Raw genomic sequence first — 140,395 nt, 5'->3', positions numbered from 1 at the left:
AAGTGCCGTCCCTGGCTCATAGTAAATACGCAATAAATATTTATCAGATAACTAAAGCAGAAATGTGTGGTGGATATCAGCGACGCAGCTAGATATTTTGGAGATGCCCCAAGCCCAAGCCATCACTCATTGTCTTCTGGTCACTTTTTCTCAATGATGCCTCCTGGACTGCTCTGGATCCTTCTGTGCCCTGATCCTGCTACGACAGCCAAGTTTCCATTAGTCACCTGGAGAGCTGCTTCAGTTCCCCCCACATCGTTAGGAGCCTAAGCTCTGCATCTCCTCTCTCTGTGTTCTGCTGTGGGTCACCCAGGTGCTAGGGGTACAGGGTGGGGCTGTGGGGGGCACATGGGCCTATCCATTAGCCCCAGGTACCCTAGAAACCTTCCATGGTGACTCCCTCCCTCTTCACACCTTCACCTGTCACGTCTCATCCATCAGTCACTTTTAAGGTGGCAGCAGCTATGCCTATACAAGAGCGTACAGAGACAGCCCCAATGGAAAAATGGACATAGGACACAGACAGTTTTCTAGGGGAAAATACACAAATCTCCAAGAAAAATAAACAGAGAGAACAGATACCACTGGTTATCAAAGAATGCAAAATTAAAAGTAATAGGATATACCTACGAAAGACAAAAAGTAAAACGAATGAGGGAGAGGATGGGGAAAATGCAAAATCCTGTTTGAGGAATGTAAATTTATACAACTTACTGAAGGACAATTTTATGTATAAAATCCCTAAAAGAAGTTTACTGTTAAATTCAGGAATTTCACTTCTAGGAATTTTCCTAAGGAAAAAGAAATGAGATGAAGTGTATATCCATGGATGTTCAATACAACAATATTTATAATAGCAAAAATGGGAATTTGGTTAAATAAATTTTGCTACATTCTTAGAACACTATGTAATCCTTATATATATATATATATATATATATATATTTTGACATGGAAAGATGTTTTAAATATTGTACTCAGTGAAAAAGCAGACCACAGAACAGTTGGTTGGATGGGATCATATTTTTGCAAAAAGATTTCTAGCGTGTTTTGGTTAGGTAAAAGTCTGGAATGATATATATAAAATATTAAGGGTGGTGAGATTATGGAAGATTTACAGTTTAATTTTTCTGCTAATATGTATTTCTACTTTCTGGCAAACTATGTGTGCTATTTGAGTAATAAAAAATAACTGCTCATGTGTAGTGAAAAATATAGATGTTTTCATTTTTCTATTTCTAATAAGAAAACCCACAAAATTATAGTATTTTAAAGCTGAAAGCTTTCTTAAAGAATACTTTTTCTTATTTTACAAATAAGTGGACCAAGGCCCTGGGAAGTTAACTGACTTGCCCAAAAGTGTCACCTAGAGGCCAAGTCAGAGTGAGGGGCTGAAAAGGAAAAACCCACCCAATTTTCCCCTCTTAGGAACTGGGAAAAATCCAGTTCTCCCCTACTCTTTTTTTTTTTTTAAGTAGAAAAGGATAGCTTTATTACTTTGCCAGGCAAAGGGGGACAAAGTGGGTTCCTGCCTCAAAAAAATATGTCTCTCCTCTACTCTTGTGTCTTTCTTTACTCTCACCCAGAATACCTTACTTCTGGTCACCAAATATGTGGAAGTTTTTCTCCACACCAGGCAATTCTCTGTGACACCAGCTGGGTATCCTACAACTTAACTAAATTCTGACACTAGCATCAGATCCCACAGGTTAAGGGCACGGTCCCCCAAGCCTGCTCCCACCCCACTTCAGATGTCAATTGCAAGTAGTAGGTCCCCAGATCATTCACAACTTCTGTCCAATTTGGTTACAAAACATAGGTTCCCACAACCCTTTCCTCAGGTTCGATTAATTTGCTAGAGGTGCTCACAGAACTCAGGGAAACACATTTACCAGCTTATTAAAGGAGATGATAAAGGATACAGTAGAACAGCCAGATGAAGAGATACATAAGGGTAAAGTCTGGGGGGGAGGGGTCCCGAACACAGGAGCTTCTGTCCCCGTGGAGTTGGAGTGCGTCACCCTCCTTGTGTGGCTGTGTTCACCAACTTGGAAGCCCTTCGAACTCCATACTTTTCGGATTTTATGGTGGCCTCATCCCATAGGCATGATCAATCATTAACTCCATTTTCAGCCCTTTTCTCTTCTCAAGAGAATGGGGGGTGGGGCTGATAATGCCAAGCTTCTAATCATGGGCTTGGTCTTTCTGGTGACCAGCCCTCATCCAGGAGCCCACCCAGAGCTGCCTGATTGGCGGGGGGGGGGGGGGGGGGAGCGGGGGGGGGGAGGCGGGGCAGAGACCAATATACATATTTCCACTACACATCACAACCGCACAGGGGCAGAGTCAGAATCTGAACCTAGCGGCAGCTCATTGCTCTTTCTAAAGCGACGTGGTACCTCTGAAGGGGGCCCAAGCACACGTGTGTTGCCAGGAGGGCTGTGTGGCTTGTGTGTCTGTAGGCACAGCCACTCACTGGCTCTCAGTAGATCTTGAAAATGACCCAGACCACAGGCTGCTGAACAGCTGAAAGAAAACTCTCAGAGCATGAAAAATGCTCCGCCAGTCTGCCTGACAAGCTGTATTTTCCCATTTGGCAGATGAAATCCTCTCCCAAAAAATGCTATATTATAAAGAACTCCTTTCTCTGAGGTGTCAATGACATCTTTCATAAGGAAGGCTCAAAGGTGATAAAGTGGATGGCAAGAATAATTAAGCAAGCCCCTCAGCCAGGAGGAGACTAAATGGACCAGCCTCCATTCAGTGTAGTTTGGATCACATGAACAGATCAGCTAAGATCAATAAAAGAAAAAAGTAATTAGAGATTCTTACTGATGTGTGCCGCCCCTGCCATGAGGTTAGTTCCTGAGGTGACATCGAGAGGCCTCACTAATTCAGCTTTGGGATCTGGGTGACACTTTGAATTGATCCCTGCATCTTTACATCTATATAGGGGGCAATTAGCCTACATGTGGTGGAGCTCTTAGGCAGGGCACCCTCCCCTCGTCCCTCCACCCAGCCTCCTCCTTCCTGTTACTCCCAGCCCCCTTAGGCTTCCTCCAGGGACTTGGACCAAAATCCAGTAAGATTTAAAATCATTTTCCTCCGGTCAGGCAAAGAGCCATCTTAACATCTTTGTGCTGGTTAGAGGAATATTTTCAGCTCAATAACGATAAAACCTTCAGTTACTGAGTTGATCTGGCAGCTATATATTTTTCCTGAACTGGTCTTTTGCACTTTTTCCTTGAATTGATCGTTTCTCCTTGCTTTCCAGGGGACCTTGGGCTAGGAGGGCTCAAGGATGTCTGGGGAACTTATCCAAATGGTGAGCCCTACTTGCATTAGTTTGGATTAGGTTAGGCTGCATTTACAGAAGAACACGCATATCTGGCTTAAATTGACAACAGTTTCTCATCAGTGGTTCTGCGTCCTGGCTGTATCTGAGTGTTACCTGGGGGGCTTAAAACTATCGATGCTTGTGCCTCAGCCACAGAGATTCTGATTCCATGGGCCCTGGGCGCTAGATTAAAAGAAACCACACTCTGTTCAATTGCTTTTAACCCTGGTGACACATTAGAATTACCTGGGGGTGCTTAAAAAAGCAATGCCCCGCTGGGGCTCCACCCTGCGATGCTGATTCAATTGGCCTGTTGAGGGGTCCAAGGGCCGGTAGTTTTAAAGCTATCTCAGGTGACACTTATGTGCAGCCAGGGTTGAAATCCACTGACCCCGATGCTCTAAATTAGCTTGAATGACCTGACTCAGAGGAGTTCCAGAATATTGAAAACACTTGCAAATGAAATTGTTGAACTCCATTGATCATCTTTAAGGAACTGTGAAGAATGTGTTGGAAGAATATTAGGAGTGGTTTTGGAAAGCCTTGAGATGGGCAAATATGATCCCAATTTTCAGAAAGTCAAAAAAAAGAAAGTGCTCTAATCTGTAGTTCTGGCATTTTGGCATTAAGCCTCAGCAATATTTCTTTTTATTAAAATTATGGTTTAACAGCAGGGACCCATATGTACTTGCACAGGTTCAGCAAGAAAAAGATGCATCAAACTAACTATATTCCTTATTGCAACAGGGTTGCCTGATTTTTAGATAAAGGGTGTGTGTGTATAAGTTCATTAAATTTCAGAAGGCATACAGCAAAAGTGTGTATGTGTGTTTGTGTTAAGGTAAGGATCCTTAGGTAAGGAAGATCCATGCTTCTCAAGCTTTATTGTGCAGTGAATCCCCTGAGGATCTTGTTAAAATGCAGATTCTGAAGGTCTGGAGTAGGGCCTGAGAGTCTGCATTTTCACAGGCTCCAGGTTGTTGCCCAAGTCCAGACTCCACACTTTGAATAGCAAGGGTGTAGACTGCACAATAGTACAATTCGTGGGTTAGTAAGCAATTAAACAGCTGTATCAAAAGATTGGTCAGAGAGGGTGTGGAGAAAAGGGAACCCTCTTGCCCTGTTGGTGGGAATGTAAATTGATACAGACACTATGGAGAACAGTGGAGGTTCCTTAAAAAACTAAAAATAGAACTAGCATAGGACCCAGCAATCCCACTACTGGGCATATACCCTGAGAAAACCATAATTCAAAAAGAGTCATGTACCACAATGTTCATCGCAGCTCTATTTACAATAGCCAGGACATGGAAGGAACCTAAGTGTCCATCATCGGATGAATGGATAAAGAAGATGTGGCACATATATACAGTGGAATATTACTCAGCCATAAAAAGAAACGAAACTAAGTTATTTGTAGTGAGGTGGATGGACCTAGAGTCTGTCATACAGAGAAAAACAAATACCGTATGCTAACACATATACATGGAATCTAAAAAAAAAAAAATGGTTATGAAGAACCTAGGGGCAGGACAGGAATAAAGATGCAGACGTACAGAATGGACTTGAGGACACGGGGAGGGGGAAGGGTAAGCTGGGATGAAGTGAGAGCATGGCATGGACTAATATATACTACCAAATGTAAAATAGCTAGGTAGTGGGAAGCAGCTGCATAGCACAGGGAGATCAGCTCAGTGCTTTGTGACCACCTAGAGGGGTGGGATAGGGAGGGTGGGAGGGAGACGCAAGATGGAGGAGATATGGGGATATATGTATATGTATAGCTGATTCACTTTGTTATAAAGCAGAAACTAACACCATTGTAAAGCAATTATACTCCAATAAAGATGTTAAAAAAATAGGATAAAAGAATTTCATTAAAAAATGGGAAAAATGTCATTTTTTTAAGGGAGCAGAAAAGAACAAAACAAACTTAATTCAGTGTTTGTAGACCCAAAGGTTAGAAGTACAGTGGAAAATCTTGTGTCTGGATTACTATGTAGGTGTCAGGTTTGCTAGAAGAATCGAGAAAGAGCTCTAACACCGAAAAAGAAAAAAAAAAAAAAAGATTGGTCAGTGGGTCATTGTCATCATGGGGGGAGGTTTATGTGGTTAGGATCTAGTGTTGTTTAAGAATATTAATAGTAGCTTAGACATTTATAGGATGCTTATCAAATTTTCCAATGACATGGAATGGAGGAGAGAGCTAGTGACAGAATCAGCATCCAGGTAGCTTTCAACAGGGTCTTTTTCTCTGACCCAGAAGGATAGATGGCTCATGTCACAGTCTCTTAGAACATGCTTTCTGACTGGCCATATAACTTACTAGATGAGTGGTCTTAGGCAAATCAGTTACTCTCTTGGACTTCCAGTCTCCTCTGTAAAATGAATGGGATTATTAGTTCGAATTCTGTTAGTTGCGTGTGACAGAAAATCCAGCTCAAACTACAGTGGTTCCCCCCCCTTATCTGTGAGGGACACATTCCAAGAACCCCAATGGATGCCTGAAACCACAGATAGTACTGAATCCTATATATACTATATTTTTCCCTATATACACATACCTATGATAAAGTTTAATTTATAAATTAGGCACAGAAATGAATAACTATATGAAAAATAGAACAATTATAACATACTGTAATAAAGGTTATGCGAATGTGGTTTCTCTCAAAATATCTTATTGTATAAATTTAATGCCTTTTTCATCTTAACACTTATCACACACTGTGGCCGTAACTTTTGCAATCTGAGGTTTGACAGCAAAACTTCACAAATTTTTTTTCTCCTTCATGATTTCATAAAGGTTCATTTTTACCTAAGATCTTAGTAACCTTAGCATGTAATTTTTCTTATTAAGTGGAGAACTTGCACCTTTTCACTTAGAGGAAGCACTTTGTAGCATCTCTTTGGCGGATCCGAAATGCTAGCATCACTACTCATGTGCTTGGGGCCATTAGTAAGTAAAATAAGGGTGACTTGAATACAAGCATGGTGGTAAGGGAGATGGCTAAGTGACAAAAGGGCAGGATACACTGCACAAAGGGAGGATTCACACCCCAGGCAGGATGGAGCAGGGCAGCGTAAGATTTCATCATGCTACTCAGAAAGGCACACAACTGAAAACTTATGAATTATTTCCTGAATTTTCCATTTAACATTTTCAGACCGAGGTTGACCATGGGTAACTGAAACCACAGAAAGCAAAACTGCAGATTAAGGGGGGACTACTGTAGTTTAAGGGGAAAAAAAAGGAATGAATTGGCTTCTTTGGGCACAGTTGGATCCAGCAGGTCAAATTGTATAATTAAGGTTCTCCCTCCCTCTCTCTTTCTCTCTCCATCTCTGTGTTCTACAGGACTTTCCTTGTCTTCAGCCTGCAGGCTTTCTCACGTCATGGGGAAGAGGGCACCTGGCAGCCTCAGGGCTTGTTAGTTTAACAAAACACATCTATCAGAGAAAAGACTAAATGGTCCTGTGGGGGCCCCATAGCCACCTCTGTACCAATCACTGAGGCCAGGTTAGAACAGATTCAGCCTGGATCATGTGCTCGCCACTGAGGATGGAAGGGACAGGACACCATAAGGGACATTCCAGTCCAGCACACTGGGAAAGGGGTGGTTTCCTCGAAGAAATGATGCTGAGTGACTCAATACATTCAGGCAGATATCAGCAAATCCTCACACCTAAACACCACAGAATGATGAGGGCACAATTCTTTGTAATACAATGCTGCCGAGCTGGCATGAGATAAGTTTGCTATTCCTGGTCTCTAAAGTTCCATTTTGTAAGACCGTAAGCTGTGCTTGTGTAACATCCTCCAGTATCAGTATTTTTTCTGGAGAAAATTCCTTGAATTCCAAAGGTTGATGGAGTAGGTATTTAGGCTGTTGGGTGACCCTCAAATCACACTTTCCCTCCTCAGAGGCAGGTCTTGGCGGAGCAGTGGCATTTAAGGAGGCCTGCCCACACTGCACCCTTCTGGGAGAGTACCTGCCCACAGTCTGCCGAGGACCCTTCTGCCAGCCCCTGACAGCCCCTGACACCTCCGGGCAGAGGTCAGCCACTGCCCTCGGATCGGCATAGCTTGGCCTGAAAAGATGATGTGAATTCTCACAAGCTGTCTTGAAAATTAGAGCTGAAGGATGCAGAGGGAAATCCCAGTGACCTGTGGGATGAAGTAGGAATGAAGTACAGGGTGGGCTTTGTATAAATTAACAGAGGAAGTTGGTTGAGACTAAAAAAAAGGCAGAGTAGATGCACAGAGAGAAAGAGTGACAGAGAGAGGATGAGACCAGTGGTCCCAGGAAAGGGGGGCAGGGGTACAGAGAGAGACAGGATGAGGGATAGCTGTGGTTACCTATTCATCCACGTAAGCCATGGGCTCTGCCCAAGAAATGGCTACTCTTCAGGAGGTCATCTGTGGCCTCAGGTTTAGGCCCTGCTTTGTATCCTGGTTAGTTGTGAGGAAAGATCACCTTACCTGTGGGTGACCTACGGGATGGGGGTCACTGGAGCTGTAAATATTCTAAGAGGTAAATTAGAGACTTGAGATGGGAGTTACTGGGGCAGTTCTACTGGTACCACTGAGCCTGAGAACACGGTGGGGAGTGAGGCCCTTGGGGAGGCACCGTGTGCCCTGGCGGGGGGGGGGAGCTGGAATGAGAGGGACGAGGGAAGGGCGCACTCCTGTGGACCCAGGGAGGACAGCAGGAGAGGGAAGAGCTTCTGGTGCAGAGAGTGCGGGGGAGGAGAGAGAAAGGACATCAGGAACCCCATGCCAGGTGCAGTGACAGTGAAATCTTTCTAACACTCTGGGATTAGGGTCAGACCTGCTGTTCTGAAAATGGCTGGAAAGCCAGGTACGCTGAATCAGTGGGAGGACAGAGGGCTGTCAGAGCTGGTGCTGGTGATTCTCAGTCAGTGGCCAGCCAGCTCATCCAAGGCTTTTTTTTTTTAAGTTTTTGGCCACACCCCGCGGCATGTGGGATCTTAGTTCCCCGACCAGGGATCGAACCCACACCTCCTGCATTGGAAGGCAAAGTCTTAACCACTGGACCACCGGGGAAGTCCCAAGGCTTTTTAACTGTTTGGCCTCTTACGGCTAACCACCTGGGCTTGGGGGCCCTCTTCATTAGGTGAGTATCTACCTGTCCTACAGATACCTTGGAAGAGCTAAAAACACCCTGAAAAGGGCATTTGGTTTATTGAAAACAAGGAAGTAGAATCTGGGTCCCCTGGCCCAGTGTTCATCTGTTGGGCCATTAGTGAGGACTCCTTAGTCATAGCTAATGGGACCCACTTCATTTACAATATTTATTCCGCAAATACTACTGACAGTCTACTGTGTGCTTGGCCCTGGGCTTACAGTGGAAAGACAAATATCAACAAGAAAACCCCAAATCAAATAAATATATAAGTTACAGTAAAATCTATGGAGACAAAAAACAGAATACTGTGAGAGAATGGGGTAGAAGGATAGTTTGGGTAAAGTCTTGGTAAGGTCTCTGGGAAGCACTGCCATTTAAGCTAAGACCTAAAAGATGAGAAAGTGCTATTTGTGGGAAGAGGACTTCAGGTAATGGAAATACTAGGGTGAAGGTTGTAAGGAGGAAAATATGTAGTTACAGCATAAAAAGCAAGGAGAGCACGGGTCAGAAATGAGGTTTGAAAGGGAGCCCAGACAGTGTGGGACCTTGAAGTCTGCTGCATACAAGTTACCCAAACTTAGTGGCTTAAAACAATAAACACTTGTTACCCTTATGGTTTCTATGGGTGAAGGATTTGGGAGAAGCTTAGCTGGATGGTTCTGGCTAGGAATCTAATGAGTTTTTAGTCAAAGTGTTGGCCAAGGCTTGACTGGGGCTGGAAGATCTGCTTCCAAAGTGGCTCACTTACATGGCGGGCAAGAAGAGCTGGTCGATGGTTGGGGGGCCTCAGTGCTTTTCAACTTGAGCCTCTCCATAGGCTGCTTGAGTGCCCTCAAGACACAGCTACTGGAGTCTTCCAGAGTGGGCAAGACGCAAGAGAGCAAGGTGGGTGGCAATGCCCTTTACAACCTGGTTTTGAAGGTCACACACTGTCCATTCTACCCCATTCTCTTTGTTGGAAGTGAGTCACTAAATGCAGCCCACATTTCAGGGGAGGGAGTTTATCCTTCACCATGGGAACGGAGGAATGTCAAAGAATTTGTGCATGTATTTTAAAAGCATCACCTAGGCCATGATAAGAGACCAGTTGAAGCAGAACTTAGGGCTTTGCTATAGGGCTGCAGGGGGAGCTCATGGAACCCTAGGGAAGGTAGAAATGAAGCTGAGCATCAGCCAGGGCTGAGCCCAGGGGCTGGAACGCTCTCAGAACACTGCACCTTTATCTCTAGTCCTCTCCTGTTCACTTCATTCTCTTTTCTCTTCAGATTGGCTTTCTTGCTTCCCCTGTCCACAGGGTGGCATGTGACATGCACCTCCCACCCCCAACCCCTGCTCCTGAGATTTCAAAACATACACAGACCAACTAAGTTCTCAGTCTGAATTCCAAATTCCTGGGCCAGAGAACTGGATTAGCTCGACTTTGGTTAGATGTTTCCCTCAGGTCCAAGCAGCTGTGACCAGGCAGTGGGGACTTGTAGTATAAACATGGCTGCCAGTGCCCAGCTCTGTGGAAGGGGGTTCCTGAGAGAGGGAGAGCTGGGCGGCATCCCAGCAGTGTCTAACCACAGCCTTTCTATCCGTCTTGTCAGTCTGTCATTTCATCCCACACAGCCAGTAGATTTTCTACAGGTGGTAGTTCCATCAGTTGGAGCCTTCTAGAAGTAGATGAGTTTGATCACAAGAATTTTGAAAGTGTAGTAGGTCCTGCTTGTTAAAAAGGCCCCTAGAAAGGACTCATGAGCATTTTATGGGGGTACTTTTGGAGACCGTTAAATAAAATGGTTTAGTCATAAAACAGTTGGAGTTAATCAGTTGAATAAAAATATAAGAGGGCTGTTTCAGTGAGTTAGCTAGTGTAAGTCTTATTAAAATTAGAAATGGGAGCCAATACCAGCAGCCAGACAGCACATGAACAAAGATCTTAATAGACATATTAAAGTGGTTCCCAGGGCAATCTATCAGTGAAAGGCAGGAGCTTTTATTTTGGAATAGCTGCTGCAGAAAATGAGGGCACCAAAGGCTCAATCTCAACGTGGTCACTGGGCTGTTTTCAGGCAGGGACTTCCATTCTTCCAGCAGGGAAGTTAGGATGGTGGGCAGTTTCATGGGCTACACACATATTAATAGTTGCAGGAAGGTAACTTGACATTAGATTTCAGAATTTCACGTGACCTCCCCCTGGTTGAAGTACTTTTAGATGCGGAAAGAATCTTTTATTCACTCCCTAGAGGTAAATGTACCGAGCAATTATCACGAATAAAGGTAGCACAGGGCCTGGCACCAGAGACGATCATAAAAGCAAGCTTCGCTCAGATGTGCACTGAACGTATGAAGTTGAGAGGAGGAGATGGCAGAAAAGGAGTTTAATGGGACTGAAAGCAAACTTTAAATTCCTAACACTTTAGCCTGGGGTCAGTTTTGAATGAGAAGTGTGTTTCCTTGCATAAAAAAATGTCTGGGGATAAAATAGGTAAACAACAGGAACCTACTGTAGAGCACAGGGAACTATATTCAATATCTTGTAATTACCTATAATGGAAAAGAATCTGAAAAAGAATATATATGTGTATATGTATAACTGAATCACTTTGCTGTATACCTGAAACATTGTAAATCAACTATACTTCAATAAAAAACGGAAAAATATATACATAATAAAAACATATGCAAATAAAAAATGTCTGGGGAGAGTCTACTACGGCCTAGTTTAAAAGGAAATAAAGTAGAGGAGAAATATTGCTTTTCAGTACTTAAAAGTTAGAACTCTTTTAATGGGCTTCATCTATAGAAAATATTTTCTGAGATGTGGGCCGTAGTAATACATTCTAGTCTGGGGTCAGATAGCTGAAAGGAAATGGCAGTGGTATGTGTGGGCACCATAGTCAAGGAACTTTGAAGGGAGGACAGGGCCAGGTTTGTTTTGGGTAAGGTAAGGGGAGCTGACTTAGTTTGAATCATCTTTGTGGCCTATTGTGCTTTCACATGATAAACACAGTCTCAGAACTCTTCCCTTTAATTTCACTGATTGTTCATCTAATGCCACTCACGAGTCAAGGCAATCCATCTAAAGGTAAGTGTACTTGTATAGGCAGGCGTTCCCATTAGAGAAATAAAAAACAATGGAAGAGTGTGTTAATTTTCACAGCCAACAATATTGGCCCACATTATTGGACTATTATTATAGTTAGTTTGCTGTCTATTTATGTGTCGGTTACTTTTTTTAAAAAATGATAGCATCAAGTATAATTATCAAGTAATCTTCAGGGCATAGAACGGAGCTTCATTCAACTCCTCAATAATAGCACTCATTACTATACTCTCTAAAAACAATTGGCTAGCTACTTGCAGCTTCCAAAAAGCTCCCAAATCTGGAACACTGCAAATTACATAGTAATGATTATTGAGGTTCTGTGGTAACTTCAGTCATAATTTCAATGTAATTGGTAGAGCACAAATGATTATGAATTATGTGATATATACAACCTATTTACAGGGAACTCAGTTATTTGTGGTATGAATAAAGCAAAGCTTAAATTGAATGTTAATTTTAATAAAAATCACTTTTAAACTTCATTTTCATTTGAATGGATACCATCTGTTTCAAGGTACTAGCACAGAGCAAAATAAAAATGAACTTCAAAAATACAATTATTTGTTGTTTCCCACTCTCTCAAATCTAATGCTGAAAGCTCATGAATGAAACAAGAGATGTTGATCCAGCATCACTTTCCAGGGCAGGGGATTATCAAAGACATCAATAGGCATTCATTAAGAATATTAGGACAACAAAAAAGCAAACAACCCAATCGAAAAATGGGCAAAAGACCTTAATAGACATTTCTCCAAAGAAGACATATAGATGGTCAGTAGGCACATGAAAAGATGCTCAACATCACTAATTATTAGAGAAATGAAAATCAAAACTACAATGAGATACCACCTCACACCAGTCAGAATGGCCATCATTAAAAAGTCAGCAAATAACAAATGCTGGAGAGGGTGTGGAGAAAAGGGAACCCTCCTACCCTGTTGGTAGGAATGTAAGCTGGTGCAGCCACTATGGAAAACAGTGTGGAGCTTCCTCAGAAAACTAAAAATAGAATTACCATATGATCCAGCAATTCTACTCCTGGGCATATACCCAGACAAAACTATAATTCAAAAAGATACATGCACCCCTATGTTCACAGCAGCACTATTCACAATAGCCAAGACATGGAAACAACCTAAATGTCCATCGACAGATGAATGCATAAAGAAGGTGTGGTACATATATGCAATGGAATACTACTCAGCCATAAAAAAGAACAAAATAATGCCATTTGCAGCAACATGGATGCAACTAGAGATTATCATACTAAGTGAAGTCAGAAGGAGAAAGAAAAATACCATATGATATCACTTATATGTGGAATCTAAAATATGACACAAATGAACTTATCTCTGAAACAGAAACAGACTTACGGACATAGAGAACAGACTGGTGGTTGCCAAGGGGGAGGGGGTCAGGGAAGGGGTGGAGTCAGAAGTTGGGGTTAGCAGATGTAAATGATTATACATGGAATGGATAAACAACAAGGTCCTACTGTATAGCACAGAGAAGTATATTCAGTATCCAATGATAAACCATAATGGAAAATATCAATAATATAAAAAAGAATATATATATGTATAACTGAATCACTTTGCCGTACAGCAGAAATTAACACAATATTGTAAATCAACTATACTTCAATAAAAAAAAATTAGAAAAAAAAGAACATCAGGACTTTTTCCTAAGCTTACTAAGCTAAAAAAGCTCTTGAATTCCAGTTTAAGTTTTCAGATTTTCGGTCGTCGTTTAGCTTTAGAATCATCTGAGCAAACTCGAGACTGACATTTGATCACAAGTAGTTTTCCTGTGAGGCAACTCCAGGAAACACCAGTGAGGGGCATGAGGTCAGGAGGGCAAGGAAGTGAAGGAAGTGGGCAATTGGGGGTTGGTGCCGCTGAGGCATCTGGAGATGACAAGGAAATAACCTCGAAGTTGTCCAGAACAGGGGGCAAGGAAGTTGGGGTATTTATTCACTAACACCTTATCTGGAAGTGTCTAAGGGATGCTTCCAGGGCATTAGCTCTCCAGGCTTGCCTTGTGTAGAAGAGGAGAAGCTGGCGAGATTGCTTCCTCAGACAGAGGATCCCATTCTCCAAAGCACCCCTAAACTGAATGTTGTTCATATGCAGCAGACTTTTTACTAACATTTTGGGGTAACAGAGGGGATTTATATCTAAATGAACATATTTATTCTAAATACACAGAACATTACACTGAATATTAAACACTGCTATTCTTAAAGGTCCTTGCCATCTATCCCCAGAGAATTTCTCACCAGCCATCCTTTTCCTTACCATTTGTTATATGTTGAATTGTGTCCCCCCCCCAAAAAAAGATATGCTGGAGTCCTAATCCCCAGTACCTCAGAATGTAACCTTACTTGGAGATAATGTCTTTACAGAGTAAATCAAGTTGAGGTCATTGGGGTGGGTCCTAATCCAATATGTCTGGGTCCTTATAAGAAGGGGACATTTGGACACAGAGACAGATGCACATAGAGAGAAGATGATAAGAAGAGACACAGGCAGAAGATGACCATCTACAAGCTAAGGAGATAAGCCTGGAATGGATCCTTCCCTCAGAGCCCTCAGGAGGAACCAACCCTGCCAATGCCTTGATCTTGGACTTCAAGCCTCTAGAGCTGTGAGACAATAAATTTCTGTTGCTTAAGCCACTGGTACTTTGTTAAGGCATCCCTAGGAAACCAATACACCATGGTACCCAGATCCCCCCTCTACCAAGACTATTCTCTTTCTCTCCTATATTCCTGCAATCTTGCTCTTTTGCACAACAGAGGAAGATTCTAATTTTCTCTGATTTTACTGTGAAAAGCAACTGAATTCTCTTTAACTAACTCTTTCCCATCTAGGTTAATCTGCAAGGAGCCTACTTGTTCATAACCAGTTACATCCATTAGGCTGTTCTTGTAAAACAAAAGAGTAGTTCTCTTCCTACCAGTCACCTTCTGGCCTATCAGAATAAAGACTTCTCTTTGCACCTAGATTTGGCCATATAACTATGCTCTGCCCAGTGGAATATAAACAGAAGTGTCCTCTGGTAGCTTCCAGAAACTTTTCAAGGAAAATGACAGGAGGTATGAGCCCTCTACCCTCTTCTTTGTCCTGTCTTCCTTCTTATTAGTTAGATTATAGACTTTGGCTGGACATGGAATTGTCATTGAGGACCAGGAGGAAACCATTCCTTGGGAATGGAGGCCATGCCTTCTAAAACAAGATCGAAGGAGCCTGGATCCCCGAGGACGTTATGGAGCAGAACCTGGGCTGCTCATTTTGGGACTTTTACATATGAGAAATAAACTTTTTTTTTAAGTTGCTATTTACCCACCCCCCTCCCTGCCATTCACAACTCAACCCAATCCCAACTGATACATTCCTTTAGCTACAGCTCTATCACAAATTAGAAAATTATTTAGTGTTCGCCAGTTGGAATTTCTTAGAGAAAGATAGATCTGTCTAGCCCCCTCTTTTAATGCTTGCAGTAGAGGTGACTGGCTTCCACCAGAGATTTTGTTCCCTTTCCACTGTGTAGAGTTGTGGTTGGGAAGGAGCTGTACAGTCTGGACTACGTTTCCTACTCTACCTTGCCTATAAGTGAAGCTGTGTGTGTCATTTATGAACCAAAGCTCTTAGGAAGCACCTGTTCTCACTTCTGCATCCTTTCTTTCCCTGTGAACCAGACAGAAGAGAACTCTGAGGCCACCGGAGAGGGTAATTATATGGGAGGAGACTGGTATCCTTAGTTACCATGTAGAAAGCTGGCTGCCAAATATCACATAGAATTGTTAATATGAAAGAGAAATAATTAACACAAAATTGTAATCAACAATAAAATTTTTTTTTTAAAAAGGAAGAGAAATAAGCATTCTGTGTGTTAAGCAACTGAAATTGAGAGGTTTATCTGTTACAGCAGTTAGCGTTACCCTACCACAATGCAAATTTGTACATCAGGGTCCCCCTTCCTGACTATGGGTTGGCTGCCTGTGGTAGACTATATCACTGTTTAGCAATATCTGGTTTCCTTCCCCAAGGAAGGATTATACTTCCCACCCCCTTGATTCCAGGCTTGGCCATGTGACCTGCTTTGGCCAATGAAATGTGAATAGAACTGATATGTTTCATATCCAGATGGAAACCTTTTTAAGAGTCAAAGCATGATTCATCACCAGAAAGGAAAAGATTAGCAGCTGGCCTGCGACCCATTCTTTTTCTCCTGGGGATACCAACAGGTAGTAGGGGGGATTCAAAGACAGAAACTATTCCTTGTAAATGTGCTAAGCACACCTCCTGATGGCAGATAATGGAGAGTCTTCACCTATAGAATGTTATTAGCAGGAGGGACTTGGTCTGTTTGGTTGCTTACGGTCAACAAATCTGGAATTTATGCATTCACAGGGCATGGCCCACTGGGAAACTCTCAGTCAGTTATGTCATGACTAGAGTATAAACTGGAGATATTTCATAGCTGAAAGACTCCCTTTTTCCAAGTGATGCCCTTCTTAAAACCTAGATTTAGATTTTAAATCTAAACAAGAATATTTTCTAATCCAGAAAGAAAGGGAGAACTGCAGTGACAGTCCCAAATTTCTCCATGTTCACTTGTATCTTAGAATTGCCTGTATCTTTTTTTTTTGAATTTTAGAATTTTATTTATTTTTTATACAGCAGCTTATTAGTTATCCATTTTATACATATTAGTGTATACATGTCAACCCCAATCTCCCAATTCATCCCACCACCACCACCCCTGCCACTTTCCCCCCTTGGTGTCCATACGTTTGTTCTCTACATCTGTGTCTCACTTTCTGCCCTGCAAACCGGTTCATCTGTACCATTTTTCTAGGTTCCACACATATGTGTTAATATACGATATTTGTTTTTCTCTTTCAGACTCACTTCACTCTGTATGACAGACTCTAGATCCATCCACATCTCTAAAAATTACCCAATTTCATTCCTATTTATGGTTGAGTACTATGCCATTGTATATATATACCACATCTTCTTTATCCATTCATCTGTCGATGGGCATTTAGGTTGCTTCTATGACCTTGCTATTGTAAATAGTGCTGCAATGAACATTGGGGTGCATGTGTCTTTTTGAATTATGGTTTTCTCTGGGTATATGCCCAGTAGTGGGATTGCTGGGTCATATGGTAATTCTATTTTTAGTTTTTTAAGGAACCTCCATACTGTTCTCCATAGTGGCTGTATCAATTTACATTCCCACCAACAGTGCAAGAGGGTTCCCTTTTCTCCACACCCTCTCCAGCATTTGTTGTTTGTAGATATTCTGATGATGCCCATTCTAACTGGTGTGAGGTGATACCTCATTGTAGTTTTGATTTGCATTTCTCTAATAATTAGTGATGTTGAGCAGCTTTTCATGTGCTTCTTGGCCATCTGTATGTCTTCTTTGGAGAAATGTCTATTTAGGTCTTCTGACCATTTTTGGATTGGGTTGTCTGTTTTTTTAATATTGAGCTGCATGAGCTGTTTATATATTTTGGAGATTAATCCTTTGTCTGTTGATTCATTTCCAAATATTTTCTCCCATTCTGAGGGTTGTCTTTTCATCTTGTTTGTAGTTTCCTTTCTTTGCAAAAGCTTTTAAGTTTCATTAGGTCCCATTTGTTTATTTTTATTTTTATTTCCATTACTCTAGGAGATGGATCAAAAAAGATCTTGCTGTGATTTATGTCAAAGAGTGTTCTTCCTATGTTTTCCTCTAAGAGTTTTATAGTGTCCAGTCTTACATTTAGGTCTCAAATCCATTCTGAGTTTATTTTTGTGTATGGTGTTAGGGAGTGTTCTAATTACATTCTTTTACCTGGAGCTGTGCAGTTTTCCCAGCACCACGTATTGAAGACACTGTCTTTTCTCCATTGTATATCCTTGCCTCCTTTGTCATAGATTAGTTGACCATAGGTGCGTGGGTTTATCTCTGGGCTTTCTATCCTGTTCCATTGATCTATATTTCTGTTTTTGTGCCAGTACCATATTGTCTTGATTACTGTAGCTTTGTAGTATAGTCTGAAGTCAGGGAGTCTGATTCCTCCAGTTCTGTTTTTTCCCCTCAATGTTGCTTTGGCTATTCAGGGTCTTTCGTGTCTCCATACAAATTTTAAGATTTTTTGTTCTAGTTCTGCGAAAAATGCCACTGTTAATTTGATAGGGATTGCATTGAATCTGTAGATTGCTTTGGGTAGTATAGTCATTTTCACAATACTGATTCTTCCAATCCAAGAACATGGTATATCTCTCCGTCTGTTTGTGTTATCTTTGAGTTCTTTCATCAGTGTCTTATAGTTTTCTGAGTACAGGTCTTTTACCTCCTTAGGTAGGTTTATTCCTAGGTATTTTATCTTTTTGTTGCAATGGTGAATGGGATTGTTTCCTTAATCTCTTTCCAATCTTTCGTTGTTAGTGTATAGGAATGCAGGAGATTTCTGTGCATTAATTCTGTATCTTGCAACTTTACCAAATTCATTGATTAGCTCTAGGAGTTTTCTGGTGGCATCTTTAGGATTTTCTATGTATAGTATCATGTCATCTGCAAACAGTGACAGTTTGACTTTTTCTTTTCCAATTTGGATTCCTTTTATTTCTTTTTCTTCTCTGATTGCCGTGGCTGGGACTTCCAAAACTATGTTGAATAATAGTGGTGAGAGTGGACATCCTTGTCGTGCTCCTGATCTTAGAGGAAATGCTTTCAGTTTTTCACTATTGAGAATGATGTTGGCTGTGGGTTTGTCATATATGGCCTTTATTATGTTGAGGTAGGTTCCCTCCGTGCCCACTTTCTGGAGAGTTTTTATCATAAATGGGTGTTGAATTTTGTCACAAGCTTTTTCTGCATCTATTTGAGATGATCATATGGTTTTTATTCTTCAATTTGTTAATATGGTGTATCACATTGATTGATTTGCGTATACTGAAGAATCCTTGCATCCCTGGGATAAATCCCACTTGATCATGGTGTATGATCCTTTTAATGTGTTGTTGGATTCTGTTTGCTAGGATTTTGTTGAGGATTTTTGCATCTGTATTTATCAGTGATATTGGTCTGTAATTTTCTTTTATTGTAGTATCTTTGTCTGGTTTTGGTATCAGGGTGATGGTGGCCCCATAGAATGAGTTTGGGAGTGTTCCCTCCTCTGCAATTTTTTGGAAGAGTTTGAGAAGGATGGGTGTTGGCTCTTCTCTAAATGTTTGATAGAATTCACCTGTGAAGCCATCTGGTCCTGGACTTTGGTTTGTTGGAAGATTTTAAATCACAGTTTCAATTTCATTACTTGTGATTGGTCTGTTCATATTTTCTATTTCTTCCTGGTTCAGTCTTGGAATGTTATACCTTTCTAAGGATTTGTTCATTTCTTCCAGGCTGTCCATTTTATTGGCATAGAGTTGTTTGTAGTAGTCTCTTAGGATGCTTTGTATTTCTGTGGTGTCTGTTGTAACTTCTCCTTTTTCATTTCTAATTTTATTGATTTGAGTCCTCTTCCTCTTTTTCTTGATGAGTCTGGCTAAAGGTTTATCAATTTTGTTTATCTTCTCAAAGAACTAGCTTTTAGTTTTATTGACCTTTGCTGTTCTTTTCTTTGTTTCTATTTCATTTATTTCTGCTCTGATCTTTATGATTTCTTTCCTTCTACTTACTTTGGGTTTTGTTTGTTCTTCTTTCTCTAGTTTCTTTAGGTGTAAGGTTAGATTGTTTATTTGAGATTTTTCTTGTTTCTTGAGGTAGGCTTGTATTGCTATAAAGTTCCTTCTTAGAACTGCTTTTGCTGCATCCCATAGGTTTTGGATCATCGTGTTTTTGTTGTAATTTGTCTCTAGGTATTTTTTGATTTCCTCTTTGATTTCTTCAGTGATCTCTTGGTTACTTAGTAATGTATTGTTTAGCCTCCATGTGTTTGTGTTTTTTATGTTTTTTTCCCTGTAACTGATTTCTAATTTCATAGCACTGTGGTCGGAAAAGATTCTTGATATGATTTCAATTTTCTTAAATTTACCGAGGCTTGATTTGTGACCCAAGATGTGATCTATCCTGCAGAAGATTCCGTGTGCACTTGAGAAAAAGTATAATCTGTTGTTTTCGGATGGAATGTCCTATAAGTATCAACTAAACCTATCTGGTCTATTGTGTCATTTAAAGCTTGTGTTTCCCTATTAATTTTCTGTCTGGATGATCTGTCCATTGGTGTGAGGTGCTAAAGTCCCCCATTATTATTGTGTTACTGTCGATTTCCTCTTTTAGAGCTGTTAGCAGTTGCCTTATGTATTGAGGTGCTCCTCTGTTGGGTGCATATATATTTATAATTGTTATACCTTCTTCTTGGATTGATCCCTTGATCATTATGTAGTGTCCTTCCTTGTCTCTTCTAACAGTCTTTATTTTAAAGTCTATTTTATCTGATATGAGTATTGCTACTCCAGCTTTCTTTTGATTTCCATTTGCATGGAATATCTTTTTCCATCCCCTCTCTTTCAGTCTCTATGTGTCCCTAGGTCTGAAGTGGGTCTCTTGTAGACAGCATATATATATATGTCTTGTTTTTGTATCCATTCAGCGAGCCTGTTTCTTTTGGTTGGAGCATTTAATCCATTCACGTTTAAGGTAATCATCAATATGTGTGTCCCTATTACCATTTTCTTAATTGTTATGGGTTTGTTTTTGTAGGTCCTTTTCTTCTCTTGTGTTTCCCACTTAGAGAAGGTCCTTTAGCATTTGTTGTAGAGCTGGTTTGGTGGTGCTGAATTCTCTTAGCTTTTGCTTGTCTGTAAAGCTTTTGATTTCTCCGTCGAATCTGAATGAGATCCTTGCCGGGTAGAGTAATATTTGTTGTAGGTTCTTCCCTTTCATCACTTTAAATATATCATGCCACTCCCTTCTGGCTTGTAGAGTTTCTGCTGAGAAATCAGCTGTTAACTTTATGGGAGTTCCCTTGTATGTTATTTGTTATTTTTCCCTTGTTGCTTTCAGTAATTTTTCTTTGTCTTTAATTTTTGTCAATTTGATTACTATGTGTCTCAGCATGTTTCTCCTTGGGTTTATCCTACCTGGGACTCTCTGCGCTTCCTGGACTTGGGTGGCTATTTCCTTTCCCATGTTAGGGAAGTTTTCGACTATAATCTCTTCAAATATTTTCTTGGGTCCTTTCTCTCTCTTTGTCCTTCTGGGAGTCTTATAATACAAATGTTGTTGCGTTTAATGTTGTCCCAGAGGTCTCTTAGGCTGTCTTCATTTCTTTTCATTCTTTTTTCTTTATTCTGTTCCGCGGTGGTGAATTCCACCATTCTGTCTTCCAGGTCACTTATCCGTTCTTCTGCCTCAGTTATTCTGCTATTGATTCCTTCTAGTGTATTTTTCATTTCAGTTATTGTATTGTTCATCTGTTCGTTTGTTCTTTAATTCTTCTAGTTGTTCATTCTTTAATTCTTCTAGGTCTTTGTTAAACATTTCTTGCATCTTCTCAATCTTTGCCTCCATTCTTTTTCCGAGGTCCTGGATCATCTTCACTATCATTATTCTGAATTCTTTTTCTGGAAGGTTGCGTATCTCCACTTCATTTAGTTGTTTTTCTGGGGTTTTATCTTGTTCCTTCATCTGGTACATAGCCCTCTGCCTTTTCATCTTGTCTTTCTGTGAATGTGGGTTTTGTTCCACAGGCTGCAGGATTGTACTTCTTCTTGCTTCTGCTGTCTACTCTCTGGTGGATAAGGCTATCTAAGAGGCTTGTGTAAGCTTCCTGATGGGAGGGACTGGTGGTGACTAGAGCTGGGTGTTGCTGTGGTGGGCAGAGCTCAGTAAGACTTTAATCCGCTTGTCTGCTGATGCGTGGGGCTGGGTTCCCTCCCTGTTGGTTGTTTGGCCTGAGGTGATGCAGCACTGGAGCCTACCCGGCTCTTTGGTGGGGCTAACGGCCGACTCTGGGAGGGCTCACGCCAAGGAGTACTTCCCAGAATTTCTGCTGCCAGTGTCCTTGTCCTCACGGTGAGCCACAGCCACCCACTGCCTCTGCAGGAGACCTTCCAACACTAGCAGGTAGGCCTGGTTCAGTCTCCTATGGGGTCACTGCTCCTTCCCTTGGGTCCCAATGCACACACTACTTTGTGTGTGCCCTCCAAGAGTGGAGTCTCTGTTTCCCCCAGTCCTGTCGAAGTCCTACAGTCAAATCCCGCTAGCCTTCAAAGTCTGATTCTCTAGGAATTCCTCCTCCCATTGCCGGATCCCCAGGTTGGGAAGCCTGACGTGGGGCTCAGAACCTTCACTCCAGTGGGTGGACTTCTGTGGTATTAGTGTTCTCCAGATTGTGAATCACCCACCCAGCAGTTACGGGATTTGATTTTCTTGTGACTGCGCCCCTCCTACCATCTCACTGTGGCTTCTCCTTTGTCTTTGGACGTGGGGTATCTTTTTTGTTGAGTTCTAGTGTCTTCCTGTCGATGATTGTTAAGCAGTTAGTTGTGATTCCGGTGCTCTCGCAAGAGGGAGTGAGCACACATCCTTCTACTCCGCCATCTTGAACCCATCTTGGAATTGCCTATATCTTTTGAATTATTAATACATTTTAGTATCAGGTAGGATCTATGATCCCTGCATGTTTGGTCTGACAATTCAACTCTTTGTATTATCTCAGCCATTTTCTTGTTTTTGTTTTTTTGGTTTTTGTTTTGTAGTGACCAGCAATGCTCCAGTATGTGGTTGTCCCTTCAACCTCTCCTGGATTGAGGACAATCTGGAGAGGAACCCCCACCTGACATGTTATGGACAGGGAGTATGATCAGGAAATAAGCCTGTATTCTTCCCCCGTCCCATGTTCTTTTAAGCCACTAATAATGTGGGTGTTGTTTCTTAAGGTAGCATAACCTAAACTATCTAGACTGTCCTGGCGTCAAGCACCTGCTCCTGGCCAAGTGCTGGGTTGGAATAACATGCTTAGGCCCATACCTTCATCAAGATTGTCTAGGCAGGACAGTCCCAGAGAAGGGGATGTGGGCAGGTAGGTATAGGTCATGTTTACTGCCTTACTGCCACTTTATTTCTGACCACTGGCACTCTCCAAAGTCTTCTGCAATAGGACTAAGCAGATGTATTAGTTAGGATTTTTTTGATTGTGAGTGTCATAAACTCAATTCAAATGAAACTGGACCACTATCTTACACCATACACAAAAATTAACTCAAAATGGATTAAATACTAATACATTAAATAATGTAAGAAACCATAAAACTCCTGGATGAAAATATGGGTGGTAAGCTCTTTGACATTGGTCTTGATGAGGATTTTTCGTATCTGACACCACAAGCAAAGGCAACAAAAGCAAAAATAAACAAGTGGGATTATATCAAACTAAAAATCTTCTGCACAGCAAAGGAAACCATCAACAAAATGAAAAAGCACCCTACTGAGTGGGAGAAAATATTTGCAAATCGTGTATCTGATAGGGAATTAACATCCAAAAAAGTATAAAGAAGGCATACAACTCAACAGCAGAAAAGCAAGCAATTTGATTAAAAAATGGACAGAAGATCTGAACAGACATTTTTCCAAAGAAGATACACAGATGACCAACAGACACATGAAAAGATGCTCAACAACACTCTTCGTCAGGGAAATGCAAATCAAAACCACAATGAGATATCACCTCATACCTGTGAGAACAGCTTTCATCAAAAAGATAAGAAGTAACAAGTGTTGGTGAGGATATGGCAAAAAGGGAACCTTTGTGCACTGCTCGTGGGAATGTAAATAGGTGCAGCCACTGTGGAGAGCAGTATGGAGGTTCCTCAAAAATTTAAAAATACAACTACCATATGATCCAGCAATTCCACTTCTGGGTACTTATCTGAAGAAAAGAAAACTAACTCAAAAAGATAAATGCTCCCCCATGTTCACTGCAGCATTACAATAGCCAAGACATGGAAGCAACTTACACGTCCATTGATGGATAAATGGATAAAGAAAATGAGATATATATATGACTATTATTTAGCAATAAAAAAGAAGGAAATCTTGCCATTTGCAACAACAAGGATGGACATTATGCAACATGAGGGCATTATGCTAAGTGAAATCAGCCAGAGACAAGTCAGAGAAAGACAAATGCCACATTATCTCACTTATATGTGGAGTCTAAAACACAAAAACAAAAAAATCCCTAAGCTCATAGATGCAGAGGACAGATCGGTGGTTGCCAGAGTTGGGGGTTGGGGAGTGGGAAAAATGGGGTCAAATGTACAAACTTCTAGTTCTAAAATAAATAAGTCATGTGGATGTAATGTACAACATGGCAACTATAGTTAATACTACTGTATTGCTTATTTGCAAGTTGCTAAGAGAGTAGATCTTAAAAGTCCTCATCACAAGAAAAAAACATTTTTTTGTAACTATATATGGTGATGCACGTTAACTAAACTTATTGTGGTGATCATTTCACAATATATCCAAATCCGGCATCATTATGTTGTACACCTGAAACTAATATGTCAACTATACCTCAGGAAAAAAACACCTCAATTCACACCAGCTGAAACATTCCTTATACCCACACTCTTATGGGCCCCAGAAGTTTTGGCCAGGCCCAGAATGTGCATGCAGTGGTATAAAATACAGAATGGGTCAGAGGACTGATGGTCCCTGGCTAGAATGAATATACTGTATTTCTGCTGGCCGGTGCCGCTGCCTTGAATAATAATGACCTTCTAAAGGTCAGATCTCTGTCTTGAGGACCAATGAGTTCCAACCTGCCTCATCAGGCACCTCAGGTTCCAGACCCTCGGCTTGTTGCTGACCACAGCTAGCTGTAAGCCCCCGCCAGTCCGCAGCTTCTCTGGTTCCCAGCTCCTGCCCTGAGTCTAGCAGCCGCTGCGTCCCCTTTGTTTACCCCCAGCTCTCGGGGCTCTCTGGCTCTCTTGGGCCACTCTCTGCCAGCCCGAATCATCTGCTGCCTCTACCCCAATGTGAGGGGCAGCTTTTGAGAGGCTGAAACACCGTTTACACCCCTGTGTCTGGTAGTTGAAGCAAGCTAAATAGGAAATCAAACCTGGGCTGGCCACGGCTGCCGGCTGGGTGTGAGTCCGCCGTTTGCCCACTAGGTGGCGTCTCTTGAGCCTGAGGAGAGACGGAGAGCTTTTCTGTTAAAACAGCACAAAGGAAGTGTTCTGCTGCTTTGCTTTTTCTTTTCTATTTTTTTCCACCCACCACCATCGCCACCGCCACCACCTCCAACCCTAAAAATAACATTAAAACAAGGCACCTTTCTACTTCTCCCTCCCGGGAGGATTCCAGCTTCTCTGACTGCCCGGACTAAATTTAAAGCAAGAAGGCTGTTCTTTTATCAAGTCCGAAACGACGGCCCAGTGAGTTTCATTTGTTGTTAGGTTGTAATTGGAGCCCGCTGAGAACCTGTAACCCTCAGCCCATTCCATTCCTTCCTTTCACCTGATTTTCTCCAAGACCCACAATTAAGTTTAGCCACAGGTGTTTTTTCTCTCTCTTCTCTCTCCTCCTCTCCCCTCCCCACCTCCCCTTCCACTCTTCCTTCTCGTCCCTTCTCTCCAGGTGTTGTTTTGTTTTTTCTTTTTTTCCTTCTAGGAAAGGGTAGGGCAGCTTGCCTACTATCAGGAGAAAATAAGATTCTTGGTGCTTATTCTGCCATTATTGTAAATTCGTTGTAAAGATTTTTAATAACCCTAACTCTGGGGCAGGGGGGGGTGGGTAAAACAGGAACCTGTTCTATTTGTCTTCCAATCTGTAGCCCCAAATGTTGAAACTTTCTTTCTCACTATGTAGGGGGTCCCTTGGCAATAGCTTAGATTTCATAACTTACTTTTCACTCTTGATTATTAAAAGACAGTCCAGCTTTCCAAAGCTGTCCACTGCCCCATCCGTACAGGCTGGCGGCTCACCGACCTGAGTGGGAGGGGCAGGGCCGCGAACTGCTGGTTCTTCTTCCTTCTGCCCTCACCTCATCAGGGAAGGGCTTGTATCTCCTCTGGGAGGCCGCCACCCCTTCAACCTCCAGGCTCCAGCTGCTCCGGGGTGGTGGGTCTCAGCTCACAACCCTGACAAATCCCTTCTCTCCTCTCTGGAAAGGTGGTGGGCTTGGAGGGCTGGTCTGAGGCTATGGCTGCTGTTAGAAGGGCCGGTTCTACCACCTCCCAGTAAGCTCTGGGCAAGGTGAGCGCACTGGCGGTGGTGTAGCATGTGAAGTACTTACGGCTTTTTCTCTCTCCAGTTGGATCCTAAGTACCAATTTTGGGGCAAAGAGAAAACCCCACCTGTTAACCTGCCACAAAGTACAGAACCATGCCTCACACCCTCTTCTCTCCCCCTTCCACACGCTATGAGGACCAGGAGCACAGGCAGACTCCGAAAGAGCTCACCAAGCCACACCCTCCTGCCATTTGTTCACACCTGCTGGAGTGGCCTGAGTAGCGCAATGATGGCCAGGTTGTCCTGGTGTCGGAGCAGAAGCATCCGGAGCCCTGGCGGCAGGATACCTTTGTCCTTTTTCACCCTTTTCTCGGAGGCCTTGAAATGTACTTATGAGTGGGGAAAGTACCCTCAAAAGTTAACCACTCTGAAGCCATGTCATCGGAGTCTTTGTTCTAGCCAAACTTAACCCAGTAACTTGAGGTCCAGGCAGAAGGCAGAGCCCTTCCCACAGAGCCATTGGACTCTAGTCCCCAAACACCCCCATGGGGGTTCCGCTCTGCTATGTGGCTCCAAAGCTATGCCAGCTTGTGTTCTAAATTTCTCAGTTCGTAGTGAAATGAATTCTTTTCTTACCACCTCCTCTTCACAGATTTCTGGTATTAGTTCTCAGGAATAACCCAAGGTCTCCTTTTCCAAAAGACTAATCTCAGTAAGACATTCCCTGATGAACTTCACAGATTTCTCGTCACACCAACTCATTGTCCTTGGACCATTAGCTGTCTCTTTCCCTCAGATGAGGATTCTGTCAGGAGGTACCTTGGCCTCAGTGCACATTTAACTCATGGTGGATCTTACCCACAGGCCCCCCAAAAGCTTCACATCCTTATCCCTGGAATCTATGAATGTGTTATATGGTAAAAGGGAGTTTACAGGTGTGATTAAGTTATGGATCTTGCAATGGGGAGATTACCTTGGATTTTTTAAGTGGTCCCAATATATTCACAAGGGTCCTTATCATGGAAGGAGCGAGGCAGGTGAGTCAAAGATGGAGATGTGAAGTACAGCCATGAGCCAAGGAACTCAGACAGCCTCTAGAAACTAGAAAAGGCAAGGAAACAGATTTTCCCCTAGGGCCACCAGAAAGAATGCAGCTCTACCTTCAGAACTGTAAAAAAATTAATTTATGTTGTTTTTTAAGTCACGAAATTTGTGTTAATTAGTTACAGTACCAATAGGAAACTAATACAGCCCTCCAGACAAGTTCAGCCATTATTAAAGAATCTTGGAAAAACCTAGTCTAGGCTTCCAAGATGGGGCCTCCGTTCCATCTGTTGTGTCAAGGCCAAGATTGCTAAGGCTTCTCACATGTTGCTTTGCTCATGGAGTCCTTATTGACTAGGGCTTCATCACCTCACCTGACAGCCTGTCCAGGGTCAAGAGTCCATCCCTGTAGCCCAGGGGATGGAATACCCTGATTGGCCACACTTGAGTCAGATGACCAGCTCTGGAATCAGAGGGTGGGCTCATTCCTCCAATTACATAGGGCAAGAATGAAGAAAGGATATCCTCTCAAAGGAAAATTAGAGTGTTATGATCAGAAGAAAAGAGAATAGATGTAGGGCAGGCATAAAACACAGATGTCCACTATGGAGACTGAGGGAATCTGGAGACAGAGTTTTGCAGTGGTTTTACTGGAATATTAAAGCAACTTTGTATTATGAAAAATTCCATTCTTCAACCCAAAATAAAGTGAGATTCCCTCTATTAAACTGCTTTACATCATTTGGTCAGATTAAAGGATTTTAAGATTCTTGCAGGTAAATTTGATGCATGTATCTAGTTTCTTTTATCTGTAAGAGATAACAGAATCCTCATAAAGCTTAGAAGCAGGGCCCCTTGATGTGACTGGAACATTTTCTGTTTAACAAAGTCTGCCTTATCTAAGAGTTACCTTTTCCAGCTTCAAGGCAGCAAATCGCCTGAATCACTATGCTTTCAAACCAGCCTCACAAATGATGCCCAGGAAGCAATGTTAGAGAGCCCATTCTCAGAGAGGGGTTATTAATAAGCTTCAATAAAGAAAAGTTCAAACACGTGCAGATCAAGGAAAAAGAAAATGACCCAAATGGAAGGTCTGAGATGTAAAAAGGAATCATGCACAAGGGAGTGGTAAATATGTGGGTATATCTAAGCAAAAATCAATTGAATAAAACTATTAATAATGTATAAATTATAGGGTTAAAAAAGAGGTACCTAAAATACTGGATAACAATGGTGTATATATTGGGAGGAGGATGATCAAAGCAAAAGAATTCTAAGGTTCTTTTGTGATTCATGAGGAGAGTAAAATTATTAACTTTTGAAATAGTAAAGTATTCATGCTAATATCTTTAGGGTAGACATAAAGAGTATAATTTATCAGCAATTATACCCTCATAAGTTAAAACTGAAAAGCAAGAGAAACAAAAAACAAACCTCAATTAATCCAAATCTTTTACAAGAAAGAAGAAAAAAAGAACAGGTGGAACAAATGGATAGCACAAAATAAGATGGTAGAATTAAATCCAAATATATCAGTAATCACAATAAACGAAATTCTTCAGTTAAAAGACAAAGATGGTCAGATGGAAAAGATGATAAAATCGTTATTTTTATATGAGACACACCTAAAGCATAAGGATACAGGAACATTATAGTTCAAGGAAGAGAAAATATATATTAGGCAAATTATATCTGCCTGTCAGACAAAAAAGACAAGAAGGCAAAAAAAAGTGGGTCAGCACATAATGATAAAAGTTTTAGATCACCAGAAAAATATAACAATTATAAACTTGTTTATACCCAATAAAGAGCAAAAATTAAACTACAAGGAAAAATAGACAAACATCATATTTAGAACTGAATGATAATAAATTATTGTGTGTCAAAACTTGTAATATACAGCTAAAGGAATGCTTGTAGGGAAATATATATCCTTAGATGCTTCCATTAGAAAAGAAGATAACGTTCAAAATTAATGACCTAAGCACAGAACTTGAGAAGTTAGAAAAGGGAATAGCAGATAAGCCTCAAAAAAGTAGAAGAAAGGAAATAATAAACATAGAAGCAGAAATTAATGAGGTAAAAAGCAATCATATGATTGAGACTATTGACCAAGACAAATATTTTCTGAACAGCTTAATGAAACTGACAAACTTCTGCTAAGGTTAATGAATAAAAAAAGAAAGAAGACACAAATTACCTCTATTAGGGGAAAAATGGAGAATATAAGTACAGATGCAACAGATTAAAAAAAAAGAAGATATTGTGGACAACTTCATAATAACCTGAAAACTTCAAAATATGCATAAATTCCTGGAAAAATGCAACTTGCAAAAACAGACTCAAGAAGACATGCAAAACTTAAATTGTTTACGTATAATACAACATTAATTAAACATTCATATATTAGAGAAACTCTTAGCAAACTAGGAATAAAAGGAAACTTCTTTAACCAAATAAAGTGTATCTACAAAAAAAAAAACAAAAAAACCCTAAAGGAAACATAAAACTTCACGGTGTCTGGTGAAAACATTCCCTCTAACATCAGAAATAAGGCAAGATGCCTGCTACCAACACTTCATTTCCTCATCATACTGGTTATCCTGGCCAGTGCAGTATATCAAGGAAAAGGGGAAAAAAAGGTATAAGGAGCACGGAGCAACTAAGCCCGTGTGCCACAACTACTGAGCCCACGTGCCACAACTACTGAAGCCTGTGGGCCTACAGCCCATGCTCCACAACAAGAGAAGCCACCACAATGAGAAGCCCGCACTGCAACGAAGAGTAGCCCCTGCTCGCCTCAACTAGAGAACGCCTGCGTGCAGCAAAGAAGACCCAACGCAGCCAAAAATAGAAAAATAAATAAATAAAATAAATTTTAAAAAAATAATAAAAATAAAGGGTAAAACAGAAAACAACACACACACACACACAAAGGTATAAGGATCAGAAAGGAATAAACAAAGCTGTCATTCCATAGACGGTATATTTCTCTATCTGGAAAACACTGAAGAACCGAAATTATTTGAGTTTTAGAAAGTTTTCAGGATACAAAATCATTACTGAAGAAGGCAGTTACATTTCTATTTATCAGCAACAATCAGTTAGAAAATGTAATTTTAAAAAGATGCCATTTAAAATAACAACAATATAAAGCACATAAGAATAAATCTATCAAAAGCTGTGCATGTCCATTATGAAACTTTACTGAAAAACATTAAAGATGACCCAGTTAAATGGAGATATAAACTTTGTTTAAGGTTATGATATTCAATATTGAAAATATGTTAATATTCTTCAAATTGATTCATAGATTCAATGAAACTCCAATAAAAATTCCAACAGGATCTTTTGGTGGAACTTGATGAATTAATTCTAAAATTTATATAGAAGACTAAAGGGCTAATAATAGCCCTTTCATTCTTGAAGAAGGACCAAACACAAACATCAATTCCAGGTAGATTAAGGACTTACATGTGAAAGGTATAAAACCATAAAACTTAGAAGCCAGTATGAATATGAGAATATCTTTATGACTTTGGGATAGGGAAGAATTTCTTAAAGAAGGCACACAAAAAAACAAAAACTGTAAAGAAATATGTTGATAAATTCTATTACATTAAATTTAAGAAATTATATTTTCAAAAAAAGACCATTAGTTAAATGAAAAGTCAAGCCCCAAATTAGGAGAAGATATTTATCAAACATACACTCAGAAGGAATTAGTACTTGGAATATATAGAGAACTTCTAAAAACTATAAGAAAAAGGCAAACAACTAAGTTTAAAATTGGACAAAGGGTATGAATTAGGCGTTTCAAAGAAGAGAGAACACAAATGGTTCATAAAATGTGAAAAGATACTCAATCTCATTTGTAATCAGGGAAAGACAAATTAAAACCACAAGGAGATACTCTTTTGTACCCACCAGACTGGCAAAAATTTTGGGCCAAGTGATGGTGAGGTTATGGAAAACGTGCATTGCTGGTTGATGTGCAACTTGGTTTGACCACTCTGCTCTACTCAGTCAAGTTCAACAAGTACTCTAAGACCCAGCAATTTCACTTCTAAGTATTAAACCTTAGAAAAAATTTTGCACATGAGCACCAGGAAACAAGTGCAAAGAATGCTCATAGCGGAAAACAGTACGGAGGGTCCTCAAAAAACTAAAAATAGAGTTGCCATATGATCTTGCAATCCCACTCCTGGGCATATATATGGAGGAAACTATAATTCAAAAAGATACATGCACTGCAATGTTCATAGCAGCACTATTCACAATAGCCAAGACATAGAAACAACCTAAATGTCCATTGATAGATGAATGGATAAAGATGTGGTATATATATACAACGGAATGCTACTCAGCCACAAAAAAGAATGAAATAATGCCATTTGCAGCAACATGGATGGACCTAGAGATTATCATAGTAAGCAAAGAAAGTCAGACAGAGAAAGACAAACACCATATGATATCACTTATATGTGGAATCTAAAATATGAATGAACTTCAAATATGAACTTCAAATATGAATGACACAAATGAACTTATCTCCGAAACAGAAACAGACTCACAGACGTAGAGAACAGACTTGTGGTTGCCAAGGGGGAGGGGGTTGAGGGAGGGATGGAGTGGGAGGTTGGGATTAGCAGATGCAAACTATTATATATAGGATGGATAAACAACAAGGTCCTTCTGTATAGCACAGGGAACTATATTCAATATTCTGTGATAAACCATAATGGAAAAGAATATGAAAAAGATGGGCTTCCCTGGTGGCGCAGTGGTTAAGAATCTGCCTGCCAATGCAGGGGACATGGGTTCGAGCCCTGGTCTGGGAAGATCCCACATGCCGCGGAGCAACTGGGCCCGTGAGCCACAACTACTGAGCCTGCGCGTCTGGAGCCTGTGCTCCGCAACAAGAGAGGCCGCGATAGTGAGAGGCCCGCGCACCGCGATGAAGAGTGGCCCCCGCTTGCCGCAACTGGAGAAAGCCCTCGCACAGAAACGAAGACCCAACACAGCCAAAAATAAATATAAATAAATATATAAAAAAAAAAAGAATATGAAAAAGAATGTATATATATGTATAACTGAATCACTTTGTTATACAGTAGAAATTAACACAACATTGTAAATCAACTATACTTCAATAAATTTTTTTTAAAAAACTAAAAAAAAAAAAGAAAGAAAGAAGAATGCTCATAGCAACATTGTCCCTAAAGGCAAAAACTGGGGAAAAAAATCATATATTCACCTTCATAGAAGGAATAAACCAACTTAAGTATATTCATACCAATGAATAGCATCAAAGCCATAAAAGTGAATGGATTACAGCATAATCAAAGATGAATCTCAAAAACATGAGGCTGCCACACAAGGCTGTGCTTGCAAGTTATGGGAGTGGGCTCAGTAGGTGCTAATCTACTACATGCTCCACATGCCAAGCTGAACACACTGGCACAGGGATGCCTATCTCTGAAGGAAGGGGTGCCTTTAAAATTTTTTTAACTGTCCAAAGGCTCTTTATGGGTTAGCTCTGGCCCTACAAAATCATAATGTTGAAAGACAAGTCAGAAGTGTATATATTCTGTAATATTCCATTTATACAGAGTGCAAAACCAAATAAAACTAAACCATAATGATTCATATACGTGTGCTAAAACTATATAGAAAAACAAGAGAGTGTTTAACACAGAATTCAGAATAGTGATCATTTCTTGGGGAAAGGAGAGCAACCAATTATGGAAGAGTTCCTGATGGGGGTGGAGAGCTCTTAAGGTACTGAAGATGCTCTATTTCTTTGGCTGAACAGTGGGTAGTCAAGTATTCTGTTATCGTCATTCTTTACCCTGTACATGTATATTTTAAAAGCCCTCCTTATGTAATCCACATGATTGATTTTAAATAAAAGAGATTCCACCCAGGAGTACTGCCTGGAGAAGGGGTATCAACGTAAGGGCTGGACAGGGTATATTGCTAGGGGTCCAGAGCTGAGAGTCTGAGTCCTAAGTGGTCACAGGAGGAGAGACTTTGATGTCTCATGTGTGATGAGGTGAGAGGACTCCAATGGGATCCTTCAAAAGTGGTCCATGAAAAAGCAAATTAAAACCACAGCAAGATACCACTATTAGAGTAAAAACAATACAAAACAAAATGTCAATACAAAAACTTGTACACAAATATTCATAGTAGGTAGTGTTATTTATAATAGTCAAAAAGTGGAAACAACCCCAATGTCCATTAACTGATGAATGGATAAAATGTATATCCATACAATAGAATATTATTCAGCAATAAAAGGAATGAAGTACTGATAAATGCTATATCATGGATGAACCTTGAAAACATCCTAAGTCAGATGTGGTCACAGAATACCACATATTGTGTGATTTCATTTATATGACATGTCTAGAATAGGCAAATCTATAGACAGAAAGCAGAGTAGTGGCTTCAAAGGGCTGGAGAGGATGTGTGTGTGGGAATGTGAAGTGTTTGCTGATGGGTATGAGGTTTCTTTGTGGGATGATTAAAATGTTCTAAAACTGATTGTGGTGATGGCTGTAGAGCTATATGAATAGTCTACAAGCCAGGGAATTGTACACCTTAAATGGATGAATTACATGGCAAGTGAATTATATTTCAATAAAGCTGTAACAACAAAAAGAATGGCTAAAATTTTAAAAAATTGACAATACCAAATGTCAGCAAAAATACAGAGCAACTGCAAGATTTGTACATTGCTAGTGAGAATGCAAAATGGTACAGCCACTTCAGAACTAGTTAGTTTCTTATAAAGTTAAACATACTCTTACAATATGATCAAGCAATCTTACACCAAGTTAATTACCCAAGTTAAATGATAACCTACATTCACACAAAAATCTGTACACTAATATTCATAGTGGCTTTATTTTAATTGCCCCAAACTGCAAACAACCCAAATTTCCTTCTATGAGGGAATGGATAAACAAACTGGTACATTCATACAAATGGAATACTACACAGTAATAAAAGGAACAAACAAATGATACAGACAACAACATGGATGAATTCCAACTGCCTTGTGTTAAGTGAAAGAAGATAGACTCGAAAGGTTACATATTATATGATTCTATTACCAAAATGGGAAAAGCAAAACTCTAGAAACAGACAAATCAGAGGTTGCCAAGAACGGGGACTTGGGGAAGGTGCTACACACAAAGGATATAGGGGATTTATTGGTGTGATGGAACTCTTCCAGGTATTGTGGTGGTTACATGACTGAATGGGTTTGTCAAGACTCACAGAACACTACACACAGTACACTATAAAGAGTGACTCTTACTGTACCTTAATTATATCTTAATAAAAAAAATAAACCATTCCCCTCAAAATATTGTCCCATGAGAAGAAAATCTCAGACCAGGGGCCCGGATGCCAGATGCCAATTTAACAGTTACCTCAAATTGTGTCTTTGTTACTTTGACCCCTTCTCCTCCTAGACCTGACCCTAGATGGGAAAATATAGTAGCTAGGGAGTAGAAATGAGGCTGAAAGAGTAAACAAAGCAGCTGACTTTACCCCACCACCAGCCTCACACCCATTCCCCCCCCCCCTCCCGCCAGGGATTGCAGCCTGAAAGGTACCAGAGGGAGGAAGGGGAGGAGCTCTATATTGTATACAAATTTGAGGTCTTGCTTATCACAGTGACCTAGACATTTAGTTGCTAAAATGAGACTGTTCTTGTGACTGAGAGGCCAGGAAAGCTATGGGATCGGCCTGAATTCAAATGGAGGCGTGGAAACAATCAGCCCACAGAGGGGATCTGAAGGAAAAGTAAGAGAAAGAATAAAGTGACTTTATCATCACCTCCTTATGGAGCCCAGTTTGTTTAATACAATAGTTACTTGTACAATCAGTATGTTAATTACAAATGACTCATTTAATCCCTACAAGTGCCAAATAGGGAACTCCTTGTATTCCAAATGAGTGAGATAGTATTATCGTAGCTTAATAGAATATTGTAGAAAATGGACCCTATTTCATAATGATCCAGCACCAAAATATGTTTCCTGAGAAAGTGAACTGGGCCCACTGTACAAGCATAAACAGCAGGAAGGCACAATTCTGTGCTCTCAGATGTATTCAGATACCACAGACACCAAGTGATGGAAGATCCCCACGAGAAGGAAAATTTGTCTGCCATGCACACCTCTGCAACCCTAGTGCTAGAACACTGCCTACCACAGAGGAAGAAAACATTTGTTGAGTAACTGAATGAATGGAACTCCAAGATTCAGATAGGAAAATGAAAAACAGGAATGGCTTTTCTTTTTCCAGGTGTGAATTGCAAATTTTATTTAATTAGAATCCCAATGATTTTTAGACAAGGGGCTTGGGAACCTAAGACTGTGGGTTGAGTCCCAACTTAATAAAGGTACCAAGCATCACCTAAAGCCAGCTAGTGGAGAGTGAATGGGCTGTGGTGATCCCAGTAACTATAACTGGAAACCTCTCTTTCTGCATGAAACAGATACTAAAAGAAAATTCTGTTCAAATTCTCCACGGAGAATATTTTTATTTGTTTATATTCTTCTTGCATACTCTAAAACGCACAGTGTGAATTTCCTTTCTTCAAAAACAGTTGTGAGCCTGGTCAGTTTATCTGACTTCAGAAGGTCTTGGGAAACATTGCCTTAGGTTTGTGCTAAGCAAGTCACAGAAACTGGTCATGAGCTACTACAAAATTACAGGGCATCTAGTTATTACGCAACAGTTACTAGAAAAGCGTAGAGAACAACAGACATACAGCCAGACAGAGAGGGTAATAGAAGAGCAGATGCTATGTAAGTAACAGGATTTCCATATATATGTTATGTACAGTATCAGAGTTCTCTTACAGACAGTAAACTTATGCTTAAATCATTATTTTAAGGGCACTCTAATATAAATACAAGTCTCACTAATTTTAATCTTTTCTCTTTGGCTCACAAGTGCACGAAAATACCATAATCAGTTTTCAGAACTTACTGCATTAATATATAAATAAGATACATTACAAATGGGAAGAAAATACAAGACGCCTCTTTAACATGTTAAATCTCTGAATATAAATAAGCAAATATTTCATATACCTACTGTTAAACAGTCATTGAAATCATTACATGTGTTCTTCCACTCCGCCCCAAGGTCAGACAACAGAAATATCCACAATCTATACAAATTAATCTCTAAAAATACAGCAATAGTACACCTGAAACAATGACTCTGCTACTGTTTTCCCCTCACAGGATAATAAAGGGAAGGGCGGGACTCTTGTCAGCCAGTGGTGCTTTGTCTCATCCATCATCACTTCAGGCAGGAGAAATACCGACAATGAAGTCAACTCCTGCCAACAGCATTTCCCTTGGTCCCCGACACCTGGCATTTTGAAAAACATCTTTCCAGGGGTTGTTGCGCAAGCTGGTTTGCAGCATGTCTGGCCCCTCAGTAACTGCTGAAGGTAAAGTGAATTCTCATGGAGTGGGAGACATACTGCGATCTATTACTAAGCCACACTCACTATACAGACATATATTTATAGAGAGAGGTATAGCTGTACATATATACTGTGCTCCTAATGTGCAACTTTTGAAAAAGAACATCATTTCCTGCTAACTCTAACAAGCTTAAGTAAGGTTTTAACAGTATTCTTCAAGATATTATGTTTTCCCTCAATGAAATGGCCAATGTGTTTCAGCAACATATAGAGTTTGTTCTAGAATACCAGAGGGGAAAGGGAAGTCCCAGAAACTCATGTTCTATGGACGGCAATTACAGATCCTGGCCCAGCCTCTCTATTTCCTCAATGAGGAAGTCGATATCAGACTGGGTAGCGGCTGGGTTGGAGATGACCATCCGGAAGAAGTTGGCCTTGTCCCCCTGAGGCTGGTAGCCAACCATGGTTGTGCCAGACTCCATCATCAGGGCTTTGATTTTCGGGGCCACCTTGTGAGGGAAAACACAAAACAAAACTCAAGACTGATACACCATGCTCTTTTTCAAAATGCAACCCATTTCTTAGTTGGAAAAAAGAGCAATTTTCTTTTTATTACTTGTACAAGTTTCTTCCTTGGCTAGTATCTAATGACTAATTTTTTAAACTGACATGTAGTTGATTTACAACATTGTGATAGTTTCAGATGGACAGCAAAGTGATTCAGTTATACACACATATATATATTCTTTTTCAGATTCTTTTCCATTATAGGTTATTACAGGTTATTACAGGATATTGAATGTAGTTCCCTGTGCTATATGTTGTTTATCTATTTTATATAAAGTAGTTTGTATCTGCTAATCCCAAACTCCTAATTTATCCCTCCCCCATCCCCTTTCCCCTTTGGTAACCATAAATTTATTTTCTATGTCTGTGAAGTCTGTTTCTGTTTTGTAAGTTCATTTATATCATTTTTTTAGATTCCACATTCACATTCCATGTGATATTTATCTTTTTCTGACTTACTTCACTTAGTATGATAATCTCTAGGTCCATCCATGTTGCTGCAAATGGCATTATTTCATTCTTTTTTATGGCTGAGTAATATTCCATTGTATATATGTACCACATCTTTATCCATTCCTCTGTCTATGGACACTTAGGTTGTCTCCATGTCTTGGCTATTGTAAATACTGCTGCTATGAACAATGGGGTGCACGTATCTTTTCGAATTAGAATTTTCTCTGGATATATGCTCAGGAGTGGGATTGCTGGATCATACGGTAACCCTTTGTTTAGTTTTCTTAAGCAACCTCCATACTGTTCTCCATAGTAGCTGCACCAATGTACATTCCCACAAACAGTGTAGGAAGGTTCCCTTTTCTCCACACCCTCTCCAGCATTTATTATTTGTAGGCTTTTTGATGATGGCATCTAATGACTGTTTAAGTCTACCCAATCACACATTCCTACAGAAAGTACTGTGCAACTGAATTTTGAAAGTCGGACATAGGACAATGATAATAAATTCAAAATCAAAAACAAAAATGAAAAATTCACATGGCCAACAACACAAATTAGGGCTTCTGTATAATCCAGTGCCTAGGATACTGTCTGGCGCATGGCTCTGCTCAACAAATATTTGCTGAATGGTTAGATGAATGAAATATTATATAAATTAAATACAATACAAACAACTATAAGTAATATATAAACTAGATATAGAAACCGACAACTAGAATGAATCAGCATTAGAGCAGACTTGAACTTAGTAAAAGATATTTTAACAGACATAGTTTAATACGAAAGTTCCTAGGAATATGTATATTATTCAACTGCCCTGCATATGACCCCTCTAATGACGAACACCAACCTAAGGCAGGGATGCGTCCCCCAGAGGTTCCCACGGATCTGAACCACAGTGAGGGGACAATTCAGACCCAAGAAGACTATAACAAGATGTTTCCCTACCACCCCAAGCCTTTAGCTTTTATTTCTCCTCTGTTAGAAAGACACATCAGAGTGAATATGTTCTGACCAGCCAGAGAAACTGCAGAGGGTTAGATGAGACAAGGAGTGATTCCATACCTTGTGTAGTTTTTCCCGTCGCTCAGGGCTATCCAGAAGGCCCCTTAGGCTTTGTGGAATATACCAGAAACAGACATTCGTGTGCTCAGGCTGTGGAGATTTTCACAGACAAGCAGGCATACAAACAAAACAGAAAAATTATGAGAACTTGAGAGAAAGCTGTCCCAAAACCCCTATGGACCCTTGGCGGAAGTCTCTCAGACAAAAAAAAAAAGGATAAAAAAAGGCTTCATGTTACTTCTACACTTGGGAGAACAAAGCCTGGTTAATCCCATCATATCTGACAAGAGAGCTATTTCCCATAACCCATTTTCTAGATGACTAAAGCTACCCACCTTTCAACACTGAAATGTTAAAAAAATTACATTTGGGTCCTTTTAAAAAAGGGTATTATCCATCTTGCCATTTTGTAGTGCCTCATGTATAGAAGATGCTCAAAACATAGTTAATTTTACTGGTACTGAATATTTCGAGTTTACTCTATCGATACTGAACTTTCTCTGAAGACTCAGGATTATCATAATGAACATTAAAACTGGTTCTAATCTATAAGACAGGGCTTATTGAGATGCCTTCAACTGTTTAGTGTTCCTGCCCTAAAGACTCTCATGCTTTTTAAGTCCTTCTGTATTCTTGCTATAGTTTTTCAGTTTCCTTCCTAGTTGCTGTCTGCCATCACTGTGCCTGCCTCTCATGGTCTAGAGACATTACATTTGTTTTAACCTGCTAGTAGAACGTTTAAATTAGTGTAAATGACGAGAGTGAGGTCCCAGAGGTGAAACGCGTGAGCACTGTATGACGGATTTGAACTGCTCTGGGCTCTCTTTCGCTCATTTGGAGACTCTCCAGTGTGTTCCTAGTAGTTTAGGTGCCTGATAAATAGAATGAATTGAATGCAGGCAGTGTTTTATTACACCGAATTATGAGTGGATTTCCTTTTGTTCAGCACTGGCTCCTATTCCAACTTTCTCCATTCAACTGCGAGCTCCAATAGGGCAGAGACAGTACCTGTTTTGGTCACTACTCCATAATCCAGCTCCTGGCCTGGGGCAAGACACACCGCAGGCACTCAGCCAACACTGGTATGACAAGTACCTTACTGTGTGCAATGCGGATCTGAACTCAGGGCAGAGACAATTGTATCTTGCTCTCTTCATAATGAATCTATTGTAAAGTAGAACTTCATTTTAGAACCAGTCTTGGAAGACAAGGATATACCCATCCTATAAGCTTCTTGGAACTGAGAAACACTTTATCATGGAGGTACAACACCATAATAAGACCCCAGAATTATACAGGATTCAGACCTGCCAAGGAAAGACCTCTTGCCTACGAAGGGTTGGCTGAGAACTGTATCTTTTTAGAAGAGGTGAAGGGGAAAAGTCATCCCAATGCTACTGGAAGAAACATTCATGGACACAGAGGGAAGTAAATGAAGAGTGCTAGAATGAAAATTCAGAAGCAGTTTCTGGCAATGTGGGACACTACAGCTTCAGGAGCTTCCCTCAAAAGATTTTCCAGAAATGCTATACATCTAGTCCAGGATGACAACTTACCTCACCATCAAAAACCATCTCAAATTCCTCTCTGTTTTTAATCTTGGCATAGAGGTATTCTGCCAGCTCCAAGCATTTGTTGATCTGATTTTCAAAGCCCACTGTGCCCTGTTTTAAAAAAGGAAAAGTCATGTTTGTTGGTGACAGGTTGAATTTCCCTGTGATGGCATTGAGAGGTCTATGCTGTCTTCGTCTATCGGAAATATGCATAAGAGTATTCTTGGAGACGGTTAACAAGAACCATCTCGTTAAATGTGTGTGGCTTTCTCATAGCTCTGCATGCGATAAAGTGTGCCTCATCTCTTTTGAAGGCACTCTAGTCTCTGGGCAGTTATTCTCAACAGGGCTTTTAGCTTCTTGCTAGTAATTCACAGCCTGAAGCCCGTTTCTGGTTTGCTTTAGGATAATGCCACCCAAACTGTTGTCTATGGACTGAGGCCAATCCACAAAATGTAACCAGTCCATGATAAGATGAGTCCAAAAACTGAGATTAAGTAATAAGAAACTTTTACGGTCATTTGACAGAGTAATTTTTTTTTTTTTTAATTTATTTATTTATTTATATTTATTTTTGGCTGTGTTGGGTCTTCGTTTCTGTGCGAGGGCTTTCTCTAGTTGCGGCAAGCGGGGGCCACTCTTCATCGCGGTGCGCGGGCCTCTCACTGTCGTGGCCTCTCTCGTTGCGGAGCACAAGCTCCAGACGCGCAGGCTCAGCAATTGTGGCTCACGGGCCCAGTTGCTCCGCGGCATGTGGGATCCTCCCAGACCAGGGCCCGAACCCGCGTCCCCTGCGTTGGCAGGCAGACTCCCAACCGCTGCGCCACCAGGGAAGCCCTGACAGAGTAATTTTATGCCTACTGAATTGCATTTTTAAAACCAGTGTTCATACTTTGTATGGCTTTTTATTTCACCTTTCTAGCAATTCATTTATTGTAGTGCACAATAAATGAATTTAATGAAGACCAATTTATTGCACTGCTCTATGAGAGGTTAGAAAAACCCCAGCTGGTTCTTCACCACAGATAGTTGGAGAAATACTACTTTAGAACCCACCTTCCGCAGCAGGAAGTCCTGGCCAAACACGTCCCCCTCCCTCCCAGGCAGGCTACCTTCCACATAACATGGTATTACCCCTTTTTGGTGAGAGGCAGGCAGGCAGATGGGGAAGCACTGGTCTCAGGATGTGCCCTGAGATGCCAGTAGCTCCATCTATTGACAAACTGATTGAGCATGAGTTTCCAAAGCCAGCATGGCTGATTAGTAACAGCAGCATGGGGGTTGCTGAGTGGGTCGGTGTTAACAAGGAGAGCAGATGCACGAGGCCTGTGGGTTGCTAATGTGTCTGGGCCAAGTCCAACACTGGCAAAGCAGCAGTTGCCTCTGAGCATGTGCTCGGGCCAGTCCACTTCCTTCTTGGGAAGGAAGCCCGCACCAGGTCCCACCTCGGTAACCAATACACTTTGAGCTAAACTTCCAGCAGACGGTTCAAGTGGTTATTGTTAGGCAAAACCAAGGCACAAATTACTGAGACAGGCCATGTGGTTATCATATTTCTGAATGATAGGGCTCTTTCTCTTGTTGCAATTTATGGCTATTTATATGCTTAAAATACCTATGATTACTTTGTGGTAGAAATCAAATTCAGACTATTTCTATATTAAGACAAAATAACTTAATGAGGAAAAAAACTAATGATCCATCAAATTCTTCTTACAGAAAAAACATTGGACTAGATGTTTGGCTGGAAAGCCTTTTTTGTTTTGGTATTAGGTGACCCGATCTTATATATGGAAATTTATTAAAATTACTTTACAGTAGAAACATAAAACGATGGTTGCAATATAAAGCTGTGAAATAAAAATTGCCCTTACTTGACTGCATACAAATACTTTTGAAATAAATAGTCCCATGGTATTCCTCTCCCTCACCCCCATTGGAGGAAGTTCCAGTAGTTTGCTTTTTTTTCTAGACACAGAAATGCAACCTGAAAGACTGATGAATGCAGACATAGCATACCTCAGTCTAGGATTTCTTAGAATAAAGTATGCATTTTCTAGAAGAGAGTATAGAAGTACAAATAATGGGAAAGCCATTATTTAAATAGAACTTAAAACTGTCATATCTATCCCATGATTTGAGGCCACATAAAGGAACTCAGGGTTCTGCACAGAATAATGTAGTAATTTTATATCTCTTTCTCTACATCTGCACTAAATAATTTCAGCATCCCTAAGGACTGCTGTGGAAGTCCTTATCTTGGCAAAATTTTTAGTGCTTATAAGAGAAAGTTATAAGAAAAGTCATGCTAATTCAAATTGAGGAGACTGAATGGAAGGAGAGAGAATTTGACATAAGGGGTGAAGTGATTTCATTTGCAAAGAAAATACAGTTAACTCAATTATCTAGATATTGATTTCACACATAATGAATTATCTGGGATATATCTTTGCCTCTCTTGCCAGCTAGCCTGTGCAAATTACATTTCTGCTCTATTTCCTGAATGCCCTCCTTCGTACCTTTGCTTTCCACATCAGCCAGAACTTGAAGATGTCCACATGGCGGCCACACTGAATGGCTTTATCCCCAGTGTCGTAGGAGACGTCATACTGCTTGTCTGGCTGGAAGAGGTACCCCGCACACATCTGGTTGCATCCTTGGAGGATACCCTGTCATGGAAATCAAGACAGGCGTGCATCTGCATTCACAGGGCAGGCTGGACTTAGGGCCACACACAACCTTTCTTCTAACGTCTCATGAGGCCGTGCACTTGTTCTGATGTCCTTCTCCAAAACCACCCTTGGAAAAACCTTTGCCCCTTCTCCTCTATCACTCTGATTGGAAACCGATCTTTTGTCTCAGGTGCCAAAAACAAGGGCCCACCCTACTGTCCCTCTAAGGAGCATCTGGAAATGTGCATGGGTGTTTTGGGTTATTTCACAGACTGGAAGTGCTATGGCATTCAGTCAGCAGGGGTTGGGGACATAAACTTCCTGTAGAGGGTGGGACAGTTTCATGCGTGGAAGAATTTTCCTCCCCCAAAGCACCCCCTAAAAAGTGTTCCAATCCTTTCCGGGAGCTCCTATGAAGTTAACAGGCGCTCTACTTAGGAGAGGAGTAAAAAGCTTATACAGGTACTGGCCCCCACAGGTCGGTGACAGGCTTTTGGGGACGCCTCAGTGTGCAACAGTTTTACTGGAGGAACAAGGCCCTCCGGGGCAGGGTCCTATTAGATTCTTAGGAAGAGAATATACTACCTATTGTTCTAAGTGCCTTACCGGCATTTTATCAGTGTGGTGACATGGTTAAGAACTCAAGCTTTGGAGCCAGATTACCCAAGTCTGAAATCTGGCTGACGTTTGCTAATTTGGGCAAGTTACACAACTATCGTCATTTACAGAAGCTTTTTGGTCAACATTCCTTGTTGCCCTAAGTTGACATTTGTAGCTGTGGTTCCAAATAACTTGTTTCAGCTCTTGGGACCACAAACTCATGCTAAGAACTAAAAGTATGTCCCAGTGACCACTTTTTGTCCTCACTGAGGTGAGAGCTGGCAGCTCACCCAATCACTCTCACTTTTGTTTGAACAAACACGAAGGAATGTGAAATGAAACAATGCCCTTGTAGTTTCTATCACTGGCAGGGCCCTGGGGGCTGAACAAGGAAGGACAGTTCAGAGCAAGGGCCAAGAGGATATGCTGGGTTAGTCGAAGGCTAAGATATGCAGGTGGGAAAGAACAGCCGTGGCAGGCCCAGTGGGGCTGTCAATCTTGTGAGTGTCTCAGCCAGTACTGTAAAAAGACCCCATGCTTTTCTCTTTTTGTGCCTTCTCAAGGGTGTGCAGGCCACCAGCTCATCTCTGCGGGGAGGGCAGACCTTTTCCTTGACCAGGATGGCGGAGCACTGCAACAGCACGCCCATCATCTTGTGAGGATTCCAGGTGACTGAGTTGGCCCTGAAAGAAACACATGATGCTCTGAGGAGGAGGTGCAGGAGTCAGCAAGAGGCAACCGCCCTCTTGAGGAAAACATCACCCACTGCAACTCAAGTCAAGACTCAACTCAAGACTCAACTCAACTCAACTCAAGTTTTCGACACCTCGTCCCCTAAATTGACTAATCAAGTGGTAAACAAATATTTTGCAGGCAGTCTCAGAGTACTAAGTGGCAGACTGCCTCTTCTAAATAACTGCTATTAATACTAGCTAACATTTACGAATAGCATTTATTACGTATCCTATTGTTCTAAGAGTGTTACAGGCATTTTATCAGTGAGGTGTCACAGTTAAGAGCTCAAGCTTTGGAGCCAGATTACCCAAGTCTGAAACCTGGCTCTGACATTTGCTAGTTTGGGCAAGTTACATAACTCCTTTGAGCCTCAGTTTTCCTGTCTGTAAAGTGGGGAGAACAGTATCTGCCTCAAGGAATTGAATAAAGGATAAAATGAGTTAGTAAATATATAATGCTAATAACCATGCTTGAATACTTAATTCTCACAACAATCCTATCATATAGGGACTATTATCACCTCTATTTTAGATGGAGAGACTGAGGCACAAAAGGGTTCAATACATCACCCAAAGTCACACAGCTGGGAAGCGCTGGAGCCAAGATTCAAGTTCAGGGAGTCTAACTGTCGAGCCAGTGTTCACATCCTCTCCACTAGACTGCCTCCCTCTAGGCTACAGACTCAGCTTCTTTCTGCCTTTCCATTCTTACTAATAAATCGGACTGGTGATGCTGACCTACCTGCTTATAAGGTAGTATGAAGGCTGACACATAAAAGCAAGGATCAGTTGGACAATTCTAGACTTTGGATACTTAGCAGCATTGTTTAAATGTTAAATAAACATAATCTTGCCTGTTTAGGCTGCAATGATAGCTTAACAAGTATGGTCTCCTAGCAACCACACTACTCCGTCAGACACAATTAAATGGTTAAGGAGCACAGTAGCTAGGACATTATGGAAACAACTACGTGTAATGTATGATGATTAAAGCTTAGGTAGCTCCTTTCCAATGGCCTAGCCCACAGCTGGGCTCTATGCTTTAATACCTGTGAAGGATGTTTTCCCCAGACAGAGCAATTGGCTCGGAATTATACTGCCTCTGCTCTCCCTGGAGCTAAATTCCTGCTGCGAATTTTTAACCTCTTCATCTTGCTTAGGTGCATAAGAGGGAAAATAATTTAGTGTATACATGACCACAGGCGTACATTGTATCTCAAGAAGAAGAAAGAAAGGCATGATGTACTTTCCCCCATGTGCATAATAAAGAAAACCTTTATGAAAGAGACTGTGAAAAGTTCTAAGAAAAGTTGGCTAAATGTTTATCTCATTAAAAAACATCAGTGTCGGACTTCCCTGGTGGTGCAGTGGTTAAGAATCTGCCTGCCAATGCAGGGGACACGAGTTCAATCCCTGGTCCAGGAAGATCCCACATGTTGCAGAGCAACTAAGCCTGTGAGCCACAACTACTGAGCTTGCGCTCTAGAGCCCGTGAGCCACAACTACTGAAGCCTGCACGCCTAGAGCCTGTGCTCCACAGCAAGAGAAGCCACTGCGATGAGAAGCCCATGCACGGCAACAAAGACTCAGCACAGCCAAAAATAAATAAATAAATAAATTTATTAAAAAAAAAAAATCAGTGTCAAGCCTTATTTAGAAGGTAGTGAATTTAATCCATTTTCTCATTGCTATCATTCACTGAATCATTAAACAATTACACATAGGGACTTCCCTGGTGGAGTAGTGGTTAAGAATCTGCCTGCCAATGCAGGGGACACAGGTTCGAGCCCTGGTCCGGGAAGATCCCACATGCCGCGGAGCAACTAAGCCTGTGCGCCACAACTACTGAGTCTGTGGTCTAGAGCCTGTGAGCCACAACTACTGAGCCTGCGGTCTACAGCCTGTGAGCCACAACTACTGAGCCTGCATGTCACAGCTACTGAAGCCCGCGCGCTTAGAGCCTGTGCTCCGCAACAAGAGAAGCCACTTCAATGAGAAGCCCGCGCACCACAACGAAGACCCAATGCAGACCAAAAAAAAAATTAAATAAATAAATAAATAAGTTTAAAAAGACCAATTACACATAGATCTCACAAAATGTCTTAAATGTTTTTTGAATGTCCTAAAGTTCTGAAGTAAATGATTCTTTGGTGCTACAGGTGGAAAGTAATAAGACATGACGTGGATTCAATTTCCTTCAGAAGACATACGTACTTTAAAATGTTAGAGAAGAAAAAGTCTAGTGCAAAATGTTTCAAGTTTTCCTTGACTCAAAGATGGAAAATGGAAATTGCCCGAGAAATCTAAAGTACAGCTGGACTGGCTCATCTACATTTAAGATCTTGTCCTCCAAGTTAAGGGTCATATAACCATGCTTCAACGAGTCAGTCTCACTCCCTTCGATACTGGCCTTTCAAAACTGAAATGCAAGGGAAGAGGCCCAGGAGAGGTAACAAACACTGAAGCCACGGGAGCGCTCTCCCTGATGCCTGCTCCCCGTCCCCTTCTCCACCCTCAGTCTGCTCTTACTGCTGTCACTCTGCTCCAGCCACAGTGGTCTCTGTGACGGTCCTTCCTCCAACTTGCCAAGAACAGTCCTACCTCCGGGTCTTTGCATTGGCCCTTCCCACCGCCTGGAACACTCTTCCTTGTATTCATGCTTCCTCTCTCCCTTCATCCCAGTATCTGCTGAAACGCCTCCTCCTCAGAAAGGCCTCCAACTACCCTGTCTAAAATAGCATGGCTTGGCAGATGAAATATCTCTTTGTTTATGAGACAAGTTAGGCAAGCTGAGTGTCTTACCCTTTTCCCAGCTTAATGGGAAATGTAAGCTTAGTGAGAAAAAAGAAAGAAATAAATCAGCGCCCCTTTCTGTGCCCTTGACAAACTCCCATTTAGCCTCCAAATCCCCACACTGGTAAGTCCCTCTTCTCTCCTACCCGGGCACCTTGCAATCACATCTATTGTTGAGCTTATCACATGGTGTGGTAACTATCTGCATACTTGTCTTTTTCTCTTTCTAAATCGTGAATTGAGGCGAGAACTCATTTGACTGGGAAATCCATCATCTTTGATTTCCCAGTGCCTGGCATACAATAAGTGCTCAATAAATGCCTACTGAACAAAAGTGAGCTTAGAGTGAATAAGACGTTGGGAATCGGGGCAGGGACGTTAGGGACTCGGCGGCACAGCGTGTTGCATGGCCTGAACGGAGGGAGGCCCTGTGCTCAGCCCTTACCTTTCTATGCCGCTGAGTTTATGGCGGTGCTTCTGAGACATGAGCAGCCCGCCACCCCAGGCAGCCTGTGAGGACAGAGAAAAAGAGAGGGGGAGGGAGCAGTGACACTGAGGAGTCCACACCCGGTCACTTCACATCTCTAGCGAAACATGAGCGAGAATGTACACGGCGAAAAACGTAAGCTTCTCTGACAGAAGGAACCCACGCTGATTGTTCCACCAGGGGCCGTTGTGCTTATTCATCGTTTATCACTTCTTCAAAAGTTCCTCCTGGTTAACGTCAGAGTCGCAGTGCAAGTGATACAGGTAAGTAGGGGCTGAGCCTGCGGTGCTGAGACCCAAGGCCCAAAGTGCTCTGGAAAGCCAGGGACACTTGAGGAGCCAAGGGGCGGAGCTCCGGGAGCGACACAAAGGGCTAGAGACTGCTGTCTGATTCTGCCCGGAGCAGAATTCTAAGGACTCCTGAAAAACTCACAAGGCAGCAGCCCTGGTGGGCTTGGAGGTCCCACAACCACTCCTGCAATAGCAAGACATTTTTATGTGTCCCCTGATGCATGGTGATCGAATATCTTGGGACACCATGTGACACAAGAACAGCCTTTGTTATCATTTGTCCAATAGCAGGGCAGATGACCCCACTGTCTAGCTGTGAGAAGTTCAACCCATGAGAATGGAGAGAGAAAAAGGAAAAAACACACCCAGTCACACGCGTGAAAATGTACGTCTTATGTTCCTAGGAAAATTTGGAACTAAATCTCTTAATTGATAACACCTTCCATATACTGCCTTATTTTTCCTACATGTACCAGATATGCATTTCTTTCTTTCTACTTTTCTCCTTCCTTCCTTTTTTTTTTTTTGGAAGAAAAGTGTCATAGATGGCTGGACTGAAGGCAGATAGCTGAGTGCCCAGATTCAGACTCATGGTCACTTTCTATACGTTGTATCTTACATCTTTTCCCTCTGAAATCAGTTGTCCTTCAATCTTAGACATTTGTTCAGACAAAAGCTTTCCGGGAAAGTGATAGAGATGAAATTCTAGGATGAATCACAGATGACAGCAATTGGCCAGTAAGGACTGGGTGAGCCCCAGAGGACGGACAGGCGTGTGGTGTGCACCTGTCATTAATGGCCTGCTAGGGGCCAGAGAAATGTAGTGGGGAGAGAGGCAATGGGAGAAGCTGGAGGCAAATTATAAAGCAGAGCTGCTTCCACCCCACGACGGGACCAGGCCACTCTGAGTTACAGCACTTACATCGACATGCAGCCAGAGGTTGTATTTCTCACATATATCTGCAATCTCCTGTATGGGATCAAAAGCGCCATAAACAGTCGTGCCGGCAGTTGCATTGACATACAGAGGAATGTATCCCTATAAGGTAAGAGGGACAAGCTGATTAGTCTTTCTAACCTCCCTCCTTTCCACATGAAGGAGAATTACTGTAGCATTTATTTCCAGCAGAGATCAGCTAAGCTGGTGTGTTATCAGATACTATATCTGGGACTATTCTCTGTTAGCTCATTCACCATTCCTTCATTTATTCAACAAATATTTTTGATGACTTTCATGTGCCAGGCCCTGTTGTGGATGCTGGGAATACAGCAGTGAGCACAAAAGACGAATATTTCTGTCCTCATGGAGTTTGCATTCTTGTGGGGAATGACTGACAGTCAACAAAATTAAATAAGCAAAATAAATAGCATGTTTAGTAGTGATAAGTTCTATGGCAAACAATAAAGCAGGAAAGAGTAATAAGTGGAGTGATGGGCAGGTATCTGAGTGTCATCTGGACATTCTACATTTTAGAAGTTGTGCTGTTCTAAGTGTATTGATGTAATAATAATACTGAAGCATTGTTTGGTTATTGAAAACAGGTCTATACACTGTTTCCCTAAGAGTAGATACAGTAAAATTTTGGTGTGAACAAGAAATAGATGAGAAAGTGAAGTAATAGAGCTCAGACAGGGTTAGGGAAATCTATGAGTTCTAGGAGCTCCCCCTCTGCCCCTTGCTCAGTCCTAGCGACATTTCTATCCGTCTCTGCTGAGACCCGGCAAACAACCATAGTTAGAGAAGGAGGTACAAGAATGTAACCAAAACAACAATGAGTTGGTAAATGGCCTGACAGGTACTTGGCAGTGCCTCGTGGATATATCTGTTCTATGCGATTTTTCTGTTTAAGAGAATTTATTGAGGCTGGATTCACCAAGTATTATGGGCCAACTGCCAGGGCATGCAAGCAATTTGCTAAATAGAATCCTAACCTTAAATGATATTTGTTAAAATGAGATTATACCTAACAAGTAGCAAGTGAAAACCTCAGTTAGGCTGCATCTTCATGAGACGCGGATAGTGGATTTATTGAAGTACATCGAACTAGTCATTTGGCACAGTGAAGACAGAACAAGTGGTTTAATGACTGAATTTTCCACTTTTCAAAAAAAATTGATATTGTGTAGACACAGCTTTAAAGCCATGTCAACACACAAGTTGAAAATAAGCAAACATCTGAGAAAAGAATTTTAGAAACACAATAAAATTATCTCTTATATTATCAAACACTTTTATTGTCTAGGGCAGAAAGAAGGTATTTTAAAAAATCTATATTCACCAGAGTTTAAATGCACCATAGAGTACATACCTTTTGCTTGGCTTCAAGAATTTTTGCCTCTAAATCAGCTGGAATTATCTTCCCCCTGTAATTATTGTAAAAGGAGAGAAATGAAAATGAACAATCAGTGAGATTGCACATGGAAAAAAACTTCAGCAGCAGCAGAAAGTAATTTAATCAGATATTTTCAACAGACCATTAGCAGCTTGGCACACTGTACTGAGTCAGTCCTTAAGCACAATAAAACAAATTTAACAGATGAGCACATTTAATACATCAAGAACCTAATATTCACTCTCCCCTGCCTACCTTTCATTGCACTTTATCAAAATCACATTGTCGGTTCCAAAGCCAAGTGCAGCCCCAGCTTTCTTTATGGAATAGTGACTCTGCAACAGAGGCTGGAGGTTAGATGTTAGACAGTCCCTTGGAAAACACCACAATGCATGAGCAAGAGCACCCAACTCACGTGTTCTGAGGTGAAGAGGACCAGCTTGGGTACGGCCGCCATGCCCTTTGTCTTAACTTCCGGGAAGTACTTGTAGCGAGCAGCCATGATGCTGTACATGTTGGATATGGCTCCCCCTATCGGCAAGCAGACACATTGGGAGCTGTTGGGACTCCCTCAATACTGTTTCTAACAACAAAGGCTGACGTGGTGTCTCAAGAGACTACGGAGGTCAGAAAGGGGAAGGACAATATCATGCATGATAGGTTTTGCTGGCTTCCTTATTGCCAGGGCTTCCCTCTGGCCCCTTTGCCCTGGAAATACAAATAATCACACTTATTACCAAAGCCATTTAGGCAATTTGGCTGGAGGTGAATCACATACTCTGGTGCCTGTCCCACCTTGAAGGCTAGACAGGAATATAAGGGGTGGCAGAAGCAGCGGCTGCAAAGAGATAGGTGAGTTACAACCCTCCTGCTTCCATTTTCTGCTCAATCTATTTACTGAACAAAGATGAATCTTTTCTCTGAGTCAGAAAGACAGAGAAAGAGAGAGTAATAGAGCCTATGGAAGGAAACAGTGACATTGCCTGGATACTCTCCTCAAAGAACAGCCCAACTGAGTTATTGAGTCATTTAGAAGAACTCCAAGTGTATTAAAATAAAACCAAACTCGTGTTTACTTAAATCAAGATGAAAGGAGAACTGAGGTAACCAGGTACGTCTGGCCAACACAAACGAATCATGTTTGCATCAGTTACCTGACAAACAGGCAAATTCATGGACTGATTCAATTGCCTGAACAATTGCAATTTTTATTTTTTCTCTTCCCTTTGTACACAATCACACTGTCTCTGACACCACTCCAAACTCCCTCCTTTCTACAAGATTACCTGTCCTTGTTTTAAAGATTCTTATTGTATCTATATTGAACTAGAGATTTAAAGGAGATATACTATTTTGGCCAAAATTGATCTGTCCACTGATAATCTTGATTCTCTGATCCCCAGCTTAATCAAACTGCTATTGACAGACCAGAGCCGTTTAGCATGATTTAGACACAGCCTTTGTCAGTTTGTACAGGTTTAGGCACAGCCTTTGTTGGTTAGTACACATAGAATGTAGCATTCTTGCTAGTCTTCACTCTGACAAAGGTAAGAAGGCAGGACTATTGAAAAAATGGTTATTCTTCTACAAACTCACTTTGTGTTTAGTGTTCTCACGGATCGCAAGGATCCATACTGCAAACCTTGAGGAGAGTCGGGGAAAGAGAACAGAAACCTACCAGGAGAAAATATCCCATCACCATCTTTACTTGACCATCCAACTATCTCTCTCATCTTCTTAAGTGTTATTTGCTCCATGAGGACAAACACTGGTGCAATTTCATATGTAAACCTGGAAAGGTGGTGAGAAAAAGAATGAAAATAAAGAAGTCAAACCACTTATTTGGGGAACACAGATAACCGGTTTAGTATTTGTACTTGGGTTCGAGTAAAAGATGTTTAAAACCACTAAAACAATTAATTTCCTGGAAATGCACTGTCATCAATCATAAAATGTCAGAAACCAGCCTGGGTTACCGAGAGAGGTGGTGGAAGTACCTGCTCTGTGATTCTTCACCAACAAAATAGACTTTCATCTCAATGGAATGTCTTAGGTGTGGTCCACCCAGAGAAATAGAAGGAAAGAAAATGACTTTTCTGGGTCCCTTTCACCTCTAAGATTATATAGGATGATGCAAATGCTAATTGAAAAAATGTATTCTAAATTCTATATAAATGGTTTGCAACATTTAAAAAAAACTGACTGCCAACTTCACACCTGTAGAATTTATAAAACCCAGAGCCAAAGTCTATTTTAAAATTTTTTTTGGCCGAGGTAGGCGGCTTGCAGGATCTTAGTTCCCCGACCAGGGACTGAACCCGCGCCCTCGGCAGTGAAAGCACGGGGTCCTAACCACTGGACCATCAGGGAATTCCCAAAAAGTCTATCTTTTAAAAACAATGTAAATATCTGAAAGCTAACCATGAAGATAATTGGAAGTATTGACCTAGGTTTTAAAGATCTCAATATAATCATCTACATGGTTTTTCTACTGATAATCCCTAAGGACAGCAATGCTTCTATAATTCTCTGAAGTCGATATCTGTCAAGAATAATTTTAAGTGATGATTTTCTAATTACCAATTACAAAAAAACAAGAAGAATGTCAACTGGCATACACAGCTAACTGTGGGCATCAAGATATTCTGGTAGGTTAGCTTTGTCTTCTAACTGACTTAAAAGTAGCAAGCCATGCTCTTCTCAAAGCCGTTCAAAACAGAAGCACAGTCTGGTGACTAATCATTGAAACAAAATCATGGTACCAAGGCATAGGGCTTAAGAGAAATCAAAGAAGGTCCATCTACAGAAAATTAAACCAGAAAACAAAAAGATATTTACTGACTGTGAGACTCTTTGTCTTTCTTCTTTTTGCTTGGCCTTCTTAAGCATTAGAGTTTGTGGGCTCGGCTCAGACAATGCTCACCGAAGGGAGATTCCTAGATTGACTCAGCCAAGTGATATGGGGAGACTTCATACCTGGTTAGGGTGTTTAGGCTGAATGCCAGTGCTGAGAGTTAATGGGAATTTTTGCTGGCTTCATGATTTAGAAAAGCTATTTGCAAGGATGAGATAACAATTGTTGTACAAAGACCCAGGTGAAGGTGCTAAATTTTAATCATGGAGAAAAATAAAGTAATCAACTTAATCACATGGTGGTAAAAGAGGACAAAAAGATCCTGAAGGATCCTCAGGGTATATCTCTTGGTAGAAGAATTTTGTTTGCAAAAAGAATATGTCTATTTTCCTTGGGAGGACCCTTGAAATTTAGGAGGAAGACCCTTGGAAATCATGTGTTCAGTTACCATCACCTCTGGAGGTCACAATCATGCTTTGGTTCTGCTCTGAGCCCCATCACCGTAGCAACCAACACTCCCTCATGTCTGATGGCCTGATAAAGGAAGAAGAAGAGAAGGATTCCTGGTTTAGCCTGTGCTGCTGAGTGTACCAAGGGGCAAACTCATGATGTGGTTCTAACCATTCTTGAACAAATGCGTTATCAACAGTGCCACTGATTGTTGGAAATGTTGGAATGGCAAAAATGTTTGCATGGTGAAGAGGTACTGGTGGCAGTGTGTGTGTTTAAGTCTCACAGTACCAAATGAGAAGGCTCTCTAGAGTAAGGCAAGGAACCAATGGAATCATACACCATAATATCAGAACCTTATCAAGGATTGGATGAAAGCTGGACCAGAGTCAAGTCAGTGCAGGAACCACATGGGGAAGGGAGAAAGGATGGGGTTGAAGGCCAGAGGGTTGGTCCACTTCAGGATTTGAATCAGTTTAGGCCCCAGGTTTGCATGAATTAGTCTTCTTACCAGGAATATGGCCATTACTCTCAGGATCAGGAGGAAGAGTCTAGAGAGTTTGATCGTGAGATTATCTGATCTCATCTATCTCAGGTTCCTTATTTATGCCAGGTTCCTGATTCTGAAACCTTTCTTTCAGTTCTGTTCAACAAATATTTAATGAATGACTATTTTCTGCCAAGTAGCTTTTTACGTACTGAGGAGACAAAGATGTCATAAGACACAATTCCCAACCTTGAGGAGGAAGCTTACTAGGATGAATCCAGCATCTTGGCCTTAGCTGCATCCTATTTGACAGTCGCTGCCTGGGTCTGAAGGACCAGTTACCCCACAGCTAACACCAAGCTTATTCCGATTCGTGACCTTAGTCCTGACATCCTCTCCTGGAAGCTGGTAGATTGCCCCACGGCTGTTGATCCTCAGCCAGGCCTGTCACATGGGCTGACGTGGTGCCCCTGTTCCTGACACTTCCTCTGAACTTGCCTTCTCATCCTGGGCCGTGTTTACAACTGGGAGTCTGCCTGCACCCAAAGCCTTAGAGAAGACCTTGAAGTTCACCCTAGAGCAGTGGTTCTTAACTTAATTGAGATCACAGACACCTTTGGGACTCCCAGGAAAGCTATGGTCCCTCTCTCCAGGAAGAAAATGAGGATATGCACATGATTTTGTATACCCTTGTAGCAGAGTCTCCTCTTGCACCTGGGACTCCAGGTTTGGTACCCCTTCCGTAAATGACAGATGAAAGTGGATAAAGTCAAGAGATCAAAGGTCAAATATGGATTCAGAAGAAGCTGGTTTGATGCTGAAGTCATAGTACAAGATGACATTTCAGAATCGGAGGATAAGAAACTAAACCTGCTAAAAGCTCTAGGTTGAAGCATAAGAACATGGGATTGAAAGTAAGGGTTTAAAAACAGTATGATTGTGACATTCAGGGAGTGGCACTAAAGGAGAGTTTTTATATTCTGAGTAGGGTAGTGAGTCAGCCCTGTTTTAGTAGCTCAACTCACCTTCCCAGTGGGATTAACCGAGGCAAATTGATTGTTAAGCTGACTTTCTCTGATGGCAGAATCTGCTGGTTGCTAACCAGTATCAAAATTTCCCTTCCTTCATTCAATTTTATTTGGAGTTGCAATTCATCCAGATCAAAGACTGTATTTTCTAGCCTCCCTAGGTGTGGCCATTGGATTAAGTTCTAGCTAAAGAGATGCTAGGAGAAATGTCTTGTGAAGCTTCTGAGAAGGTTTCTTAGAAGGAAAGAGTGTGTTTCCCTTTTGCCCTTCCTCCTTCCCTCTTTTCTTTCTTTCCTTCCTTCCTCCTTCCTCCCTCCACCTGTACTCCTTCCTGAGATCTGGAACACAGAAATGATGGCTGGAACTCCAGCAGCTAGCTTGCACCATGAAGTAACTTTGAAGATGAGAGCCACATGCCTCAATATGAACCAGGAAGGCACAAGGATCCTGCATCCCTGGTGACTGCCACACCAGGAACTTCTTTAATGAGAGGAAGAAATAATTTTCTATGTTGATTCTCTAACTTGACACTCCTCTTAGATTTTATCCTCCTTATGGATGTGGTGGGTGGCCCATCTTTACCTTAAAAGATAACACACCTGAGGGGGAGCTTAGTGAGCCCCTTTCGTGTCCAGAAATGATGAGAGACAGAAACAAAAGAGCTGGGAAGTTGAAGGGAGGGGTTGCAAATGGCAACAGTGACCTGTGGGTTGGCTGCCTTTCCTGGGTGTGTGCATTGTACCTTGTATACACTGGGCACTTAAGACTGGTGTCTTTTTTAGTCTTCAGAACCACTATGTAAGGTAGATACAATTATTCTTCATTTTTCTGAAGAAGAAACTGGGGTTCAGAGAAATTCAGTGAGTTGTTTCAAGATCTCACATGTAGGATGTTTCCAAGCTGGAATTCCATGTCCTTTACATCACAGCTGCTTTTCTATGACAAATGAGAACTACTTACTGCAGGCTCCTCTGTAACAACCTGCCTACTAGTATAAAATGACTGATAACCCCCATAGAAAATTTCTCCTGTGTAATTTCTATGAAAATAAAGTGCTAGATACTTGAAATCATAACCTCATAACAAAGGGCTGTGATAGATCTTGCCACTAGGATTATGTATTAACGTCAGGTGCTTGAGGGCAGGCTGTTGTTTACACCTGCTCGGTGGCCGTGTTTTGGAAGAAAAGAGCTGTACATGCCATGGCCAGCTACACACTGGTGATGTTTTCTTTGGATCTTCACTGAGTCCTAGCTTGGAAGAATATATCTCAAAGCTGAATGCACAGGCAGGTGTGAAAGCATGGGCATAAATGTTCCTTCTATTCTAACCATCAGATACCTTACACTTTGCCACTTGGATTAAGATATTGGATAGTTCTTTTAGAGAGAGTATACTGAGGAATGTAGTTATTATTCTCGATTACTAGTGCCATCCAAACGCAATGAAGTACAGGTCAAAAAAATGAGTGTATCACTAATTAAATCCTACTCTGCCAAAAAAGATCCTTTTGCCATTCTTCCCTGGGCTTATTTTGAACACTGTTCCCAGCTGGAGAAGGAATTGTCACAAGGGAGCAAGTTTCTGCCCAAGCTCCTGACAGCGCTGCCACATTTCATGATCTTCCAGGGGAACCGGCTTAGAACAATTTCTAGATAATAGTTATTACTTCTTCAGACAATGCCTTGTCTCTAGAACTGACAGAAACTATTTCAGTATTTTAAATAACCTTTGCTATCGATCTGTTGGAATTGGATCATATTTTATAAATATCCACTGTTCAGTACAGCTGCAATTACTATGTGCCATTTAGTTGGACTGGCCTTGACCTCAGATGGTTGGACAATATTTTAGCGTTTCATGGCTGAGCTGAGGTAAGGGAAGAGTAAGGGACTTTCATTTTATGAACACATACAAAAAAAAAAAAAAAAAGGAGAATTTGTGAGATTTCCCTGGTTAAAGAAAAGACTTTCAGGAGAACATGTGGTCATAAATGGTTCAACGGGGTGAATTCCTTTTATTTACCTTGAGACTGAGCTATATATATTAGGAAATCACAGCTGAGAGGCCTACAGAATACACACTTAAAGACACTGGGTGAATTTGGTGCCTATATTAATAAGGGTACTTGGGCCTTAATGGGTATGTACCTTTATTTTTCTCACTTATTTTCTAAATAGTTAAGTTTTTCTTTTTTAAAGCTGTACTTTCTAATTAAAATCATTCCTTAGTGTGAGATGTTTCAGTTAAACATTACTGTCTTTTTTCAAGTTATAATTAATATATTATGATGTCTGTGCTTGCTGATATATTTTTATCTCACAAACCATAAACATAAAGACTGCAAAGGGGAGTTTTTTGTTGAGGAGATCATACAGGTGATTGTATCTTTGACCTGAATTCCTCCCAGCCCTTCAGAGCCTCAGTGATCCAACATGAACATTCTGTGACGTTAACCTTGACTTGCAAGTAGGGAGCAGGAAAACCATTTGACTTTTCAATCAATTTAATCTTTTATGCCTTTTAGCACTAATGGTTTCACTTGTCACATTTGCTTTTTAAATGCTGTTGTTGTTTTAAATTAGCAAACAAAGCAGGAGGCCTTAATTAATAGAAACTTTTCTGAATGTAGTTAAGTATTTTGAGTCACAGCATTAAACAGCTTTGGAACACACACAAATCAATATATAAGTTTAAAATGCCCTTTCAGGTTCTGTGGCTGGTAGTAGTTTAAGAAAAATAGAATAACTTGAACTTTAATAACTTACATTCTATCTTGACATCAAATGGAATTTCTCATTTTAAATAATACCACCCTTTCACCTAAATTCATTTTTCAAATCTACCACAAACTTAAAAAGCATACGGTTATTTTCCAAATCTTTCCACAGTGACTAAACTACATAATTCTTATGTAGTTATTTTTAACTTACTGCGATAACCTTGTTTTATTATTTCCCTCTGGATACTTTCATAGAATGTGGTACCACTTTCTGGATACAGAGAGAGCGGTAAAACATTATCTTAGCGTTGAAAGAAAAGACAGTACTTAGTAGGTTATGATGCCCCCCCATCAACTTGTAACCTGTCCTTGTCCCCAAAGATGGCACGCGTGTGTAGAAGAAACTGTGGGGTGATTACCAGAAGACTACTCAGGTATCACTTGCACACACAACCCTCCTACCGCCAGGACCTTAGAGACAGTTTCAAATAAATTTACAAGAACTTAGACACAAACAAAGGCTTTGCCTACTCAAGTATGAAAAAAATTTCACATTCAGAAAAACAATCAGTTATTTTGAAAGGGATATATAATTCCTTTCAAAGGAATATCACTACATGAATTGTTTTAGAATTTTTAGTTGAACAGTAGGCTGATCAAATTGGTTTGTGGCTTTATGGTCCCTTTAATTATGAAGAAAATATGACCTAAATGATAAGGAGCAATATGCTTGGGTGGGAAAATGGACCAAGATTATACCCCAGAACATGATCTCTTTAAATATATCATTAAGAAATATGGAGTCTTTTAACATGAAGTTTCACACTAAACTTTGAAAGCTAGAGTTATTACTTCTTATGACCATGCTCTTATTAAACAGCATTATTCAATTAAAAAATAGTTTATCAAGTATCTATCATTAACTCAGAGCTGTGATAAACCTAAAAGATTTTAAGAGAAAAGATGACTAGGGCAAACTGTAATAAAATTATTATAGAACCATTGGAATTGGACTCTTAATACAACAAGCCATACTCAGACATCATGTTTGCTTACAAGAAAATAATATGTGGGACTTACATATTGGTATTGGCAGTTGATGTCAGCCATTCGCCGGCTAAACCAATGATATCCAATCCAGTGGAGAGCTGGTTGAAAAATCGAGGATGACCTAAAGAGGTAAGTAACAGACAAGCATCAAGGCAAATCCAGATTTTTCAAGCTGTCTTCAAATCAAAAGGTCCACTCCACTAGGCCACAGTGATGGGACCTCTATCCCAACGGTCTAATAGGGCTGCCCAAGAATACTGAAGGAAGGGCACGTTGACCCACCCTATATCAACCTTTAACATTGAAGATGTCTCCCAAACTTACATGTTTCTAAAGCATTATGCTTTTAAATTTAAAAAAATCCAAGGTCATAAAACAAGTAACCTGTCCAGTATCGTTGATTTCCAGATGAGCTCCTCTGTTGTACTTTTTAAAACACAAATCCGGATGTGGTGGTCCTGTTTTTCTCCATAAATATTTCAATTTTTAATTTAACACCTCAAGCTTTTATTCCCCAAATCAACGTATGCTGATGGAGGAGGAGAGGCTGCAGGCCTCAGAAGGGGTCAGTGGCTCTGTGAACCGAACCAAGCCCAGGGTAAGTGCCAGCTCTGAGGCTGATGCCCAGGCATGACATCACTCTCTGGGCCTCTGTGTCAGTCAAATACGATGTCAAGCATTGGTGTGTTTTGCCCACATATAGTCAGGCGACTGTTAAACTAGATGTATTGCTGAGATGACCTGGCATCTGCTCTGTGAAACAGGGGCAGACACAGCCTCATTCACACATTGAGTTGTTGATAGAATAATTTTTTTTATTATGTAACTCAAAAGTCCTTTTCAACCCACTCTATGCTTTATCAGGCTTTGTTCTCAGCAAATTCAGGATTACTGCCAAATTTTGGCCAACTTGGCGTTCACAGAAAAACTCAACCCCATAGAGCAGGCTTGGCTTGGCTGTCACGAAGGAGTCAACGCAATAGATTATCTAGGGGTGTGTGACAGAGAACGGGTGTTAGAAAGATGTGCTGACTGCTGTGTTTCCAGCGGAAATTGCTTTTGCCTCTGAAATAACTGTCAGAGAGCTAACGTTGGAATGTTCCTGGTCTAAGTCCCCTCTCTGAGGAAGTCTATCCTTCCCTCCTTGTGATAAGGACTCATTCAGAACATCTAGACTAGGACTTCTAATAGCAGAATATACCGATCCCTGCACCTCAAGAGTCCTCAAAAAATAATACTGATCTTTAGAAAGAATAAAAGAAGCATAAACAGTAAGCTTAGTGTAAATTCAAGGCCAGATTTCAGACATTCATGTAGATTACTCTAAATAGCTTAAACTGGTCCATTTTGCTCTACTTGGCTCAGTGCCAACAAAATCTATGAGCTCTCCTACAACATAACTAATTTTGTTGAAGTCCATTTAAATATAAATATGTATATACATATATATATACATATACACACATACACAATACCCATTTGAAAACTTTTAACAACAAACATTTCATTTTAAGACAAGATTGAATGATAAATAAATGCAATCACACCATTTGACAATGTATCAAAATCACATCGCATAGCAGAGACAAAAGATGGACACGGACAGACAGACAGACTGACACAAATAACCCTCAAACAAAAGCGAAACAGTATCTCACGGTCTATTAAAATATAAAAGGACACAAAAGTCCCCCCAAACCTTACTTTCCTCTTATGGCTATAGCTTAATGAAGCCAAAATCTCATACCAGAATTGCTATCAAGAAACAAAATGACCTAGTTTAAATTTCAATTTCAACTGTCTATAGTCAACAAAAATACTAACAGATGATAGACGTGGTACTGAGCAGCACACGGCTTAGAGTCAGGTTGGAGAGAAAGAAAGAGTAATTTTTTAAAGTAAAATTTTTGAACAAATAAGTTTCAAAAAAAAAAAAGATGGAGGAAGAAATCTATTGATTAAGAGACATATTAAGCAATTGCAATGTGGAGGACTTACGTGGATCTTGATTCAAACTCTAACAAAATAAAACACTTATGACATTCATGAGACAATTGGAAATTTGAACACTGACTGAATATGTGATATTAAAAAATTATAAATTTTTTTGGATGTACCAATGATTATGTGGTTTTTTTAAGAGTCCTTGAGGATAAAAAATATTTATGAATGAAATAATACTATGCTGGAGATTTGCTTCCATATAGTATAGAAGAGAGGGGAGTGGGTGGGGTGTCAGGTGAAACTACACTGGCAAGAGCTGCTAATAGCTGAAGCTGGGTGTTGGGTATACAGGGTTCATTACATTATTTTATTTTTGTATAAGTTTAAAATTTCCACGATAAAAAGTTCACAAAAGGAAAACTAAGGAAGTCAGCATGTCTACTGTGACTGAGGGCTGACTAGCGTTTCTCTCAGTTCTTGGAGAATGTATATACATTGGTTCCTTTTACAGAAGTCTGTGTTAATTTGTAGGGAAATTTCCAAAGGCCATCATCATCCCTCCACAGACGCTTCCCAGATCAGTATGTTTTCATTCTAAAACCCTATTCATTATTCTGGCTGTGCATTAATACTCTTAAAAAATATCTTCCACTTCCACTGCACAATACCTGTGGGTTTACTCTATGGCTCCAGTAACTACATCTAAACTACAGACCAGCAACTAGGAAATGTGTTTTCCCATGAAAGCAACAGTACACTTTGCCAGGGTCAACACCCTGTGATGCAGGTTTCACATTGCCTGAAGACTATGAACTCTACAAATGCAAATATCTGCTTCTAGAAGCTGCTCTGAAGAACAGGGATGAATGGCTCCAGGCTAAGTATCTAATTGGATTCACACACTCGACTCTAGTAGGAGTCCATGCTTCTCTGACCACGTGCTACTTCAGTTTTGTAGGCGATAGGAGTTGCTATTATGACAAATCCATGTATTTTTCTTTGAGGGGCAAAACTATTCTGAGCTTTCATGATAAACGTACATGGTCTCATCTCTCTGATAAAGTGTTTGTGGCGTGAACTGACAAAATAAAAATAGTGGACCAAAGCTAGTCAAGCTAAAACATACACGGAGAATTCTGACTCTGTTTTTTTTCCTAGCCAAATAAAAACTTGATCTCCACCAGAAACAGATTAGCCATCAGACCAAGGTGAGATGTAACTAAATGGATGAGCATGCTTTTCTTTAAAAAGCAAACACAGACTTGTAATACAGTTGAGTCTTGTCCATCTTGCAGTTATTCAAGGAAGCTACACCTATACCAGTGGTGTTGGCAGACTTCAAAACCTGTTTGGGATTCATTATTTAAAAATGCCTCTTTGGCCAGCCTCATTATTTCATTATAACCCTTGTTTTTGACATCCAATAGCCTTACTCAGTCCTATTACGACACCCTCCCCAGTCATATCTTCAAATGACTAGGAAGAGTAAGCAGGATAATAAAGCAGAGAGAGAGAAAGAAAAAAGAACAAGAGGCTACCAGTCATGGCCTCAGGGGCTCCTCTGTGGGGACAACCATGCTATGGACTGCCAATTCCTGTACATCAGTCTGCCCAAGAGCTCAGGAGAGCCAGGCTGCAGTGGGGAAAGACGGTAGGGAGAAGAAACCACGGCTTGATTCCTAGGCTTAGAAAGAGCCAGACAGAGATCCCAAAAGTCCTTGAACTTGAGGCAAATGGAGAGTAACCACTTGGCCAGGATTGCTGAGTAGAGAGAGTTCCTATAACATGGAAAGGAGGCAACAGGGCGTCCTCCAGGGCTCCCTGTTGGAGATAGGATTTGGTGCCTCAGGATACCTGAACTCCAGAGGATGGAGTAGAATGCAAAGGGTGTGTAAGTGTGTGGCTTTTGGGCCTAGCAAATAGAGGGTGTGGTGGGTTGAACTGTGTCCTGTAAGAGATTGTTCAAGTGTTAACCCCTGATTCCTGTGACTTTATTTGGAAATAGGGTCTTTGTGGATGTAAACAAGTTAAGATGAGGCCATACTGGATTGGGGTAGGCGCTAATCCAAAGAAGAGAGAAACCTGGACACAGATTCTTGGAAAATGTCACGTGAAGATGAAGGCAAAGATTGGAGGGATGCATCTACAAGCCAAGGAATGCCAAGGAATTCCCACAACCATCAGAAGCTGGAAGAGGCAAGGATGGCTCCTTCCCAAGAGTCTTCAGAGAGAGCATGGCCCTGCAGACACCTTGATTTTGAACTTTTAGCCTCCAGAACTGTGAGATAATAAATTTCTGTTGTCTTAAGTCACCCAGATTGTGGTCATCTGTTGTGGCAGCCCTAGGAAACTAGTACAGAAAGAAAAGGAAATGGGCCCAATTCTCCCCAGTTTCAGGGACAGGCAAGGGTTGGATTTATCAGAATGAAGTAGGTGTGAAAATGGAAGCGAGAAAAGAAGTAGAGAATGGATCATTCTGCTCTCTTTAGGTTGTGAATAGCCTCAAACCAAGAATTAAAACTCTTTATACAGAACTTGACATAGCACCGTGTATCTGTATCTTTCAAATCTATTTTTACAACAATAAATAATGATGGGATTTTGTCACTGCATCTGGTGGTTCTGAGGTCATGGAGCGCTTTGCTGCCTTCCTTCACCCGGGTTTGTGTTTCTCCTTCAACATGACTTTGACATCCTGGCAATCGGCAAAGGTCTGACGCAGGGCAAGGTTGCCACTGCGTGTCAACCTGGCTCTCACCCTTACCTGTGCGGACGCCATATTTCAGGGTGTCTCTGCAGTCGACCAGGATCTGCTCCAGGGACTCAGGGTGGTCAGAGAGTTCCAGGTTGAAGCCCTCCATGCCTTCCAGCAGCTGGTGGGGGTGGTGGAAGTCCAGCACCTTGGTGGAGCGATCGAATGTCTTGCGGACGTAGTTGAGGAGTATGTCTACCACCTCCAGCAGGAACTGCACAGTTTGCTCCTCCCCGTTCTTAGCCGGAAGCAGATCTGGTTGGGGGGAAGCCCATGAGTGGTTATCACCTGACTCGTATCTGGATTTCCTCAGTCAGCTTAGAAATCCCTAATATGCGTATCTTTATAGGACTGATTTTCTTCCAGGATATGCATGCATTGAGAATCTGATGTACCATCTCCCCAGAACAATGTACATCGGTGTATACACAGAAGCACTGCATATATTCTCTGGGGGTTCACAGAGTTTCTGATAGTTAGGCTGCTCATAAATGAAACGCTTTGAGAAGCCACGAGCAGCCTGCCCCTGCAGTTATCCATTTGGGCACCTGTCAGGCGTGTGACAGATGGGGCGTCTGTCTTGCTCCCCTAGTACCAGGTGTGTCTCTGTACATCTGGCTCAGACACTAGGCTTTCGGTTTGGTGTTATGATGTGCTTGATCTGTTGCTGGTGGCGGGTGAGGCTTCTGTGGGTAGAGGCTGAGGTCACACCGAAGAGGATGGTTCTTTATGTTGTCCTTAGACAGAAAACTAGAACTGGAAGGTGGGAGAGGGAACTCCTGCCTCTCTCTTGACCTTACCTTTTAGGGCTTGGCCTCTGGGATGCCAGAGGTGACTCTGGGTTCTGGCCTCTGTTAGGCAGAGTCAGGCTGGGGGATAGCCAGGGGGGATAGCTGTAGGGGGCCCCAATTGAAGTTGTCAGCCATAGCTCAAGAACAGACTGGCTGTATACGATGCTCTGTGTCTATTCTTTGGATTATCTCTCCAAGGTTTAGTGAATCTTGTTTACTGTTCTGGTTTGGCCTCCATGGCTTGTGGGGAGTTCACGGAAGGGGGACGGGGGGTGGGTTTACCTTTGAGCTGGTCGGGAAGGACTGGGAAAGCACCTCCTGAGACCCTTGTTGTAGGGGCAGCGGTAATGAGTGAAAGATCTTCAAAAGGAAAATGACCTTCAGGACAGCACTTGGTCATGAGGCCCAACTACACAGCTTCCCACAGGGTGATTTTGTTGCTGTGGGCACCACCCTTGGAGGATAAATGCTATGGAGGGAATAGCTGGATTTTCGTACATGAAAGATTTCTTTGGATTCTGAGATTCTATGACTGTGTATTTGTCCCTGCAAGTATCTTTAGAGTTGGCTGTTTTACTGATTGCCCTCATCCAGCTTTCAAATGATGGAGACCTGGGCAATAGGGAAGGAGGGAGTATATTATATTCAAATGTTGGGAAAGCAGTTTCATGATGGTTCAGAGAGAATAATGACTTTTTTTGTAAAAGAAGCAAGATTTCAGGAAAAAGGAAGGAAACTCCAATAAGCAACCTACTGGATAGCACTAGGGCTGGGGGGTGGGGACTACCTCGAGCAAACAGGTTGGAGAAGTCGGTCTCTGTGCGCTGGAAGCGGCCATCCCTGTCGCTGTTTTCACAGGAAAGCAGATTCTTGGAGGACTGCCTCTCCTTGAAGGCGCTCACAAGCCTGCTCTTCTCTTCCAGGCTGTTGGTCCTTTGCAAGAAGCCTGTAGCACAAGAAGCTGGGTCAGAGGAAGGGCACCAAACTCCCAGCCTCGGAGGGTCAGCTGCTGGCCCAGGTCGACTCTCCAAGCAGGGTTCTCACTTTTCCTGAATAGAAGCTGAGTGTCTGTTTTATGTATAAGGGCTCTGGCACTGCTCGCCTCCAGGCGGGGAGGGGGCAGTGCCAAGTGTCATCAGTGGCACAGACCCAGTCATGCAAGAGAGAAAAACAGTAAGTGAAGCCCATTCTCCTCTGTGAACATGACAGTGAACGCAGAATTAAGTCAACTGGACAGCTTCCACTCCAGTAAGCAGCCCCAGGATGGGGTTTTAAGGGAAGGGACACAAACGGAGAGGATGCTGCCAGCTCTGGGTTTACGGGCTGTGCAACCTGAGGGAGGAGGGGGTGAGGACCAGCACTGAGGACTGGGGAAGATGCTTTCCTTGGACACCAGGTAAATGCTACCAGGGTTGAATGTAAGTTTAATTTTTCTGACCCAACACTGAAGGGCAGCTTTCCCTGTACCACCCCCTCTCCTTAAATAAAGGTATTGGAGAAAGAGACAAGAAAGCCTAAAATTTTATGTGTGGTGACATTTAATTCCGTAAATACTTATTGAGCACCCCTTGTGGAAAAGGACTTTACTAAGCATTTAGGACCAGGGACAGATAAAGATAAATGAAACAGATCCCCTCTTGTCCAGGAGCTTGCAGATTGGCAGATGGTGACCAACAATGTAATAAAGCTAGAAAGCCATCCAAAAACTCCACAGAGATGAACTCTGAGCCCAGGGTGGGAGTCAAAGCACCTCCCCCCTGCCCCTCAGAAGGAGTGGAAATCTCTCCTGCCTGAGGTGAGCAGTGCAAACACTACCAGTGGCAAACCCAGAAGCAGGCTGAGCTGAAAGGGCTGAGGCTCTGCCAACCAGGAGCACATTTCCTCTCTCAGTACCTCCACCTGTCCCTTCTGGGGCTCGGGACCTGCAGACCCGCTCCCTCCCTCAGCATCTCCTCCAATTCAGCCTCAATCTTAGTCCGAAATGCAACACCCTGAAAAGAGGAAGAAAGTTCTAAGCTTCTTGGTGACCCCAAAGCTGTATTTGTAGATACCAAGATCCTTGGGGAATCACATACGTCACAAGGCAGGCTTGGAGGAAAGTCCCGGGAGGTTCGACGAGAGGCAAGTTAATCTGGGGAATTCAGCTTTACTTCCCCAGGGCTGCAATTCAGTGGTGAGGGGTGGAGGAAGGAGGGATGCAGGGGGAAGGCTGCAGTGATTAGAATCCTCCCCCACACAGAAGCAGGGTCTATTTTTGGAGGGAAGAATAGGAAAGCAGAGGCACCAGGCCTTTCATTATTCCCAGCACCTTTAAAACTTATCACTAAAGCTCTAAAGGACATCAGAAGGGGGGAAATACACTATAATAGAGCTCCACACTTGGATATGAAGATGGGGGCGGTGTATCCTCCCCTTCACCTCTGCTCCTACTTTCTGAATTCCTCCTCCAAATCCCCAGAGTCCAAAATGAGAAGCTAGCACTCATTTGCCAGAGGGATGCAGGACCACCTGGCTCCTGAGTGAGACTGCCCCCCTACACCCAGAACAGGCAGCAGTGGAATTTGTTTCAGGCAGGCTGAGAAGACCAAGTGCCCTAATGGAGGTGAGGTCCTTAGGTCTCTGACCTCTGGTTGGTTCTGACTCACTCCCTGGGAAAGTCTCTGCCTTGAAACCCCTTAGCAACTCCTTTCCTAGGTGGGAAAGGACCTAGGACCTGCATTTGGGCTTTGGATATTATCTCCAAAGGAGTTCTTCTCACAGGCATTCCCAGAGGTGTCCTGATAGGAATGAAAGATGACAATTAACGACACAACTTTAAACCTGCATCCCATTCCTGGACCACACTTCCTGGTGTGCACAAGGAGTTAGTGTTTTCTATACATCTTATCATTATCCTATGCAAAGCACACTTATATTGCATTATAATTTGTGTTAAAAACCATTAATTTGCTAATATAAACACTTAATGGATATTATTTTTGGAATATCACTTTTTTGGAAGGTATTTGTTTTCTAAAATATTGGGAGCCTCAAAAACAAGGTCAAGGACCTGGGCCTCTCTGGGCTCTGAGAGGCTCTGGAAGTTCATATGCTTCTCCAAGGATAATGAGGTGGTGGATGACATTGAGGTCGGTGCTTTGATGACCTCCCTGGCTAGCAAGGGGTCCTGGAAGCAGAGGTCCCTGAGACTAGAGCAGACTGTACTCCCTTTTGCTCTATACCTCAGCTATAAGGACCTAGTTTAAGGTAACTTAGCTGAACATTCTTAAGTGGCACAGAGGCAAGTGGAGGGGAGCCGAAGCTGCGGTAAGCTTTGGCCCAGTCGTAGCACCCTGGCTAGCTTCCACCTATGAGCCGAGGGCGATCCTGCTGCTGGTCCTCACAGCTGCCCCCAAACTCAAAGGCCTAATCAGCCCCGTGAGAGGGGGGAGGTGTGAGGAACTAGAACACCTGGGTCAAGCTGGTTGTTTCCAAGTGGGGTTTCAAACTGAGCCTGGCATAAGGGCACCTGGCCAAGGGGGCAAGTGAGGCCTGAAGCCCAACCCCCTTGCTATCTCTTACCAAGCTGTAGCATGGAGTTCCATCACCCTAGAGGAAGGGGCTCTTTTCCTGATTTTTCTGGGCTATAAGTACCCTGCCAGATCTCTCCCCCACCTCAAACTTTTTTTTTTTAATTTCAAGAGAAGCCATAATAAATACAGAATATTTGAAATGTATGTTTAAAAGTTGGTGACTGACACAAAATTAAACACACACACAAACACACGCACTGCATGGGCTAAATAAAACAGCTCAGGGGCTGTAACTGGCAGCCAGTCTGGGACCTCTGAATACAGAAGTGATTGAGGCCCAAGGACACACTGGGAAGTGAGCAGAGCCCAGAGCCAGAACTTAGGGCTCCCTGCATCTCCTTCTATTTAGGTCATGCTATCATGCCTGTAGCCACCCGGCTCTCTACCTCTTGGCAAGACCTTGGGTTTCTTCTGGCTGACTGCCTTCCCACGGGATTCTGCCTCCGGAGCTAAGGGTTCCACTGGTGAGACCAGGGGCCTTCCTTGCAGCTTTGTCTTCCTGGGGGGTGGGGGGGTGGGGATCCAGGAGAGGGGGTAGGAGAGGGGGTGGGGTGGAATCTTGGCAAGGGCAATGGAGGGGTCCCCCAGGGCAATGGATCTGGAAATGAGAAGATGACCATTAGTCCCTCAACTCTCTTAAGGTGAAAGGTCAAACCAACCTGGAGAGTGTCAGGTCAAGAGGGCACCTTTCAAGCCCGTGAAGGTCTGGGATGAAGGGAGTGGGGGTATCTGTGTGTGGAGGAGGGGAGGGGTCTGTGGATTCAAGTCAAAACCAAAGACTGCACTTTGCCTCTGGTAACTAGACTAAAATGGAAAGCCAGAGTTGGCGCAAAGTATGGAAAACAAATCCTCCCGTTGTTTTGTTTCCTTTCAGAATCAAACCTATTGTAAATCCTCCTAACCTGTGGCCCCCAAAGCATGCGTATTAGCAGAAGGCAATTGCCCCTCAACACACTACCAGCCCTCTCCTGTCACAGGGGTTTCAACTTTCCTGAAATTAATGTTGGGGAGGTGGGTAAAAACAGAGAAGAAACTCCCTGAGGATGGTAGCCCCCAAACGCCCAAGACCTCTCCCTCAGGGGAAGCTGATGCAAACCTCTATTCCCTAATTCCCATACCCCTGTGCCTGGACATCTATTCTGGGACCCAGGGATGCTCCTGCCCCTTTACCTTTTCGGGTCACTTCGGGTGTGTCCCCAAAGCGGCGTTTAGACCTTCTCTTCTCCCCAGACCCTGAGGGTCTGCAGTCGGGGCGGCAGGGGGCACCGCCCAGGGCCCAGGCCGGGAAGCGGGGATGGGGATGGATGAAGGCCGCTGGCTAGGCAGGCGTAGGACCGCGAGGAAAGCAGCACTCACCCCAAGCCTCCCCCACCCTGTCCAAGACCGTGTGGGCGCCCAGGGCTCGCTCAGTTCTGCTTGCCCGGCTGCATGACAATGACGGCTGCTGAAGCCGAGCGCCGCGGCCGCCGAAGGGACCTGGCGCGAAACGGGCCATTAAGCCGGGAATGGCGGCGGGGGGAAGGGGGCTATTTATAGAACAAAGCTCGGCTGCCGCCAGCTGCCCCCGCGCGGGGACGCTGCCCAGGCCTCGCGCCGCGGGCCTCGCGTGCTGGGGAGAGGGCCAAACCCCGGGGCCTCCCCGCCGCAGGGCTGGGCTTTCCCTGCAAAACGGCTAGGTCCTGGAGTCGAGCAACCCTTCCTCACCGTAAAGCTGCTTCTGGGATCAAGGGGACAGAGCCCCAGAAACGCAGGGAGGGCGCCGCGCCGCAAGGCGGGGAAGGGAGGGTGACTCCCAAAAGCTGCTAAGTAACTCCTCTCGCTCCGGCCACAAACTCTCGCCTCCCTGGGGCCCCGGGATGCAGGACAGCTGGGAAGATCAGGCCCGGAGACCACCGGCTCGCCGGCCCACTCTCGGGCGCTCCGGGGGCTGGGCGGGCGTGCCTACGCCTGCGCCGCCACTATCTCCAGCGCGCAGCAGCTGACGGATGGCCTTTTAATAAGCCCCACGTTAATCTTACCCCGCCTCTCCACCCCCTGACCCGGGACGTCCGTATTTTCTGGCCCGATAAGGCTAGAAATTTTAGACGGTGAAATGTAGCAAGGAAAGCAAGTTCTCATTGTTCAGCCGGAGCCACTCAGCTGTGTCCCTTCGAACAAATCTCCCTTTTTCCTTAAAAAAAAAAAAAAAATTACACCCCTTGGGCGTTTTCATTTTAGATCCTTACGTCTCCGGAGAGCAGTTCTTTCTCCCGTCCAGCTCCCAGATCTATTTTCCTTCCTCTCTAGCAAATCGTGCCCGATACCCCCTTTCCGTCTTGCGGCCCCACTCCCCCTCTGCCCCCTTTCCCTTCCCTCCTCTCCTTCAAGGGCAAGCTCCGCAAACCCTCTAGCTTGCACCGCCCGCACCTCCTCCAGGCAGGCCACCGAGGGCTGCAGGCAATCCTTTCTCTTGGCCTCCAAGGCCTCAAAGAACGAAACCTGAATCCGTTTTGACATCTCGGGCAAAAATATCCAGCCGAGGAAGCCACTTTCAACGCGCGATGGTGGAGAGGGAAGGAATACGACGCGCCAGCTACCGTCTAAGGCGGATGTCTTGCCTTGGGCCTGCTCTCCAGTAAACCCGGACCTTTTTATGCCGCCTTTGCGTCGCGTAGGCCGAGCGCAGGGGTCAGAACAGCCTAAGCGCCGGGCAAGATGAGCGGGGCTGTCGCGCGGGGGCGCTGTGCTCGCGCCCAGCTATGGGAGCCCCGAGGTCTCAAGTAGCCCAGGACCCCCCATCGGAAAAGGTCCCTCGGGGGCACGTCAGGAGAGGGCAGAGGAAGGTCAAGGCCAGTAGAGGAGCGTCTCTGCCGGGCGTACGGGCTGTAGACACTAGAAAACAGACCCAAGAGCCAGGATTCCCTTCCGCGTACGTCCCACTCTCCCAAACCCGCAAAACCCGCTCGCCTCGCAGCCCTTTGGGGCCCCAGCCGGCCCTTTCACTTACCACAGATCTTCAGCCCCAGTTTTCTGGTGCATCCATGGGCCACGCCGCACCAGGTGTCATACGCTAGAAACCAAGAGACGTGCGATCAGTGAGGCTCGGACAGTCCGGCACCCGGCCGAGGGCAAAGGTTTTCTGGGTAGGGTAGGGGCAGGTCTTCGCCAGTGCGCCTCATTAAAAAGCTCTTTCCCGAAAGGAGCTAAGAGCCAGATCTTTGGGCCGACGGGGAGACTCGTGCCCCCCGAGACCCCACCACACTCCCTTCCTGCTCCGACCTCGGGTACAGAACAGTGTCTCTGAGAGGCCACGCACCCAGCGCCCCGCCCGGCCTCCCAGCGACTACGATGGGGTAGCCGCCAAGGCGGGGTCGGAGTGGGACAGGGCTGACCGCAGGTGCAAAGGTTCAGGCCCGGCTCCTCGAGTTGCCCAACACCCACCCGCAGGCCCAGTCCCTTGGTCTCCGCCCCGCAGACTCGAAGGGCAACCACAGCGGCTGGGAAAGGGAACACAGAGACATCTGGGACCAACACGTCTCATAGTTTCTTGGCGGGTCTCCAGCCGAGTGGCAGCTTAAAATAAACTGGCATGAAATGGGGTCGCGGAAGAGTTCAGGAATTAATTGGGTGAAAAATAGTATTTGACTAGATGATCGGGCTCGCATGGCTGCTCTTCAGTGGGACCGGGGAGTCGGCAAGACAATAGTGCGCCTCGGGTCCTCATGCCCTGCCCCCTCTTCCCAACCTGCCCCTCATTAACCCTTCCCTTGGACGTCTCGGATCTGGAGCAGGCGAAGGCGAAGGGAATCAGACACTTTTTCTCTAGGTCTGAATCGCGGATTCAGGTGCTGCCGTGTTCTCAGACTCCTCAGTGTCTATCCTGCCCTCGGGGTTCAACTTCCAGCCAGAAGCACGGGGGTGCCTGCAGAGCCTGCATGCGAGCCGGTGTAGTGGGCCTAGCCTGAAATTCCCCTCGGATTCCTCATAGCAAGGCGCCTCCAATCACTCCCATCCCCCACCCCATCCGGGCCGGTGCCTTCAGCCGGGCGCGAGTGTTTGCTGCGATAAGGAGAGTGACATCCATTAAACCCGAGGCACAACAGAGCCCCAGCGGGGAGAAGAACTAGCCCGACGTCAATGAGAGAGCGTGTCACAGATGGAGTTCCTGCAACAGACAGTAGTAAATCGGTGCGAAAGCTAAACCCTAACAAAAATGCCTGGCAGGTAAAGAGCTATTTTCATCCGATAGAGTGCTTTCATTTTAAACGCCATCTCACCTAATCCTCATAACCCTATGAAGCAAGAGGAGTGTTAATCTAAGACTCACTTTTACAAATAAAAACACTGAAGCTCAGAGAGGCTAGGAGAGTTTTCCAAGGTCACTCAGCTGTGGCGTTGGAGTTCAGACCCATTGCACTGCCTTTTAGAGTTGGGGATTGCAGTGAAAGAAAGGGAAAGAGAGGTGGGAAGAGGAAGTGAGAGAGATCCTTTGACGTAGCCAGAGTAAGGAAGACCAAGTGGCTGAGAACAAGGAGGAGGCTTCGCTGGAGCAAGAGGTCGAGTAAGGTTGTGCGAATTGAGCAACGCCACCTCCCAGGAGACCCTGGAGGGGCAGAGAAGCAGAGCCAGCTGGGCGGGCGAGGATGTGTCTGCAAGGGAGGGCAAGGATGGGTAGAGAGCCAGGCGTGCGCACACAGCCTAGAATGCTCACGGCGGTTGGGCTGTCGGGGCCGGCGGCGGCGTTCTCAGGACAGGTGCTGCAGGCTCTTCCTGGGCCCAGTTCTCGGCTATCTTCCCTCCACCCTGGCGAATTCCGGGCGCGCCCGGCCATGAGCGAACTCGGGTCAGCTCCTCTGCTGGGTCTGGGACCCGCGGTAGGGCACATGGGCTCCGCTGCTGGTTGCCTCTGGGAAGTAGGGGCGCAGTAGGGGTGCAGGACTCGAGGGTGGGTGAACACAACGGCCGCCCACCCCTGCCAGACAGCAAAGAAAGGGGCAGGAAATGTGGAGAGAACTGGAAAAGAAATCCATCAGGGCCAGAGCAACAGACAAAGGCGCGCAGGCCTCCCGTTTCTCTTGGCCTATTCCGACCAGCTCTCGTAGCCAGTGCCCGGCTCTCGCGCCACCAAGGCTGGCGGCTTTCCTGAGCCCCTCTTTGTTGTGTGGGTAATTGTAGCTTGCCTCGGGGGCGGGGAGAGGGAGCTGCAAAGGGAACTGGAACGCCGCCTAAGAATTTAAGAGAAGGCCTCCAGCCGGGAAGCCAAGGGCAGCACCTAGGGGTTGGATAGAGGGCTTACCCGATACCCCCCCGCGCCAACCTTCGTTGATGGGAACAGTTGATGTTTTCTCAAGCTTATAGAAAGTGCTATAAAAGCGAAGCAATGAGCCCTCCTTCTAACCACAATGCCATCCCTAAGCCCTTTTATATAGAAATTCTGGGGCCGTTACTATCTGGAGCTCATGGATTTGGAGGGAGCGCATTTCAATCCAAAGTGGAAAAAGGAAAACAATTCCCTCATCTCCACGCCTCTACAAAGATGTTGGAAATCAATCGTATTAAAGACAGATTCTGGAAATGGGTTGAGGAGTCGCACGGAGCTAGGGGTGGGGAAGCATACATCTCCCCACCCGCTTTTATCTGGTTCCCCTTTTCTTCCTCTCCTTAGAGAGGTGTTCATTGCTGACAGGTCTCCTGCCCGGGAGAAAAGAGAGGGCTGCTCTCTCCTCCCGCCCTGGCAAACCTTCTGGACTCCTCCTGGTTCCCCACTTCTTGCCACTCAGGATGCTGCCCGCTTTTTTTTTTTTTTTTTTTGTCTCTGAAATGTAATTAATTGTCTAAAATGTCGAGGCTTAATCTCAAACCATTTTATGCTCCCTTCTCGGCCCTGGCTTCTTCCTCACTCGTCAATAGCTCGACGCAAATTTGGAGCAATTAGGGACCCCGAGTTTTCTAAAAGCTGCAATTAACGTCGAAATTTCCGCTGATTATAGACTTCGAGCACAACGCAGGGGTAAAGGAGGGGGGGAGGGTCGGATCTCGGCTCAACGAAAGCCGAAGACAGAAAACTCTCTACTCCCGCTGAGGCTCCCAGCTCCTCACACCGCCCCTTGCGCTGACCCCCGTCGTCCCACCTAGCCAAGAAACCACACACAACACAACAAAAACAGCACTCTCGCCGCGCGTCCTTCCCCCGCAGCGAAGCCTCCAAGGATCGCCGCCGCTCCGACCCTGCGTGGTTCCCACTCCCTTAGCGCCCTGGAATCGCCTAGCATCCCTGGCAGTCGAACGACCTTTGGTCGGGACCTGGGTCAGGGCCCCATTTCTTTCTAGCCTCCATTATCTCCGCGCTCCCCCTTCCCTTTCCGCCAGAGCAGCCTCCTCACGTCCCAGCGCCCCCATCTTCCCCGCAGTCCATTTGATAGGAAACTGGAGCAGGACCTACTTGTGGGGCGCAGGTTGGTAGTATTGGGGTCCGCTCCCGCGTTCGAGGAGGTTGCGGACGATGAAGGGGTCGAAGACGCCATCTGCTCGGTTGTCCCCGGTCCTCTGCTGTCCGGGGTCCTCGGCCGGCCGGGCTTAGGAACAGGCTGCAAAGAGAAGCGAGAGCTGTACGGGGAGGGATTCAGGGGTCCGGCGCGCGGGAGGCGATTGAGCGGTCGGGGGCGCGGACGCTCCCGCTTAAGTCCGGGCTCGGGAGAGAGAGGCTAGAGGAACGGCAGCCAGCGGGCTGGGTCGGGGTGCGCCGGGCTGGGGACGGGGGGAGGAAGAGACGTGCGCGCGAGCTGGGGAGTCGGGCGCCCGCAACGTAGCCCGGGGCGGCTCTCCAGTCTGGCGGCGCGGCGGGGCTACCTGGAGCGCAGCGCTGAGACTAGAGGAGCACAAGGCCAGGGCAGGTCGCGCGGGTGCGGGGTACTGGGCTAGGAGGGCTAGGGAGGCTCAGTGCGCGGTTTTCCAGCCTAGCCGCGACAAGCACTATTGGGCTCTCAGCAGCCGGCGGGCGGGCGGGCAGGCGGGTGTTGGGGGGAGGAGGGCGCACGGGGCGGGCACGTCTGGTTCGGTGTCTGGTTCCCCTTGTTGTGTCTGGCTGATTCCCTGGAAAGAAGGAGGCTAACTGCTCCGGGGACCGGGGACTTTGGTGAGACAAGGTGAGAGGGAAAAAAAGGGTCCGTGTCTTTACGTTCTCCCTCGGACTTGGCTGGGGAAGAAATACAGTCACCTTGTACTCCAGACAGCCAGAAAGCAGCGAGTCGGAACCTCGCTTGTCTCCCTCTTGCCCCACCCGCTTTGAGTCATCTCGAAGGCAAGAACGGGGTTCCATTCTTGTTTCTGTATTTCCTCTCCATCCAACTCTCTGAGGTACCCGGATTTCTCGCTGTACAGACCCGGAGAGGGTGAGAGAGGCAAGAAAGGGGAATGTCACCGGGGAAACGAACTTGCGCCCAGCGCGCGGGAGGCGGCAGACAAGGATAGGTGCGCGGCGCCCCTGCTCCGCGCTCGGCGCTGGTGCGATGGCTTCCGAAGGCCAGGGGACAGAGAGTGCGGGCGAATCTGGGTACATCTAAGAGCCTGCAGAGTAGCGCCCGCCGGCCACGTCCTCCACGCCCTGCATAGGACTCCGCATCTAGCTCCGCGCGCGCTCTCGCACAGCAGAGCAGGCAGTGGGGAGGCCGGGTCTTCTGGGGAAGTAACAGGTTACCGCTCTGAGTCGCGCCTTCGGCTGCTGCTGGCCAGGAGCCCAAGACCAGCGCACGCAGCCGGGGAGCGGAGGGGAAAATCGCTCTCGCTCCACTTCTGCGCGAGCCTCAGCCTCTGTGCGTCCCCGGGGCATGTATCTCGCTGATGGCGATAGGATGATTGCGAAGGCTGAGGTCTCTGCGCCGCGCAGGAACGGAGAGCCAGGACTGGGGCGGGCGGGACGCACTCGGCTCGGGAAGGTAGATGGCAGACACTGGGGTGGGGATTGGTCAAGAAACTGCGGGTGAAGAGGACCCAGCTAACAGTCGCGGCTGGGCACTGGGAAGGTACGGGCGGCCGCGCGCTTACCCACCTAGGTTGGGAGACAGCAAGCCGGGCGCTCCGGTCGCTCTTCTGCGTAGCGCCCAGCAATCCGCCCCGCTCGGCCCGGCTCTGCCACAGGCGTAATCTGCCCGGCGTCACCTCCAGCTGCCGCCTCTCTTTCGCTAGCACCGTCCCGCACGGGAGCTCCAGGAAGAGAAGAGAGCAATCCGAAGAGGCGGCTTCTTGGCTTCGGGGGAGGCGGAGGCGGAGTGGGGAGGCGGGGACCGGCTCAGCAGGGGAATCACGAGGCCGCTGCTTGCGGGGGCAGCTCGGCAGAGCGGTGGGGCTCCTTGCAGGTGCCTGACCGCCTCTGGAGCTTTATAGGGCGATTACAAATCCAGATCACGGCTTTGCGCCCGGAAAAAAAAAAAAAAAGGAAGAGAAAGAAAGCAAGCAAGAAAGAAAGAAAAAGAAAGAGCCCTATGAGTAACCCAGACCGTACTCAACACGCTCTATTTTTTGAAATAGGCAGAGTGTCGGGTAAGGCGAGGCAAGAGAGAATTTCTATGAAGAATTCTGCCTGGCTGAGCGCTTCTCCCTCCCTTTCTTCTCCCCCACTACCATATCTTCGAGAAGACAAGAGCAATGGCTTTGCCTCAATTGCTTTCGCCGCGGTTCCTCCAGCTCTACGACCCCAAGATGCCTCCTTGAGCGAAACCGCGTTATGGGTCGTGTCCTTGCTGGCTCTCTACTGAGCCAGGATTGTCGTGAAAGCAAAGGAGGCAGAGACGAGGGGGGAACACTCAGACCCTAGAGGACTCCATCTCCTTTTCACTTCAGTTTCCTCGTCCAGCTCGGAGCCTCCCCAAGTACTTCATCTGAGCACAGCTACCCACTGCCTCCGCAGAGAAAAGGGTCCGATTTCCAATCCACTGTGCGCTCCCTCCTAGCTTTGGTTCCCTTGGTGATGGGGAAAGGAGTCCTCCTGATTGATCATATCTGAAGGTTAATAACACGCACGAGTGCCGCTCCACACACAAGGGGAACCCGAGCATAGAGGTGTCCTGGGGGTGGGGTGGGGGGAGCGGACCGGCCCTCTCTACCTAGGCCTACTCCCCTCCACTCCCCCTTCGATTTCATGCTTTTTAAGGATTCTCCTTTTGCAATATTTAAACGTATTTAACGAACTGCCTCGGTTCGGAAAGCCCCTCACGGTAAAAAGACGTTCACGGAAAAATTTCCACCAGATGGCGCTAGGCGGCCAGAGACCGAGAGGCCCTATGCTGGCCGGGTCTTTCCTCGTGCGCCAGAGCCAACAACTAGAGGGGCTGGCGGGGCTGTTTATTCTCTGGCCTTTTCAAGCCATCCCTCAGGCACCCTCGTCTCTAATTTATGTTCTCCTCTTTCCTCTACCTCAGTTTCTTTTTCTTGAGGGCAAAACAAAGTTGATCTTTGGGTCTGGGTGACACCGTGTAACCAGTGATTCCTTTACTCGTTTTCACAGTGATTTTTTTTTTTTTCCTTTCCCTGTTGCGGTGCAGCAGGCAGGGGTTATATATGGACACGTCTGCGGCCTTGCTGGCCCACCGGAGTCCCGTCCCTTCTCTCTGAATGTCTTATTGCCTTTCACCATGACACAGTGGGAATGCCGAAAATCTTACAAAGCACTGAATATTCCGTAAGGGAGATCGAAGATTCCACCCTGAGAAGATGGAGTTCGATTAGTAAGAGGGATCTCGTTGTGAGGTTTGAAATAACCGCGTTGCCCTTGATACTAAAGGAAATACTGTTGCCCTCTCTTCCATCTTACAGTAAGAACTCGGGCACTTTTTAAGGACGGAAAAGCATCCCGAACGGCGGGCGTGGATAACCGCAGCTGCGGGTGCCAGAGCTCAGGACTGGGCAGGGTGGGCGTGCCCACTCCGCGCAGGAAACAACCCTTCAAACCGCGCACCGCGCAGCTTCTCTGCCACGCTTGGAATGCGCGGTTTACTACGAGACTAGGCTCGGAATTCCACCCACGCCCCTTCCTCGAGCCTCCCTAAAAGAAATGGTTGCACCAATCAGGGAGCCCGGTGCTAGTGCTCAGTCATTCAAGACGCCTTGGGGCAAGGAGGCTGGCGGGAGGAGGCAACAAATCCCGGCTCCTCTCAGGGTGTGCCGTACCAGGAAGACGCCCGCTCACCTTCAGTCTCCTCCGCCTTCTCCTAAGATCCCAGATTCTCCAGAAAGGAAGATTCGTTTACCTTCACCTGTGGCATCAGACTGAGAAATTTCCACCCACTCCCTCTTCTGACCCCGGTGTCCAAAACGCTCACCCCTAACGTTTTAGCCAATAAAATAATCTCGCCGGAGAAAGAAATCTCCTACAAGACTGTGTCTCAAATTAAAGCTGAGTCCGTCCAGCTGCGAGGACATCCCTCCCTTTCTCCTTTATGTAGGGGGAAGGGAGGAATGAAGGCTCTTGCTCGTCCTGAATTTTAAAATGTTTAATTAAATATGAGTAATTAATTAAACGGATGTTTATTAATCACCTACTTTGTGCCAGGCGCTGTTCTCATGGAGCTTACACTGTCCAGCAACTTATATTATCCCTGCACTCATGAACATTCCAGTTAGGCGGCAAGAGTAACAGAGTTGGGGACTTCATGGCTTTGATTTAGTTTCCAATTATCTCTCATTCCAACCCAGACTCTTGGGCTCAGCAGAGATGGTAAGGAACCGAGGGCCTGGAATTCCACAGTTTCAGCACAGCGAGTTCGGACATAGGGCACGGCTTTTTCAGCACCAAGGACAGAGCCCACGGTTTGGCCGCTTAAGCCTCGGGTTAGCCGGCTTAGGTCTCCAGCATTTAGGAAACCCACCCCGCTCTCCCCATCCACCTCCCCGCAGTAACTGCTGGGTTTTGTTTCCCTTGTTGGGGCGCGGTGGTGGTGGAGTAGGTCGCCCCATTCTTGCCTCTCCGGTAAGAATTTGCAAGGAGGGTCGTTGTGGTTGTCTTTTGGCTCTTCAGAATATTTGGGGATCTATATTTTTGTCTGTATTTTTCCACTCTTCTCTTTATCTTTTATGACTCCCGGGGGAAGATGCTTTGGATAATGGGGGTGGAAAAAAGATATCCTCTCTAGGGACTCTTGCGGGTGGTGAAGGGTGGTCCGGAAGGGAGTGGTATCCGCCCAGCTGTTTCGTTTGCATTTGATCTAAGGTTTAGCGCTTTGAAGAAATGGGAACAAGACGCCCAGAGGCAGAAGAAGGGGGGGGGGGCGAGGGCGACCCCTCTGGTCTCTCTCTGCCGGGCGTGGAGGTTTTGCCAGCCTGCAGCCCGGGCTACTCGATTATGTCTTCCGAGGACAACCTTCCTTTAGGTCAAGGATGGCTGGGACTTGGGAATACGACCCTCCGCCCACAATGCCCTTTCCCCGGGAGGTTTAAAGATATTCCAAGTGGATTTGGATTTGGAGTTGAGCCTTTCGTCAAAGGAAAAAAAGCGAGTGGGTGGAGTAAGGAGTGGAAGGGGCACCCAAATGGGCTGCGGGGGAGATTTTTTATGCGTAAAATATGGTCCGCGTCAAGGTGAGTAAATATGAAACGTCAATCTTTTTTTTTTTTTTTTTTTTTACGCATTTAGCATTTTTAGCCTTCAGGAAAGGTAATTTAGAGCCACAGTGTTGATTCATTTCAGCCTGCTCGTTAAGGTCTATTTTAAGCATCTAGTTTACGACCAAAAAAGAGGGGGAAAAAATGGCAGTGCTCACCTTTTAAACGTCTGTCTCCCGAGACGAGGGCTGTGGGCAGCGTTAACCGTACACTCGGCTTTTCGTAAGTGGGAGCGAAGGTCTATTCGGTGTGTTTGTGTACTTTAAAGATAGTTCCCCAAATCATTCTGGACTTTCTTTGGGAACCATAGCTAAATCGACACCCCTACCCGCCACAGACCACGTCACACTCACTCCTGGAAGACGGGAAAGGGTTAAAAATGTGGCGAGAGAGGGAGAATTCCAGCCAGAACACCGCCAGAGAGGACTCCGGAAATTGCAACCTTTTCTTCTAAAGAGCAGCGCTGAGTTCCTCATATAATCGTCATATGGTCCCTCCCCCCTTGCTATTCAGAAGATGAAAATATTCTAATATTAAAGAAATTAATCAAAGAGGACAGAGTAATTTGTATTTGGGCACATCTTAAGACGCCCAATTCTCGCTATTTCAAACACGACGACGGAGGGACCGCCAGGTGGCGATAGATTACAATTTCTGAGGGAACAACGGGTTCCACAAGGGAGCAGTTCTTGAAGGAAAACTGCTGGCAGGCCCTTTGCAGTTCACACTCATACTCTGCCATATTTCACAAAGCAGGGCCTTTTTTTTTTTAAATGCCGAGAGATGCTGCCGGAAGTGGCTGGAAACACTCAGAACCTCTGTCCCTTTGGTGAAAGAGGAGGGGATGCAGAGTATCCAACTCTTTCCCACAGAGCTGCTCTTTAAAGGTAGCCTCAGGACGGGAACTCTGGTATTAGGCAAGGTGTCTCACTGCGAAACTGGACACCAGGGAAATAACAGATCTGGATTGCAATTCTGACAGCTTCTAAGATGTATCTATGTTTTCAGTTCTCTCAACAAAAACTAAGGCAAAATCAGTCCTTTCCCAAAAGAGTGGGATGAAGAAAGATGATTTCCCAGATGAGATGCTTTTTAGTGAAACAGAGTATGGAATAGCGATACAGTTGAGCCTTGAACAACCTCCGGGGGTTAGGGGAGCCAGCCCTCGCACGGTAGAAAATCCACGTATAACTTAGAGTCGGCCCTCCATGTACTGAGTTCCTCAACATCCACGGTTCCTTGGTATCCTAGATTCTGCATCCACACTTTCAACCAACCTGAAATCATGTAGTACTGTAGTATTTACTATGGAAAAAAATCCGCATCTTAGTGGACCCTCACAGTTCAAATCTTTGTTGTACAAGGGTCCACTGTATTTTATCTATTTTTTTTTTCAGTGTAAAAGCTCTTGAACTATTTAGAATAACAGGTATTTAGCCCTTGTTTTCAGATGTAGGTGCCTAGGACTGCTGTGTATGAGAGGTTCTGGAAGGTTCTGACTTAGTTGTGGAGAATCTGATAAATTTCTATTCCTGATAAGATTCCTTCCCTATCTGGCCTAATCCTTGGCCAGTTACTCAGGGGAGAAAACAGAAGCTTAACAGGTGGGATTCATCATTGCTGTTCTAGCTCAGTTTCTTTCTTGTCAAGAACTAACAAGTAAGAGCTCACTGGAATTTATTCACACCCAAGGTTCTCACCTGTGTCAGCTGCAAATCAGTGCCTTGGGTTTTCCCAGAGCAATTAGTTACCTGGAGCTCGTTCTTTCTTACTTTCAGGTGCAAGGCTGAGGTCTTGTTTTCTCTGCCTTTGGATGAGTCAGGGATCCTTTAGAACTGCAACAACTTGAAATCTCAGGAAGTCCCTAAATATGCAGATTAAATGATAGTCAATATCTTTTCACTGGGGCTATAGTCACATTGTCTCAACTACATAGCTAGGGATAAACCACAGACATGCGTTGAAGCACGGGAAGACTTGAACTGGTAAAACTTTTGTTTTCTTCCCTGAATCAGAACCGTATACTCTCCCCTCCCCGTCACCAACCCCCCCCCCCGCCCCGCCACACACACACACCAACCTTGATATCGGACTTGGCCATGTGATTTGCTTTGGACACAGGAATAGAGCTGAACTGCAAATCCATGAGTTTTGAGGTAATGTGTGATGCATCATTTCTGTGGCAGTAGCTGATGAATACAGCCTCTCACACCAAGGCTGCCAGGGAGAACCAAGGTGGAACTCAGAGAAAGGTCTTGGCATTGGCTGCCCAGGATTGCTTACTGTGGGTGGGCCCAGTCTGGCCTAATAGCAGTGGTGGAGGGGGTGGGGCATGTTAGCGACCTCTGACCTCTCTCTGTCTCTCTCTCTCCCTCTCTGTGTCCGTCTGTCTCTCGCTTTAGAATCATGACTACAGAAATAGTTATATTATAGAGGTGAAAAATGAATCTCCTGGAAATTATGTGGTGTGTTTATTGTCTGAATTCTCATTTAAGCATCACCTGAGATCGTCTGCTTTGCAGACAAAGAAACTGAAGTCCAGAGAAGTTTCAGGATTTCCCAGAGCACACACTTAGTGAGAATCAGGCTGGAAACTCTTCTCCCTTCAGTCTCAGTGCCCTGTGCACTGCTCAGTGAGGCCTCCCAGCTCTGCCACATAATAATCATTTGGCCTTGGAAAATCACTTAATCTCTCTGGACTCCCATAATGACAGGGTTAGGGTATCAGATGAGACCAGATAAGGTTTCATTCATCTGAAATAATTAATTAGTAGTGTTTCATGACGCTTCTCACAGGACAATCTTCTCCTGTTGTGAATGCTATGGACTCAAGGACCTCTTGAGGTCTTCAAGGCAGCTTGTTACAGGAGGAAAATCAATAACTTCAGTCAGACTTGAGTTCAAATCTCAATTCTACTTATCAGCTATTATTTAAATGCTCTCAGTCTAAATTTTCTCATCAATAAAATGGGAGCTAACATTAGCTTTGTGGGCTGTCTTATTTGATGTCCATAAAACCCATGTTCACAAGTTCAGTGGTGCCTGGTTTGTGGATTTCAGTGTATGTCAACTCCTGCTCCTGTTCTTTCCCCTTAGTTCAACAGTGATTTTTTTTTTAAAGGAAATCAATTGTTTTTTTTAATTTAATTAATTAATTTATTTATTTATGGCTGTGTTGGGTCTTCGTTTCTGTGCGAGGGCTTTCTCTAGTTGTGGCAAGCAGGGGCCACTCTTCATCGCGGTGCGCGGGCCTCTCACTATCGTGGCCTCTCTTGTTGGGGAGCACATGCTCCAGACGCACAGGCTCAGTAATTGTGGCTCACGGGCCCAGTTGCTCCGCGGCATGTGGGATCTTCCCAGACCAGGGCTCGAACCCGTGTCCCCTGCATTGGCAGGCAGATTCTCAACCACTGTGCCACCAGGGAAGCCCCAACAGTGATTTTGATCCATTTAAATGTTTTCTCCTTGGATGTATAAGCTAAGCCTAATATGTGTTTTATTTTGTTGCCCATTTCAGTAGAGCTTCGTCATCCCTTGACATGGACTTGAAGGCTTCCTCTTCAGCGATTTAGAGGCTTTTTAATCTACAGAGAGTTTTGATTCCTAGAGGAGAAAACTTTCTGATGGAACATTCAGACTCAGCTGAGAAGGGGTGAAAGGGAGCCAGTTTTGTGCCAATGTCTTCACTCTGCCTCAATGACACTGACCTTCTTGTTGTTTCTTAAACATTCTTGGCATGTTCCCGTCTCAGGGACTTTGCAATAAATATTCCTCTGCTTGGAAAGCTCTTCCCTCACGTATCCACAGGATTTGTTCCTTCTCATTCTGGTCTTTGCTCAAATGTTCAAATGTTATTTTCTCAATGACCTTCCTTTATCCCTCTATTTAAAATTGCAAATCTCCCCCAGTCATAGAACTCCCTATTCCACCCTGTTTTTTTCCTCTAACACTTTCTTTTTTCTTTACCACTTGACATATTGTATATTTTACTTATTTATTGCTTCTTTCTTCTCACTAAAATGTAAGCTCCATGAGGACGGGGATTTCTTTTTAAACCAATGTATCCCCAGCACAGAATGGTTCCTGGAACACTATAACCACCCAATGCATATTTGGCTGTTTTTTATTTTGTGCATCTGAATAGACAATATATTCCTAAGATCTTCAGGTGGCCATCTGGAAGGCACCTAGTGCCTGCAGAATGAGTATGCAAAGTCGTTTTGCATCACTTTCTTTTCTTCATCTGGATTCAGATGAGGAGGTGAGAAGAAAAAGTAGACAAGGAAGAAATAAGTCCCCCATAGTCAGAACCACCTAGGAGACCTCAACTAGCCTATGAAGGAGCAGCCAGTTACATTAGTATTCAAACCCCTGCCTTAACAGGTGGCAAAAGATCTCAGTTTTGCAAGTTTGTTTTGAGACCAGTTTCTCCAAAGTATTCTTTTAATTCCATTTCGTACATAGGATTTTTAATATTTTTCCTCTTATTTTCTTTCATTGGTGGGATGTGAGCTAAGGCAAGGTGGCTGTAGGAGGACGATGTTGTCTGCTGATTTAAGTATTCTGCCCCACCTTTGGCTCAGTTCTTCAGATGCCAACAGGACGAAACTGAATTTGGTGCCTATTATGATGGGAAAGAGATTTTCTTCCTAACACACTATCCAGTGGTAGACAAGGAACTGTGAAATGTATCATCTTAACAGGATGATTGTTTTCAAGTAATCCTTTTCATGGAAAGACATTCAGAATAATTTTTCTTTGAGGTGAAGATACATTTAGAGACCTGGGGGCATGAAACGCCAAAAGTCTTGTTACAGAGTAGAAGAGGGGGCAAGCTAAAGTATTCAAAAGGCGGGGGAAGGAGCTCAGGAAAGTTAACCAACTATTAAACTTTTTTTTGGATACAGTTATGCAACAATAGGAACTATTGGGTTGGCCAGAAAGTTCGTTCGGAAGATGTTATGGAAAAACCTCAACGAACTTTTTGGCCAACCCAACACATAATCAATTCTAAAAAAGCAAGGTCTTTTGGAGGCTATAGGTGATGATTTGCAATTGTTTCTACTTAATTTATCCAACTGGGCATAAGAGTAAGCAAGTTTGTGAGTGTACTAACTGGTTAAGGTTCTATGAAGATCAGCATTTCTGTCTCAGACAACATTTCTTTTCTGAACTTAATGACCTATTTATATACTTATTAGTATTGATCCTCATCAGAAGCTTCCAGCACACCAAAAAGTGTACTAAGGCCTGCTAAAATGCCTCACGTACAATAGGCAATTCGTGAATATTGCTTTATTTCCTCCCTTACTTGTGTAAACTTTTCTGTTCCTAAGGTCAGTTTTACTTTAACTTTTTTTTAGTCTTTTTTTAAATTGAAGTACAGTTGATTTATAATGTTGTGCCAGTCTCTGCTATACAGCAAAGTGACTCCGTTATACACATGTATACATTCTTTTTTTGATATTCTTTTCCATTATGGTTTATCCCAGGAGATTAGATATAGTTCGCTGTGCTATACAGTAGCACCTTGTTGTTTATCCTTTCTTTTTAAGTTTCTTTTTTTAAAAAAAAAGTACATTTCTTCCTTTAAATTAATATATGATTGTTAAAGAAAGTCTATGACTTTATAATGAACAAAAATGAAATAACCTCATCACCCATACACAACCATAGTTAACATTTTCATTAATTTTTCCCCCCAGATTTCATCCCGCCCCATTAGAGGCTTAATTTAAAAGTTTTTAGTATTGAACAGTTATTTGTACACACATGTTCACAGCAACATTATTCTCAATAGCCAAAAGGTGGAAGCAATCTAACTGTCCATCAATGGATGAATGGATAAACAAAATGAGATATATATACACAATGGAATATTATTTAGCCATAAGAAGGGATCAGGTATTGAAACATGCTAGGGCATAGATGAACCTTGAAGACATTATGCTGACTAAAATAATCCAGTCACAAAAGGATAAATACTGAGGATTCCACTTACTTGTGGTACCTAGAGTAGTCAAATTCATAGACAGAAAGTAGAACAGTGGTTGCCAAGGACTGAGGGTAGAGGGAAATGGGGAGTTATTGTTTAATGGGTACGAAGTTTTGGTTTGAGAAAATGGAAAAAGTTCTTGAGGTGGATGGTGGTGATGATTTCACAATATGAATGTGCTAAGTGTTACTGAACTGTGTGCTTAAAAATGGTGAAATGGTAAATTGTATATTTTAGCACAATAAAAAGCTTTTAGTTATAAAAGTGACACATGCCTATGATAAAAAAATTAAAATGCATACATTGAAAAGTAAAGCTTTTCTTACCTACCTCCCCTCCTCACTTGCACAACCCAGAGATAACCATTCTAGCCAGTTTCATATTTCTACTTTTCACATACCTGCACCTGTAACTGGCACAAGGATCCGCCAATTCCTCTTCCTTGGCTTTGAGTGGCCATGACCCTTGGGGACCTGACGGTACCCTAAGGAGTCCAGTTAGGCTTACAGTCTTAGAGGATGTTATTGGTGTCATTATGCTTGCTATGCTGTGGCAGATACATACAGTAGGATGCTCTCAGCTGCAAAGTAATAGAAAATCAGAAACAAACTGGCTTAAACAGTAAGAAAATTTATTGTCTTACGTAGGATATTCAGAGGTAGGGCAGGCACTAAACCAGAGATGACTGTCAATAAAAATGTCATCAAGGACCAGGTTCTTCTTTTCTCTCCTCTGCTGTCCTTAGCATTGGCTTCAGCATAAAGCCTCCCATGGTTCTAAGATGCTGCAAGTACCCATGAGGGCTCTCTGCTTTCTTGTCTCATGTTTTATCAGCTGAGACTGGCTGAGTTCTGTCCATGTCTAGTAATAACTAGTAGTAAAGGGATATTTGTCTAAGGGTACAAAGTTTCAATTAGGTAAGATGAATAAGTTCTGGAGATCTAAGGTACAGCATGGTAATGATAGTTAACATACTTATTATACACAGGTCTACCTCATTTTTATTGCATTTCACAGATACTGGGTTTTTTTTTTACAAATTGGAGGTTTGTGGCAACCCTGTGTCAAGCAAGTCTATTGGGGCCATTTTTCCAATAGCATTTGCTCACTTTGTGTCTCTGTGTCACATTTTGATAATTTTTGCAATATTTCAAACTCCATCAGCAAAAAGATTATGACTTGCTGAAGGCTCAGATTTTGGTTAGCATTTTTTAGCCAAAAAGTATTTTAAATTAAGGTATGCATATTATTTTTTTAGACATAATGTTTTTGCACATTTAATAGATTACAATACAGTGTAAACATAACTTTCATATGCACTGGGAAACCAAAAACTTCATGTGCCTCACTTTAATGTGATACTAGCTTTATTGTGGTGGTCTGGAACTGAACCCAAAATATCTCTGAGGTATGCCTGTACTTGAAATTTGCTAAGAGGATAGATCTTAAATTAAATCTTCTCAACACACACACACACACACACACAGGTCACTATGTAGAGGTGATGGATATGTTAATTCACTTGATTGTGGTTGTCATTTCACAATGTATCAAGTTGTTCACCCTAAATATATATAAAAATATAATTTTTATGTCAATGACATTTCAAAGCTGTTACAAACAAACTAGTAGCAAGTGGGATGGGAGTACCGTGATTAGCTTAGACTTATCACCTAGGTTGAAAAGGCTGGAGGGGGAATCAACCAGTGTCTGTTATAGGCTGTCTCCTGGTTCAAAAGGGTGCATTATGAACAAGGCTATGCAAGCCCATCTCATCTCCCAGTGCTTTACTTAACAAGCCTCTCCAACTTCTGCACACACACAGCCCCACCCCGCATTATAACATATCCCATGTCAGCTGGGTAGTTTATTCGGAAAGTCAATCAGAGAGACCTTTGTCCTCCTTAGTGTGGCCTTGGAGGCTACATCTTACTTGCTTCTTGTGAATTCTCAATACCTCACAATATAGGACACTTGCCCAGAACTCCAAAACATTTCCAGTGGATCCAGGCTTTCCTCCACATCTGGCACCATGAGCTCTGGTCAAGCGCTCCCCCACCCCCCTCTCCTGCTTGTCCAACATCAGTATTCCAGGCAAAATACCCAAATTACATATACCTTACATGTAATTAACCAAGGGTATAGTTAAAGGGAAAAAACACAGTTCAATTAAAGGGAATGTAGGTTATCACCTTAATATACAGTTGACCCTTGAACATCATGGGGGTTAGCGGTGCTGATCCTCCGTGCAGTCGACAATCTGAGTATAGCTTATAGTTGGCTCTCAGTAACCGCCGTTTGGCATCTGTGGTTTGGCATCCGTGAATTCAACCAACTGTGGACCGTATAGTGCTGTAGTATTTACTACTGAGAAAAGTTCACATATAGTGGACCCGTACAGTTCAAATCCACGTTGTTCAAGGGTCAACTACATAGAGAAATGAAGGGTAACTGAAGGCTATATGAGGAGCACAAAAGAGAGGCAATTTTGATTCCACGTTTGGACTGCTGGAGCATGGTCCAGATGGAATCAACTGCCACTCACTAAGGTTATGTCATATACATTCTCTAAGGTATTAGATGGTCTTTACTTAATAAATCATTCCCCTTTCTTCAATCTGCTCCTCTCTACTGGAACCTTAGAGAGGAAAGTACAGTGAAGGGTAGGGCATTAGAGTAAAATGATCTGGATTTGGAATACCTTATGCTCTTCCTTTCTAACCCGGGCCCTGCGAATGGCTCTGAAAGAAGTGTGGTGAGAAGGACAAGGGCCGTTCTGCCAACAATAAGGTAGCTACCAGAGAATACACCATCTCCATTCACAAGCACGTCCATGGAGTGGGTTTCGAGAAGCACACCCCTTGGGCACTCATAGAGATTCGGAAATTTGCCACGAAGGAGATGGGAATTCCAGATATGCTCATTGACGCCAGGCTCAGCAAAGCTGTCTGGGCTGAAGGAATAAGGAATGTCCCATACTGTATCCATGTGTGACTGTCCAGAAAATGTAATGAGGATGAAGATTCACCAAACAAGCTCTATACATTGGTCACCTATGTATCTGTCACCACTTCCAAAAATCTACATTCAGTCAGTGTGGATGAGAACTGACCACTGATTGACAAAGTTATAAAACCATCAAAAACAAATGACCTGGATTTGAATCTGCCAATTCCCAGGTTTATGATCTTTAGAAAGTTACTCTCACTCTTTCCTAGGTCTCAATTTCTTCACACGCAAATGGGGATAATAACATCTACCCCCATGCAGATGTTATGAAAACTAAAAATATTAACATGTGGAATTAACATATAACATTACCATACAGAATTAACATATGGTACAGTGTCTAACACACAATAGGCTATCAGTACATATGATTATAATCCTTCCTACTAAACATGCTCATCTTAAATATTTAAAAAGTAATACTCCTTTTGCCTTATGTCCTCCACAACACTTAATCTTTCTTCTTACCTTCAATGTCAAACTCCTTTTGTTTTCCTCACTCCAGTTCACTCAAACTCACTGAAATATGGCTCTCCTTCCTCCCCCAGTCAACTGACACTGCTCTCCCTAATGTCACCAACCACCTCTTTGTTGCCATCCAATCATACTTTTTAGTTCTTACCTTACTTGTCCTCTCTATAACTTCTGGCCAAGTAGATCTTCCCAGATCTTGAAACTCTTTTCTGGATTTCTGTACTCAGATGTCAGTTAGGATGCTTTTGGCAGCAGGTAAAAGAAACCTCAATCCAAACTGGTTTAAACAATAAGAAAGTTTATCTCACTTAACAGTAAGCTCCAATAGAGGGCTGGCTCCAGAGCAATGGATACCATGATTGAACATCACCAGGAATCTAGGTTCTTTTTGCTTTACTGTCCACAACATCCTAAGATTAGTTCCTCTCATGATCACAAAATGGCTGCCAGCAGTAAGTAGCGCAGCATGCTTCCTGGTTCCCAACCAGAGGAATGGAGGAAACTCTCCTCCCAATCATGAAATAAAGTCCTTGATCTGACTGGGCCAATGGAGGTCACATGTCCACTTTTGGAACAGTAATAGTCACCAGAGAAATGCCATGCACTGATTGGCTGAGGGTATCTTTTCTGAGTCCCATGGCTATGTGTGTGGGGAGTGAATATCTGAACAGAATCAGGGGTCTCTTAGCGAAGAAGCAGGGTGAGATGATGCTAAGCAGGCGACCAATGGTATCTACTATATTCGCTTTCCCGATTTTCCTCTTGGCTATTCTTCTCAGTTTCTCTTTTGTGCATTTTTCTTTCCTGGACTACCACTTAAATGTTGTTTATCACTTAAGATAATTCTACTTTCAGTCCTCTTCTATTCAGACTACACTTTCTCTGTGGGCTACCAATGCCTTGTCTTTGATTACTATCTTTAATTAAAGAGATATCTCTGTTATGTGTTATCTCACTGAGTCTAAGCTCCTAATGACTCCTAAATAAGGTGTATATCATCAGCTAAAGTGTCTCTTCCAAGCTCCATACCATAAATTCCCAAAAAACTAACACATAATACTTCCTATGGCCAGTGGAATAATCCCCCCACTTCCCAAAGATGTCTATGTCCTAATCCCCAGCACCCATAAATATGTTAGGTTACATGGCAAGGCACAATTAGGGCTACCGATGTAATTAAGGTTGCTAATCAGCTGACATTAAGATAGGGAAGATTACCCTGGACTCTCCAGATGGACCCAAAGTAATTACAAGCCTTTAAGGTAGAAGAGGGAGGAAGGGTGTTGAGAATTTAGCTAAACTATTTCATAATATTGCTGCCTTGGCATTCATTTTGTGTGGCTAAGTGGCCTATAGGGGCCTTGAACTGACACTAGCCTCTCCCTCAAGTGCATGCCCAGATAACAGCCCATGTACTAGACAACAGCCTGCAGATTCACAAGTAAGTGTAAATCCCAGATATGACTTTCCCAGTGCCCCTGATGATAAATAGTCTCTCCTGCTTCCCAGCTCCTTCCCCTGTGCACCCCCCTTAGATAAGACCTCCACAGAGGTTACCAAAACTCTGCTCTTTTTAGTTTGAATCCACCAATCTGGACTTAGCCTAGGAACCCCAAAAGCACTCAGTTGTAGACCCTAAGTAAGACATGCACCTGGGGTCCTGCTGCCCACTCTCTCCTGCACCTTGACACCCCCCACCCCGTGGCCCCTCTTGAGGTGTGCCATGTACCTTCTCTAGGACCCGTGAGTAATAAATACATTTCTCTATTTCACTTTCCCTTGTGGTCTACTTAGCAAATGCTCGTTTCACAAAAATCACAACAGGGGAGAGAGGGCTAGAGAGACGGCAATGTGAAAAGGCGTCAGTCAGACAGTGCTGGTTTTGAACATGGAAGAATGGGGCCCTGAGCCAAGGAATGCAGGAGGGCTCTAGAAGCTGGAAAAGGCAAGGAAACAGATTCCCTCCTAGCGCCTCCAGAAAGAATGGAGTCTTGCTGATACCTTGGTTTTCGCCAAGTGAGATCCATTTTGGATTTCTGACCTCCAGAACTGTAAGATAATCAACTTGTACTGCTTTAAGCCACTAAGTTGCTTTAATTTGTTACAGCATAAAAAACAATATACTTCCTATATTCAACCTGTGTAAGTGAACGACCATATTCTCCAGCAAATCTGCTTTTCTTTCTGTGCTCCTTTTTCAGGGGATATCATCACTATCATGCATCCAGTTATCCAGTTGGGAGTCATCCTTGACCTTCACCTCTCCCCACATTTAATTCATCACCAATTTCTGTCTGTTCTTTCTGCCTCTAAAATAACACCTTTATTCCACTGCATCTCTGCTACTACCTCTTTCAGGCTACAGTACTGAACTCCTAGAATTATGTAACAGTGGAGTTTTGTATTCCACTCCAGTCTGTTCTCTATACTTTCATATATTTAAAAATGGAGATCCATAGGAAGAAATACATTTCACATCAAGATCTAGGACACACACACACACACACACTCTGAACGAAAAGTTTCACAAAACCATAATTCCCATATACTCTTTTGCAATGTGTGCTATTTTCTATTCTATGTATTTAATTAAAAAAAAAAACCCAGCTATTTGTGACTCACTACAGTGATTTCATATCTGACCAATGGATCATGACCTGTAGTTTGAGAACATATTTTTCTACCTGGCTACTAGAATGCTCTTTCTAATATACAATCATTATTTTCCTTAAAATCTCTCAATGGCCTCCCACTACTTTAAGGATAAAGTTCAAACTTTAACACAGCTTGTGAGATCCACCATTTCCCAGCCCCTTTATGAACATAGCTTCATCTGTCTCGGCTCTAACTGGTTCATTTTCATTTTGCAATCCAACCATACCTATTTACTTTCTGGACTCAGAATGTATCTACTGATAGAATGCTCTTCCCCACATCCTCTTCTTGTAGCTAATTCCCCCTCATTCTACCTTCTCAGCTTAGACTCCACTTCCCTCTGAATGCTTTCCCTGGACACCTGGCCCAGGTTAGGTACCCCTCCTGCATGCTCCCTTAGCACCCTGGACTTCCTACCACCCTGCATTTCAACTGTGCCAGTGTTCTTTAAGAGCAGGTATACATAGTAGGCCTTCAGTAAATATTGATTGAATAAATGAAACTATTTTGGTGGGTTCCCATCTTAAGTCCATTGAGTGGACATTTCATACATTTGCAAATTGTTGAATATTTGGATTCTTTCCCACCACTGTAACGTTCTGAAGAAGGCAAAGGTCTGGAACTGAACTGTCTCTATAGATACTTGTTTGCTGATTCATTAAACAGTTTCTACAGTTTAGCTATGTGTGAAGCAGCACAGAACACGGGTTCAAGATTCACTAGATCTCTCATACTGAAACATAACCTAGCATCTCGTAGTCTTAATTTCCTCATCTGAATTCCACTACCCCAGTCAACATTTACCCTTGGATATGCCCAGCATCCCAAATTCAATTTGTGTAACTGATGGGGACAATATAATAGCTTGCTCATAGGACTGAGAAGCCAGTGAGTTAAATAATATAAAATACTTACATAAAACAATATAAAAATACTTTGCAGATTATGTTTAGCTACTAGATTTTATATTTAGCTACCACATACAGACACGCATGCCTATGTCAGGTTATGCCAACACCCCAAATTACACTGATTAAGGAGTACAAGTAGGGAACTTCCCTGGCAGTCCAGTGGTTAAAACCTCGCCTCCCAATGCAGGGGGTGTGGGTTTGATCCCTGGTCGGGGAGCTAAGATCTCACATGCCTCACAGCCAAAAAAACAAAACATAAAACAGAAGCAATATTGCAACAAATTCAATAAAGACTTTAAAAATGGTCCACATCAAAATTAAAAAAACTTAAAAAAACAAAAACAAAAAAAAAGGAGTGCAAGTAGGATGAAGAATATGGATAAAGGGTATATATCCATAAATATGGATTATCCTGCATGATCAAACCTCGCAAATACTTAGATGTAGCTATAATATGGTCTGTGATATCATGGTTTTTTATTCAGAGTTTTTTCCTCAGAACTTGCTAGTTCCTTTAAAAGAAAACTAAAGTTTCACTAGTGTGACTAATTTAGTCTGCAATATCAGTTTTAGGGTATTTAATGACCTTCTTATGGGGAGGGCTCCAAAATCAGGTAAGTGACATCAGATTGACATACGATGGTTTTCCTATGGTAGGAAGGAATAACAAACACCTCACAAATGAAAAGAACAAGTGGTTCTTGTGGTCTCCATCAGCCAGCCCTTCAGTGCTATCCGACTATTTATGTAACTAGATTATACATACCTGTCTTCACTTCTTTCAGATACTCCTATAAAATGGTGTGGCCGAATTCCTCCCTCTGAATGTTAGCACGCTACAAAATGCCCAAAGAATGAATTATGCTTTAAGCATTTTGGATATGACATGATACTGTGCTGATATAAGAATAAAAATTCAAACTGCCTAACCCCAAATCAGATTGGCACACTCAAAACAAATTATTTAGGAATATTTTTCTCATTTTTACATCAGTTACCTTACAACCTAATTTGAAGATGGTGGAAATTCATCAAGGAATACAGAATCAGCAAAATAATGTAGATTGATACATAAATAGTATAATAAAATCTTATAAATATTTTATGAAAGAATATAAACATTGTCATTAACTTTCACCTCATTCATTCACTTGGTATACACATCCCGTTATTTTCCAGGCACTTATCCAGTTGCTAGGGATATAACAGTGAAAAGACAAAGTCCTGCTTATGGAGGTTACGTTTTCTGACAAGAAGGGAGAAGATAAAAAGAACAAATAAATTAGGGGAGGGATAAATTGGGAGTTTGGGATTGACATATATACACACTGCTATATTTAAAATAGATAACCAACAAGGATCTACTGTACAGCACAGGGAACTCTACTCAACATCCTGTAATAACATAAATGGGAAAAGAATTTGAAAAAGAATAGGTATATGTATAACTGAATCACTCTGCTGTACACCTGAAACTAACACAACATTGTAAATCAACTATACTCCAAAATAAAATAAAATAAAATAAAACCTTAAAAAAAAAGAACAAATAATAAGAAAGGTTCAGGTACTGATACATGCTATAAAGAACATGAAACAAATGATATAAAATGCCTAAAGTAGTGGACATGGGAGGGGCTTGGAATATGGATTCTGGAGCCATAATGTCTGTATGCAAATCTAGGCTCTACCGATCAACAGGTATATGATGCTGGGCAAATGACCCACCCTCTCTGTGCCTCAGTTTTCTCATCTGTTGCATGGGGATAACAGTGCTAACCTCATGGGTTTGCTGGATTCAACAAATTAATGTGTATAGAACAGCACCTGGCACATAGTTAGTGCTATGTGTTTTCAATGATTACTTCCCTCTCTGAGTAGCTCACCTTGAGCTAAAATCTAAATATTAAGAAGAAGCTCAAACTAATATAAATTAAAAGAACTCTGTACCAAATAAAGAACAGTTAGACTGAAATGCAGCTCTCTTCTTTATATTTCCATAGTATACAGTAATGAACACACATGAAGATTAAATGATAGCAGCAACTCTCATCACCCATCTTCACATTCATCAGAGCTTTCTTCACTTGGGTCCTCACTGCTCTCCCCTTCACCCTCACCGCTACTGTCTTCTCCACTCTCTTCATCATCTTCCTCCAGATTTTGAGCTTTCTCTGCCACAGAAAGGGAGAGACTTGCTTAAAATGTTTCTTAATATTTCTACCCTGAAAAATCACACTTCTCCTTGTTTCCCCGCCACTAAGAAATACATATTTTTGGAATGTGAGAACTGAGCTGAAATATGCTAACTGCATGTAGGGTCAAAGCAGTTGCACAAAGAAGAACATATTCTTACTGGCATAAAGATGTTTGTGGATTTAAAATAAATTTAAAACATTGGTCTATAAAAATATTTTTTACTACTGTCAACTTAATTCTTACTTAAATAGAATAAGAGTAAAGTGAGATTCAGGCTGATTTAGAGGGTACTGGCTTTGCTTGGAACTGTGGGATAATCCCTTTAGTGCCTGGCGCAGCTAGCAGGTTCTGTTCCCTCTGAGGACTCTGTCAGTGCCCAATACCTTGTGCCCAGGGAGCCTGCTTTGCTTGGGCAGTTCCACCCCACAGAGGAAAGGGAGTCATCTTGACCATCCACAGAGGACAAGCCGGTTTCATGAAACCATCCAAGACGATCATTTAGCCTTTTCTTAACCACTTCCTGAGGATATACTTTGCCAATCTCCTGGGATAATGGATTTTTAAATAGTGACTGCTCATAGTTCTATGAGAAAGAAGTAATTTCAATTTTTAAATTTACCCATCAGCAGCATTTCTTCAATAAGTGAGAAAAACTCCTTGGCCTCCGGATTTTCTGGTTCATAGATTAGGACTGAAAATGGACAACAGAATGCATGTTATTCGTGTTCGAAGTGTTTCAGCAAACAGCCTCTTCAGAATGAGACTGAAACTGTCAATGAGAGTAAGTGAAAATGCACAAAGCAAAACCACCAACAATTATACCATGGGTATATCTAAGCGCAAATAGAGAAAACGTTCTACTTATCTTAGGTGCTTTGTAAGGGAAATAATCCTCATTCTAGTTTCTACCTCCTGTCCAAAGAAGGAAATCTCTATCACTATGAGGCATCCCTCATGGGCCTGTAGCCAAAGTGTTTCTTGACTATAAGCATTCCCCAAACAAGGTACAAATCCCGCAAAACATGGAGACTTTACTAATGACACCCTAGTCATCGCCTACTTAACAGCACTCTCACCTCTTCATCAGACCCATTGTTTTTAAGTGCTATTTATTCCTTTTTGCTGCTCCTTTATGTGAATGTGTCATCTTTCCTTTGGACCATATCAATAGATTCTTTTAGGCCTGTTAGTATGTTACCAATGTCCTAGAGGCCAGAAAGATTTACACCTTTTGTTTCAGAGTTTTCTAGACTAGTTTATTTTTTCAGGTCTTGCTCTACAGATCTCTCTCTCTGCCTTCTTCCTACCTGCCTTGAGGTGTATTCATAATTCTGCATCATCCATTTAAATGTCGTGACTCCTGCGTAATATCTTGATGGCCCCCAGGGGGCACTGAAACATCAAGTGTGCTATTTGCCTGGCTAAGAGTGAGACAGAATTGTGGATGGTTCAACTAGGCCCCAATGGCTCAGAGGCCCTCACCCCATATGGCTTTCATCCTGACACACCAAATCAAGGTCTTTATTTCCTAATTCCTAATATAACAATGTACCATCAATCTGGGTTAGCATGAGTGTGCACCTGCTCAGAACATGCTTTTAAGGCTTCTAGGGGGTATTTATACATCTTTTAAGGCTTCTGATAAAAGTGACTGTTTGTACATTTTAACTTAGACTAAAATAATTTAGCAGTCTAAATCTTTCTCTGAGGCTAAGCCTCTTTCTAGAGCAGAGTTTCTCCAACTTGCTCCTTGAGATACTAGTTTCTTAAGATGTTAATATGTATCTGGGAAACTAGGCTAATGAAGTTAATCAGGTAAAGCTTACAGTAAGGAGCAACTGCAGGATTTTACATAGCCATTAATATGCTCATAACTACTATGGATCTTACAGAGAGGAGAATGTGGTTTCCCCAATTTATTATCCCCATGGAATCCGTTTTTGGTGGAACACTTACTAAGAAATCTTGAACTAATATTCCTTGGAACACAGCTTAGAAAATTTCATGTTGGAGTTAGGATTGTTCCATGGGAGTGGAGTATGGCATCAGCTATTCTCAGGGTTTAACAAAAACTGCTGGCAATTGTCAATTTTCAGAGTGAGGGAAAGGTATGTGCTTTGAAACTTAGCCCTGCAATATCCATCCTAGGTGATAAATAAAAAACTCTTTTTTACTCTTTGACAGGCTAGTAGGGTTTGTAAAAAAGGCAAGAGAAGCCCTTAGCACATGCAGTTGATGTTCTGGGAGTTGTTTCCCAACCGGGGTCCATAAGCAGAGGCCGGTATGGACCCTGAAGAAAGACTGTCGGATGTGAACCCTGGCTCTGCCACTGTCTAGCTGGGTCACCTTGGGGAAAGTATTTAATGCCTCTGTACCTCAGTTCCCTTGTCTGTAATAATACTATTGACCACATCAGGCTGTTCTGATGAATCAAACAGATAATACAGATAAAGATAAATACTTAGTTTAGTCCTTGGTGCACGGTAGGTGCTGAATAAATGTTGATTATTAGTTTTCCTGGAGTGGTTCTGGGCCTGGAGAAAGGCTCGGTTCCCTCCTAAGTGTGCAGTGGGTGCCTCCCTCTGGCTGAAGGGCTGGGGCAGGGAGCTGGGGATTCTGCTGCCCACGGAGCTCTAAGGCCCTCAGACAGGAGGCTATGCTAGGGTAGACAGACTGTTGGTCTTGTTCACTGTTGCAGCCCTAAGAGAGTACCTGACACAGAGGTGGAGCCTTCAAAACATTAAAAAAAAAAAAAAAAAAAAGGAAAAGAAGAATATAGACAACTGAATAGGAAGCAGTCCTTTTATGCCTTGATAAAATTATACTCTAGTCTAATAAGAAAGGGTGATTTATTTTACTCAAAAATAAATAAAAAACTTTATAGGAACTTTCTTTTCTGAAGATACATCTGTATTTGTGTTAGACCCATAATGATGAGAACCATTTTGGTTTTCAGGCCATTATTCTTAAACATTTACAATTATTATAATTGACAGAGTAGGTCTTCAAGGCTTAAAAGTTATTTTTGTAGAATCCTGGGCTGCCTGTGAGCAGATGTGTTGGCACCCTGAGATGACTGGGCTGCAGGTAAAGAGACTAAGAAATGGGAAGATTGACAGAAAATCTCACAGTCAATCATGAGATAAATGAAGAAAAGTACTTGGGACTCTTGACTTGCAGTCTCATTTAAAAACCACTTTTCCAAGGCTTCACCAACAACTTTTTTAGAAGGCAGGATAAAAAGAAAAGAACCCATTTGCACCTGGGATGCAGGATGGGAAGCCCTGCAGCCACGTGAAGATACAAATGACTATACCGTGATTGGATGGCAAGAAAACACACCAGGAACTGGAGACTTTATTCAAGAGAATCGATTTGTAAAACATTTCTGCAGGGACAAAGATGCAGTATTTCATATAAACTAGTTGCCTTAGATACAAATAAAAAATATATTAGTCAACTTATAGGAGCCATTTCAATCTGATTGATTCATAAAAGCATCTCTTTTCCAAGTCTCTGCCTACTTAACCAGAAGTATAAGCTTATTAGTCAAATGAGGAAATGGAAATATAGCAAGAAATCATAGGCTCTCAAGCCAGACCTGGGATCTAATCCTAGCTTTACCACTGGGTAGCTGTGTGACTTTGGGTGAATTAGTTCTCCTTGCTAGCCTCACTTTGCTCATCTGTAAAATGGGGTTAATCATATCTGCTAATGGAATTGCTGTAAGAATTAAACAATGTATGTTTAATGTTCCCATAGTAGGTGTTCAATATATACATATATAAATACATAAAAATGTAAATACACAATCTATGTTTACATGCATAACTTTATAAATATATATAGAGAGAAAGGTGGAGTGTTCCATGGAAGAGCTAGAAGATGGGGGAAAAAAGAGACCAAAGAATATCTATGCTGTAGAGAACAGACTTGTGGTTGCCAAGGGGAGGGTGGTGAGGGAGGGATTGACTGGGAGTTTGGGGTTAGTAGATGCAAACTATTATATATAGAGTGGATAAACAACAAGATCCTACTGTATAGCACAGAGAACTATATTCAATATCCTGTGATAAACTATAATGGAAAAGAATATGAAAAAGAATGTATACATACATATGTATAACTGAATCACTTTGCTGTATAGTAGAAATTAACACAACATTGTAAATCAACTATCCTTCAAAAAATTTTTTAGAAAAAGAATATCTATGCTGTAAGAATTTACATATAATATTTTGGGGTCCATGCTAGATGAAAAGAATTTGTTTTGTCTGTTGCTCTGAACACAGAGAGGGACTTTGGGTAAGCCCTCAGCCAAGTGTTCCTATTGGCATCAAAGAACTAGCACTTCCTTCTCCCTGGAACACAGTCTGTCTACAACTCTTTGTTCTTCCTTGAACTTGCCTGGCTTTGCAAAACCGGGGCCTCCCTAATTTTTACATCCTTGGCTGGCAATCTGCCTCAGGGGTAGCCAATCTTACTTTGCACACCCCTGCTCTCTACCCACATTCTCTGGGCCTTTTTGCCCACATTTCCCATCAGCCTCTTCTTCCTCTTGGGAGCAGCTCTTTCCCATTTGGCTCCCTGGATCACGGTGCCTGTCTTAGGGCACTCCACAGCTTCTTTTCCTAGAGTTTAGTCCTTAGTTTTAGAGGCACCACTATTTGCCATGGACAGAAAAGAGTAAAGAGCATTACTGGATGAGCCGTAAGAGTGCAAACCACGTCTGATATCAACCCCAAAAGGGTTTAGAGCATGTGTGCTCTGAGTTCTGCTTTCTCTCCAGCTCCCAGCATAATGTCTGGTACAGAGTTAGTGCTCAATATTTACTGGTTGGAAGGAAGGGAGTGAGTTTTTAAAGGAATATAACCCCATAAGATATATCAGTTTGAACTTTTTCATCCCCACTGACCTGGCACTTAATGCATGTGCACTGGTATGTCAGTTCCATAAGCATTATACTGAGCGCCTGCTGTTTACAGTTTGGGCTAACAGCCAAAACTTACTGACAGATGTGGTGGTATCAGTGTCTATATTTTGTAAGCTTTAGCCAGGGGCTTTTCTAAAATGATTGATGAATATAAAAATATAATATAATATGTAAATTTTCCTACAATTAGGCTCCACAAGAAAAACTCAGAGAACTGGGAGCTAGAGCTACAAAATCACTCCCTTCTATACCAGCCACACAGAGAAGAAAAGTAGTTGAGGGAAAAGGAGGCTGGGGTATCAGTTCTGGCTGTGTCACTTGCTCCCTGAGCAGGGCTGCACAAACTGCTTAACCTCTCTCTGCTTCAGTTTCATTATTTATAAAAACAGAGGATTGGACATGATTCTCTCTCTAAGGATTCTTTCTGATTGGAAATTCTGTTTGTGGGCCACCAGAAACAGTTTTGTTTTTTTTTTTTTTTTTTAATTTTATAGCTACTATATTTATTTATTTCTTTATTTTTGGCTGTGTTGGGTCTTCAGTTCGTGCGAGGGCTTTCTCTAGTTACGGCAAGTGGGGGCCACTCTTCATCGCGGTGCAGGGACCGCTCTTCATCGCGGTGCGCAGGCCTCTCACCATCGCGGCCCCTCCCGTTGCGGGGCACAGGCTCCAGACGCGCAGGCTCAGTAGTTGTGGCTCACGGGCCCAGCTGCTCCGTGGCATGTGGGATCTTCCCAGACCAGGGCTCGAACCCGTGTCCCCTGCATTAGCAGGCAGATTCTCAACCACTGCGCCACCAGGGAAGCCCCCCAGAAACAGTTTTGATTGAAATATTTTATTTGATGGCTCTAAATGTCAAAAGTGCTTGAAAGGATTAAACAAGGCAAATTATTTTGGATATGAGATAGGTAGCGTTAAAGCATTCAAGAAACCCATTTTAAAAATTAGCTGATGATTTAAGAAATACTGTATCCACAGTGGGGACTCTGTGAGGCAAGGGAGAGTAGACCCCATGTCCCTACACTACATTTTCACTACAAGATTTTAACCATAAGACAGGTCTACAATAGTTAATATTTCAAGTCCATTATTAATAAAGTTTAATTGTAGAGTTGCCATTTTCTCCTTTAAAATAACTAAGACTAAATGAAGTAAGAGAAAAAGATGGGCAAAATAGTTGAAAAGATTATGGATTTTGACAGAGAGCTGGAATCTTTCAAAATCATTAGATAGACTTTCTAAAATTGGAAAATACAATCCTTGAAATTAAGAATTCACTAGATAGTTTTAACAGCAGATTGGACACAGCAAAAGAGAGGATAAATTAACTCAAAAACAGGTCAATAGAAGATATCCAAACTGAAGCACAGAAATAGAAAGAAATGGAAAAAACAGAGCTGAGTATAAGATACATGTGGGACACCATGAAAAAAAGTCTAATTTATGTGTAATTGGAGACCCAGGAAGAGAAGAGAGAGAATATGGCAGAGGCAATCTTTGAAGGTTAATGGCCAAGAAATCCTCAAAGTTGATGAAAACATCAACCCACAGAGTTAAGAAACTCAGCAAACCTCTCAAACCTTTCTTTGCTTAAATACGAAGAAAACCACCACCATTGTGAACGTCAAGTCAAACCACTAAAACCCAAAGACAGAAAAATAAGGTAGTTCACATCATTCCTCTACTCAAAAGTGTCCAGTGGTTTCCCACCTCACTCAGAGAAAAAGCCAAGGTCCTTAAGCTGCGAAAGGTGTTATGCAATCTGCACAACCCCTGACCTGTAAGCTCTCCGACCTCATCTCCTATCACACTTCCACTGGCTTATTCTCAGCATATTTGCTATTAGTCTTGCCTGGGACACACTTCCTCCAGATGACAGGACTCACTTCCTCAACTTCTTCAGGTGTTTGCTCTAGTCTTCCAGTGAGGCCTTCCTAGACCATCCTACTTAAAACTGCTTTGTCTCCCTCCCAGTATTTTCTACTCCTTCTTCCCTGCTTTATTTTTCTCCATAGCACCTATCATCTGTGACACGCTAGTTACAGATAAATTTGTTATCTGTCTGAAACTAGATATAAATGTGGGATCGTTCTCTGTCCAGTGCCTAGAACAGTGCCTGGCACACGTAGGTACTCAAATATTTGTGGAATAATTGCATGTTAAGTAAGGCTTCCTGCACTACACAACACGTCTTTGAATCTAAAGGCATAATGCTACTAACCCGTTATCACGAGGCTAAGGATTTTGACTTATTTTCTAATGGTGTAATTAGTCTCTGTCATTTTATCCCACTCAAAGTTACTCTAGAAGTCTAAATTAGTCCTTATACCAATTTTTACTATCAAGGATTCACTGAGACACTATCAGAGAATTCACTAGATGTATGATAATCAAACCATCTTACATATTATGGAATGTATTTGGAAACAGAGAAGGTTGGAAAACGGAAAAGTATTTTGTACTTACTCATCTGACATAATTTTTTTGCCAAACGGTAGTCTTGGCCCATTTCTGCTCTCAGGAACTGGAAAACATTCAGAAAGTCTTCAGCTATGTAGTTTCACAGAGAATTTAAATGTCAATTATAAACTCCCTAGAAAACATTCCATTAATGATTAACTATTTTGCTTTTAACTTTTACTTGTTTTTCCAGGACTGAGTCTGTAATCAGGCAGTTAATGAGGACTATTTAAGGACTATTTAAGGCCACACAGACTAAGTATGATAGCTCTGCTTTGCTGCAGCCACACAGTGTACACACTACTGAACAATTTGAGAATACATAGGTTGATTCAACTGGCATAGACTCTGAAGACTTTAATCACTTTAATATCCCTTTGGTTCAGATACAGCTTTTATTTGTGAACTTAATCCATAATTACATGACAATACTTAGTAAAAAATATAGATTTACAATTATGTATATTCAATATTTTCCAGTAGTGATTGCCCTTATACCATCTAGTTTTGCTTTTACTATTTTTATTGTATTTTTTTATTACAAAGTAATATTTGTATGCATATTTGTATGTATATTTTTGCAGATAGGAAATTTAAATGCTAAATAAACACATTCTGTCCCCAATTAAATAGCATCTATATTTTTCCATTTAGAGATGTTTATTTTTAACATCTCCATGAACATTGTTTTAGTATTTTTTCCATAAATGAACACATATATATTTACAAAAACTACGATTATTCAATAACTTTTAAAAAATACACCACATATCATGGTCATTTTCTCCCCATGGAATTAAATATTCTTGTATATTCTTTTACTTACTTAGGCTCCACAATTTACTGATCTTCTATTATTAGTTATTTAGACACCTTCCATTAAAAAAAGAAGCCTACACTCGGTTAGTTGTTATTGCTTGTGTGTCACATATTCTGAAACATTTGCAGGTACACTAGGTTTACTCTGCAAGAGATAGGGACATGAAGTAATATTAAAGAGTCTTTGGCTGGTTTTGATCTGCATATGAGTATTAAGAAACTGAGGCCGCAGAAAGAATCACTAGAATGAGCAGATGGAATACTCACTGGACCTCACACAGGGCTGAGAAGAACTCATGTTCTCTCCAGCCAGAGTGGAAGGTTCTTTTAATACAGAGAGCACTGGGAAGAGTCCTCATAAGGGTATTGCCTTAGTAGTGTCCCTACACTATAAAGGTTGCCCTGGATCCTCCCAACAAAGTTAAAAAGCAAAACTCAAAAGGAGAAACCTATTTCCAAGTAACTCAACTGTCCCAGATCAAAGTCCAACAACAAAAGTTTGTATCCAAGGACATAAAATTTACAACATCTAGGATTTGGTAAAAAATTACCAGGCATGCAAAGATGCAGGAAAATATGACCTATAGGCAGGAGAAAACTTAATCAATAGAAACTGACCTAGAGTTGACAGAGATGATAGCATTGCAGACAAACATGTTAAAATAGCCATTATAAAAAAAAAAATAGCCATTATAAATATATGCCATATGCTCAAGATTAGAGAAAATCTGAACATGATGAGGCGAGAAATGATAGTTACAAAAGTATTTAAAGAAACCTTCTAGAGATGATAAACAGGATACCTAAAATGAATATATATATATATATATATAGGGCTAGGGAGGGAGAGGGAGAGAAGGAGGGAGATGGACTTAACAGCAGATTATAACTGCAAAGAAAAGATCATGAACTTGAACACAGAGCATTAGAAATTTCTAAAATAAAATACATTGAGGGACTTCCCTGGTGGTCCAGTGGTAAAGAATCTGCCTTCCAATGTAGGGGACATGGGTTCGATCCCTGGTTGTGGAACTATGTGGGGCAACTAAGCCTGCACACCACAACTAGAGAGCCCGCGTGCCACAACTAAGACCCAGTGTAGCCAAAAATAAATAAATAAATACATATTTTATAAAATCTATAGAGAAAAACAGGAGACAAAGGGAACATCAGTGACTTTTGGGACAGTATTGGGTGGTCTAACATATGTATAATTGTAGCCCAGATGAAGAGAGGGAGGGCTGAGATCAGAAAAAATATTTGAAGACTTAATTACTGAACATTTTCCAAACCTGGTGAAAACTATAAACTCATAGGTCCAAGAATCCAATGAACAGAAGAAATAGGCCACATCAAGGCATATCATAATTAAATTGCCAAAAATAATACATATGAAAACAATTTGGAAGATGGTAAAAAAGACATATACATGTAAATAAAAATAAGAATAACAGCAGACATCTTGTCTAAAGCTATGCAAAATGTGAGAAATGGAGCAACCTTTCAAAGTACTAAAAAAAACCTGCCCCCCCCCCTTAGAATCTCCAGCTATCAAATCCTTTAAAAATGAAGGTGAAATTAAGACTTTTCAGACAAACAAAAACTGAGAGAATTCATTTCCAGCAGAACTGCATTATAAGAAATAGTAAGGGAAGCTTTTCAGGTAAAAGGAAAATAATATCAGGTAGAAATTTGGATCTACACAGAGCTATGAAGAACACCAGAAATGTCTTCCAAAAAAAGATATTTTCCATTAAAAAAAATCACTTTAAAAGATAGCTAACCATCTAAAACAAAAAGAACAATGTATTGTGGGGCTTATAACACATGTACAAGTAAAACATATGACAACAAAAATACAAAGGATGAGAAGGGGGAAATTAAAATATACTGTTATGAAATTCTTATGATATACATGAAGTTGTGTAATATTAATTAAAGGTAGACTGTGACACCACAACAAGTGAGGTAAAACTGTTTTGTTCTCCATAGAATTATCAGCAAACGTTTACGTACAATTTTCGCATGTGACGTTTCAGGCTTCAATGCCTTTGCCAATGTTGTTTCCTATGCCAGGAACACCTCCTTGATATGTTTACCAGATGAATTCCTACACGTCCCTCTTCAAGTTTCTAAGATTCCATTCATGTCTCTTCCTCTAAAAATCTTTCCTTTACCCCCCGTTTCTCCTGCTTCTTTTCTCAATTAGTCACTTAATCCTCCCAGTTCCCAGAGAACTTTACAAACACCTCTACTAGCACATATTTCATTTTATTATAAATTGCATTATATACAAAATATGTGCCTGTTAGTTCTCAAGGGTAAGGTCATGTCTTTCTTATTTATCTCTAAATATCCCAAGTAACTAGCATGGTACCCAGTAAGTAGAAAGTTTTTCTTAAAGCAGTCTTTGAAGAGTTTTATGCCAAAACTTCTCTTATTCCTGCTTCTGCCTTTACCAGAATACTTTGAGTCACTTCTAGAAGCTTCTCTCACCTCTACCCTGGTGAAAGTAGTAAGAAAGATGAGCAACGAGGTAAGCATCTGTGTGTGGGCAAGGATATTTTAACTATTTTTTTTAGTTTGCGAGACTATATACTATTCAGCTATTTTAATATTTTTAAGTTTCTTGAGTTATAACATACGAGTAAAACTTACTTCTGTCATTAACTCTAATGGGGCATGAGTATCCTTATTAGGGTTACTGTCTTCCTCATTATCTTCATCACTAGTATCATCCTCACCATCATCATCTGTTGACTCAGACAACTTATCATCAGTATCCTCAGGGAAACATTCATTATTTTTCTCCTGCTCCGTAATGACTACATTTTTGCTCATTTCACCTAGAAAAGAATACATATAATTTAATCAATAAATATTGAAACGTATTCAAAAATTTAAAATGGTCACTCCTAAATTATAATGTAGCAAGTGTACATGTTTACTATATGCCCTCCTGTTCTGGATTTTTTTTTCATGACTAAACATCACTGAAATAAATTTACCTGATTTCCATTTCTGAAAAAGGTAATAAAACTGCTAAGTGAGACAGGAAAAACCCCAAACCGATAATACTGAGCTGATGTTAGTGTTGTTTGGTGTTTGAAATTGTAATAAATGGAAAACAGTTTTGTTTATAAAGAATATAATAACTTCCAGAAAAAAGAAATTAATGCTATTCTATCCACAGAAATACTTTTCTTAAATTGTTCTTATAGGAATGTAAATGCAAAATAAAGAGCTTGGAAAGTAAAAGTAAGACTATAGAGGTTGAAAAGTAATTCTTCTTAGGCAATTAGTCACTGCTTGGATGCTTGAGAATAAAGTTCTCTCTCTCTCTGTACACACACACACACACACACACACACACACACATACACACACAAATTAGGAAGAGATACATGTGAAGTGTTCCAGATATAACCAGAAGTTACATAACATTATTAATGATTTTTCTTAATGTCAAGTCATAGTACCTACGACCAAACATAGATGACTGAAAAATAAAAAATAAGCACTACTCTGACTACCCATTCGGTGCCCAGCACTATGTTGAGCCCCAGGAACACAAAAATGAACAGTCATTGACCTCAGAGTTCTCACACTCTAACTGGGGAGTCAGAAACATAATTATAAAACAGTATGGCAGTAAGTGATAAAGATGTGTACTAGGTACATGGGAGACCAAAGGAGAGCCCCATCCTGGTCTGAGTGGATTAGTTTTTCCAAGGAGAGGGGACAGCATGAACCAGTGAAAAAAGACTGTGTGTGGAGCTACAAGCACTTTGTTGTTGCGTATGGGTCAAAGTTGAGGCTGAAATGGTGACAGATGTAGCCAGAGGGGTACAAGCTGGATAATGGAGTCTTGTGGGCCTTGGAGTTAGAACTTTATCCTAAGAATGAAGGATTTAAAAGTAGGGAAACAAAGTAGTCATGAAAGATTTAAGTAGGGAAACAAGTATGATCAATTCTGAATTTCTGAAGGAATACCTGGATACCAGGGTGGAAAGTGTATTTGAAGGCAGACAGAAAAAAAAAAAAAAACAGCAGGGAGAGAGGTGGTCAGAGGTGTCTTTAAAAAGTCCAGGTGAAACAGATGGCTGACAGGTCATTGTTAAAATAGGGATTGAGAGGAGGAGACATATTAGAGAAATATTTAAGAGGTAAAACCTCCATGGCACAAGCTATTGAAACATTTTCCAAATTTCAGTAATATACTATCTTCATCCATTTTGCTATATGAGAGTATCACCTATACTATTTACTTAATTTTTTTTTAATTTACTTTTTTAACTTGGGAATTTTGCCAGATCATAAATATTATCATCCACAAAACTGATGGAGGCACTAATGAAAGTAAGATATAATAATCATAGCAAATATTATATGCTATTACTCTTCTGAATACTACATATATTAACTCATTTAATTCTCTCACCAGCTCAGTGAGGTGTGTACTAGTTTTATCCCATTCATAGATGAAACTGAGAGACAGACAGGTTAAATAACTTGCCCAACTTCACACCACTAATTAGGGTAGATCTGGGAGTCAGTTTGGCTCTGGAGTCCATATTCTTAACCAGGTCTTATATTATAGTATATTAAAATATACTACTTTAAAGTAATTTTAAAAAAATTTACGCTGTGTTTCCTAAAATTATCTCTTTGGGAAACACTATTGAGCTTGCCAAGTTTTTTGGCTCTACAGATGAATTTCACAGTTTCAACCTTAACTTGTGCTACATCATCCCCTTCTTGTAAGACTTTGAGAGTCTGGGAAGTCTTGAGATGTCTTCTTTGATGGGAGTGTGGCCATGAGCTACTCTAAATAGTGTAGAAACACTGGTGTTAGAAAGAAGAAAATGAGGAAATCTAGGAAAGGTTGAGAGAGGACAATGTTAAGAAAAAGCAGGCCAAAAAAAGAAAAAGTTGGGAAAACTCCTCACTTGAAGCAAAAGGTACTATCTATCCTCAAAAGGGATAACAAGTCCTTCCAAGAGTGGGATGCCTGGGCTATTCAGTCTATCTACCTGTTTCCTTTACATTCTCTGTCGGCTCATAACCACTCTAATCTTCCAATGTGTACCCAGCCTGTTCACCGACTCATCACACTGGTGTCATCAGGGATGGTCGTAATAGGGAATTAAGAACTTTATGTGATGTCACAGGAACTCATTCAATTCACAAACACTGAGTATCATGAGAGAGGTTTCCTGATCCCTAGATCTAAGGTAGTTCTCCCTCTTCCAGGTGCCATTTATTTATATTATAGCACCCATCCCAGTCCCAATAGTTGGCTATCTATGTGAACTCCATAAGGGCAAAGATCTTGGCCATTTGCTAACTATTATATCCACAGCTTCTAAACAAGTGCCTGGCACTCAGTAAACCATTGTTGAATGGACGGAACTTGTTAATGTTTTCACAGGTATTTCAAATCATTCTAAAATTGAATACCCTATCATTATCATTTTATGTAATGTATACCCATGGATCCCACCTGACTGCATATCAGAATCATCCGGTACCTGAGTTTGAAAAATTACTGATTCCCACAACCCGCTCCAGACCTACGAGTTGTCGACATCCCAAAGGTCCTAGAGAAGGAGGGCTGAATTAGAAGCTACAGTTACTCAAATAAAACTAATATTATTACCTGTGCTTTCTTTTAAGAAGGAAGATGACCGTATCTTAGACTGTAGATTTGTTTCTATATATTTATTTTCAATACTCTTTGGAGATACTCTATTTTCGGTAAAATTCTTTAAAGAGACTTTACTTTCAATATTTTTTGAAGAGACTTCCTTACTAAATGTTAAAGTAGATAGTGAAAAAACACTTTTCTAGGTCACAATTCTGTTTAAGGTTCTATATGGGTTCATACATACATTTAATATAAACACGCAATATAACACACCAACAATAAATAGCTAAAATGCAATATCTTCTTTGTGGAAAAGCATTAAAAATAAGTTTTACTAATGATTAAAATTCTATCTCTATTGGGCATTTGTCATTGTGTAATGATTCTTAGAATCTTTTCAGAGTTAACATAGAGCATATACGCAATCCATTACCTGAATGTTCCTGGCATATCATTGTGATATGATGGAATAAAACTATTTAAGGAATACTAGCCTTCAGGTTTCTTTTTTCTTTTTTTTTTTTAAGTTTGTAAGTCAGTTCTTACCATTGCTAAATGCTATGCTTGGGACTTCCCTGGTGGCGCACTGGTTAAGGATCTGCCTGCCAATGCAGGGGACAAGGGTTCGATCCCTCGTCTGAAAAGATCCCACATGCTGTGGAGCACCTAAGCCCATACACCACAACTACTGAGCCTGTGCTCTAGAGCATGCGAGCCACAACTACTGAGCCCGTGTGCCACAACTACTGAAGCCCGCACACCTAGAGACCATGCTCCACAACGAAAAGCCACTGCAATGAGAAGCCTGCGCACCACAACGAAGAGTAGGCCCCCCCTTGTCACAACTAGATAAAGCCCACGTGCAGCGACAAAGATCCAACGCAGCTATAAATAAATAAATTTAAATTTAAAAAAATAAATGCTATGCTTATGGAGTCCAACACTAATATTAACCCCTGGTCATAATACAAAGTAGCCTGCTTTTTCATTAAATGGCTGAGATAAAAATGGGTTAATTTTCTCTTTTAGCCTTCAAGCCTGATACCTCATGTCAACAGATAACACACTGAGACAGAGGATTCTTGTGTGGTGCACTCTGTTTACAAAGACAGGCACCCATGTTGGCGGAAAAATAACCCCAAGTTCATTTTTTGTATCTCCTTTAATGTGATTATTTTAATATGTCTCCTGTACTGAGTTTAAAAAATTCAACTTCTAGTTTTCATGGAAAGATATAAAAAGATGTAAAGTGTTATTATTTTTTCCCCTAAGTTATGGTAGCTCTGTTTTATCCCTATTGAAATGTGAATCTAGAACATTAGTAGTGAAGTTAGTGATTTGCACAGTGCTTTAGCAAATATGCTGAACAGCTTGTTATATTCTTAATACTATGGGAGGGAATGGAATCTTCACCTCCCCAGTATATGCTGCTAAAGCAAAACCCCACTCTGTTGATGAAAAATACAAAGCAAAGATGATTTACATTTGTTCTACCTCTGCCCTCCTTGATTTTCTAATTGTGAAAGAGAGCATCCAAGAAGAAACCCTACACATGAAAAGTTGAGAAGTCACTTAAGTATTCAGTTTCTAGCATGGTGAGAGTCCTATTATGCCAAAGGTCACCACAAGTAATTACTAGAATTCATATACTCTAATATCTAATCTAGATAAAAGGAGGATTTCACTGCCTTTTCCCAGCCACAAATTACAGTATTTCATTGAATCTAAGATACCATTTTTTCTTCCTCTTTTTTTTTTTTTTTAAATTGAACTATAGTTGATTTACAATGTTGTGTTAGTTTCAGGTGTACAGCAAAGTGATTCAGATACATATATATATACACACATATATATATGTATCTTTTTCAGATTCTTTTCCTTTATAGGTTATTATAAGATATTGAATATAGTTCCCTGTGCTATATAGTAGGACCTTGTTGTTTATCTATTTTATATATAGTAGTGTGTATCTGTTAATTCCATATTCCTAATTTATCCCTCCCCACTTTTCCCCTTTGGTAATCATAAATTTGTTTTCTAGGTTTGTGAGTCTGTTTCTGTTTTGTAAATAAGTTTATTTGTATTATTTTTTAGATTCCACATATAAGTGATGTCATATAATATTTGTCTTTCTCTGTCTGACTTACTTCACTTAGTATGATAATCTCTAGGTCCATCCAAAGATATCACCTATTTATTATAAGACATACTGTTATTAAGAAAGAAAAAGCATTGTCAAGTAGAGATGTTAAAATATGCATGCTTCAGAATCTATGAAATATGGTACTTATATATTCACTAAGTTATATCCCTAAAGAAGGGAATTTAGCTAGTCTAGTTCTGGATATTTGAATAACTTGAAATGCCTTTAATAACCTTAATGTCCTAACATGGAGGAAGCCAACATACTCAATGACCTGAAGATAAATAGGATATTACTATTTGAGAAGCAGCGAACATGCCATAAAAATACATATGAGAAGTGACCAAATCATCATTTTAACAGTAAAATGTGAATTCCTTTCCTGCTCACTTTCTGATATAAAGCCTATCTCATATACAGTCTCAAAGAAGCAGAGGACCAAACTCCAACCTGCTCTTCAACTATCATCTGTTGACTTCATTTGAGAAAGTGACATTATTTAAGATAACAATGCTTCTAACCATTTAACAAAAATAGATAACCAGTATACTCTAAAATATGTTTTCTTTAAATACAATTACAATTGAGGAAAGATTAAAATTTTTACTTTGGAAGATGGGAAGTATTTACTTTAGTATCTACTAAGGTTAAAGAGTTAGTCAAGTTAGATATCCCACTGGAACATATTTACACCAGAGGATGGATAACCTAGGTTTTAGAATTAATTAGTATGTTAAGCACACTAGGCATATTTATGAAATGTCCCCAAATTTCTATTGGAATTAATAATTTTTTAAAGTTTATATTTTAAACTTTGTTTTAAAATGATTTACATTTATCAAACATGAGGGACTTCCCTGGCAGTCCAGTGGTTAAAACTCCGCACTTCCACTGCAGGGGGCATGGGTTCGATCCCTGGTCAGGGAACTAAGATCTCTCATGCCGCGAGGTGCGGTCAAAACAAAAACAAAAACAAAACCCCAAAAAAACCATGAGCCTAAAAACAAAATTAATTAAAACTTACTTTTCTGAGACTGTCTTCGCTACATTTAGAGAGACTTGTGTTGGTGAGGTATAAAGTTTGCTTGCCAATGTTGGTCTGCATCTAAAGAGGCATTTACTTAAAGTGCAAAAATGGGAGTAAAAAATAATGTGTCATACATTTTAGAAAAGATAAAATATACGATTATGGAATAACCGATAGATGCAATTTTTTCAAACTGCAAGAGTTGAGTGCTGTGGGTTTGCTTTACCCATTTTCCCCTCACATCTTTATGTGTACTTGACAGCTTAATGAAAAACCAACAGATCAAAGGTCCAAGATCTATAACACTTTGTCCAGCATTAAAGACATACTTTACTTTTACTGCTGAAAATAGTTTGTTAATTAAGTGCCATTTTTTGGGTAGACAAAATCTTTGACAGACAGGATCCATGAGGAAAAACGGAAATGAGTTATTTGGGCTTTGTGTACAGAGAAGTTTGAAATTCCTGGTTTATAAAGTTCACACACTCCTTGTGGCTCGGATTAGAATGAAGAATCAATCAGAAGATTAAGGCAAAGAACTGGTGGGGAAAGAAAATTTCTAGTTTTCCCTAATCCAACCTGGATAGGACCTTTTGGGAAATTCCCCTTGCCTGTCAGACTATGGAGCCAGAAGGGGGGTGGAGAGTGGAATGTAAAGCTATACTGAGAAAATCCATCAACTCTGTAGGTCAGTCACACTGTTCCTCAAGTAAAGGTCCCCCATGATTTTCTGTTTTCCTACTTGATCTTTTTTTTCCAGGACTGGCTCTGTTTACCTTCACCTCTGGGTGGAGTACCTGAGGTGACAAAGCCATGCACCTGTGAAGCTTACTGGCTACCTACCTATCCCTCTCTCCCCCACTCCAAACAACAACCAAACCAAACCCAAACCTAAACTCTTCTCTGCAAGTGAAGGGAACATGATCATACTGCCCTTGCAAAAAGCAGTTTGATAAACAGATGCAATTATTAATGAGATCAAGAGAACAGGCGGTCACTCTGCTTTTCTATTTCGGCCCAGACTGCATTTGATTTACCCTCTGGGTTTTAACTACCTCAGGATGTGGGTTACCCCTTGCTCCAGTTCCAACACTGCTTATCACAGCCTATGAACATCGGGGTTCATAGACATGATAGAATTTATTTTCACTGATGACTACTAACTCCCATTAGTATTACTGAAAGTTATATCCTATTTCCCTCAAAGACTACTAAAATTTTTCTCAGATTTTTAATTTAAAGATATTCAACCATGTAATAGGATATATAATAAATAATTACATCCAGATTAATATACTTAATGGGGCATTTATTTTTTTCTGGTTGTCTATAACATTTAATCTGAAATAAGCACAGATTCTCTGTCATTGATCTGTAATACATTACCTTCTCTTTAGTATAAAAATACATCTTTAATATATAATTTACAACAAAAGTCAAGGTGGACCCTAATTTTAATTTTTAGCTTTGACAGTATGAAAACTGAAATATATGTTGCATAAGGTATAATTTTTCCCAGCCAATAATATTCAGAATAATTCAAAATAGTATCAATTTGAATAGAATCCCACTCGAATGGCACCTACCAATTTATCAATAATTGATCCCCATGAATGTGTTTTACAATCAAGTTTCAAAGTGTAATTTTTCATGGAATAAATAATTGAATTTTTTTCAGGGGAGAGGAGACGATCATAGCAGGAAGGGCTCTGATGAATTATCAGAATCAGTGCCTTGAACAAAGCAGGTACTTAATATTTAGCTACCAAATTGAAATTGGGCTATGATTCTTTTTTAATATCAATCTCTTCAACTAGTTGGGGTGATTATTTTCCTAATTGAGTAGTAATGGTTCTTCTCATAGTAAACAAAGAATCTGTTTGATTTTAAGGTAAGTATTCCTTTAAAATGATATTCTCAAAGAAGAGAGCAAGTATCAAAGTGAAACAGGAATGAGCGATGAAAGTTATATAAGTAAAATACAGAATACTTGGTGTTTAAGCATTTAAAAAGTAGGTTTGAATATTATCTATACCCCTACATTTTAATCAAAATTCAGTTTTCATTTTAAATGTCCTCTTATCTAAGTAACAATTGCTTTGACTGAAGCAAAAGCTAAGTGCTAATCCATGCATTTCTGGCCTTTCAAATTTAATTGGGTGACAAATGATTGCATTATCTAGTTCTAATTGCTTAAAAGGCATGTGATAGATCAGATGCACAACCAGAGACATCTTCTTACTCTAACGTTGCTTCATTTGGTTCAATCATCACTTTTTCCGAAAGAGAAGAAAAAAAATCAACCCAGTATTTTATCAGTAGTGATGTGCTTAATAGAAATTCCTGACTGGCAAATATTTAGGCATTGTTTGAGTGACAGACAGTATAATAAAGGATTTAATTGCTAAGTCTTTCAACCACACTCAACCATCCCTGTAGACTATCTTCTTAATATTTAGGACAAAAGGGTGGTCAAACATATTCTTTTTAAGTAATAAATCATTTACCCTTTGGATCAAACACTAGCAATCGGCCATTCTGTCCTTATTTTGGTGCCTAAAAGAGAAGCAGAAATAAAAACTAGCATTATCAGTATTATTTTAGTTTGAGGTATTTGAAATAATTTATTCATAACCTTTATATGAACATTTCTATTATCTAGGCTAAAATGTAATTTTATACTAAAGCCAGTTATTCCAAAACTATATAAACTGATGGTAAAATAGAACTAAAGCATCCTAAAAACTAGTATATATACTCTTACCTTTACAGCTTCTGTCTTGTCTAGATGATTCCTGCAAAAAACCAAAATATTTACTGCTTTAAACACTTGTATAAATTTAGAATATAAATAAAATAGAATGCAGAAGTCGGTCTCTCAGCAGGGTAGTAAGCATGTATTTTGGTTTTGTTTTTAGTAGCATTATTTTCATCCTAAGTGAAAAACATCATTCTTCTGGTTTATGAAATTAGATTTTTAAAAAGCCTAGAGAAATTAATGCTTCCCCTTTTCCCCGTTTCACCTTGGAGTTTACATAAAAAGAGCTATAGGAAACATTTTGCATGTTAGAAAAGTGATGTATTAAATTAGCCTCTAATTCTCTGTTACCTTTTTGGGTTTATGTAACTTGGACCCTAGATCTGGATCCAAATACAATACAGCAGGTTGAGGTGCCCCTTTCCTACTGAGCTGACCCCCAGAAACCATAAATTCAGTGTGGCGCATGTTTACAACACTGCTTTTGCCTCCCACTTTAACAAAGCAAAACAACACATAAACCAAACTACCTGCCACATTCCAGTTCATCCGTGTTATGAAAAACACCTTTACAGAGTGTATATTAGCCAGAACTAGAAGTTTTTCCATGATATTTCAAGATACCGTATTTTAAATATTATTTCAATAAATGCATTTAGAAATTAACCTTTGATTTTCTCCAAAGATGCATTTAAAAATATAATTCTTTTTTTTTTTAAAGGAATTCCTTTATTATTTTTATTATTTATTTATTTATTTATTTATTTTTGGCTGTGTTGGGTCTTCGTTTCTGTGCAAGGGCTTTCTCTAGTTGCGGCAAGCGGGGGCCACTCTTCATCGCGGTGCGCGGGCCTCTCACTATCGCGGCCTCTCTTGTTGCGGAGCACAAGCTCCAGATGCGCAGGCTCAGTAGTTGTGGCTCACGGGCCCAGTTGCTCCGTGGCATGTGGGATCTTCCCAGACCAGGGCTCGAACCCGTGTCCCCTGCATTAGCAGGCAGATTCTCAACCACTGCGCCACCAGGGAAGCCCTAAAAATATAATTCTTACCTTATAAGTTCCTTTATGAGTTTATTAATACTTACAATGTTTTCTCTTTGAATGTGTACCTTTTTAAAGTTAGTCTATATAGACTGATTTTCCTATAACTTAGCCCTTTATATACCTGGATAAATTTCATTCTAATTGTAAAGAGAAAAATAAACTTTTAAGGTTTTTTTTTTAATGTATGAGAGATGCCACACTTAAGTTTTTCATAAGTAATAATTCACTTGCCTCTCCTCCCCTAACACTTGTCCCCATATCCCAAGCCAGGCTTTAAAAATTATAAGTAGTAATACCTAGGGATTTCTGGAATATAAAATTCAGGACCAAAACTGTAGACAATAAAAGAGAAACTTCATTTATTTGCATTAAGTTTTTCTCTTTTTAAATGTGTCTCCCTCGGGCTTCCCTGGTGGTGCAGTGGTTGAGAATCTGCCTGCCGATGCAGGGGACATGGGTTCGAGCCCTGGTCTGGGAGGATCCCACATGCCGCGGAGCAACTAGGCCCGTGAGCCACAACTACTGAGCCTGCGCGTCTGGAGCCTGTGCTCCACAACAAGAGAGGCCGCGAGAGTGGGAGGCCCGCGCACCGCGATGAAGAGTGGCCCCCGCTCGCCGCAACTAGAGAAAGCCCTCGCACAGAAACGAAGACCCAACACAGCCAAAAATAAATATAAAAAATTAATTAATTAATTAATTAACTTTAAAAAAAAAGAATAAAAAAAAAAAGCTGATTCTTTAAAAAAAAAAAAAATGTGTCTCCCTCACACTGATTTGCACTCTGGAATAAAGCAGTAGTACACAAGCTTTTGCCTTAGCCTTTGTTTTCTGGGGAACCCTGCTCAAGCCAGAAATTATATATGTATTAATTTGATTATCCCTCTGAGAAGCTCACAGAGAGCTAAGGTCCATCAGAAAAGCAAGGCATCTTTTTGGGAAAAACAGCTGTAGAAGACCAAACTCTAGGATAAATAAAAGATTTTACTTCTGATTCTCTACAGCAGTGGAGCTCAGAAGCCGAAACAATGCAATAATGAACCAAATAAGATCTTAACAGAAGAAATCTAAGATGGCCTCTCCTGAGAGGTACTTACATACCACAGATGCCCACATTCTGTGGGTACCCATATGTCTGGGTCTCCCCTTTATATTTAGAGATTTCCTTTCCTTTCTAGCTCTAGGGTCTTTATGGATTGCTACATTCTACCCTTCACCTGGATGAAACATCAGTGCATAAAATTCTCCTCCCATTTTCACCTGGTAAAGAAAAACCTAGGATGAACAGATCCCAGCCCTTGATGGAAACCCAGTCTCTGCTAGGTCTAGCTTTATCATTACCTAGGAAATGTTCATTCAATCTCCTTTCATAAAATTGAATTCTTTGGGAGGCAGTACGGAGTAATACTCAAGAGCTGGGGCTCTTCAGAAATAAACCCACACACCTAAGGTAAATTAATCTACGACAAAGGAGGCAAGAATATATTATGGAGAAAAGACAGTCTCTTCAGCAAGTGGTGCTGGGAAAGCTGGAGAGCTGCATGTAAATCAATGACAATAGAACACTCCCTCACACCATATACAAAAATAAACTCAAACTGGTTTAAAGACCTAAATTTAAGACATGACAACAAAAACTCCTGAAAGAGAACATAGGCAAAATATTCTCGGACATAAATCATAGCAGTGTTTTCTAAGGTCAGTCTCCCAAGGCAAAAGAAATAAAAGCAAAAATAAACAAATTGGACCTAATCAAACTTAAAAGCTTTTGCACAGCAAAGGAAATCATAAACAAAACAAAAAGACAACCTATGGAATGGGAGAAAATATTTGCAAACAATGCAACTAACAAGGGATTAATTTCCAAAATATACGGCAGCTTGTACAACTCAATATTAAAAAAAAACCAAACAACCTGTGAATTCCCTGGTGGTCCAGTGGTTAGGACTCTGCACTCTCACTGCCGAGGGCCTGGGTTCGATCCCTGGTCGGGGAACTAAGATCCCACAATCTGTGAGGCATGGCCCAAAAACAAAAACAAAAACAAACAAACAACCCAATCCAAAAATGGGCAGAAGACCTAAATAGACATTTCTCCAAAGAAGACATACAGATGGCCAACGGGCACATGAAAAGATGCTCAGCATCGCTAATCATTAGAGAAATGCAAATCAAAACCACAAAGAGGTATCACCTCACACTGGTCAGAATGGCTATCATGAAAAAGTCTACAAATAATAAATGCTGGAGAGGGTGTGGAGAAAAGGGAACTCTCCTACACTGTTGGTGGGAATGTAAGTTGGTGCAGGCACTATGGAGAACAGTATGGAGGTTCCTTAAAAAAACTATAAATAGAGTTACCATATGATCCAGCAATCCCACTACTGGGCATGTATCCAGAGAAAACTCTAATTCAAAAAAGATACATGCACCTCAATGTTCACTGCAGCACTATTTACAGTAGCCAAGACATGGAAAGAACCTAAGTGTCCATCAAGAGATGAATGGATAAAGAAGATGTGGTATATATATATTACATATATATGTATATTTATGTATAATATATATATAACATATATATATAATATTCCATCATATATATATGATGGGATACTATTACTCAGCCATAAAAAAGAATGAAATAATGCCATTTGAAGCAACATGGATGGACCTAGAGATAATCATACTAAGTGAAGTCAGTCAGAGAAAGACAAACATCATATGATATCATTTATATGTGGAATCTAAAAACATGATATAAGTGAACTCATTTACAAAACAGAAACAGACTCACAGATACAGAAAACAAATTTATGGTTATCAAAGGGGAAAGTAGGGAAAGGAATAAATTAGGAGTTTGGGATTAGCAGATACAAACTACTATACATAAAATAGAAAAACAGTAAGATCCTACTCTATAGCATAGGGAACTACATTCAGTAACTTGTAATAAGCCATAATGGAAAAGAATATGAAAAAGATACATATATATACACATATATATATATTTGAATCACTTTGCTGTACACCAGAAACTAACACAACATTGTAAATCAACTATATTTCAATTAAAAAAAAAAAAAAAGAGCTGTGCTCTTGAGTAAAGACACTGGGTTCACGTCCCAGTTCTGCCACTTCCCATGTAAGCTTGGGTAAGTTAATTTCTGTAGGCCTCAGTTCCTCTGTCTGTAAATCAGGGATCACAATGGTGCCAACTTCATTGGATCCTTATAAGGACTAAATAGATTAAATAGGATGATCTGGGTAAAGAGTTTAGCACAGTGCCCGGCACATAGGAGGGACATGGTAGAAACAACTTGATGTTTTATCCAAACGAAAAACTGGGGCCCTATGGGGCTGATTAAGATTGCTTAGGGAAACAAAAAGGAGGCTTTACTGCGATTGAGACAAGCAGACTAGCTCTATGGACTTTTAATTAATTAATTAATCACATAAGCCCTAAAGTAATGATACTTGCTTAGAAAGATCACTGACTCCAGGGGAAAAGGAGAGTAATTGAGAACACAGGTAAAGTTAAAGCAGAGACTGATAATTGGTCAGAAAAAGGTACGGCCATTGCACAACTATGTATTTTTAAAATGAGTATTAATAGCAAAAAATCTCTCTGAAAGGAAATGTTTTCATAAAAGAAACTGATAATATTGGTTGACTGGGGAGGAAGTAGAGAGAGCTGCAGGACTGGGGTGGGAGGGAGTTTTTTTTACTTTACGTCCATTGTACCTTTAGAACTTCAAATAAAATAAATGTATTATCTATTAAAAAATACGATGTAAAATTTGCAACACCGTTTGTATCCACCTCTTTGTTTATCCACCTCTTACAGGCACATGAGCTGTTATGTTGGCCTTGTGCTACTTCAATTCTCTCCTCCACCCAGTGGTACCTGTTCAAATTGGAGTCATGGTTTCCAGAAAGAACAGTATGTAAGTGCACACCTTGTAGATTCATAACTACTGATTATGGTTAATGTTAACATCACAACATTCATTTAATCAGCACTTCGACTCTCTACCAAATACACCCTCTGCCTTTTGGAACATGGGCAGACTCTCCTGATGTCTTTCAACAATCCAGGTGGTAAAAGGAACAACACAGTTAGGTAACTCCTAACTTTCATGTAGTATTCAATGTCTATTTAAAACAAAACGTTTGATGAGCACCTACTATGTATCAGATAAGTCTGTGATAAGCTCTGGGCATACAAGAGAAGCTCAGAATTTTATAGGGGAAACAAAGTACTAACTTCCTATATATATGGGACAGACCAAGCTTCAAAGTAATATACCAAATGCTTCCCTCTAGGGGCTCCAGTGTAATTTTCCATACTGCTCAAACAGGATCAGTCAAATCCCTTCTTTTTTGAGCTCATGGACTGGAGATACCCAAGGAGAGTCAGAAGGCATTGGAGGCGGAATTGGAAAGATAGAGGGAGAGAGTCCAGTCAACAGAACTGTCCCTGAACAACCTTCAAGTTCCAGAATCCAGTTCTGAGGGCTATTCTCTGGGTTTGCTATATTCCGCCACGTATTGTAATTTCTACAAATATCCCTAGAATAAGGTATTGTCTGCCTATAGCTCATCCCCCCTTATGTGGTTGACAGATCCAGCCCCCCTGAACACAAGAGCAGTGCTGTCCTAGCACAGACCCATCATGGTAATTCACAAGCTAACACAGTGACTGAACCAAGGATTGAGCCTGTGATCCAAGCTGAGTTCACCACACCTTTTTCTGAGGCTTTTCCAAGTGGAACTGTCACAAAGGTAAGAGAATATGAGAGTAGAGCTTTCAACTGCCATGGTTCTAGGTTTCAGGAAGAAAGTGGCCTGAGTGAAGCAGAATATACAAAAGAATCAGAGATGAGAGGTGAAGAGATGAGGTAGAGAGGAGGACAGGGACGGAGGAGGGGTGGAGTGTGTGTTGAGGGCAGAGACAGACAGACACGGACACATTCCTGATGGTATTTGAGTTCCTGTTTCCAGATCAACCTCTGCCTTTACCATGGGCCAACTGATTTCTCTACTTGCCAAAACAAGCTGGAGTTTTGTCATCTGAAACCAAGAGACCTTGACTAATACAGCTCCTACTCCTTGAAACCAAAAGAAGCTAACATACCTGCTGTCATGTAATAAGAGCTACAACACTAGAATTAACATAGACCATGGGAGCACAGAGTGAGAAGTGATCAATTCTACCTGCAACGGGGCAAGATTGAGTCAGGCTTCACAATGAAGGTGGCATTTATTTAACCAAGTCAAGATCAAGTCAGTAGATGGGAAGAGTACTCCTGCCGTGTGTTAGAGAATGGCAGTAGATGTAGCCTGTCCTGGTGGTAAGTCATTCCACCACTCTGTAGTTATCTGTCTACATATTGCTTATGTGCATTTCCTTGATAGATCCTTTTCCTTTACCTGCTTCTTGTATGTGGGATCAAATTTTAAAAGTTATTGCCATGTGCTAAATACTTTAACCAGTAGGCAATGGAAAGCAAACCAGGCTCTGAATAACAATCATATGATTAGATCTATCTTAGAAAAGAAATTCTGTGGAGGGTAAACCCGAGAAAGAATGGGAGTTGGAGAGACCAGTTAAGAGGCTCTTACAACAGCCCAGAGCAGGGGATGGCAAACTATCACCTATGGGTCAAATATGACTCTCTGCCTACCTTTATAAATGAAACTTATGGGAACACAGAAATGCTCATTTGTTTGTACGTTGTCATGGGAGCTTTCAAGCTACAGTGGCAGACTTGAAAAGTTTCGACAAAGACTGTATGGCCTGCAAAGCCTAAAATACTTATTTTTTGGCCCTTTACAGAAAAAGTCTGCCAAACTCTAGTCTAGGGAGAAATGATGATGCACAAAGCCAGGAAGGTACACTTGGAACAAAAAGAGAGGTGAAACTGAGACTCAGTGGACATAGAAGCAAGGGAGAACAAAAGAGTTTGATGGTTCCAGCTTGGATGACCAGGATAAGGACCAGAAGAGGAGCACATTCTGGGGGATAATGAGTTTGTTTTCGGAAATTCTGAGTTGAAGGTGCCTGTAGGTCATCTGAAATCAAGTGTTCTATTGAAAAGAGAGTTAGAACTCAAGAGAAAAGATGATATATGGGATAGCTGTGAGAAAGTGGGGATGGATGGCATGGCCTATGTAGAATAAGAAAAGGCCAAGCATAGAATCCTGGTAGAGGAAAAGAATCCGTTAAGGAAATGCACATATACAATATGTGCATTTCCTTGCACAGAGAGGTGGAATGAATGCACCACCAGGCCAGAAGTTTCTGGAGAGCAGAAACTGGCTGTTACCCATGAGTGTGGGTGCTACACCACTTTAAAGGTACTCAGATATTCACTGATTGAATAAAACCATTGGAATGATACAAAGTAATTTAATTGGCTTTAGAATGCTCTTATAATTTAAAAAAAAGGCCCACAGAATTGGGAGGGATAATTCTAAGAAAAGAGCTATGGAAAAGCAGATATAGATTTATTTTAAGAAAAAAAGTACTGAAAGCCTTACATAGAAAGATGGGTAGTATTAATCAGAAGATGAGTGTATTTAGATATTAGATAAGTATAAAAATGTACATGACAAAATGATTTGAAAAGGCATAATTATGTGATTACATATGTTTGAAAAATTCTGTGTATTACGTAAATAAAAATGTACTTTGGGGTTCAGGTCACAGCAGGGTGGGGGGTCATCATGGGCTCATTTCTAAAAGAAAGGTCTTGCTTCTTAGCTTCTTAGCTGTGTGAGCCTGGACTCTTGGTTGCAAGTCACAGAAACCATGCTCAAGGTAGCTCAGGCACAAAACGGGAAGCCCTGGCTCATAGAATCCATGAGTTGAATACCCAAGCTGCGTGGAAGTCAGGACACAGTGGCTACAGCTGTGTTCAAGGAGAGGGTGGGGCTTAGGTGGGGGCTTTCCCTTGTTCACCTCCGCTTCTCCCCACCTGGGTCTCATTCTTCTCATTGCAGACAGATTTTCCATAAGTAATGCAAAACATGGCTCCCAGCAATTCTTAAGTTTTATGTGATACGGCTCTAGCTTTTAAGGAAAAATTGCCTCTCTCAACAACCAAAACCCCAGGGAAGAGGGGTTAGTTAGTTCAGCTAGTTTTTTTGGCTACAAAGAACAGATAAATTCAAGCCATTAAAAAAAAAAAAATCTCTAGTACCTAATGCACTAATGTCACACAAACTGGTGCTCAATAAATATCTGTTAAATGAATGGAACAGGAAGGAAGGCAACAAGAAAGCAAAGGGAAAAGAACACATTAAACTAGAGTTTTGCTGTCCAACATGGTAGCCACATGCCAAATGTGGCAACTGAGCACTTGAAACATGATTAGTTCAATTTGAGATATGCACACCAGATTATAAAGACTTGGTACCAAAAAAAGAATGTAAAACATCTCATATCCCCACTCTTCAGGTAAGTGTTCACTAACCAGCACCCAATAGGGCCAAATCCAAATATTTGGATTCTATAAAGCTTCAGAAAACTGATTTATAAAATGAGTTACCAATATTTAAAATTCAGATTTCACAAAATTCTCATTTTAGGTTTCTCTTGTAATACTGAAAGATATTTTTTTTTCATCTCACATGTGCAATTATTTTATCCTTTTGTGCTATTTGTTTTTATAAGCTACCTTTTATTCTAAGAGGCAAAGAATGATTTAATAAGTAGGCAGCTACATGCTCAGGCCCTGAAATTGTGGTGAGAAGGAGAGACAGAGATGATTAAGCACCATCCTCCATCCTAGAGGAGCTTAGTGGGGAAACATAATAGGACAGGCAGAGGGCAATATTTCATTGCATAGTCTCAAATGTGTATAAAATGGTTTCAGTGATCATCTATCAGTTACATTCATAATTAAAAATGACTATCTGTAAATTTTATATATTTCCTTTACAGCATAATATAGTGCAAGGAGCTCAGACTCTGGAGTCTGACTGCCTATGTTCAAATCCCAGCAAATTGTGTGATCTTGAGCATGTTCCTTAATCCCTCTATGATTCACTTTCCTCAAGTGTAAAATGAGGATAAAAATACGATAGGGACAGAGTGATTAAATAGGGACAGAGTGATTAAATAGTTAATCCCCCTAGGGGACTGCAAGTAAAGAAAAAAGTATGGGAGACCCCTGTAAGTTAATGATCACTCAAGAAGGCAGGTTTGCTTAGCAACAAAACCATGCAACAGAAGCATGAGACAAGCCCCAAAACAATAAAACAATAGTGGAATGAGACCCACATCCTGCCCAGTGAGTTCAGTAAGTTAATGATTCTTAGGACACACTCTTCTGCTTGCATAAAAAACAAACATATAAGGAAAAGGTGACATTATACTGAAACGAGATGATTTACCATATTTTAGTATATGTTACACCTTTTTGCTCATTTCCATTGCACCATGAGAGTCTCAGTTTGACCATGCAGGGATAAGAAAACTCCCCCGCCCAACGTGGAGGGTGAGCTGATGACGGAAACGTGATGTCTACTCAAGAATGAGGAAGAAGGGGCTCTCCCCCTCCCCCCACTTTTCCTTTGATTATAAAACCGTAGCTCACTTAGTTCTGGGCACAGCACCCTCTTGCCTGCCCTCCTGTAAGCCTCACAGGCGTCCTGTTCTAATAAATCACTTCTTATCTGTCACTTTGCCTCTTGCTAAATTCTTTCTTCCTGGAGACAAAGCACCAGAGCTCCTTGGAGCCCCCCCAAACGCCACCTAGTGGTTTCAATACTACCTGCCTTACAGAGTTACTGTGAGGGTTAATATAAATAGCTAATAATAAATAACAGTAGCACCTATCTCCTACTACAATGATAATCACTCCAACTCTTCCTCTTCCTATTACTATTGTTATTATTACCTACAGCCTAGCAAGGACAGTGCGGAAGCTGAACCCTGACTAAGGAAGTCCGTTCTAAGTGCACAATTGGGCCTGGCTTGGGCAATGAAGGGGGAGAAAATATTGAAGACTGAGCTCAAATGGTGGTGCTGAATGTGTGTGGTGGTGGGGTAGGAAGCTCTGGAATTCTGGAGTGGTGCAGTGGAATCCGACAAAGGTGTTGGAATTCAGCTCTGGTAAACTCTTAACACTTAAAGAGCAGTGCTACTGTTTTCCTGAGATTTAAAAAAACAAAACTTCAATTAGAAAAAAAAAAATTAACAAGGTGGACTTGGTGATCATTGTACTTGGTTTTTAGGAGAATGAAATAAATCAAAAGACATTTTCAGTGTCTTTTTCAGATTTATTTTTAAAAAGCAACTTCCAGGGGTCTCTTGGGGGTAATAACAGATTCCTCCAATTCACCTATGCCCTCTGGGAAGTCAGACGATAAATTTATAGTGATGCTATGTGTTAACTAAAATGCTATAGGGGCACTGTGTAGTTTGAGTAGTCAAAAGACCCCAGGATCTTGATTTTAGAAATCTCAAGTCAATTTCGTTATCTCACAGAAGGCTGAGACTAGACCTTAGAAGTGATCCGCTGTCCAAGCCCCTCATTTTACAGAAGATGAAAACAAGGCCAGGGGAGGTTAAATGATTTGTTCAAATTCCACAGAAATTTTTTATGGCAACTCGGACTAGGGAGTAATGACGTGTTAACTACAGACAGCTGAGTGCTCGCTCCTATTGGCCATTAAGAAGTTTCAAAAAAAAAAAAAAAGTAAGAAAAAACGGGGGGGGGTGGTGCCTGCGGGCAGAGGGAAGTAGCCGGAAGCCCTTGGATGGAACGTGGCTATTTTCATTGTTTTTTTTGGGGGGGGAGGTGGAGGAGTTGGCGCGTGCGACTCGGCAGGTCAGAGAATGGTGGTGTAGACACGTCTGTCAAAACTGCCCAGTTATCACACCCACCCAGACACAAATATCCCTTCCTCAGTGCCCGACTGCAGCCAGAGGAGAAAGCCAATTACGAGCTGCACCTCCGGCCGCGCGGATCCTACCTCCTCGCGCGCCGCCTCGGCTGCGTTGGAGCGCCAGAGCCTGAACCTGGAGTAGGCAGAGAAGTTTGCGGGCTCAGGCGCCGGGCTTGGGGGAGTCCGAGGTGAGGACTGGGTCAGGCTGCTCGCTGGGATGGGGAGAGGGCGACCGTGGTCGATGCGGCGCTTCTTACCCGCCTGTGGCCCTCTCACGCCGACCAGCTTTGAAGGGTTGACACAGAAAGCTAGCCCAGCTCCTGGTCTGCTCGGTGTTGGGAGCGAGGAGCCTTAGACGCCGCGTCGCCATGGAGACGAGACTGCGCGCGCCGGGGACTGGGAAGCTGCGGAGGGGCGAGGGGGAAGGGGCGGGGCGAGCCTGGGGCAGGGCTGAGGGGCGGGGCAGGGAGGGGGCGGAGCATGATCCGGGAGTCTAGGAAGGTACGCCCCCAGTGACCCGTGGCCTGTAGAGGTCGGCGGTTGGAGTCCCACCGCGCAGAGAATTGACTGCATACACCGTCGGACACACTGATTTGAGAGTCTGCATGTGCACCAGTTACTCTGAGAAGGGCAGAATGGAGGGGGATTGGAATTTCGTTGTCCATACCTGATCTTATTCATGGCGGGGAGAGGGGAAAAGGCAGGGCGGCCTCGTTAGTGTTTTAAACCTAACCTATGGAGAAAAAGATGTCTTGAGTTGGGAGAGAGGGTTGTCCGTGGATGTGGATGAACCGATGTCCCCTTCAGGACTTGTTCCCCCAACCTTAGGTCGCCCTGAAAAGATTATGGGTTTCCTGTAGGGCTCTGGACGCGTTTCCCCACAGATCAGATTCAAATGATTAGAACCAGGGACCCTCCTCTCCCACTAGCGGGGGATATGAAATTGACATTGGCCAATGGAAGGTTTTACTGCTTAAGTAAGTGGTTTGGTCACAGAAGAGGGTGGAGAGCATTTCTATAGAAAATTCTAATTGTCCCTCAAGCTTGGCTTCTAGGAAGGAATTGGTTTTCTCCACTTTGGATGCAGGGAGTCACCAGGGTCGATTTGTTGCTAGGCACCAAGGAAGCCCATTTTCTGGAATCAAATCTGGATGCGAATTTCACTAAATAGCTATATGAGGTATAATCGCTACTTAACCTCTTAGGTGCCCTCTGGGAATATGAACTTTGGTAGATGGTTGTCAGATTCAAATGACATAAAGTATATAAAGTTCTGCCATGTAGAGATGCTTTAAAAAATGGTAAATTTTATAATTATATTTTAATAAAATGGAACCAGGTGGACCATTTCAGGAACCAAGGGTATACGGAGATTCTGTTATTTTAAAATTCTCCTGGGATTTCCCTGGTGGCGCAGTGGTTAAAGAATCTGCCTGCCAGTGCAGGGGACATGGGTTTGATCCCTGGTCCGGCAGCGGAGCAACTGGGTCCCTGCGCCAAAACTGCTGAGCCCGCGCACCTACAGCCGGAGCTCCGCAACAAGAGAAGCTACCGCAATGAGAGGCCCGTGCACCGCAACAAAGAGTAGCCCCCTCTCGCGGCAACTAGAGAAAGCCTGCGCGCAGCAGCGAAGACCCAACGCAGCCAAAAATAAAATAAAGTAAATAAATTTTAAAAAATTTCTCGGGCTTCCCTGGTGGCGCAGTGGTTGAGAATCTGCCTGCCAATGCAGGGGACACGGGTTCGAGCCCTGGTCCGGGAGGATCCCACATGCCGCGGACCAACTGGGCCCGTGAGCCACAGCTACTGAGCCTGCGCGTCTGGAGCCTGTTCTCCGCAACAAGAGAGCCCGCGATAGTGAAAGGCCCGCGCACCGTGATGAAAGTGGCCCCCGCTCGCCGCAACTGGAGAAAGCCCTCGCACAGAAACGAAGACCCAACAGAGCCAAAAATAAATAAATAAATAAATAATTAAAAAAAAAATTTTCTCCTAATCATCTGTTCACATTCACTCTAAATCTCCTTGGAGCCCTGGATGGTAGGAAAGAGGCAAAGGGAAAAAGCCAGAATGGAAGTTTCAGCATGGATGTTTTTTAGAGCGCTCAGTGAAATCCTTGACAAATACATCCCTAGCTTGATAAGGACATAGCAAACTACTACCTCCTCTGTCATCGGAACACCCTTATATCTTAAGTTTGACTGAAGACTTTTTGTTCAATAAAGGCCAAGGAAAATTCATTATATTTCTTGATCAATACCTTTTAAAACATTAGTTTTGATGAATTTGCTTACTGTTGATAAATGGGTAATGTCTGACTGGCTATTCCCATTGTCCTGCTCCAAGGAAATGTAAGAACCCCCCAAATCTAACTGATTAAACTTCCTCTTCACCCCTCTTTCCTGCAACAGACGAGCTCAAGCCCATTTGTAGAATGCAGTGATTTCATTATTTATTTATTTATTTAATTTATTTTTGGCTGCATTGGGTCTTCGTTGCTGTGCGCGGGCTTTCTCTAGTTGCGGTGAGCAGGGGCTACTCTTCGTTGTGGTACGCGGGCTTCTCATTGCGGTGGCTTCTCTTGTTAAGGAGCACGGGCTCTAGGTTTGCAGGCTTCAGTAGTTGTGGCTCCCAGGCTCTAGAGCACAGGCTCAGTAGTTGTAGCGCATGGGCTTAGTTGCTCCGCGGCATGTGGAATCTTCCTGGACCAGGGCTCGAACCCGTGTCCCCTGCATTGGCAGGCGGATTCTTAACCACTGCGCCACCAGGGAAGCCCTCATTATTTATTTATTGTTCCTGAAAGAAGGCACAAAAATAGTTTAATGACCTTGGAGAATAAAAGTATTTTCTCCACATGGAGAAGTGGTTAAACAGATATGGCTTCCATTTGGGGTCAGGGTCTTCAAGTGCAAAGTGGGGATGATAACATTACTTGCTCAGAACATGAACTGAGAGAAAATAAGCCCCTGACACAGAGCCTGGCACATGACAATTGATCAGCAATGCTTAGCTATTATGATTACTTTTACTATAATATTATGTATGTGAATAAAAGTCTCTGCATCCAGGGTAGCTGTAAGGATTAAAGATCATTAGGTAAAGTGCCTGGCCCAGGGCCTATTTAAACCCATGTTGGTTATTTTATTTCTCTCTGATGAAAAGAACATTATATTTCATCTTTGTATAACTTTAAAAATAATTCACCTGAAATATTTTTTTGTTTTTTAAAAATTTTGTATATACATGAGATGATGTTCACTAATTTGCTGTGGTAATCATTTCATGATGTATGTAAGTCAAATCATGATGCTGTACACCTTCAACTTATACAGTGCTGTATATCAGTTATATCTCAATAAAACTGGAAGATTAAAAAAAGAAATTATGAGAGAAAGGGAGGTGTCCCTGCCCCTCAATATTCTGTGATTAGATGTCACCACTGGTGTATAATTTCTATCAGTTGTGGGCTTCTATGTCACTGTTCCTCGAGCACTGAGTGAATTTGGCCAGTTCTGGGGCCCTAGACCTTTGGATGCTTTGGAGCTTTACACCTGTAGGCAGAGGACTAAGCAGTGTGGACTTAAGTGGTGTATTTTATAGTGAATAAAAGGATGGCAAGCTTAAAAAAAGAAAGAATTCACCTATCTCTATAACTTTTGTACAGAAGTTATTTTTGGTGTTATACTCAAGCGTAGAGAACAATTTAGCTCTGGCTAGTGCATTCAGGCCACTGAATAAATTACAAAAGTATGTATCTAGTGAGGGTTTATTCTAACAAAGTGAAGGGGGAAAGCCAAACACACTTATAAAAATGTTGAATCACCCCACGACAACTATCTTAAACTCACTATTTTGAATGGTTAATTTTTTTTATCACAGATCTAATTGTTAGCAGAGCATCATAAAGAATGTTTAACATTTAGTGTTTTTCTGATTATAAAAGTAGTACATGCTCATGACAGACAGTTTGCAAGATGAAGAGAAACACAAAGAAAACAATAAAAACCACCTTAGTCAATAATTTTATTTTTCCTTCTAGCCTTTTTGTGTGCGTGTATATATTTACTTTATAAAACTTGTATTAGATAGTGTACACATTGTTAGCATTCCTCTTTGCTTAACATTCTCTCCAATGTCTTAATATGTCCCCAATGTCTTTAATAAGTCTTCAAAAAACATTTTTAGTGGCCATACATTATATAGTATGTATAAACCACAATTTATCCATCATTTATTCAACCAGTCTCCAATTTGGAAATTTCCGACTCTTCTCCGGTAATTCCTTCTTTCAAGAATATTTATTGAGTGCTTATTTTATATTAGACACTATGCTAGGCCTAAGATTTAAGTGGCGAACAGTAACTATAAAAATAAGGTTTTGATGACATCTTTGTAAATAAATCTTTAATGGCATCTTTCATTCTTGGACTGAATTCCTAGGATTATGAAAACATAACTTCAAAAAGCAATTTTCCAGGGCTTCCCTGGTGGCGCAGTGGTTGAGAATCTGCCTGCTAATGCAGGGGACACGGGTTCGAGCCCTGGTCTGGGAAGATCCCACATGCCACGGAGCGGCTGGGCCCGTGAGCCACAATTGCTGAGCCTGCGCGTCTGGAGCCTGTGCCCCGCGACGGGAGGGGCCGCGATAGAGAAAGGCCCGCGCACCGCGATGAAGAGCGGTCCCCGCACCGCGATGAAGAGTGGCCCCCGCTTGCCGCAACTGGAGAAAGCCCTCGCACGAACCGAAGACCCAACACAGCCAAAAATAATAAATAAATAAATAAATAAATAAGAAAATCCTTTAAAAAAAAAAAAAAAAAAAAGCAATTTTCCAGCTTCAAAGGCAAACTTAAGGAATAAAATTCTGAACTGTAAAATATTAACTTTTTGGAAAATTACCAACAACAGAATTAATATTTATTTTGTGCAAAGTGTGAACTTACCCAGAAGATGCTTTCTCGTTAGTGTCTGTGAAACATCAAGGGTATTTGAAGTGTATTGACTTTGGCTTTTCCCTCTAATTCTTTGCAGGATTTGCAGGTTTTCTCAATAGTGTGAGATCGTTTGAAGTATATGTAAATTGCCCTGCTTCCTCCTCTCACAGTTAAAATGTTAACTATTTTATTTCCAGCTTTCCTCTTGTAAACATAAGGCTTTTCTACATTTCTTTCACTAACCTTCCTGTGTGAAACATTTTGTATCTTTACACTTTTTAACCTAAAGGCAGACTTCTTTTTTCTAAACCCAAGTTATAACATATACATTCTTATAAGACACTAGATTTAACATATTCTGTGGTTAATTTTGGCCAAGAAACATCATGTAAGTTAACCAATGTATTTAGGGAATTTCATAGTAGAGGTTATTAAAGGTAATAATCCCCCCCCAAACACACACACAGACACACACAGACACACACACATCCTACTATTCTTTGACGATTAAATGTTCATATATAAGGTTGAACCCTATGAAATTGCCATCTGTGAATTAAAAATGGTCAACCAACTTCATATGGTTCTGTCTATATAAATATTTCATTAACTAGTTTATAATTTTTCAACTTTCTCCAAATAGTGAACTTCCTGATTACCATACTAAGGATACTAAGGATATCCTTTATTATTGTACAAGGTTATGTTTGCTTTGACTTTCATAAATGTTGGAATCTAGTCAGGAGAGTGCCATGAAATGTTTGTTAATTATTGCAGAGACAGTAGAGGGAGCCTGGAGCCAAAACGTTGTTATTTTAGGTCTCGTGTAAATGATGATTGTCTTCCAATTCTTGATGTGTGGATGAATTTAAATATTAGTATATATGTGAAATAGCAATCTTTTTTTTTTTTTTAAGGTCGGTTGTACTTAATCACTTCAATAAGGTGGGAAGGGGAAGGTTGGCCACCAGTTCAGGCTAGACCCCATCAGGGTTCACAGTGGAACCAACCTGAACCCCACTCTTCTCTGCTCTTCCCCGAGTCATGCTCAAGACAGCATGTGGCCACACTGACAAATTTGTGCTCCACAGATTTCCCTCTTTCAACCCATAATGTGGATCACCCTGTTTCCATGGGCATTATATCCTGATTCTTCTTCGTCTTTTTTTTTTTTTTTTTCATTTTGGCCATGCAGCGAGGCATGCAGGATCTTAGTTCCCAGACCAGGGATGGAACCCGTGCCCGCTGCAGTGGAAGCACGGAGTACTAACCACTGGAGCTCCAGGGAAGTCCCTCCTGATTCTTCTTTATTCCATCAGAACTTCCAAATATGTTATCATCTCCAATTGTGTGTCTTAATTTAAGGTGATTGTAGTTTAGTTCATTGTTTCCTCCAGGCATATAAGGAGGCACTTTGATCCTGTCTTCAACTCACATCCTTCTGGGAAGGTTTGTAATAAATGACCAATCCTTTCACAGAGTGGAAAACTTCATTAGCCTTCATTAATAACATTGTCTCTTGCTGACCTCTCCTGGACCATCTTTATCCTCATTCCAATCTTTTGTTAATTCCACCCCCTACCCTGCTGTTACAAAAAGGTCCCCAAGGTAGTTGATGGTGACACCGCTCTTCTTCACTGTGGGTAGTCTACAGAGGGCTCCAAGTTCCTGAGGTAACATGAGTCCCTAAATCTAGAGGTAAGATGAATACCCTCTCTACTGTAAAAACCTTACAGGAATCCACAGAATTTAGGTACAACCAATTTGCTGTGGCAGGGTTTCCTAACTGGTGTTAAGGGGAAATTCTTTTGATGTGTTAATAACATCCAGAGAAAAAAGTATTCTCTAGGAAAATAGTTTGTTTACCAGGGTGGGGATTTTTTGTTTTTTATTTTTGTTTTTTTGGTTTGTTCTTATTTTTGTTTTGCTTAATGTAGGGCGTCTCAGAGGAAGACTTTGTCAGTCTAATATACTTTGTCAGTCTCTCAGAGGGAGATTTCAAATGTATAGCCTTTCTCAAATTTGTTTTACTAGGAAATTTCACTTCTTTTCTTAGGGTCATTTGGGAATTCTTAGAATACTAGATACTTCCTTTGTGATTTGGAAGATAGCTCCAAGTGAGAAAAATGCCGTCTCTCCCCAACTCAATCAGGAGTCAGCTAACCTAAAATTCTAATGGAAAAAGCAAACAAATCTGGGAATTTTAACCAACTATTTATAAGAGGAAGGGTGATATTGTAAAAACTAAATACAAGTAGAAGAATTTTTCATGAAAGCTGGAAAAGCGGATGTTGGAAAAAATAACCCGTTAGAGTGTAACCCTCTTTTTTTTTAAAAACTACTTCTTTTCTCTCAATTAAAAAACAAGCTTAAGTCAAATAGCCTTAAAACAAACTAAAATAAATAAAAAACAAAACACTTGGCCCTTGAAAGTGCCCTCTTTCCCTCTCCTCTGTGCGAGTCTCCTTACCCATCGGCATCCATCTTCTAATTTTCAGTCACTGCCCAGCGTTGCTGAAACTGCTCTGGTAAACGGTACCAGCTTCAATGGGGGGGGGGGGGGACCTTCTGGTTCCTGCCTTACTAGAGCAGAGGCTGCATTTGACACAGTTACTTCTCACTCCTTTTTGAAACTCTAATCTTTTAGCTTTCATACACATCTTTCTCTCAGTTCTCCTAATTCATGGGCTTCTTTGTAGTGTTTTCTGCCAGTGTGGACCCTCTAAAAACCTTGGTGTGCCCCAAGATCCCACTCCACATCATCTCCCTGGGGATTCAGCCACACTAATGGCTCTATCACCCACGTGCTGACTAGCCTTAAAGTTTCCACTGGGGGCTTCCCTGGTGGCGCAGTGGTTAAGAATCCGCCTGCCAATCCAGGGGACACGGGTTCGAACTCTGGTCCAGGAAGATCCCACATGCTGCGGAGCAACTAAGCCCGTGCACCACAACTACTGAGCCTGCGCTCTAGAGCCTCCGAGCCACAACTACTGAGCCTGCATGCCACAACTACTGAAGCCCGTGCACCTAGAGCCCGTGCTCTGCAACAAGAGAAGCCCCCGCAATGAGAAGCCCGCACACCGCAACGAAGAGTAGCCCCCACTCACCGCAACTAGAGAAAGTCCGCGCGCAGCAACGAAGACCCAACGCAGCCAAAAATAAATTTATAAAAAAAGAAAAAGAATCAACTCAAGGGCTACTTTAAACAAACAAACAAACTTTCCACTGGGTTTCAGGCTCATATAATCTAACTATGTGCTGGACAGACACACTTAAATATCCCACAGGCATCTCAAATTCTGTCTAAACCTGAACTTATTAATTTTCCCTCTGTCCTAAATGTCACTGAGTCACCATGACCTTCCTGTCATTAAATCCAACAGGAATTTTTCATTTCATCTTATTTGACTTTTCAGCCATATTTGACACTGTTAATACTCCCTTATTCACAAAACACCTCTTGGTTTCTGTGGGTCTATTCCTTGTTGCTGTGACACTATACCTTCCTGATTTTCATCCTATCTCTCTAGCTACCACTTTTTTTCTTTTGGCCAGCTTTTATTTCTCTACCTGAAATTTAAATATTAGAATTTCTTGACTCTTTCCTGGGCTCCTGCATCAGTGAGTGATCTATTGCTGCATAACCTCAAAATTTTGTGGCGTAAACCTAGCAGATATTTTATTTGTCCATGATTCTGTGGGTCAGCAAATTGGGTCTGGCTTGGCTGAGGGGTTCTCCTGCTCTTGCCTGTGGTCACTCAGGCAGCAAAAGTCATCTAATAGCAAATTGAGGCCTGGCTGATCTAACATGAACTTATGAACATGTGCAGTGGTTAGCGATGGCTGCTGGCTGAACCTCCCTCTCATTGTCACTTAAGCTTAAGAAGGCTCATCTAGGCTTCTTAACATGGCAGTCTCAAGGGCAAGAGTGGAAGCTGAAGGCGTCTTGATATCTAGGCTCTGATTCCCCCAACATTACTTTCCCTGTTTTCTATTGGTCCAGGCAAGTCACAACGCTGGTCCAGCTTTAAGAGATCTGGAGAAATAAAGTCTACTTCTTCATAGGAGACAAAATCATATTGTAAAGAGTCATGCAAACCAGGATGAGAGGAATATGTGGCCTTTTTCTTTTTTACAGCATACTACAACCCCCTTCTTACTGTGTATTACAATCTTACTCTGTATTCATTTCCTAACAGAGCTCATACATTCATCTGGCTCATTACCCACGGATAACACCATCAACAACTCCCTAATATATGTGTCCTTCCAGACCTTACCTCTGAATGTGTATAGCATGTTCCTCCTTAACCTCTTCACTTGGATATATCAATAATACTTCAAGCTCATCAGCTCTAAAAATATAGTAATGATCTTCCTCCAGAAATGTTGCCCTACTTCAGTGTTTACTATCTTAGTGAGCACAACCATTAGCAAGAAGCCTGGACAAATACCTCTTTTTTATTTCCCATTTCTAGTCCATAACTGAGTTAAGTCATGTCATCCTGAATAACTCTCCACGCCATGTGCTTTTCTCCATGTCTACTTCTACCACTTTAGACCAAACTACCAGCACCCCTTACTTGAATTACGGCAACATTCTCGTAAGGTCACTACAACCACTCTTGTCTCCTCCACCAAATCTATTCTCCAAGAGCTGGTGTGATCTTTTAAAATGTGATTTGAGAACTTTTTGCTCAAGATGACAAACGACACACATATTTATCACCTCTTCCTGCCAACACCCTTATAAAGATCATATAAAAATAAAAAAGGTCTAAATCTACAGCAAAGAGAGTGGGGGTAGACAGACTGGTCTTAGAGAGTATGATGAGGCAGGAGCTAAAGTCTATAGAAAAATGTACTGCTACAGAATCTAGTAGTGCATTGTGATTACATTTTCTTTCTTGAACAGTCTTTTTTTTTTTCTTTCTTTCTGTTTTTTTTTTTTTTTTTCTGTTGTTCATTGTCTGCATGTATCACATCTTTAAATTCTCAAAACTACATGCTTGGTTAAATCCAGTTCTCTACCTTCTTCCTGCCTGCATCAGCTCAGCTGACTGTGGCTAATGGAAAACACACGGCTAGTTTCACTTTCAATTCATTATGGTTAACCACAAGGGGGTGGTCAGTGCTGCCCTACCATCATGCCACATGCCACATGTCCATCTGCTCTCCCTCTCCTGCACCAGTGGTCTTCAAACTGTGGTTGCTTTCAAGAAGAGAATAGTTACGGGAATGGGCTCCTGGATGCTCAACATCTGTCTGGACTCTTTCCTAAAAAGTTTCTGCTTCTCCTCTCACTTTACAAAAGAAAGGCATACCCCTCACCCACCTTAAACCTCAGAGGTGGCCCCCATGCTGTACATGCCTCCTGGGCCAAGCCAAAGGGCAGTTATTTTTCATGATGGAGCAAGTTGTCGTAAACATGTTGGATTGTCCGTCTTCCTCTGTTCTAAGTATATTTCAGTTAAAGGGAAACCAGCATTAGAAATAGGGTATTTTGGCCCACACTGATATGTTTTCAGTGTAATATATCATTGAGTGGGGTGGTGGAAGTGATGACAGGTTTTGTTGAAAGACCTAGTCTCCTCCACCCCTGGGACTATTGTCAAGATCCTAGAGCATTCTTGGGGGGAGTTCAGGAGAACAAAGAGGATTGGTGAAAAATACTGAATGCTAAAAATAGCTTTTAAGATGTATTTAGTATTGGCAAATCTTTTTAGCTATTCTCAGTATTCATCCTTAGGGCCATGCCATTAGCTAGAAAGAAAAGAATTTGAACAGCAAATCAGTGTAAGTTAATAACACTGATTCTTTACAGTGTAACTGGAATGATTTCTGGGACTACTAATTTTTAGTATATGTATTAGATAAAAGCTACAGATAAAACTTTTATGTGATTTCCTTCAGATTGGGTGTACATTATTAAATAATGTAGTTAGTACCTATTTTATTAAATCATATCATGAAATATTTATTTCAATTACAGTTAATCATCATCTTCTAAAGTGTTAAATATTGTCTACCTCCTATTAAAATAATGGTTGCTAGATTCAAATTTTTTTTTCTAGCTGGCTATACATTTCAATTTTGTTAAACAAATAGAAAAATGTAATTATGATGTCTAATTAAATGAATGGAATTGTTTCTAATTTTTATTTGAAATTTTAATTAAATTATTCTCAAAAACAGAATGTTAGAGATCAATATATGCACATAAATATAAATGCTATTATTTAAATAAACAATAACAAGACTAGTTAGCAATGACAATTAGAAGTGATTAATAGTAGGAATAATTAAACAAATAATATGTAGAAAAATATAACAATATTTTAATAGTTCTCTTTTGATATAGCAACTTATTTTATCTTTTTAAAATACTCTATATCGGATATTTAAATTTGTAGGCTATGTTATTGTATATTCTTAAGATCTATAAACATTTTAAAAGGAGACTATAAATACAAAGTACTAATTAAACAGATATTATCTGTATTTAATAAAAAATAACAATGACATGTTTTCTTCTGTTTCATGATGTAGTAGGTTTTTTTTTTTTTTTTTAAAGGATTTTCTTATTTATTTATTTATTTATTTATTTATTTATTTTTGGCTGTGTTGGGTCTTCGGTTCGTGCGAGGGCTTTCTCCAGTTGCGGCAAGCGGGGGCCACTCTTCATCGCGGTGCGGGGACCGCTCTTCATCGCGGTGCGCGGGCCTTTCTCTATCGCGGCCCCTCCCGTCGCGGGGCACAGGCTCCAGACGCGCAGGCTCAGCAATTGTGGCTCACGGGCCCAGCTGCTCCGTGGCATGTGGGATCTTCCCAGACCAGGGCTGGAACCCGTGTCCCCTGCATTAGCAGGCAGATTCTCAACCACTGCGCCACCAGGGAAGCCCAGGTTATTTTATTTTTTATTTTTATTTGTTTATTTTTATAAATAAATTAATTTATTTATTTATTTTTGGCTGTGTTGGGTCTTCGTTGCTGCGCATGGGCATTTCTCTAGTTGTGGTGAGCGGGGGCTACTCTGCAGTGTGCGGGCTTCTCATTGCGGGGGCTTCTTTTGTTGTGGAGCACGGGCTCTAGGCACGTGGGCTTTAGTAGTTGCAGCGCACGGGCTTAGCTGCTCCGCGCCATGTGGGATCTTCCTGGACCAGGGCTCGAACCTATGTCCCCTGCATTGGCAGGCAGATTCTTAACCACTGCACCACCAGGGAAGTCCTATAGTAGGTTATTTTTAATCTTTCTGTTTTCTTTTCCACTAATATTTCTATGAACTGCCTACAGCCTTTAAGACATCCATTTTTCCTTTTATGTAGTGGTAAAACTGACTACAGTCAAATGTAAATTTTTTTTGACTTGCAGCTCTGCTATTATCAAGTCCACATTATAGAAGTTTATAGACTGAATAGAACTTGCCAAGATTTACATTTGCACTCTCTGCTGAATCTGCAGACAGATAAACTCTAGCTTTTATTTGGACAAGATATCAACAATATTTTGTTTTCTACAGTTTTATTAAAATCTTCATAAAAAATCAAGAGAATGATTTGAAACTCCATTTTCAAATTAAAATACCTAAGAGTGGGTAAACATTTTTTTGTTGCTGTTATTTGACTCATTTCTATGTAATGTAGAAAGCATGATCATAGGTAAGATTTGACAGAATGAACTCTGCACCATAAGGGGCTGTACTGGATTCAGTAGTGTTCCCCCAGAAGTCATGTCCACCTGGAACCTCTGAATGTGACCTTATTTGGAAATAGGGTCAAGTTAAAAGGAGGTCATACTGGAATAGGGTGGGCCCTCAATCCAATATGACTGGTGTTCTTGTAAGAAGGAAATTTGCCCACAGATACACACACACACACACACACACACACACGCACACGCACAGAGGGAAGATGGCCATGGGGAGATGGGGGCAGAAATTGGAGTGATGAACCTAGAAGCCAAGGAGTGCCAAGGAGTGCCAGAGCCGCCAGAAACTAGGAGAGAGGCACAAAACAGATACTTCCCTAGAACCTCAGTGGCAGCATGGCCCTGCTGACAGCTTGATTTTGGACTTCTAGTCTCCAGAACTGTGAGGATTAAGTTTTTGCTTGTTTGTTTTAAACCACCTGGTTTGCACTACGTTGCTATGGCAGCCCTAGCAACTTAATACAGAGGCCGATGTACCTATTCTCAAATTTCCCCACAGGACATTTTAGTTCCAACCTGTGAATCAGTATATGGTACTCTACTCAGTTCCACAGCGCCACAAAGGGAATGATACAATCGTGCGTGTTGGTCGTGTGGTTAGCCCAAATTAATTCTGTGCTCACTATTTTCAACTGAACATTGGTGTTTCTTTGGGAGACCACAAAACCGTTTGATTAATTTAGAGGTATTTCCCTGTCTAATCCCAGACTTGTGACATTCACTCTCCATATGTGTCTCCACAGTCTCCTCCTCTGCCATGTCCAATCCAAAATTATTTTCTGCATGTTCTACAGCATGCTCTGGTTCGGCTCTTTTCCTCCCTAATCCAGCTGTATGTGTCCTTCCTTCTATCATTAAAACAACCCAGTCTGGGACTTCCCTGGTGGTCCAGTGTTAAGACTCCACAGGGGCGCTTCCACCACAGCAGCCCAGGTTCCACCCCTGGTCAGGAACTAGGATCCCACAGGCTGCACGGAATGGCCAAAATGTAAAAAAACAAAAGCAAAAACACACAAAAAAACAACCCATTTAGCCTCCTGTTTCAGTGATATCTGGGTCATGCCTGTGATATCACAGTAGTTCCCATCTTCATGATCTGAACTTTCAGAAAACATTGTCCCAATATTCACATTAAAAATTAACCTAGCACTATCTCTGCAATAGAAAAGTGGCTCTATTTTGATGTTTGACAACTAAGAGCTTTAGACCTTATCCCTTCATCTCCCCGTCTGCCCTACATCTGGGCAAGCTGCTAAGAAAGCCTGAGCACTCTCTCCTTTGGTGCTGGCAGGAGAGTCAAGCCACACAAGTCCCTACTCGTACTGGGAACCCTCACCCCCCTATCCCCTCTCCACAATAAAAACCCTAAGCCAGTATGTGTCCTATCTCAGCTCTCTCAAGGCATTCTGGACCTGCTTGAGAGGCCTGCCCTGCCCTTCTCAGGGACCTCAGTGGTGTAAATAATTCATCTTTCCATAGCCTCTTGGTGTGTGCATCAGTATCAATGTCTGAACCAAATTTGGGGGTGGGGATCTATCCTGATTATTCAAGATGGCCTCTATAATCTTAATTCAAAGCACAACAGTTAATTCATAGGCCAGGTCAAACTTGGACTGTTAATGCCATGATCACACACACTTATATTGCACACCTAACTCACATCACTGGAAATGAGGCAACAATGGGTGACCCATTATTGTGAACTGCAAATCGTGGTTGCCAACATCAGTGGTGAGGGGAAAAAATCAGTGAGTGACGGTGATGACAGACAGTTCATGCTGTATCCATTTGACACTAAAAACAGCGCTGCTTTCAGTCCTTATATTTTTGGTCACTGTATGGGTGTTGTACTACCCCTACTCCTCAATTCTTCACCCATCACCGAAACCCAGAACTTTTCGCATCCTTGGGAGGGGCTTCCCAGGACACAGGATTTTCAGCGCTAAAACTGGGATTATTACAGTGAGAGACCTTAAACAAGCACTGTTTGGTTAACCTCCATCGAATTCCTGGCCAACAGAAACCATGAGACATGATAATTAATTCTTGTTTTTTTAAGCCACTAAGTTTTGTGGTGATTTGTAATGCAGTAATAGAGAACTGAAACAGCAACTCAAACTGCCTAAGTTGTGTCCCTGATCTTTTCCCTCAAACCTATTTTTCCCAGTCTTCCCTTCTACTTATATGACAGCTCCTTTCTTCCAGTTGCTTAGTTCAAAACCTTTACAGTCATTCTTGGCTCCATTTATTCCCTCTCACATCCAACTATTCACTAATCATGTTGGTTCTACCTTCAAAATATATCCAGATTCTGACCACTTCTCCTATCCTTCACTGCTACAACCCTACTTCAAGCCACTGTCATCTCTTGTTTAGATTATTTCAATTATCTCCTAACTAGTTTCCCTGCTTCCTCCCTTGCCCCCTTCAGTCTCTTTCCAACACAATATCCAGAGTGGTCCTGTTAAAATGTACATTAAATTGTGTCACTCCATTGCTCAAAACTCTCTCAAGGTTTCCCACCTCTCCTATAATAAAAGTCAAGTCCTTGCTATGACTTACACAGTCCTACACTATCTGCTCCCCATTACTTCCTTCTTTGTTCCTCTCTAAGTCTCCCTCTTGGTCAGTCTGCTCCAGCCACATGAGCTTCCTTGCTCTTGTTCGAACACAATAAGCACATTCATGTCTTAGGGCTATTGTACTTTATGTCCCCTTTGCCTAGAATGCTGTTCCCTTTGACTAGAATGCTGTTC

General features: G+C 41.9%; 2 protein-coding genes, 1 non-coding gene and 1 pseudogene across 4 annotated transcripts; 2 read left to right on the top strand and 2 right to left on the bottom strand.

Moving 5' to 3' along the window:
- Positions 1-34,420: 34,420 nt before the first annotated feature.
- Positions 34,421-75,822, bottom strand: GAD1 (glutamate decarboxylase 1). Of its 2 annotated transcripts, XM_057551962.1 has the most exons (18): positions 75,490-75,822; positions 74,292-74,814; positions 73,885-74,029; positions 70,450-70,512; positions 64,679-64,837; positions 63,113-63,355; positions 58,435-58,525; positions 51,492-51,604; positions 50,229-50,344; positions 50,069-50,148; positions 49,790-49,844; positions 48,403-48,519; positions 47,149-47,213; positions 43,781-43,859; positions 42,424-42,573; positions 39,908-40,015; positions 38,352-38,441; positions 34,421-36,772 (listed from the first exon to the last, which is right to left on the bottom strand). In XM_057551962.1, exons 3-18 carry the CDS (start codon positions 73,964-73,966, stop codon positions 36,599-36,601), a joined length of 1,785 nt encoding a protein of 594 aa, XP_057407945.1. In that variant the 5' UTR covers positions 73,967-74,029; positions 74,292-74,814; positions 75,490-75,822; the 3' UTR covers positions 34,421-36,598. The 2 variants fall into 2 exon arrangements, with proteins under 2 accessions (XP_057407945.1, XP_007183322.1); XM_007183260.3 differs by lacking the exon at positions 74,292-74,814.
- A 10,132-nt stretch (positions 75,823-85,954) lies between these two features.
- Positions 85,955-88,143, top strand: LOC103009717 (60S ribosomal protein L31-like; annotated as a pseudogene).
- Positions 88,144-93,676: 5,533 nt separating this feature from the next.
- On the bottom strand, positions 93,677-125,402 carry ERICH2 (glutamate rich 2). Its single transcript, XM_007183258.2, has 7 exons — positions 125,089-125,402; positions 114,074-114,104; positions 113,817-113,865; positions 105,151-105,338; positions 101,680-101,737; positions 94,900-94,971; positions 93,677-94,255 (listed from the first exon to the last, which is right to left on the bottom strand). The coding sequence occupies exons 4-7, from the start codon at positions 105,331-105,333 to the stop codon at positions 94,134-94,136; spliced, it is 435 nt and encodes a 144-aa protein (XP_007183320.1). The 5' UTR covers positions 105,334-105,338; positions 113,817-113,865; positions 114,074-114,104; positions 125,089-125,402; the 3' UTR covers positions 93,677-94,133.
- Positions 117,031-117,103, top strand: TRNAE-CUC (transfer RNA glutamic acid (anticodon CUC)). Its single transcript has one exon. It is a non-coding gene; the product is annotated as a tRNA-Glu (tRNA).
- Positions 125,403-140,395: the final 14,993 nt, after the last annotated feature.

The sequence above is a fragment of the Balaenoptera acutorostrata genome, chromosome 8, assembly GCF_949987535.1.
Source record: "Balaenoptera acutorostrata chromosome 8, mBalAcu1.1, whole genome shotgun sequence".
Taxonomy (NCBI): domain Eukaryota; kingdom Metazoa; phylum Chordata; class Mammalia; order Artiodactyla; family Balaenopteridae; genus Balaenoptera; species Balaenoptera acutorostrata.
Note: the sequence above shows the minus strand (reverse complement) of the source record. Positions and strands in the feature narration are given on the sequence as shown.

Bases quoted from the DNA above. Each gene is read 5' to 3' on its own strand.
- GAD1 (XM_057551962.1), bottom strand. From the start codon at position 73,966: ATGGCGTCTTCGACCCCTTCATCGTCCGCAACCTCCTCGAACGCGGGA. The intron at 70,513-73,884 runs GTAGGTCCTGCT...CTTGGTTTCTAG, and splicing joins TACCAACCTGCGCCCCACAA to CGTATGACACCTGGTGCGGC. The intron at 51,605-58,434 runs GTAAGTCCCACA...CCACCTTTCCAG, and splicing joins TCAACTGCCAATACCAATAT to GTTTACATATGAAATTGCAC.
- ERICH2 (XM_007183258.2), bottom strand. From the start codon at position 105,333: ATGAGCAAAAATGTAGTCATTACGGAGCAGGAGAAAAATAATGAATGT. The intron at 94,972-101,679 runs GTAAGTACAAAA...GTCCATTTTCAG, and splicing joins AAAAAAATTATGTCAGATGA to TCCTAATCTATGAACCAGAA. The intron at 94,256-94,899 runs GTAAATTTAAAA...TTTCTGTGGCAG, and splicing joins TGAAGAAATGCTGCTGATGG to AGAAAGCTCAAAATCTGGAG.